General features: G+C 43.7%; 2 protein-coding genes and 1 pseudogene across 4 annotated transcripts; 1 reads left to right on the forward strand and 2 right to left on the reverse strand.

Moving 5' to 3' along the window:
* Positions 1-1,903: 1,903 nt before the first annotated feature.
* LOC129839004 (zinc finger protein OZF-like) lies at positions 1,904-98,305 on the forward strand. 3 transcript variants are annotated; one of them, XM_055906273.1, is made up of 2 exons: positions 1,904-2,485; positions 97,537-98,305. In XM_055906273.1, the coding sequence occupies exons 1-2, from the start codon at positions 2,143-2,145 to the stop codon at positions 97,548-97,550; spliced, it is 357 nt and encodes a 118-aa protein (XP_055762248.1). In that variant the 5' UTR covers positions 1,904-2,142; the 3' UTR covers positions 97,551-98,305. The 3 variants fall into 3 exon arrangements, with proteins under 3 accessions (XP_055762248.1, XP_055762246.1, XP_055762247.1); XM_055906271.1 differs by lacking the exon at positions 97,537-98,305 and adding an exon at positions 7,983-10,808; XM_055906272.1 differs by lacking the exon at positions 97,537-98,305 and adding an exon at positions 4,860-6,533.
* Positions 29,197-87,736, reverse strand: LOC129838997 (zinc finger protein 180-like). Its single transcript, XM_055906263.1, has 2 exons — positions 87,136-87,736; positions 29,197-33,407 (listed from the first exon to the last, which is right to left on the reverse strand). The coding sequence occupies exons 1-2, from the start codon at positions 87,494-87,496 to the stop codon at positions 32,362-32,364; spliced, it is 1,407 nt and encodes a 468-aa protein (XP_055762238.1). The 5' UTR covers positions 87,497-87,736; the 3' UTR covers positions 29,197-32,361.
* A 39,275-nt stretch (positions 98,306-137,580) lies between the features above and the next one.
* Positions 137,581-144,179, reverse strand: part of LOC129838998 (zinc finger protein 501-like) — a 9,951-nt pseudogene continuing 3,352 nt past the window's right edge.

Raw genomic sequence — 144,179 nt, forward strand, 5'->3', positions numbered from 1 at the left:
CCACAACTTTTTAACATCATAACATTCCCAGAAGGATTATTGAGTCATTGTTAGTTTTACACTTGACTCTGCCGTTGTGCTGTAGAATTTGTGAACACATGACTCTGCCGTTGTGCTGTAGAATTTGTGAATTTTGTCTCTTGTATAATAAGGGACTATCATTTGTCCCAACATCACAGGCCACAGGCTTTGATGCAGTTAAAGATTTCCAAAAGTTTTTCTGCAGTTTAAGATAAACAGAGTTTTTTTTATGGGGTTTCTCCCTGTGCACCTGCCAATGTTAATCTATTGAACGAGACAAGTTACAAGACAGGACATATTGCTAATGTTCTTCCCATTGATAACCTGAAAGACAATTAACTTGTGGGCGGTGGTGGTGATGACGGCCTATTGGATGACATCGTCCATCGCGATTCCCCAAAAATGAAGACGCTCTGGAGTCAGATGTGGAGGAGGAGGTTGATTATCAGGAGTCAGATGTGAAGGAGGAGGTTGATCATCAGGAGTCAGATGTGAAGGAGGAGGTTGATCATCAGGAGTCAGATGTGAAGGAGGAGGTTGATCATCAGGAGTCAGATGTGAAGGAGGAGGTTGATCATCAGGAGTCAGATGTGAAGGAGGTTGTTGATCATCAGGAGCCAGATGTGAAGGATGAGGTTGATCATCAGGAGTCAGATGTGAAGGAGGAGGTTGATCATCAGGAGTCAGATGTGAAGGAGGAGGTTGATCATCAGGAGTCAGATGTGAAGGAGGAGGTTGATCATCAGGAGTCAGATGTGAAGGAGGAGGTTGATCATCAGGAGTCAGATGTGAAGGAGGTTGTTGATCATCAGGAGCCAGATGTGAAGGATGAGGTTGATCATCAGGAGTCAGATGTGAAGGAGGAGGTTGATCATCAGGAGTCAGATGTGAAGGAGGAAGTTGATCATCAGGAGTCAGATGTGAAGGAGGAGGTTGATCATCAGGAGTCAGATGTGAAGGAGGAGGTTGATCATCAGGAGTCAGATGTGAAGGAGGAGGTTGATCATCAGTGAACCTCTAAGATTGTGGCTGGGCTGGCGTTTACACTTCCAGTTTGGTCATATATTTTGATGCATTGAATGTTGATATTGTGTTATATGTTATATATTTGTACCTCCTGTTTCATGAAGTGATGTCACAAAGTACTGCCCCTATATACACAGTGCATTTGGAAGTTTTCAGACTCCTTCACTTTTTCTACATTTTGTTACGTTACAGCCTTATTCTAAAATGGATTAAATATTTTTTTCCCCCTCATCAATCTACACACATTATCCAATAATGACATGAAAATACCCCATAATGACATCACAATACCCCATAATGACAAAGCAAAAACAGGTTTTTATAAATGATAAATTAAAAAAATGGATTTTCTTTAAAAAACAAGGACATTTCTAAGTGACCCCAAACTTTGGAACGGTAGTGTACATCTACATTATGTATTGTTACACCATGTAGGAGCAGTACAGACCTAGTCTGTTCATTATATACATCTACATGATGTATTGTTACACCATGTAGGAGCAGTATAGACCTAGTCTGTTCATTATATACATCTACATGATGTATTGTTACACCATGTAGGAGCAGTATAGACCTACAGTAGCTAGCTACTTATTTAGATTTAGCTTGACTTAATGAAACTGCCTTAAATGTGCTGTAGTAAACATTTTTTATTCGCACTAATCGATCAACACATTCCTGTCTTTGTATGTCTCAATATAATAGTATTATTTAATTAAATCCATTTAAAATAATCTTTGTCTGAAAATAAATTGTGATCCTCAACTGCGTTTCCCACTCCAGTCTTTAGACGGCGATGTGCGTCTTTCAGGCAATGCTGCCAGCGTGACGTATAATCTAGTGGACGGGTCTTCATAAACAGCTCGTCAACCACCCCGGTAGCTTGCTAGCCAACATAGCCGAAAGATTCAAGCTATTTATACGCTTTCGATGTATATTAGCTACTGTGTATTAGACACACTTCTGTCGTATCTACTTGTTAACCTATTTAATTTAATATTACGTTATTTTGTATTAGTCAGCTATAGTAGCTGGCTGGTTAAATTAGCACTAGCCTAGTCGCTAACGATAGCTAGCTAGCTAACATCCCCGAACATGAGTTCCCTAAACTACTCCCCTCCTGTTAAAGAAGAGGACGTCTGCTGGACGGAGAACGAGGGTCTCTGGCAGAACATTGTTGTGAAAGAGGAGAAGGAAGAGGAGGATGTCACAGTAAAACAAGAAGTAGAGGGTGAGCCTGTTACAGTGAAAGAAGAAGAGAAAGACGTTCCAGTGAAAGAAGAGGAAGACGCGTTCAGAGTGAAAGAGGAGGCGGGTGTTACAGTAAAAGAAGAGGAAGAGAAAGAGGAGGATGCAGTTTTTGGAGTGAAGGAGGAAGGGGAGATTACTGTCACATTGAAAGATGAAGAGGAGGAGATAGGAGATCTGATTAACACCAGTAAGTTCCGCCTTAAATGTGTTTTTAACTTTGGATATTCGGAGTTGGCTCATCAATACCTCTTCAACGAAGGGCCCAGGATGATGACTAGTATGTCTAGAATCAGACGACGTAGAGAACAAGCTACCCTTTGTTTTCTCCGTTCCCAAAAAGTGACTTAACATATATATTTGAGAAGGGTCTATCTGCTGACCGCAGACTGGGGGGCACTGCATGTACATGCACTCCGTGCCCCCAAATAGTGCCATGTGAGAGTTCGGTTGGCTACACCAAAGAATATGGATATACTGACAAGATGTCTCTCTGCCCTAACAAAGGGAGGTCGTTGTCCACAAAGCTTCACTGCGGGTTGTCTAGCTCCCGCCTATCCTTTCTTTGGATTGTTGGATTCATCTTTTTATTGTAATATATTGTTTATATTCTATGAGGATTGTTCTCGTCAAACGCCTGTATTCAATGGAGAGAGATGCTAAGCTACTAGTATGAATATGCATAGCGATCTGGAGACAACTCCTATAGTGTTTTAATTAAAGTTGTCGGTATGTCACGTGTCCACATAACAACTTAAGCATTACGAAACTTCTGTTGGTTCAAGTAAACCTCACATAGCAAATAAGCCTTTCATGTTGTTGTCCAAATTCGACACTTTCCACATTGGGTTGATAATTGTTTCCACTTGGATACAACCTACTGTAACCTACTGGCATGTCCTAGAGAGATAAAACCACTTGGATACAACCTATTGTAGCCTACTGGCATGACCTAGAGAGATACAACCTGCTGTAACCTACTGGCATGACCTAGAGAGATACAACCTACTGTAACCTACTTGCATGACCTAGAGAGATAAAACCTACTGTAACCTACTGGCGTGACCTAGAGAGATACAACCTACTGTAGGCTACTGGCATGACCTAGAGCAATACAACCACTTGGATACAACCTACTGTAACCTACTGGCATGACCTAGAGAGTTACAACCTACTGTAACCTACTGGCATGACCTAGAGAGATACAACCTACTGTAGCCTACTGGCATGACCTAGATCAATGCAACCACTTGGATACAACGTACTGTAACCTACTGGCATGACCTAGAGAGATATAACCTACTGTGGTCTACTGGCATGACCTAGAGTTACAACCTACTGTAGCCTACTGGCATGACCTAGAGAGATATAATCTACTGTAACCTACTGGCATGACCTAGAGAGATACAACCTACTGTAACCTACTGGCATGACCTAGAGAGTTACAACCTACTGTAGCCTACTGGCATGCCCTAGAGAGTTTCAACCTACTGTAACCTACTGGCATGACCTAGAGCAATACAACCACTTGGATACAACCTACTGTAACCTACTGGCAGGACCTAGAGAGATATAATCTACTGTAACCCACTGGCATGACCTAGAGAGATATAATCTACTGTAACCTACTGGCATGACCTAGAGAGATATAATCTACTGTAACCTACTGGCATGACCTAGAGAGATACAACCTACTGTAACCTACTGGCATGACCTAGAGAGTTACAACCTACTGTAGTCTACTGGCATGCCCTAGAGAGTTTCAACCTACTGTAACCTACTGGCATGACCTAGAGAGATATAACCTACTGTAGCCTACTGGCATGACCTAGAGCGATATAACCACCTGGATACAACCTACTGTAACCTACTGGCATGACCTAGAGAGATAAAACCACTTGGATACAACCTACTGTAGCCTACTGGCATGACCTAGAGAGATACAACCTACTGTAGCCTACTGGCATGACCTAGAGAGATATAACCTACTGTAGCCTACAAGCATGACCTAGAGCGATATAACCTACTGCAACCTACTGGCATGACCTAGAGAGATATAACCTACTATAGCCTACTGGCATGACCTAGAGAGATACAACCTACTGTAGCCTACTGGCATGACCTAGAGAGTTACAACCTACTGTAACCTACTGGCATGACCTAGAGAGTTACAACCTACTGTAGCCTACTGGCATGACCTAGAGAGTTACAACCTACTGTAGCCTACTGGCATGACCTAGAGAGATATAACCTACTGTAGCCTACTGGCATGACCTAGAGAGATACAACCTATTGTAACCTACTGGCATGACCTAGAGAGATACATCCTACTGTAACCTACTGGCATGACCTAGAGAGATGCAACCTACTGTAGCCTACTGGCTTGATCTAGAGAGATAAAACCACTTGGAAACAACCTACTGTAGCCTACTGGCTTGACCTAGAGAGCTAAAGTTAAAATTCCTGGATTTTAAATGAATATTTTCTTGTAATAATGATAATTTGTATCTTCCTATCCACATGTGGGTCCCTCTCCTTTGTCTTCCTCTCTACACCAATAACAGACAACTACTGTGGGATCCCTCTCCTTTGTCTTCCCCTCTACACCAATAACAGACAACTACTGTGGGACTCCCAATCACGGCCGGATGTGATACGGCCTGGATTGGAACCAGGGACTGTAGTGACGCCTCTTGCACTGAGATGCAGTGACTTAGACCGCTGCGTCCGTGTGTGTGTGTTTAACTTTTTAACTGTACTAGAATGCTTAAAAGGCCGCTAAAATTTTAAATATCAGTTATCGGTGTTGTTTTTTGGGACAAGGAAAATATTGGCCAAAAATGTAATATCGGTGCATCCCTTTATTCTAAAATGTATTATTTTTTTAATCCTCATCAATCTACACACAATACCCCATAATGCCATCACAATACCCCATAATGCCAAAGCAAAAACAGGTTTAGATTTTTTTTGCTGTATTAAGACTATTCCCCAGGATAACTAGTTTGAGTAATGTAAGATCCCAGGATAACTAGTCTCAGAGTAATGTAAGATTCCAGGATAACTAGTCTCAGAGTAATGTAAGATCCCAGGATAACTAGTCTCAGAGTAATGTAAGATCCCAGGATAACTAGTCTCAGAGTAATGTAAGTTTCAGATAGTTTAACCCATTATAGTCTAAGCCTTGTCTGAGGGGGAGGTCCTTCTAAGCTATATGGAATTGTTTTAATAAGGTTTAAATAACATGAAGGGCTTCCCCAGTATAGTACAGTAGAAACACCCTCCAACATGAAGGGCTTCCCCAGTATAGTACTGTAGAAACACCCTCCAACATGAAGGGCTTCCCCAGTATAGTACTGTAGAAACACCCTCCAACATGAAGGGCTTCCCCAGTATAGTACTGTAGAAACACCCTCCAACATGAAGGGCTTCCCCAGTATAGTACTGTAGAAACACCCTCCAACATGAAGGGCTTCCCCAGTATAGTACTGTAGAAACACCCTCCAACATGAAGGGCTTCCCCAGTATAGTACTGTAGAAACACCCTCCAACATGAAGAACTTCCCAGTGTAGTACTGTAGAAACACCCTCCAACATGAAGGGCTTCCCCAGTATAGTACTGTAGAAACACCCTCCAACATGAAGGGCTTCCCCAGTATAGTACTGTTTTAAGGTTATACCAAGGATCATTAGTCTTTCTGATTTTGAATTGTAAGACCCCTTGAAGTATCAACCAAAAAATATTCATAAGTTAATTTATGTCAAATTATTAGGCCATACTGCTATAACCCGTAGTAACACATTGGATAACATTCACAACATAGAACAACAGTAACCACAGTAACATTGTTTCCCTCAAAACATTTAAAGGAAGTTTGTTCTGATGTGTCTGGTTTCCTAATTAGCAGGGAGGAGTTTCTACAACCAGATATACCACACCCATAACTAGTGGTTTCCTCAATACCAGATATACCACATCCATAACTAGTGGTTTCCTCATTACAATATATACTACATCCATAACTAGTGGTTTCCTCATGACCAGATATACTACATCCATAACTAGTGGTTTCCTAATTAGCAGATATACTACATCCATAACTAGTGGTTTCCTCATTAGCAGATACACTACATCCATAACTAGTGGTTTCCTCATTAGCAGATATACTACATCCATAACTAGTGGTTTCCTCATTAGCAGATATACTACATCCATAACTAGTGGTTTCCTCATTACCAGATATACTACATCCATAACTAGTGGTTTCCTCATTAGCAGATATACTATATCCATAACTAGTGGTTTCCTCATTACCAGATATACTACATCCATAACTAGTGGTTTTCTTATTACCAGATATACTACATCCATAACTAGTGGTTTCCTCATTACCAGATATACTACATCCATAACTAGTGGTTTCCTCATTACCAGATATACTACATCCATAACTAGTGGTTTCCTCATTACCAGATATACTACATCCATAACTAGTGGTTTCCTCATTACCAGATATACTACATCCATAACTAGTGGTTTCCTCATTACCAGATATACTACATCCATAACTAGTGGTTTCCTTATTACCAGATATACTACATCCATAACTAGTGGTTTCCTCATTACCAGATATACTACATCCATAACTAGCGCTATCCTCATTAGCAGATATACTACATCCATAACTAGTGGTTTCCTCATTACCAGATATACTACATCCATAACTAGTGGTTTCCTCATTACCAGATACACTACATCCATAACTAGTGGTTTCCTCATTAGCAGATATACTACATCCATAACTAGTGGTTTCCTCATTACCAGATATACTACATCCATAACTAGTGGTTTCCTCATTAGCGGATATACTACATCCATAACTAGTGGTTTCCTCATTACCAGATATACCACACCCATAACTAGTGGTTTCCTCAATACCAGATATACTACATCCATAACTAGTGGTTTTCTCATTAGCGGATATACTACATCCATAACTAGTGGTTTCCTCATTAGCAGATATACTACATCCATAACTAGTGGTTTCCTCATTAGCAGATATACTACATCCATAACTAGTGGTTTCCTCATTACCAGATATACTACATCCATAACTAGCGCTATCCTCATTAGCAGATATACTACATCCATAACTAGTGGTTTCCTCAATACCAGATATACTACATCCATAACTAGTGGTTTCCTCAATACCAGATATACTACACCCATAACTAGTGGTTTCCTCATTAGCGGATATACTACATCCATAACTAGTGGTTTCCTCAATACCAGATATACTACATCCATAACTAGTGGTTTCCTCATTACCAGATATACTACATCCATAACTAGTGGTTTCCTCATTAGCAGGGAGGAGTTTCTACAACCAAATTGCATTTGCATCGCCCTCGTGCCGTAATTTTATTAAACACCGAAAGGGGCCTATATTGGAGACCAAAAGTTGTCTGGCACACCGCTTACAAGCTTAGATGTTACTACTAATGTGAAAACAAGACAAAATATGACTGTTCTTGCTCATTTTAAGACAAATGTCAAATAATCATTACATTCATTACAGACGTCAATTGTTGTACAACATCGAGGCTACGCTGTTGGCATCACTTTTTACAGTGGATTTCCACTGTTGTGGGCCTTAAACCATCTGTCTCACTTATTGTTCACACAGGAGAGAGACGGGACTACGGTGGGTCCTCTGGGGAGCCTCAACAACATGATGCTGACGAGGCAGAGAAGAGTCTCTCCACATTAGAACACCTCAAGAAACATCCGCAGAGATCCACAGGGAAGAGAATTCACTGCTGCTCTGACTCTGGGAAGAGATTCACCTCCTCATCAGGCATTAAAATTCATCAGAGAATCCACACAGGAGAGAAACCTTACGGCTGTGATCACTGTGGGAAGAGTTTTGTTCAATATAGCCATCTGAAGATACACCAGAGAACACACACAGGAGAAAAACCTTTTAGCTGTACTCAATGTGGTAAGAGTTTTAGTCATTCAACCAGCCTGATATCACACCAGAGAACACACACAGGAGAGAAACCGTATAGCTGTGATCAATGTGGGAAGAGTTTTACTCAGCTAAGCATCCTGATATCACACCAGAGAACACACACAGGTGAGAAACCTTATAGCTGTACTCAATGTGGGAAGAGTTTTACTCAGCTAAGCAACCTGATATCACACCAGAAAACACACACAGGAGAGAAACCGTATAGCTGTGATGAATGTGGGAAGATTTTTACTACTTCTAGAAATCTGACTCGACACCAGAGAATTCACACAGGAGAGAAACCTTTTAGCTGTACTCAATGTGGGAAGAGTTTTACTCAGCTAAGCAACCTAATATCACACCAGAGAACACACACAGGAGAGAAACCATATAGCTGTGATGAATGTGGGAAGAGTTTTACTCAGCTAAGCAACCTGATATCACACCAGAAAACACACACAGGAGAGAAACCTTATAGCTGTAATCAATGTGGGAAGAGTTTTACTCAGTCAAACAGCCTGGTACAACACCAGAGAATACACACACATCACACATGATGTCACAATGTAGAATGTTTTAACATTGTACTAGGAGAATTTCAATAATGTCACAATGTAGAACCCTAAACGTTTGCCCCTTGTTCTATTGATTTCAACATGATATGGATATTAGCCTTAGGGGAAAAAATCCAGGCTCTGAATTGAACATTGTGTTGAGTTGTGTTACACTTTAACACGTTGGTGACCCACTGGAATCAAAATGCAACACTTCAAAATGTAGTGATCTGTTTTCTACAAGTTGTCCTCTAACCAGTGATGTACACATTACTCCCAGATTCCGTGTGGTTTTTGAGCTGTTCGTTTTAACAGGACGTGCAACCTCATACCCCTCCTCTCGCACAATTGATTTCAACGTGATATCGATGAGTGATTGCGTTCCTTTATTTAGCGACCCCTAAATTTAAATGCATCACTCCAAAATGTAGCTGACTGTCTTCTGCAGGTTGACCTCTAACCAGTGAGTTAAAAGATATCAGCCATTTCCATGTGTTTTTTTTAGTTGTGTTAGATTCAACATCACGTACAACCTCATTTCCACCCTAATCGATATCAGTGATTTATTGCTACTTGTCAAAACAACAGCGTTTCTGGTGCTTGTGCAGTTTATAAGGAGCTTGTTTAAATAAATACGATTATTGTGGCAGATGTTTGTGTATATAACACATTTTATGTTTTGTTTTTCAATATATCAAACTGTTTCTGCATATTTGTTATTGATTTGGACATGTTAAAACAGTGTTTTGACATTGGGGCTATCCCACCTAGCAAAATGTCTTTGAAAAGAAGTTTATGCCCGATGTCCAATATTCGTTTTAGTTGTAGTTAAATTACTTGAAAACAACTTATTTTCAACGTACTTTCGGGTAGCCTGGTGGTTAGAGCGTTGGGCCAGTAACCGAAAGGTTGCTGGATTGAATCCCCGAGCGGACAAGGTAAAAATATGTTGTTCTGACCCTTAACAAGGCAGTTAACCCACTGTTCCTAGGTCATCATTGAAAATAAGAATTTGTTGGTAACTGACTTGCTTAGTTAATAAAGGTTAAATAAAAAGTAGACTAGAGTTCTTGAAGCTAGTGAGCTTTTGGATTCTATAAAGAAACATTTGAAGAAAATAATACTATTGTATATTATTATTTAGAAATATTGTTTTTAATTGTTGACAGCCAGTTGTTGACAACCATGTTTATATTGGTGAAGCATTGTAGTTGATTGTAATGTGAAATGGACGTTTTCTGTTGGTGGTGAGCAAACTTGTCCATCAAAAATATAGGATATATTTGTTGTCTTAAGGGGGAAGGTGTTACAGGCTTTGGTTTTTCCATTTATGTTTTGAGGTTGGACTTTAGCACGTATAGCTCGTTAGCACGTAAGCCAGTCTAGCTCGTTAGCACGTAGGGTGAACTGATTGGTGTCACCTCGTTAGTCAGTATGTGTTACACCTGTGCTGGCTTGTCCATCTCGTTAGTGGGAAGGTGTTTCACCTGAGCTGGTCCAGGTTCTATTTAAGAGTGTCTGGCCCAGTGCCACAATTGTCTTGATAGATGTGGAGAGTCAACACCTTTAGTTGCTCCACCTTTTTGGTTTGCTTCCTGTCTGTAAGTTTGTTGTGAGTTTTTCTTTTGTTTGCCTCTTCTTGGGCAGATTTAGTGGGTGTCTTTTAGGTCCCAGTTGATGTTACTAGTCAACTTTCAGTGGACACCCCCCATAGTGTCTTTCAGAACCACTCCTAAAAAACAGCTTATATTTTGGGTTGGATATAGCATCATATGGTTAATATTTTAATCAATGGCATTTCTTTACAATTAGTCTTTCAGTTGTTTTTTTCTCAAGTTTGTACTAAATATTTCTCTTTATTTTCATAGTTTTTTCCTGTGAAGCCATTGTGTTGCATCCAAGTCTGAAATGTGCTGTATAAATAAAGCTTGATTTGATTTGAAAATATTGCAAAACAAATTAACCCAGTGACTGACCAATCAACAGACTCTTGGTCCCTCTTAGTATGAAAAACAGCATCAATCCCACTTTTCCAGCCTGCTGAAGGCGTGGTGGAGTGGTAAACACCACCCCCGGCTCTACCAGGGGCTTGAGGTGGTCTCCCACAGCTCTGCTTATGTCATGTTCTGTGGTCTCCATTTCTTGACTGCCCCTGTAACACAGAAAGAAACACATTTAGTCATATATAACACTCAAAGTAATGGATATGGAGCATCTATGGCCTCAGTTACACCTGGCACCTAAATGTGACTTCTGTAATCTGATCACTCCAAGCTGCATTAGGTTCAGATCTACCAGGATGGGCTTTTGACATAGTCGGGCCACTGAATATGCATAAGCAATGTCAAAAGATGAGTGGGGAAAAGTACATTTTACACAAGTGACCTTCATAATAATTTAAACGTTATTTGTCACATACGTATGTTATTGTGGGTGTAGCTAAATGCTTGTGTTTCTAGCTCTAACAGTGCAGTAATACCTAACTAAATGCTTGTGTTTCTAGCTCCAACAGCGCAGTAATACCTAACTAAATGCTTGTGTTTCTTGCTCCAACAGTGCAGTAATATCTAACAATTTCACAACAAATACCTAATACACACAAATCTAAGTAATGGAATAAGAATATATCAAATGTATTTATATAGCCCTTCTTACATCAGCTGATATCTCAAAGTCCTGTACAGAAACCCAGACTAAAACCCCAAACAGCAAGCAATGCAGGTGTAGAAGCACGGTGGTTAGGAAAAACTCCTTAGAAAGTCCAAAACCTAGGAAGAAACCAGGCTATGAGGGGTGGGCCAGTCCTCTTCTGGCTGTGCCAGGTGGATATTATAACAGAACATGACCAAGATATACATAAATGACCAGCATGGTCAAATAATAATAATCACAGTAGTTGTCAAGGGTGCAACAGGTCAGCACCTCAGGAGTAAATGTCAGTTGGTTTTCATAGCCGATCATTGAGAGTATCTCTACCGCTCCTGCTGTATCTAGAGAGTTGAAAACAGCAGGTCTGGGACAGGTTGCACGTCCGGTGAACAGGTCAGGTTTCCATAGCCGCAGGCAGAACAGTTGAAACTGGAGCAGCAGCACGGCCAGGTGGACTGGGGACAGCAAGGAGTCATCATGCCAGGTCGTCCTGAGGCATGGTCCTAGGGCTCAGGTCCTCCGAGAGAAAGAGAATTAGAGAGAGCATACTTAAATTCACACAGGACACCGGATAAAACAGGAGAAATAGTCCAGATATAACAGACTGACCCTAGCCCCCCGACACAAACTACTGCAGCATAAATACTAGAGGCTGAGACAAGAGGGTTCAGGAGACACTGTGGCCCCATCCGATGATACCCCCAGAGAGGCCCAAACAGGCAGGATATAACCCCACCCACTTTGCCAAAGCACAGTCCCCACACCACTAGAGGGATATCTTCAACCACCAACTTACCATCCTGAGACAAGGTGCCAAGCCAGGTTGGAAGACCACGTCAGTGACTCAACCCACTCAAGTGACGCACCCCTCCAAAGGACGGCATGGAAGAGCACCAGTAAGCCAGTGACTCATATATATAAATATATGGACAAGCAATGTCAGAGGGGCATAGACAGATACAGTAGAATAGGATAGAATACAGTATATACATATGAGATGAGTAATGCATAGACTAAGATACAGTAGAATAGGATAGAATACAGTATATACATATGAGATGAGTAATGCCAGATATGTAAACATGCAGGAGATCCACCAAGGAAAGATAGTGATGGTGCTCAGTGACGTTGTTGCAAATGGTGGGTAAAATGGTAAAACGTTTGAGTTCATTTTGTCCTGACATCGTCACTTTGCCTACTGTTTATTGCCACTTTGGGATGCAACCTTTGTTTGTTGTCATTTTTTAATACATTTTTTATAATTTTCCCCCCGTTTTTTCTCCCCAATTTCGATCTTGTCTCATCGCTGTAACTTTCCAACGGGCTCGGGAGGCGAAGGTCGAGTGATGCGTCCTCTGAAACATGACCCGTCAAACCGCGCTTCTTAACACCCGCCCGCTTAACCCGGAAGCCAGCTGCACCAATGTGTAGGAGGAAACACCGGGCGACACTTGGCCAATTGTGTGCCGCCCTATGGAACTCCTGATCACGGCAGGTTGTGGTACAGCCCGGGATCGAACCCGGGTGACGCCTCTAGCACTGTGATCTAGTACCTTAGACCGCTGCGCCACTCGGGCATAACTTTTTTTTTAACCAATTCTGATGGTTGTTAAAAGTGGAATTTTTACATTATTACCGTTATATCAACACACTCGACACTCCCAACACTCCCAACTATAAATCTCTTTGCCACCGTAGACATCAAGTCAGTTGACAATAATGTTGCGTACAGCATTCCATGTTTAAAAGGTCTATAATTTTCATTGAAGACAATCAAAGTTAACATTCCATAAAATTTCAATTAAAGGCTGAGTCTCAAATAGTCGCCTGTCCCTTTTAATAGCCGGGCAATGGCACACATTATAGCAAAGACATTTTGGGTCAAAATTAAAGGAGCTACAATTATAATTTAATTAAATTTTTTTAAATAAAATATCTATAATATCTATATCTAATATCTGCATTAATAGTGGAATGATAGTCTGCATTAATAGTGGAATGGATTAATAGTGCATTAATAGTGGAATTAATCTGCATTAATGATAGTGTTTCACAGTATTCCCTCACATTTTTATTTGATTTTGTGTCGAAATCTCTTTCTGTTGTCAAGATGGGAAAACTGCACCCTCCCTCTGCAATCGGTGTCACTAAATGCCGTGGTCAATCTCCTTCTCAACCAATAATGGCCGACTGGGGCAAGCAGCCAATGTACAAATCTACACCCTTCAATCAATTTCAGTTTTTGTGAGAAAACAAGTACTGAATAGTGCAGGGAATCATTGTACCATCTACATCGCTGTGAAATATATTTTCAATAAAAAAAGTTGTTTTTACAGCTGTTTGAAGTTTGTGGATGAAACAAAGTAAAATAGTCTCCACCATGGTCTGTGCTATCCGGGATCCTTCAGACTTCCCTACCCCACTGACCTCTCCACCATGTTACAGGGAAGTGTGATGGGGGGAGATTGGAATGCAGACTAGTTGATGCAGTTCACCGTGTTACAGGGAAGTGTGATGGGGGAGTTTGGATTGGAGACTAGTTGTTGCAGTTCACCTAACTTCCACATGGGGGAGACATTCTACATGTAGCACCTTTAGTGCTGAATGAAATAGACTTTCCATGTACATTTACCACATATGAAACATATACTAGTTGGCTGCTGCTACAGGCCTCCTTGTGCTGATGGGAAACATCTTGACGGAATCTGTCAAATGTTGGATAAAGTATCTGATGAAAACAGGGACATTTATTTTTGGGGTGATTTGAATATTGACTGGTTTACCACCAACTGTCCACTGAGGGAAAAGCTTCTTTCTGTGGCCAATAGTTGTAACAAAACCCAAGGTGACACTACCAACCAGAATGTTCACTAAGTCTGATACCACATCATCAACCTGTATTGATCATATTTTTACCAACATGGCTGAACATTATTCTAAAGCTGTAGCAGTGGTGATCATAACTTGGTGACACTCAAGAGAAAAACACAAATACCAAAGATCCTAAAGTAACTGACCCAAGGCACTACAAGAGGTTCAGTCATTTGTGGATGAGGTTCAGAATGTTCGATGGCTGGAAGTGTGTAGTGAGGATGATCCTGAAAGGGCATTGAGTGGGTTTATGAAATTATTTATGAGTATTGTTGATAAACAAGGCCCTATTAAGAAAACAGACTGAGGTCAAAAGATGCACCAGGGATTGATGAGCTGAGAAATGTAACGGTTCCACGTAATGATACCAAAAAATGTAGGCGACAGATCTGTCTGATGAGCAAAGTTATTGTAAATGAATACATCTAGTGACCAAGCTAGACCAGTTATTGTAGATGAATACATCTAGTGACCAAGCTAGACCAGTTATTGTAGATGAATACATCTAGTGACCAAGCTAGACCAGTTATTGTAGATGAATACATCTAGTGACCAAGCTAGACCAGTTATTGTAGATGAATACATCTAGTGACCAAGCTAGACCAGTTATTGTAGATGAATACATCTAGAGACCAAGCTAGACCAGTTATTGTAGATGAATACATCTAGTGACCAAGCTAGACCAGTTATTGTAGATGAATACATCTAGTGACCAAGCTAGACCAGTTATTGTAGATGAATACATCTAGTGACCAAGCTAGACCAGTTATTGTAGATGAATACATCTAGTGACCAAGCTAGACCAGTTATTGTAAATGAATACATCTAGTGACCAAGCTAGACCAGTTATTGTAGATGAATACATCTAGTGACCAAGCTAGACCAGTTATTGTAGATGAATACATCTAGTGACCAAGCTAGACCAGTTATTGTAGATGAATACATCTAGTGACCAAGCTAGACCAGTTATTGTAAATGAATACATCTAGTGACCAAGCTAGACCAGTTATTGTAGATGAATACATCTAGTGACCAAGCTAGACCAGTTATTGTAAATGAATACATCTAGTGACCAAGCTAGACCAGTTATTGTAGATGAATACATCTAGTGACCAAGCTAGACCAGTTATTGTAGATGAAAACATCTAATGACCAAGCTAGACCAGTTATTATAGATGAATACATCTAGTGACCAAGCTAGACCAGTTATTGTAGATGAAAACATCTAGTGACCAAGGTCAAAAAAAAGGATATTATCATCACTAAATCAAGGCTGATGGAAAACATCTTTGGACAACTTTGATTCAACACAAGTGGCAGACATGTTTGAATTCCTACCCATTGTAACATTCATTTCCAAAACCACCTGCCATTGCGAACGACTTGAATGACTATTTGACGGGTCAGGTGGACACATTGTGAAATGAGTCCAACTGACGGCTCCCGGAATCCGACCGCAGAGTGAAGGAAAAGCAGCCAACAAGTCCTCAGCATATGTGGGAACCATCAAGGCTGTTGGAAAAGAATTCCAGGTGAAGCTGGTTAAGAGAATGCCAAGAGTGTGCAAAGCTATCAATACTTCAAAGCGTGGCTATTTGAAGAATCTCAAATATAAATTAGATTTTGATTTGTTTAACACTTTTTTGGTTACTACATGATTCCATATGTGTTATTTCATAGTTTTGATGTCTTCACTATTATTCTACAATGTAGAAAATAGTAAAAAATAAAGAAAAACCCTTGAATGAGTAGGTGTTCTAAAACTTTTGACCAGTAGGGTATATTATATAATAAATATGTAATAACATTAAAACATAACTGTATGTCCTTATAGGGAACCAGATCGTGACTACAATTCAGTTACCAAGTCTTTAACCACACTGTGTTGTCACACTGCTGAGTAAAAACTCATACTTCCTACTCAATAACTTTTTGTCTGAAAATGTAAATATACATTTTATTCAACTGCGTTACCCACTCCAGTCAGCAGATGAATGCTGCTAGTGTGACGTAAAATCTAGTGGACGGAACGCTTCTTTCAACAGCAGCAAGTTAGTCAGCCACCTCGGTAGCTTGCTAGACAAAATAGCTGAACCAATAAAGCTCTTTAGACGCTTTCGTGTATATTAGCCACTTTTAAATCCTTTTCTGTCGTCTAGTTAGTTATCCGATTTCATTTCATATTTACGGTGTTGTTGTTATTATTCATCTAGCGGGCTGGTTAAGTTAGCATTAGCCTAGCTAGCTAACATCTCCGACCATGAGTTCACTAAGCTACTCACCTCCTGCTAAAGAAGAGGTCTGCTGGACGGAGAAAGAAGCTCTCGTCAAAGAGGAGGAGGAAGAGGAGAATGTTGCAATACAAAAACAAGTAGAGGGTGAGGCTGTTACCGTGAAAGAAGAAGAGAAAGATGTTTCAGGGAAAGAAGAGGAAGACGCGTTCAGAGTGAAAGAGGAGGAGGGTGTTACAGTAAAAGAAGAGGAGGATGCAGTTTTTGGAGTGAAAGAGGAGGAGGAGATGACTGTTACATCGAAAAAGGAGGAGGAAGAAGAGGAGGAAACTGGATATCTGGGCCCGGTTTTCCAAACGCATGTTAAGGCATCCAATGGTTCTAATGATGAATTTAGCCATAAGATGGTTTTGAGAAACCGTTCCCTGATTAACACTAGTAAGTACTGTCTTATAAACAGAGGCACAACTCTGCAGTTGTTGATCTGATGTGTGGTGTTAAAGGGGAAATATTCAATTGCTACATCCATATTTGGACTTTTAAATTATTTATTTATTTCTAGCCATTGATTCTTGAAGAATATAACACATGCCTCATGAGCTCAGTTAAACTGTTGTACCCCATCAGAACCCCAAATAAGCTTTTTTTACTCCAATGTTTAGAAACAATGTAAATCAACACTGTATAGCCTCAACATGGTTCAAACTATAATGTTGATATCATGGATGGTCAGTCCTTGTCTATGAATTTGAGACTAGTTACATTTCTCCAGCCCCATCATCATCTTATTACCAAAACAGTGGTGGAATTACAGCGTTGTTATTGGTTGATTGATTGTTGTGTGGCTTTTTTAAAGGGACAACCTAGGATTTAAACAGCAACAAAATGGCTGCCCAGAGACTTGGTTTGGTAAAAAGCTGAGGGATGGGGGCTGGAGAAATGTAACCACTCTCAAATTCATAGGGAACTCGTCAAGAAGTTGAGACATCTTGGCGTAACAGTTATAAGGTGTTGGCTTGACAGTCGCTGGACCCAGGTTTGAGTTCAGCTCAAGGCTACCCCCTGAATTCACTACACTATGAATACAAGGACTGGCCATGCATGATGTCATAATGATAGTTTAACCAGGTTTCAATGCTATATAGTATATTCTAGAATTCCTCCATGATGTCATATTGATAGTTTAACCAGGTTTCTAGGCTATATAGTATATTCTATAATGGCCAGTGAAGATTTCCTGTGGGGATCAAATTATTAGAGCTGTTGATAAGTCATTGTATAATATTCAGCCAATTTATTATCAAGCCATTACGTTAAAGGCTAAACATACCTAGATTCAATTACATTCATGAATTGGTTTGAAACCTTTGTTTTAAACCCTTCTCAAAGTTGGTGCCTTGACGGATTTGTAAAAAATGGTTTGTCATGAAACATTTATTTATTTAAATGTAAGCTTTATTTAACTAGGCAAGTCAGTTAAGAACAAATTCTTATTTACAATGACTGCCTACCCCGGAAGACGCTGGGCCAATTGTGCGACGCCCTATGGGACTCCCAATCACGGCCGGTTGTGATACAGCCTGGATTTGAACCAGGGTGTCTGTAGTGACGCCTCAAGCACTGAGATGCAGTGTCTGCTGTGCCACTCGGGAGCCCCAAAATCATGTTCTAGTGCTGTCCCCAACTAAAATACATCTTTGTCAACCAAGAGTCGTCTGTTCTGTCTACCAATCGCCCAATGTGTTTTAATAAAATCAACTATATGTACTTAACTTGTCTGATGCTTTAAGCACGCTGTTTTTTAAAAAGAATTACAGATGCACAAATGACTAGAGGGAGCCAGTCATCAATATAACCCGAAGAAGAAAAACTCTTCCCGACTGCTGTTATGCTCCTGAAGTTTTCAGTAATTGACTACTTCAGCGGTTTTCCATTTAGAGTGCCAATTTACCTTACAATTTCTACTGATCTGCGTGCCAGTTATGATTTTCATATCCACATTTTTGTGGAACAGTTTCATTGAATTTATAATAGTATCTCAAAATCATTGTTTGTGATTAATCTACATACTATTATTGCCATTGTCAACTATGTAAAAATAGCCCACATAAAGCCAGCAAATAAAAACATTGCAAATAAATAGCCTATAAATCACATAGCCTAGTAACAAACGTGGTAATCAGGTGTTTTGACATTTCCACTGGATCAGCGCATTTAATTTTTCCCTTTCGTGCCGAGTGGTTATAGAAAGGGCGAGAGCTGGAAATATTTTTCAAATACTTTAAGGAACTATTGTCATTCGCAATTGATTTTAATAAAACTTTTGTTTACTTGCTGTTTGAGGTGAAGAGAAATTTGCTTTGAGAAGCTCCATAACTCATTAGGGTGGTGCTTTAAGACAATCAGAAATACAATCAGACATCCCCAAATGGGCACATTTATAGGCCTACATTTGCGCTCAGGCCAGGTAGACTAGTCCTACCTCTTCTATATGCGTAATTAGGTGTGTGTCCTTACTCAACATTGACAGGAGTTTTTCAAACAAAAGACTATGAATAAATTCACAAAACTGACGCATCTTGCGGGGTCAGGTCTGGGTGATCTGCCAGGGGCCGTTTCATTTAGTATCCGTCTGGGTCGGCATGGAGAATGATTGTATTTTCCCATAGTACGTTGTACCGAAGTTGACCGACTGAAAGGGAGTGTAACTTTATGACTGTTGGATTCGGGCTAAACTTTGAACATTGAGGTATTAAAGACATGATAGATCAGACGCAGGGTATATAAAGGAGTGAGATCTGTAGAAAAACAGAGTGGCTGTGGAATGTGCTGGGTGGACGGGAGGAGATCACAGGATTGCTATAGGGGAAGCGATGGACATATGTGGATTAGGCGAAGGACATTTCTACCGAAGTACAACACCTGTTTGGCCCCGCCCCTTCCTGGGTCGGTGAAGAGCGGTATTAAATTGAAGGTGTAAATCCGAGCCTCGCGCTCATCACCTGTGGAAGGCGGGGCTTCTAGCGAGGCATGGATTTAATAGTATGTTGTACCTAGTTTCCCTCCTTCAGGGAACAGTAGTTATAGTCATAATGTGTGGATTTAATAGTTTGTTGTACCTCGTTTCCCTCCTTCAGGGAAAAGTAGTTATATTCATAACGTTATGCTTGTCATATGATGAACTTCAACTTAAATACTGGATCTTGCTGTCGGACAGTTTTTTGTATTCTGAAATGCACTCTAACTACGTAACATTTAGTGTCTCCTTATGTTATGCTGGGAAAACAGTTTTCATGGGCACAGAAATCCTAAATAATTTCAGAGTTTGCTAAATCCAATGGTTTTTAACTGAGAGTCATCTGAAGTTTATTGACACCCAAATGGATACGGTCATTAACGTGGTTCTTCAATAATTAGACATAATAATAATAATTACACATAATTCTTAATACTGTAGCTGTTCAGTTACAGTCACATGTTCAACTATCATCAGCTGATCCAGGAAATCATTTTCTGAATGCCAGTCAAATGACAAACATCACGACATGCAACAAACATCGTGACTTGGGTATATTTGATGTTAGGTGAAGTTATGGGTCCTGTTCCATGATTGTACAACACACAGAGATACTTAGCTCATGATGTGTAGAGAACTGTTCCTTGATGGATAGGCTATTGTACAACACACAGAGCTATTTTCCTTTATTCAGGACATTTACAATGACAACACATTACAGAGTAGCCTAGTGGGATTATTCACAAAATTATCTGGTGAACAGGTTATGAAATGTCATGAAAAAGACATTTTTAGTTTTCATGTTTCACCTGAAATATTAAATGATTTATAGTCCTAGGTCTATGTTGTTGTTAGGTGAAGTTATGGGTCCTACAGTAGGTCTATGTTGTTGTCAGGTGAAGTTATGGGTCCTACAGTAGGTCTATGTTGTTGTTACACCCACCCGTAGCACGCGCTCCAGCAGGTGTATCTCACTGATCATCCTTAAAGCCAAAACCTAATTTGGACGCCTTTCCTTCCAGTTCTCTGCTGCCTGCGACTGGAACGAATTGCAAAAATCTCTGAAGTTGGAGACTTTTATCTCCCTCAACAACTTTAAAAATCTGCTATCCGAGCAGCTAACCGATCGCTGCAGCTGTACATAGTCCATCTGTAAACTACCCACCCAATTTACCTACCTCACCCCCATACTGCTTTTATTTATTTACTTTTCTGCTCTTTTGCACACCAGTATCTCTTCTTGCACATGATCATCTGATGATTTATCACTCCAGTGTTAATCTGCTAAATTGTAATTATTCGATTTATTGCCTACCTCATGCCTTTTGCACACATTGTATATAGATTCTCTTTTTTCTACCATGTTATTGACTTGTTTATTGTTTACTCCATGTGTAACTCTGTGTTGTTGTCTGTTCACACTGCTATGCTTTATCTTGGCCAGGTCGCAGTTGCAAATGAGAACTTGTTCTCAACTAGCCTACCTGGTTAAATAAAGGTGAAATAAAAAATAAAATAAAAAAGGTGAAGTTATGGGTCCTACAGTAGGTCTATGTTGTTGTTAGGTGAAGTTCTGGGTCCTACAGTAGGTCTGTGTTGTTGTTTGGTGAAGTTATGGGTCCTACAGTAGGTCTATGTTGTTGTTAGGTGAAGTTATGGGTCCTACAGTAGGTCTATGGTATAACTAGGGATTTCCGCACTAGCATGGAGGAGTTTCTGAAACCAAATTGCGTTTTAGCAAACAGAGGGCAGAGAGCGATGCAGAGAGCGATGCACATATTTGGGGATGTCGGATAGTATTTACGCACCACCACTAATGATTTGTGGAGCTTCTCAAAGTAATTTTTTCTTCACCTCAAACAGCTAGTAAACAAAGTCTTACTAAAATCAATTGGCAAATTACAATAGTTCCTCAAAGTATTTGTAAAATATTTCTAGCTCTCACTCTTTATAACCACTCAACATGAAAGGGAAAAATGTAATGCTCTGATCCAGTGGAAATGTCATAAAATACCTGATTACTTCTTATCCCTTACACAAATAGCCTACAGCCGTGTCTGTCCCAAACTCACTGGCGCGGGAAACTCTGAGGGCCCAGAATATTTTATATCAAGTTTTGGACCGACCTAGGTGATAGAACTTGAAACACCATAGTCCCTGTGCCCAAGAACACTAAGGTAACCTGCCTAAATGACTACCGACCCGTAGCACTCACATCTGTAGCCATGAAGTGCTTTGAAAGGCTGGTCGTGGCTCACATCAACACCATTATCCCAGAAACCCTAGACCCCCTCCAATTTGCATACCGCCCCAACAGATCCACAGATGATGCAATCTCTATTGCACTCCACACTGCACTTTCCCACCTGGACAAGTGGAACACCTATGTGAGAATGCTATTCATCGACTACAGCTCAGCGTTCAACACCATAGTGCCCTCAAAGCTCATCACTAAGCTAAGGACCCTGGGACTAAACACTGAGCACGCCCCCATTCTCATCGAAGGGGTTGTAGTGGAGCAGTTGAAAGCTTCAAGTTCCTTGGTATCCACATCCTTGGTGTCCACATTATAGGCTTAGTTAACTGGTGAACTGTTGAAATCATGGAAACATAATGACGATTCTAATTCTAGATTTGGAATAGAATGTGTAGCACCTTGAATATATTGTTGTTTGACTACCAATTAATAAACCAGGGAGGAATTACTGACAGAGTAGGAGCGTGGTGGAGACATCCAAGAGGGAAATCAGGAAGGGAAATGACAGCAAGTAGTGTAGACAAAAGGGATAACAAGTTAGTGAAGCAACAGATGTGCTGGAATGAGAACAATATAGATGGAATGAGAACAATATAGATGCTACTTTGAGAACACAAACTCTCACATCTTTCACAGCACAGAGCGAGGGAGTCCAGGGGATGACTGGATGAGCAATGGAGGAAGCATTGTGGGATTCTCTTGGCGTGAGTACAGTTGGTGAGACAGAGTGGACGATGCTGAAGAACAGTGGAGTGAAAAGGGCTAAAGTTGGTAATGAACAGCAGTTTAGGGTCGGAGTGGGAATCATCAGCAAGGATGTTTTTGTGGGTGACCTGTTAACGGTCTCAAAGATGGTGAAGGATGAATTGGGTAAAGTGGAATCGGTTCGAGTGACCAGGAGCGGTAGGATACTGATTGTGTGTCAACAGCGCAAAAGGAGAAAGCTTTGTGTGGTTTAGGTTAAACATTTCAGGTAGACGCACGTTGATTAAAATGAATGACAGACGGAAGGTTTTACTGTGGTTTGGTGAAGTGATTCTCCCATCTTATGTAAAACCTGGGTAAGTGAAAGTTGCAGTGTTACAATTGTAAAAAAGTTTGGACATGTGGCAAGTGTTTGTCAAAGGAATAAATATCTCGTAGTCAGGTGAAGCATGTTGTAATTGTGATGGTTCCCGAGTTCCCGGAGTGCCCTGTACAGATGAAGGATGTCACAGTAGCTAGGATGATCAGGCCCATCCAGCGGGTGTCCTATGTGGAGGCAGTGAAAATAGCTGAAGGAGTAGAGAGGAGAAGGTAGTTCACATCCCACAGTGAAGTCATGCAGGAGAAGGATCCCAACACACTAATAGTGAGCAAGGTGGACTTTGTTGTGTTTATAGAGCAAGTGATAAATTGCATTAATAAATTATTAGTTACCTCCGTCCAAAACTAGCAGTTTCCGCATTAGCTTGGAGGAGTTTCTACAACAAAATTGCGTTTGCATTGCCCTCACTGTCGCAGTGATAAATTGCATTAAAAATAAAGTAATAATACATCTAAGAAGCTAGACATCATTGTGAGGCGGCAAATAGATGTCTGGATCTCCAGGACTTCACAGACAAAATGTTACAGGGAGAACTGAATGAAGACGTTCCACCCCTCCCAGGTTCCTGAACCTGTGTAGGGATCTGAATAGTACCATTTTTGTTAGAAATTCATGGTAGTGGAGTGAATTTGGTTTGTGTTTATTTTACGTAATAAGTATGATATGTTAATCCCAATTTTTTTTGCGTTTTGGTTATTTTTTACAACCCCTTACAGTAGGTGGCAGCAATACACCTGATGAGTGTAGTCTGACAATAAACCTCAGCGAAGAAGACATGGTAGGAACCAAAGTGTTGTTCAGTGTTTCCAGTGGACCCTAATTAGGTGTTACATTACATGTTGTTTTCTTACTTCACGTAGCCGGCTAGCTAGCCAACATATTCATACTTCGCTTACTCCTCTCTGATAAGATACCGCTGCACAAACATGCTTATCTAGGCCTACACCAGCACTGGTACCAGGCAGTATTAGCTAGCTACGTTTGCTCTGACTCTTAATACATTTAGCAAGCTAGCTAGCCTGCTAACTAGCGATTAGCAGCTAACATTATTTGAGCAACACCTTGCTAAGAAAAGACAATATTTCGCCTTAATGTAATGGCTTGAAAATAATTGGCAGAATATTATACAATGACTTCTGAACAGCTCTAACAATTTGACCCCCACAGGAAATCTACACTGGCAGTTATAGAAAGACTTATTTACTATATAACCATTGATTCTTGAAGAATATAACTTATAAATGCCTCAAATGTTTTAACCGTACTACCCCACCAGAAACCAAACATAAGCTCGTATAACGCCACTGTTTGTAAACAAATACTATATGGCTGAGGAGTAGGGTCGATCCAAGCGTTCTAACCTCACAATGACAGTAAAGCACCCAAGCTAACTGGCTAACGTTGGATAGCTTGCTAGACACAAATCAGAGAAAACCTCACTCTTACCATTTTACTTGCCCTAGTAGAGCTGGTTAGGCTGTTTTCATGTTATCCAGAGCATTGGTGACTAACTGTGCTGCTGGCAACAATTTAATTTGAGCTTTTTTGCAGATGTTTACTGACACCAGGCATATTCAAAAGGTGTTGAGTGTTATTAAATTCATCAGTTATTCTGCTCTCTAATCAAGTCAATAAACATTGGGTAGTTAGTTAGAATATAGTTACTATACTGGCAAGTTTGATGTAGAAGTATGTGAGGATTGAAAATATGCTTTGCCTATCATGGGGGGTCTGTGTGTGTGCTGGAAGTAACATTTTGCAACATATGGTGTGACTAGCGGGAAGGCTGTGGGTAACCTTGGGTGTAGGCAGTTATCATGAGTTGTGGGGGACACATACAGAGCATAGTGTTGCGAGAACACACTGTCTTTTGTTAGACAATAACAGGAGGCGCAGTGGTCTAGGGCACTGCATCGCAGTGCTAACTGCGCCACCAGAGTCTCTGGGTTCGCGCCCAGGCTCTGTCGCAGCCGGCCGCGACCGGGAGGTCCGTGGGGCGACGCACAATTGGCATAGCGTCGTCCGGGGTAGGGAGGGTTTGGCCGGTAGGGATATCCTTGTCTCATCGCGCTCCAGCGACTCCTGTGGCGGGCCGGGCGCAGTGCGCGCCAACCAAGGGGGCCAGGTACACAGTGTTTCCTCCGACACATTGGTGCGGCTGGCTTCCGGGTTGGAGGCGCGCTGTGTTAAGAAGCAGTACGGCTGGTTGGGTTGTGCTTCGGAGGACGCATGGCTTTCGACCTTCGTCTCTCCCGAGCCCGTACGGGAGTTGTAGCGATGAGACAAGGTAGTAATTACTAGCGATTGGATACCACGAAAATTGGGGAGAAAATGGGATAAAAAAATATATATAATAATAATAATCAGCTACTAATATACACCAAAACAGTGTAAAGAGCGTGAATGTTGTGGCTATGTTTGCTAGAAAGCGGCGGAGGTGTCTGACTAACTGTTGTTGTTGAAGGAGCGTCCCGTCCATTAGATTATACGTCACACTGGCAGCATCGCCTGAACCTAAAAGACGCACATCAAACAGTATTGCATCTTTTTTGGCATTGTATACATGTAAGAAAAATGTGGCAAGACATCAGTAGATTTATAATTGAACACATTTATGAAGATTTTACACTATTGTGGAGAGATGTACTGCTTGGATTCTTTACATACGATCAAAATAATCTGAAACATTATTATGTAATTAATTTCATTATTCTTTTGGACAAATTTCATATACACAAATGTAAATTTACTAACAAAAAATCTAATTTTCTTACCCTACAAAAAGAAATTGAACTGTATTTTAAGACTGTTAAATACTCTACTAACAAAAAAGCTGCTAGAATTGTAAGTGTATGTATGTCCCTTAAGGTCCTTGTGTAATTGTAATGTGATATTGTACCCCCTAGCTCGATTGTCCATTATATATAATCTATATATACTTGTGTACATGTACTTTCTGTATTGATTTGTTGTTAATTTAAAAAAAAAAAAAAAAAAAATATTTTTTTTTTATAAAGACGCACATCTGCTGCCTGGAGTGGGCAACGCAGTTGACGAACCAAAAGTTTATTTTTAATTTATTTCATAAAAATGTTATATTATATTAAGTCGTTCAAAGAGAAGCATGTGTTGATTGATTCGTGTTTAATAAGTTAGAATTTAAAACAAATTTTACACCCACTACACATTTTGCATTGAACCATACCTCTGACATGGATCATTTTGACCCCAGAGGCATATCTTTTATAATAGCCAAAATGTGGTTTATTCAATTCTTCAAATGTTTAATGACTGTCAATCAACTGGTTCTTAATACATCTAAATCATGGTTTAGTGTTTCTGTATCAAAATGGACTTTTAACAAATTCAAATCCTTTGGAGTCATTTTGACCCCAGGCAAAAGCACCTTTGATTAATAGGACGTTTATTTTAAATCAAAATCAAATCACATTTTATTGGTCACATGCACAAGTTTAGCAGATGTTTTTGCGGGTGTAGCGAAATGCTTGTGGTTCTAGCTCCGACAGTGCAGCAGTATCTAACAAGTAATATCTAACAATTTCTTAACATGCACCCAGTACACACAAATCTAAGTATTTGAATCTAGGTTTCTCTGTAGACATCCCACCAGAGGGTGGAGGGGCACCTGTATCAGTGGTTTTGACCAGATAGATACCTGCAGACACACAGTATAGTGCCTCCCATGTACTCTCCTAAGATTGGATTCTTCTACACCACGAATCATGTGTACAAAACTGCCAGCGGTAGAATACTCTGCCAGCGGTATACAGTGTATTCATAAAGTATTCAGACCCCTTCACCTTTTCTTAGTTTGGTTACGTTACAGCCTTATTCTAAAATTGAATAATTGTTTCCCCTCATCAATCTACACACAATACCCCATAATGACTAACCAAAAATAGTTTTTTAGAAATTTTTGCAAATATATTTACTTAACAAGTATTCAGACCCTTTGCTTTGAAACTCGAAATTGAGCTCAGATGCATCCTGATTCCATTGATCATCCTTGAGCTGTTTCTATAACTTGATTGGAGTCCACCTGTGGTAAATTCAATTGATTAGACATTATTTGGAAAGACACACACCTGTCTATATAAGGTCCCACAGTTCACAGTGTATGTCAGAGCAAAAACCAAGCCATGAGGTCAAAGGAATTGTCTGTAGAGCTCTGAGACAGGATTGTGTCAAGGCACAGATCTGGGGAATGGTACCAAAAAATGTCTTCAGCATTGAAGGTCCCCAAGAACACAGTTGCCTCCATCATTCTTAAAAGGAATAAGTTTGGAACCACCAAGACTCTTCCTAGAGCTGGCCGCCCGGCCAAACTGAGAAATCGGGGGAAATGGGCCTTGGTCAGGGAGGTGAGCAAGAACCCGATGTTCACTCTGACAGAGCTCCAGATTTCCTCTGTGAAGATGGGAGAACCTTCCAGAAGGACAACTATCTCTGCAGCACTCCACCAATCAGGCCTTAATGTAGCAATGATTAAATTGTCAAAATTGATTTCAATGGACAATTCAGTCAACTGTTCTGTGAAAAGTGTCGGCTAGAGATGACATGCAGGAGCTTGCAGGGATTTGTAGTCTTGCATGTCGTCAACTTTGATGTTAATTAGCATTTTATAATCCGAGAGTAAAGAGACACAAATATATTGATAAAGTATTTGTATTTATTATGGATCCCCATTAGTTCCTGTCAAGGCAGCAGCTACTTTTCCCGGGGTTTATTATGGATCCCCATTAGTTCCTGTCAAGGCAGCAGCTACTCTTCCTGTGGTTTATTATGGATTCCCATTAGTTCCTGCCAAGGCAGCAGCTACTCTTCCTGGGGTTTATTATGGATCTCCATTAGTTCCTGCCAAGTAAGGTCAGGGAGTGTGCCAGCCTGCCTGAACCACCCCTGAATTAACAGGTATAAATGATGGGTTATGAACTAACAGGTATAAATGATGGGTTATGAACTAACAGGTATAAATGATGGGTTATGAACTAACAGGTATAAATGATGGGTTATTAATTAACAGGTATAAATGATGGGTTATGAACTAACAGGTATAAATGATGGGTTATTAATTAACAGGTATAAATGATGGGTTATGAACTAACAGGTATAAATGATGGGTTATTAATTAACAGGTATAAAGGATGGGTTATGAACTAACAGGTATAAATGATGGGTTATGAACTAACACATCCCCTCCAGGCATTTCAATACATTCAGGATTTCTTATAGTGAGCATAACATTACAATACATGACATCTAAGTATCTGAATATTTTTTTGGAATAACAGTCTAACAGTTCTGAAGGACACAACTCATGTTATTCTGCTTAAACAGTGAGAGACTAGTTTATTAAGGAGTGGAGATTTTTTGACAATTAGGAATTCATATTTCATGTTTTACTCGTACCTCAGCCAGCATTGTGAATGGTGTCTGAGGTGGTGACAGACCAGGGCAGTAAATCTAATACTTAGGTGCTTTTAGTCATTCATGAAAGGTCTGTGTTGGTTCTGTGGTTATAAGTTACATCTCTGGCCATGCTGGCAGGGTCTGAATCAAACCCAATGTCCAGTGGGATTGATCTGTTTGATCCAATTGTTTGTTTCAGTAGGTGAATCCTTTGACATATTGTTGATTTCAACATTTTTAATTTTCAACAAATGAACTGGGTAGGTATGATACTTAACGTACATACCATGCACTATTTTGACATAGTGGAAGATATACTGAATTTATACTGTTTTCATATTAAGATGGACTAAAATATGTGTTGCTTTTGCACATATTTGTTCATTGGTTTAGCAAGAGTCTGTTGATTGGTCAGTCATTTGGGTTAATTTCTTTTGCAATATGTTCAAATCAAATCAAGCTTTATGTACACAGCACATTTCAGACATGGATGCAACACAATGGCTTCACAGGAAAAAAAATTATAAAAAAACAATGAAACTAAACAGAAATATTTACTACACAACAAACATAAGAGGATGAAAAACAGAAGAATAACAACTGAAAGACTAATGAATATTCTAAGGAAATGTCATTGACTAAAATATGAATTGGATGCAACATCCAACCCTAACAAGATGGACAAGCCAGCACAGGTGTAACACATTCTGACTAACGAGGTGATACCAATCGGTTCGCCCTACGTGCTGTGGTGGAAATTCTACCCATAATCAATAATGAGGAGAGGCAAAATGAATAATCAATCAAGGTTTTACTTTTATTAAAAGACTTGTTTTAACAAGGAGGCTTGCTTCTGGGTTATATACTATCTCAGGATAGGTGCAACCTCAGAGACGACATACAATGGTTGCAAACACCAACCCCACACATCCTGTGCCAGACCTTGGGCCCCAAATACAAATCTCCCTCTAGGAGGAGGTGACTGACGCACAGACACTGTGGAGACAAGTGATTGGTTCCCCAATACTCACGCCATCCCTTCACATGGTTTGCAATAAACACACGGTTCACATATGGAAACAATGTTTCCTTCTGATCTCCTTTGCCTTACTCCCTGCTGATATTCTGCCTAGCAACAGGGACACGTGATCGATGCCGATATTCTGCCTAGCAACAGGGACACGTGATCGATGCCGATATTCTGCCTGGCAACAGGGACGTGTGATCGATGCCGATATTCTGCCTGGCAACAGGGACGTGTGATCGATGCTGATATTCTGCCTGGCAACAGGGACGTGTGGTCGATGCTGATATTCTGCCTGGCAACAGGGACGTGTGGTCGATGCTGATATTCTGCCTGGCAACAGGGACGTGTGGTCGATGCTGATATTCTGCCTGGCAACAGGGACGTGTGGTCGATGCTGACATTCTGCCTGGCAACAGGGACGTGTGGTCGATGCTGATATTCTGCCTGGCAACAGGGACGTGTGGTCGATGCTGATATTCCGCCTGGCAACAGGGACGTGTGGTCGATGCTGATATTCCGCCTGGCAACAGGGACGTGTGGTCGATGCTGATATTCCGCCTGGCAACAGGGACGTGTGGTCGATGCTGATATTCCGCCTGGCAACAGGGACGTGTGGTCGATGCTGATATTCCGCCTGGCAACAGGGACGTGTGATCGATGCTGATATTCCGCCTGGCAACAGGGACGTGTGATCGATGCTGATATTCCGCCTGGCAACAGGGACGTGTGATCGATGCTGATATTCCGCCTGGCAACAGGGACGTGTGATCGATGCTGATATTCCGCCTGGCAACAGGGACGTGTGATCGATGCTGATATTCCGCCTGGCAACAGGGACGTGTGATCGATGCTGATATTCCGCCTGGCAACAGGGACGTGCGATCGATGCTGATATTCCGCCTGGCAACAGGGACGTGCGATCGATGCTGATATTCCGCCTGGCAACAGGGACGTGCGATCGATGCTGATATTCCGCCTGGCAACAGGGACGTGCGATCGATGCTGATATTCCGCCTGGCAACAGGGACGTGTGATCGATGCTGATATTCTGCCTGGCAACAGGGACGTGTGGTATATGCTGATATTCTGCCTAGCAACAGGGACATGTGATCGATGCTGATATTCTGCCTAGCAACAGGGACATGTGATCGATAAGCCTGACTTCTCCCCTCTCTGGACCCAAGGTGACTGAAGCCCATTTGAGGGAGGAAGTGCAGCTGCCCACACCAGTCAGAAAGGAGACATTCTAATAGCAAGAGGTCAATAGTTCATATCAGCATATTCTGCAGATAAGACATCTTAATCTATGTTACTTAGCTAATTCTGATTTCTCCACCACAATATTTCCCCAGAAACAGGTCCAAAACAACAGCTCTGTTACTGGTGTGCAGGATATAACCTTTACTCTGTCGAGGATCAAGAGGAACCAGTCAGTTTCTATCATATTCTTGGCTGAGTGTCTGAACATCATGGGTTCATTCTACACACCCAGAACAGATAGAAAAGTGTGTTGATAGAGGCTTGTTCTATGTTATAGGAGTTTGGTTCTTTATCAATCTCAAGCCCAATGCCTCGGCTTAAAGAATTATATTTTACTACACAAGCATTAGTAAGGTTTAACAGAAAGCACTGTGAGGGAATTAACGAGCTATACATGCTAAAGTCCAACCTCAAAACATAAATGGAAAAACCAAAGCCTGTAACACCTTCCCTCTTAAGACAACAAATATATCCTATATTTTTGTTGGACAAATTTGCTCGCCACCAACAGAAAACAACTTCCATTTCATACTAAAATCAACTAAAATGCTTCACCTCCTGTCAACAATTAAAAACAAGAAAAAACACATTTCTAAATAATAATATACAATCTTATTAGTTCTCTCTCCTTTTTCTTTCTAGAATCGTAAAACAAATGTTGAAATTATAATCAACTACAATGCTTCACCTTCTACAATATGAACATGGTGTCTACTGGCTGTTATCAATTAAAAACAAATAAATGTTTTCCCCCACTAACTTCTAGAACTCTCATCTTCATAAAACTCACTAGCTTCTAGAACTCTCGTCCCCTTGGAACGAGCCCAAACAAAACTCATCTCCAATACGGAAAAATGTGCAGTCAAAATAAATTGTGATCCAAGGCAACGCACTGACTAAACGCACAACACAAAACTTTTTAACTACCGACCCTTGAGACAATCAGAAACCAAGTTGTCCTTACCACACACGTCTGATTTCAAGAGGAAACTCCTGCAATATCCGTAGTAACTTCCCACCTCACTGCGGAGCTTCTCTCTCTTTTCAGGGTTCACTCCATAGGCATGTTGTTGGATCGGGGCCCAGTCCCCAATATCATGCTCTAGTACATTTGGGTTGGCACATCTGAGAATGAACCCTGATATTCTAAAAGCAGGGCAACAATGTCAATATAATTGTATCCGAAAAAGGTCAGATGGTTGCTACATTTTGGAGTGATGCCTTTCAATTTAGGGGTCGCTAAACAAAGGAACACAACACTTATTTTTCATCACTCATTGATATCATGTAGAAATCAATTGCGTGAGAGTGGGGAGATGAGGTTGCACGTCCTGTTAAAACTAACAGCTCAAAAACCACACAGAATATGGGAATAATGTGTACATCCCTGGATCGAGGACAACTTGTAGAAAAGAGCTAGCTACATTTTGATTAAAGTGGGTCACCAACGTGGTAAGTGTAAGACAGCTCGTCACTTTTTGTTAAATCACATAAGTAGTAACTCTTTCAAATCAGAGCCTGGATTTTCCCCGAGACTAATATCCATATCATGTTGAAATCAATAGAACAGGGGGCAAATGTTTAGGGTTCTACATTGTGACATCAATAAAATACTCCTACAATGTTAAAACATTATGACATTATTTTATTGATGTCGTGAAACAACTCCTTCATGTATGTATTTTCTGATGTTTGATCAGAGATCTTTTATCAGAGTATCTCTTGTCACACTGATCACAGCTATGAGGCTTCTCTCCTGTGTGTGTTCTCTGGTGTACAATAAGACGGCTAGATGTAACAAAACTCTTCTCACATTGATCACAGCTATAAGGTTTCTCTCCTGTGTGTGTTCTCTGGTGTACAATAAGACTGGTAGATGAAGTAAAACTCTTCCCACATCGATCACAGCTATAAGATTTCTCTCCTGTGTGTGTTCTCTGGTGTACAATCCGATGGCTAGATGTAGTAAAACTCTTCCCACATTGATCACAACTATAAGGTTTATCACCTGTGTGTTTTCTCTGGTGTGATACCAGGTTGCTTGACTGAGTAAAACTCTTCCCACATTGAGTACAGCTATAAGGTTTCTCTCCTGTGTGTGTTCTCTGGTGTACAATCCTATGGCTAGATGTAGTAAAACTCTTCCCACATTGATCACAGCTATAAGGTTTATCTCCTGTGTGTGTTCTCTGGTGTGATAACAGAGTGCTTGACTGAGTAAAACTCATCCCACATTGATCACAGCTATAAGATTTCTCTCCTGTGTGTTTTTTCTGGTGTGATACCAGGTTGCTTGACTGAGTAAAACTCTTCCCACATTGAGTACAGCTGTACGGTTTCTCTCCTGTATGTGTTCTCTGGTGTATAATCAGAGAGCTAGATATAGTAAAACTTTTCCCACATTGATCACAGCTGTAAGGTTTCTCTCCAGTGTGAATTCTCATGTGTACCTCTAGTGATTTTAATCTTGAGAAACTTTTCCCGCAGTCAGAGCAGCAGTATGATTTCTCTCCTGTGTGTACTCGCTGGTGTATTTTAAGATCTGATGAAGATTTGCAATGTTTCCCACAGTCAGAGCAGCAATGAGATTTCTTCCCTGTAGGTCTCTGCTGGTGTTTCTTGAGGTGTTCTGATCTGGAGAGACTCTTCTCTGCCTTGTCAGCATCATGAGGTTGTTGAGGCTCCCCAGAGGATCCATGATAGTCCCGTCTCTCTCCTGTGTGAACAACAAGTCAGACAGATGGTTAACTTCCTATGGATAGGAGGCAGCATTTTCACGTTTGGATGTAAAGCGTGCCCAGAGTAAACGGCCTGCTACTCAGTCCCAGATGCTAATATTTGCATATTATTATTAGTATTGGATAGAAAACACGCTGAAGTTTCTAAAAGTGTTTGAATGATGTCTGTGAGTATAACAGAACTCATATGGCAGGCAAAAACCTGAGAAAAAATCCAACCAGGAAGTGGGAAATCTGAGGTTTGTAGTTTTTCCAACTCAGCCCCTATTTAAGATACAGTGGGATATTGGTCATCTTGCACTTCCTAAGGCTTCCACTAGATGTCAACAGTCTTTAGAGCGTTGTTTCAGGCTTCTACTGTGAAGGAGGGGGGAAAGAGAGGGGAATGAGTCAGGAGGTTTGCCAGCAGCCACGGGCTGGTCACGCGCAGTCATGAGAAAGTTACCTCTCGTTCCAATGAATTCTCCGGTTGGGACATTATTGAACATTTATGATAAAAACATCTTAAAGATTGATTCTATACATTGTTTGATATGTTTCTACGACCAGTAATATCACTTTTTGGAATTTTCGTCCGACATTTCCGCTGGACTTGCCCGCGCCTTGTAAGTTTCGATTTGTTTACTAAACGCCCTAGGAGGTGTTTGGACATAAATTATGAACTTTATCGAACAAATCAAACATTTATTGTGGAACTGGGATTCCTTGGTGTGCATTCTGATGAAGATCAAAGGTAAGTGAATATTTATAATGCTATTTCTGACTAATGTTGACTTCACAACATGGCGGATATTTCTTTGGCTGGTTTGGGCTCTGAGCGGCAGATTATTGCATGGTGTGCTTTTTCCTTAAAGCTTTTTTGAAATCTGACACAGCGGTTGCATTAAGGAGAAGTTTATCTAAAGTTCCATGTGTAATAGTTGTATCTATTATCAATGTTTATTATGAGTATTTCTGTAAATTGTTGTGGCTCTCTGCATAATCACTGCATGTTTTGGAACTACTGAACATAACACGCCAATGTAAAATTAGATTTTTGGATATAGATATTCACTTTATCGAACAAAACATACATGTATTGTGTAACATGAAGTCCTATGAGTGTCATCTGATGAAGATCATCAAAGGTTAGTGATTAATTTTTTCTATATTTCTGCTTTTTGTGACTCCTCTCTTTGGCTGAAAAAATTGCTGTGTTTTTCTATGACTTGGTGGTGACCTAACATAATCGTTTGTGGAGCTTTCGCTGTTAAGCCTTTTTGAAATCAGACACTGTGGCTGGATTAACGAGAATTGTATCTTTAAAATTGTGCCTAATACTTGTATGTTTGAGAAATTTGATTTATGAGATTTCTGTTGATTGAATTTGGCACCCTGCAATTTCATTGGCTGTTGGCGAGGGGTTCCTTCCCAGACAGGTTAAAGGCCAACAGAGGAAATCCACTGTAAAAGGTGATGCCAACATCGTAGCCACAAAAAATTGACGTCTAATGAATGTTAAAATTATTTGACTTTGAATTGTCTTAAGACAGTCAAGTCAGAAACTTTAGTAATATTTTGTCTTGTTTTCACATTAGTAGAAACATCGATGATTGCAGGCTAGAAATAAGTTATTACAGTTGTTGAAATCCTAAGCAGTGTGCCAGACAACTTTTGGTCTCCAATATAGGCCCCTTTCTGTGTTTGCTAAAATTGGCGCACGAGGGCGATGCACATGCAATTTGGTTGCAGAAACTCCTCCATGCTAATGAGTAAACCAGTAGTTATACCAACACCATAGACCTACTGTAGGACCCATAACTTCACCTAACAATAACATAGACCTAGGACTATAAATCATTTAACATTTCAGGTGAAACATGGAAACTAAGATGTCTTTGTCATAACATTTCATAACCTGATCACCAGAAAATGTTGTGAATAATCCCACTAGGCTACTCTGTAATGTGTTGTCATTCTAAATGTCCTGAATAAAGGAAAATAGCTCTGTGTGTTGTACAGTTCAACACACAGAGCTACAAGACCAGTGTGAAAACCTTGTGAAGACTTGCAGAAAACGTTTGACCACTGTCATTGCCAACAAAGGGTATATAACAAAGTATTGAGATAAACTTATGTTATTGACCAAATACTTATTTTCCACCATCATTTGCAAATAAATCCATGAAAAATCCTACAATGTGATTTTCTGGATTTTTTTTTCTCATTTTGTCTGTCATAGTTGAAGTGTACCTATGATGAAAATTACAGGCCTCTCTCATCTTTTTAAGTGGGAGAACTTGCACAATTGGTGGCTGACTAAATACTTTTTTGCCCCACTGTATGAATGAGTGATGGTACAGAACGGCATAGGCAAGATGCAGTAGATGGTATAGAGTACAGTATATACATATGAGATGAGTAATGTAGGGTATGTAAACATAAAGTGGCATAGTTTAAAGTGGCTAGTGATATATGTATTACATAAAGATGGCAAGATGCAGTAGATGATAGAGTATAGTATATACACTGCTCAAAAAAATAAAGGGAACAATAAAATAACACATCCTAGATCTGAATGAATGAAATATTCTTATTAAATACTTTTTTCTTTACATAGTTGAATGTGCTGACAACAAAATCACATAAAAATTATCAATGGAAATCAAATTTATCAACCCATGGAGGTCTGGATTTGGAGTCACACTCAAAATTAAAGTGGAAAACACTACAGGCTGATCCAACTTTGATGGAATGTCCTTAAAACAAGTCAAAATGAGGCTCAGTAGTGTGTGTGGCCTCCACGTGCCTGTATGACCTCCCTACAACGCCTGGGCATGCTCCTGATGAGGTGGCTGATGGTCTCCTGAGGGATCTCCTCCCAGACCTGGACTAAAGCATCCGCCAACTCCTGGACAGTCTGTGGTGCAACGTGGCGTTGGTGGATGGAGCGAGACATGATGTCCCAGATGTGCTCAATTGGATTCAGGTCTGGGGAACAGGTGGGCGAGTCCATAGCATCAATGCCTTCCTCTTGCAGGAACTGCTGACACACTCCAGCCACATGAGGTCTAGCATTGTCTTGCATTAGGAGGAACCCAGGGCCAACCGCACCAGCATATGGTCTCACAAAGGGTCTGAGGATCTCATCTCGGTACCTAATGGCAGTCAGGCTACCTCTGGCGAGCACATGGAGGGCTGTGCGGCCCCCAAAGAAATGCCACCCCACACCATGACTGACCCACCGCCAAACCGGTCATGCTGGAGGATGTTGCAGGCAGCAGAACGTTCTCCACGGCATCTCCAGACTGCCACATGTGCTCAGTGTGAACCTGCTTTCATCTGAAGAGCACAGGGCGCCAGTGGCGAATTTACCAATCTTGGTGTTCTCTGGGAAATGCCAAACATCCTGCACGGTGTTGGGCTGTAAGCACAACTCCCACATGTGGACGTCGGGCCCTCATGGAGTCTGTTTCTGACCGTTTGAGCAGACACATGCACATTTGTGGCCTGCTGGAGGTCATTTTGCCGGGCTCTGGCAGTGCTCCTCCTTGCACAAAGGCGGAGGTAGCGGTCCTGCTGCTGGGTTGTTGCCCTTCTACGGCCTCCTCCACGTCTCCTGATGTACTGGCCTGTCTCCTGGTAGCGCCTCCATGCTCTTTACAATACGCTGACAGACACAGCAAACCTTCTTGCCACAGCTCGCATTGATGTGCTATCCTGGATGAGCTGCACTACCTGAGCCACTTGTGTGGGTTGTAGACTCCGTCTCATGCTACCACTAGAGTGAAAGCACCGCCAGCATTCAAAAGTGACCAAAACATCAGCCAGGAAGCATAGGAACTGAGAAGTGGGCTGTGGTCACCACCTGCAGAACCACTCCTTTATTGGGGGTGTCTTGCTAATTGCCTATAATTTCCACCTGTTGTCTATTCCATTTGCACAACAGCATGTGAAATGTATTGTCAATCAGTGTTGCTTCCTAAGTGGACAGTTTGATTTCATAGAAGTGTGATTGACTTGGAGTTACATTGTGTTGTTTAAGTGTTCCCTTTATTTTTTGAGCAGTGTACATATATATATGAGATGAGTAATGTAGGGCATGTAAACATTATATTAAGTGGCATTGTTTAAAGTGGCTAGTGATATTTTTTACATACATTTCCATCAATTCCCATTATTAAAGTGGCTGGAGTTGAGTCAGTATGTTGGCAGCAGCCACTAAATGTTAGTGATGGCTGTTTAACAGTCTGATGGCCTTGAGATAGAAGCTGTTTTTCAGTCTCTCGGTCCCTGCTTTGATGCACCTGTACTGACCTCGCCTTCTGGATGATAGCGGGGTGAACAGGCAGTGGCTCGGGTGGTTGTTGTCCTTGATGATCTTTATGGCCTTCCTGTGACATCGGGTGGTGTAGGTGTCCTGGAGGGCAGGTAGTTTGCCCCCGGTGATGCGTTGTGCAGACCTCACTACCCTCTGGAGAGCCTTACGGTTTTGGGGGCGGAGCAGTTGCCGTACCAGGTGGTGATACAACCCGACAGGATGCTCTCGATTGTGCATCTGTAGAAGTTTGTGAGTGCTTTTGGTGACAAGCCAAATTTCTTCAGTCTCCTGAGGTTCACAACACTGTATGTGTGGGTGGACCAATTCAGTTTGTCCGTGATGTGTACACCGAGGAACTTAAAACTTACTACCCTCTCCACTACTGTCCCGTCGATGTGGATAGGGGGGAGCTCCCTCTGCTGTTTCCTGAAGTCCACAATCATCTCCTTTGTTTTGTTGACGTTGAGTGTGAGGTTATTTTCCTGACACCACCCTCAGAGGGCCCTCACCTCCTCCCCGTAGGCCGTCTCGTCGTTGTTGGTAATCAAGCCTACCACTGTAGTGCCGTCCGCAAACTTGATGATTGAGTTGGAGGCGTGCATGGCCACGCAGTCGTGGGTGAACAGGGAGTACAGGAGAAAGCTCAGAACGCACCCTTGTGGGGCCCCAGTGTTGAGAATCAGCGGGGTGGATATGTTGTTACCTACCCTCACCACCTGGGGGTGGCCCGTCAGGAAGTCCAGTACCCAGTTGCACAGGGCAGGGTCTCGAGCTTGATGACGAGTTTGGAGGGTACTATGGTTTTAAATGCTGAGCTGTAGTCGATGAACAGCATTCTCACATAGGTATTCCTCTTGTCCAGATGGGTTAGGGCAGTGTGCAGTGTGGTTGTGATTGCGTCATCTGTGGACCTATTGGGTCGGTAAGCAAATTGGAGTGGGTCTAGGGTGTCAGGTAGGGTGGAGGTGATGTGGTCCTTGACTAGTCTCTCAAAGCACTTCATGATGACGGAAGTGAGTGCTACGGGGCGGTAGTCGTTTAGCTCAGTTACCTTAGCTTTCTTGGGAACAGGAACAATGGTGGCCCTCTTGAAGCATGTGGGAACAGCAGACTGGGATAAGGATTGATTGAATATGTCCGTAAACACACCCGCCAGCTGGTCTGCGCATGCTCTGAGGACGCGGCTGGGAATGCCGTCTGGGACTGCAGCCTTGTGAGGGTTAACACGTTTAAATGTTTTACTCACCTCGGCTGCAGTGAAGGAGAGCTCGCAGGTTTTGGTAGCGGGCCATGTCAGTGGCACTGTATTGTCCTCAAAGCGAGCAAAAAAGTAATTTATTCTGTCTGGGAGCAAGACATCCTGGTCCGCGATGGGCTGGTTTTCTTTTTGTAATCCGTGATTGACTGTTGACCCTGCCACATACCTCTTGTGTCTGAGCTGTTGAATTGCGACTCTACTTTGTGTCCATACTGGCACTTAGCTAGTTTGATTGCCTTGGAGGGAATAGCTACACTGTTTGTATTCGGTCATGTTTCCGGCCACCTTGCCCTGGTTAAAAGCAGTGGTTCGCGCTTTCAGTTTCGCGCGAATGCTGCCATCAATCCACGGTTTCTGGTTTGGGAATGTTTTAAACGTTGCTGTGGGTATTATGTCGCTGATGCACTTTCTAATGAACTCGCTCACCGAATCAGCGTTTTCGTCAATGCTGTTGTTGGACGCAATGCGTAACATATCCCAATCCACGTGATCGAAGCAGTCTTGAAGCGTGGAATCAGATTGTTCAACGCTGGTCCGACCAGACCTGAGCGCTGGAGCTTCTTGTTTTAGTTTCTGTTTGTAGGATGGCAGCAACAAAATGGAGTCGTGGTCAGCTTTTCCGAAAGGAGGGCGGGTGAGGGCCTTATATGCGTCGCGGAAGTTAGAATAACAATGATCCAGGGTTTTACCAGCCCTGGTAGCACAATCGATATGCTGATAGAATTTAGGGAGTTTTGTTTTCAGATTAGCCTTGTTAAAATCCCCAGTTACGATGAATGCAGCCTCAGGGTGTGTGGTTTCCAGTTTACATAGAGTCAGATTAAAGTTTGTTCAGGGCCATCGATGTGTCTGCTTGGGGGGGAATATATACGGCTGTGATTATAATCGAAGAGAATTCCCTTGGTAGGTAATGCGGTCGACATTTGATTGTGAGGAATTCTAAGTCAGGTGAACAGAATGACTTGAGTTCCTGTATGTTGTTATGATCACACCACGTCTCGTTAATCATAAGGCATACCCCCCCGCCCCTCTTCTTACCAGAAAGATGTTTGTTTTTGTCGGCGCGATGCGTGAAGAAACCAGCTGGCTGCACCGACTCCGTTAGCGTCTCTCAAGTGAGCCATGTTTCCGTGAAGCAAAGAACGTTACAGTCTCTGATGTCTCTCTGGAATGCTACCCTTGCTCGGATTTCATCAACCTTGTTGTCAAGAGACTGGACATTGGCGAGTAGTATGCTAGGGAGTGGAGCGCGGTGTGCCCTTCTCCGGAGCCTGACCAGAAGACCGCTTCGTTTGCCCCTTTTTACGGCGTCGTTGTTTAGGTTCGCCGGCTGGGATCAGATCCATTGTAATGGGTGGAAGGCAAAACACAGGATCCGCTTCGGGAGAGTCATATTCCTGGTCGTAATGAGAGTGAGTTGACGTTGCTCTTATATTCAGTAGTTCCTCCCGACTGTATGTAATGAAACCTAAGATTACCTGGGGTACCAATGTAAGAAATAACACGTAAAAAAACTAAATACCGCAGTTTCCTAGGAACGCGAAGCGGCCATCTCTGTCTCTGTCTTCAATATTCCCAGGTAAGAAGTTTTAGGTAGTAGTTATTATAGGACTATTTTTCTCTATTCCATTTGTATTTCATATACCTTTGACTATTGGATGTTCTAATAGGTACTTTAGTATTGCCAGCCTAATCTTGGGAGTTGATAGGCTTGAAGTCATGAACAGAGCTGTGCTTCAAGTATTGCGAAGAGCTGCTGGCAAAATGCACAAAAGTGCTGTATGAATGAATGCTTACGAGCCTGCTGCTGCCTACCACCGCTCAGTCAGACTGCTCTATCAAATCATAGACTTAATTATAATAGCACACAGAAATACAAGCCTTAGGTCATTAATATGGTCAAATACGGAAACTGTCATTCGAAAACAAAACCTTTATTCTTTCAGTGATATACGTAACCATTACGGATTTTATCTAATGGGTGGCATCCATAAGTCTAAATATTGCTGTTACATTGCACAACCTTCAATGTTATGTCATAATTACGTAAAATTCTGGCAAATTAGTTCGCAACGAGCCAGGCGGCCCAAACTGTTGCATATACCCTGACTCTGCGTGCAAGAGAAGTGACAGAATTTCCCTAATTTAATATTGCCTGCTAACATGAATTTCTTTTAACTAAATATGCAGGTTTAAAAAAATATACTTCTGTGTATTGATTTTAAGGAAGGCATTGATGTTTATGGTTAGGTACATTCGTGCAACGATTGTGCTTTTTTCAAAAATGCGCTTTTGTTAAATCATCCTCCGTTTGGCGAAGTTGGCTGTCTTTTTTAGGAAGAAATGGTCTTCACACAGTTCACAATGAGCCAGGCGGCCTAAACTGCTGCATATACCCTGACTCTGTTGCACAGAACGCAAGAGAAGTGAAAATATATACTTATGTATTGATTTTAAGAAAAGCATTGATGTTTATGGTTAGGTACACATTAGGTTAGGTAGGTTAGGTCAAGCCAGTAGGCTACAGTAGGTTGTAACTCTCTAGGTCATGCCAGTAGGCTACAGTAGGGTGTATCTCTCTAGGTCATGCCAGTAGGCTACAGTAGGTTGTATCCAAGTGTAACCATTGTGAAATGGCTAGCTAGTCCGCGGTGGTGCGCGCTAATAACGTTTCAATCGGTAACGTCACTCACTCTGAGACTTGAAGTAGTTGTTCCACTTGCTCTGCAAGGGCCGCGGCTTCTGTGGCGCGATGGGTAACGATGCTTCGTGGGTGTCAGTTGTTGATGTGCGCAGAGGGTCCCTGGTTGGAGCCCAGGTAGGGGCGAGCGGAAGCTATACTGTTACAGAAGTGGTTTTATCTCTCTAGGTCATGCCAGTATGATAAGGTAGGTTGTATCTCTCTAGGTCATGACAGTAGGTAACAGTAGGTTTTATCTCTCTAGGTCACGACAGCAGGATACAGTAACTCTCTAGGTCATGCCAGTAGGCTACAGTAGGTTGTAATTTTAGGTCATGACAGTAGGTTACAGTAGGTTTTATCTCTCTAGGTCATGCCAGTAGACTACAGTAGGTTGTAATTCTCTAGGTCAAGCCAGTAGGTTACAGTAGGCTGTATCTCTCTAGGTCATGCCAGTAAGTTACAGTAGGTAGTAACTCTCTAGGTCAAGCCAGTAGGTTACAGTAGGTTACAGTAGTTTGTAACGCTCTAGGTCATGAAAGTAGGCTACAGTAGGTTGTAACTCTCTAGGTCATGCCAGTAGGATACAGTAGGTTGTATCTCTGTAGGTCATGCTAGTAGGCTACAGTAGGTTGTAACTCTCTAGGTCAAGCCAGTAGGTTACAGTAGGTTGTATCTCTCTCGGTCAAGCTAGTAGGCTACAGTAGGTTGTATCTCTCTCATTGAAGCTAGTAGGGTATAGTAGGCTGTATCTCTCTAGGTCATGTTAGTAGAATACAGTAGGTTGTATCTCTCTCGGTCATGCCAGTAGGATACAGTAGGTTGTATCCAAGTGGTTGTATCTCTCTAGGTCATGCCAGTAGGTTACAGTAAGTTGTATCTCTCTAGGTCATGCCAGTAGGCTACAGTAGGTTGTAACTCTCTAGGTCATGTCAGTAGGTTACAGTAGGTAGTATCTCTCTCGGTCAAGCTAGTAGTTTACAGTAGGCTGTATCTCTCTAGGTCATGCCAGTAGGTTACAGTAGGTTATAACTCTCTAGGTCATGCCCGTAGGATACAGTAGCGTGTACCTCTCTAGGTCATGCCAGTAGGATACAGTAGGTTGCATCTCTCTAGGTCATGCCAGTAGGCTACAGTAGGTTGTATCTCTCTAGGTCAAGCTAGTAGTTTACAGTAGGCTGTATCTCTCTAGGTCATGCCAGTAGGTTACAGTAGGTTGTATCTCTCTAGGTCACGCCAGTAGGCTACAGTAGGTTGCAACTCTCTAGGTCATGCCAGTAGGTTACAGTAGGTTGTATCTCTCTCGGTCATGACAGTAGGATACAGTAGGTTGTATCCAAGTGGTTGTATCTCTCTGGGTCATGCCAGTAGGCTACAGTAGGTTGTATCTCTCTAGGTCATGCCAGTAGACTACAGTAGGTTGTAACTCTCTAGGTCATGCCAGTAGGTTACAGTAGGTTGTATCTCTCTCCGTCAAGCTAGTAGGTTATAGTAGGCTGTATCTCTCTAGGTCATGCTAGTAGGATACAGTAGGTTGTATCTCTCTCGGTCATGACAGTAAGTTCCAGTAGGTTGTATCTCTCTAGGTCATGCCAGTAGGCTACAGTAGGTTGTAACTCTCTAGGTCATTCCAGTAGGCTACAGTAGGTTGTATCCAAGTGGTTGAATCTCTCTAGGTCATGCCAATAGGTTCCAGTAGGTTGTATCTCTTGGTCATGCCACTAGGCTACAGTAGGCTGTATCTCTCTAGGTCATGCCAGTAGTCTACAGTAGGTTGTAACTCTCTAGGTCAAGCCAGTAGGTTACAGGAGGTTGTATCTGTCTAGGTCATGCCAGTAGGATACAGTAGGTTGTATCTCTCTAGGTCATGCTAGTAGGCTGTATCTCTCTAGGTCATGCCAGTAGAATACAGTAGATTGTAACTCTCTAGGTCATGCCAGTAGGTTACAGTAGGTTGTATCTCTCTAGGTCATGCCAGCAGGCTACAGTAGGTTGTAACTCTCTAGGTCAAGCCAGTAGGTTACAGTAGGTTGTATCTCTCTCGGTCAAGCTAGTAGTTTACAGTAGACTGTATCTCTCTAGGTCATGCCAGTAGGTTATAACTCTCTAGGTCATGCCCGTAGGATACAGTAGGTTGTACCTCTCTAGGTTATGCCAGTAGGTTACAGTAGGTTGTATCTCTCTAGGTCATGCCAGTAGGCTACAGTAGGTTGTAACTCTCTAGGTCATGTTCATTGAATACAGTAGGTTGTATCGAAGTGGTTGTATCTCTCTAGGTCAAGCTAGTAGGTTACAGGAGGTTGTATCCCTCTAGGTCATGCCAGTAGGTTACAGTAGGTTGTATCTCTCTATGTCATACCAGTAGGATACAGTAGGTTGTATCTCTCTAGGTCATGCTAGTAGGCTGTATCTCTCTAGGTCATGCCAGTAGAATACAGTAGATTGTAACTCTCTAGGTCATGCCAGTAGGTTACAGTAGGCTGTATCTCTCTAGGTCATGCTAGTAGGATACAGTAGGTTGTATCTCTCTCGGTCATGACAGTAAGTTCCAGTAGGTTGTATCTCTCTAGGTCATGCCAGTAGGCTACAGTAGGTTGTAACTCTCTAGGTCATTCCAGTAGGCTACAGTAGGTTGTATCCAAGTGGTTGAATCTCTCTAGGTCATGCCAATAGGTTCCAGTAGGTTGTATCTCTTGGTCATGTCACTAGGCTACAGTAGGCTGTATCTCTCTAGGTCATGCCAGTAGTCTACAGTAGGTTGTAACTCTCTAGGTCAAGCCAGTAGGTTACAGGAGGTTGTATCTGTCTAGGTCATGCCAGTAGGATACAGTAGGTTGTATCTCTCTAGGTCATGCTAGTAGGCTGTATCTCTCTAGGTCATGCCAGTAGAATACAGTAGATTGTAACTCTCTAGGTCATGCCAGTAGGTTACAGTAGGTTGTATCTCTCTAGGTCATGCCAGCAGGCTACAGTAGGTTGTAACTCTCTAGGTCAAGCCAGTAGGTTACAGTAGGTTGTATCTCTCTCGGTCAAGCTAGTAGTTTACAGTAGACTGTATCTCTCTAGGTCATGCCAGTAGGTTATAACTCTCTAGGTCATGCCCGTAGGATACAGTAGGTTGTACCTCTCTAGGTTATGCCAGTAGGTTACAGTAGGTTGTATCTCTCTAGGTCATGCCAGTAGGCTACAGTAGGTTGTAACTCTCTAGGTCATGTTCATTGAATACAGTAGGTTGTATCGAAGTGGTTGTATCTCTCTAGGTCAAGCTAGTAGGTTACAGGAGGTTGTATCCCTCTAGGTCATGCCAGTAGGTTACAGTAGGTTGTATCTCTCTATGTCATACCAGTAGGATACAGTAGGTTGTATCTCTCTAGGTCATGCTAGTAGGCTGTATCTCTCTAGGTCATGCCAGTAGAATACAGTAGATTGTAACTCTCTAGGTCATGCCAGTAGGTTACAGTAGGTTGTATCTCTCTAGGTCATGCCAGCAGGCTACAGTAGGTTGTAACTCTCTAGGTCAAGCCAGTAGGTTACAGTAGGTTGTATCTCTCTCGGTCAAGCTAGTAGTTTACAGTAGACTGTATCTCTCTAGGTCATGCCAGTAGGTTATAACTCTCTAGGTCATGCCCGTAGGATACAGTAGGTTGTACCTCTCTAGGTTATGCCAGTAGGTTACAGTAGGTTGTATCTCTCTCGGTGAAGCTAGTAGGGTATAGTAGGCTGTATCTCTCTAGGTCATGTTCATTGAATACAGTAGGTTGTATCGAAGTGGTTGTATCTCTCTAGGTCAAGCTAGTAGGTTACAGGAGGTTGTATCCCTCTAGGTCATGCCAGTAGGTTACAGTAGGTTGTATCTCTCTATGTCATACCAGTAGGCTACAGTAGGTTGTATCTCTCTAGGTCATACCAGTAGCCTGTATCTCTCTAGGTCAGGCCAGTAGGTAACAGTAGGTTGTATCTCTCTCGGTCAAGCTAGTAGTTTACAGTAGGCTGTATCTCTCTTGGTCATGCCAGTAGGTTACAACTCTCTAGGTCATGCCCGTAGGATACAGTAGCTTGTACCTCTCTAGGTCATGCCAGTAGGTTACAGTAGGTTGTATCTCTCTAGGTCATGCCAGTAGGCTACAGTAGGTTGTCTCTCTAGGTCATGCCAGTAGGTTACAGTAGGTTGCATCTCTCTAGGTCATGCCAGTAGGCTACAGTAGGTTGTATCTCTCTAGGTCAAGCCAGTAGGTTACAGGAGGTTGTATCTCTCTAGGTCATGCCAGTAGGTTACAGTAGGTTGTATCTCTCTAGGTCATGCCAAGTAGGCTACAGTAGGTTGTATCTCTCTAGGTCATGCTAGTAGGCTGTATCTCTCTAGGTCATGACAGTAGGGTACAGTAGGTTGTAACTCTCTAGGTCATGCCAGTAGGATACAGTAGGTTGTATCTCTGTAGGTCATGCCAGTAGGTTACAGTAGGTTGTATCTCTCTAGGTCATGCCAGTAGGCTACAGTAGATTGTAACTCTCTAGGTCAAGCCAGTAGGTAACAGTAGGTTGTATCTCTCTCGGTCAAGCTAGTAGTTTACAGTAGGCTGTATCTCTCTTGGTCATGCCAGTAGGTTACAGTAGGTTATAACTCTCTAGGTCATGCCCGTAGGATACAGTAGCTTGTACCTTTCTAGGTCAAGCTAGTAGGTTACAGGAGGTTGTATCTCTCTAGGTCATGCCAGTAGGCTACAGTAGGTTGTATCTCTCTAGGTCATGCCAGTAGGCTCAAGTAGGTTGTATCTCTCTTGGTCATGCCAGTAGGTTACAACTCTCTAGGTCATGCCCGTAGGATACAGTAGCTTGTACCTCTCTCGGTCACGCCAGTAGGTTACAGTAGGTTGTATTTCTCTAGGTCATGCCAGTAGGCTACAGTAGGTTGTAACTCTAGGTCATGCCAGTAGGTTACAGTAGGTTGCATCTCTCTAGGTCATGCCAGTAGGCTACAGTAGGTTGTATCTCTCTAGGTCAAGCAAGAAAGGCTCAAGTAGGTTGTATCTCTCTAGGTCAAGCCAGTAGGTTACAGGAGGTTGTATCTCTCTAGGTCATGCCAGTAGGTTACAGTAGGTTGTATCTCTCTCGGTCATGCCAGTAGGATACAGTAGGTTGTATCCAAGTGGTTGTATCTCTCTAGCTCATGCCAGTAGGTTCCAGTAGATTGTATCTCTCTAGGTCATGCTAGTAGGCTGTATCTCTCTAGGTCATGCTAGTAGGCTGTATCTCTATAGGTCATGCTAGTAGGCTGTATCTCTCTAGGTCATGACAGTAGGCTACAGTAGGTTGTAACTCTCTAGGTCATGCCAGTAGGATACAGTAGTATGTATCTCTGTAGGTCATGTCAGTAGGTTACAGTAGGTTGTAACTCTCTAGGTCAAGCCAGTAGGTAAAAGTAGGTTGTATCTCTCTCGGTCAAGCTAGTAGTTTACAGTAGGCTGTATCTCTCTAGGTCATGCCAGTAGGTTCCAGTAGGTTATAACTCTCTAGGTCAAGCTAGTAGGTTAAAGGAGGTTGTATCTCTCTAGGTCACGCCAGTAGGCTACAGTAGGTTGTAACTCTCTAGGTCATGCCAGTAGGTTACAGTAGGTTGTATCTCTCTCGGTCATACCAGTAGGATACAGTAGGTTGTATCCAAGTGGTTGTATCTCTCTAGGTCATGCCAGTAGGTTCCAGTAGATTGTATCTCTCTTGGTCATGCCCGTAGGATACAGTAGGTTGTACCTCTCTAGGTTATGCCAGTAGGTTACAGTAGGTTGTATCTCTCTAGGTCATGCCAGTAGGCTACAGTAGGTTGTAACTCTCTAGGTCATGTAAGTAGGTTACAGTAGGTTGCATCTCTCTCGGTGAAGCTAGTAGGGTATAGTAGGCTGTATCTCTCTAGGTCATGTTAGTAGAATACAGTAGGTTGTATCCAAGTGGTTGTATCTCTCTAGGTCATACCAGTAGGCTACAGTAGGTTGTATCTCTCTAGGTCATGCTAGTAGCCTGTATCTCTCTAGGTCAGGCCAGTAGGTAACAGTAGGTTGTATCTCTCTCGGTCAAGCTAGTAGTTTACAGTAGGCTGTATCTCTCTTGGTCATGCCAGTAGGTTACAACTCTCTAGGTCATGCCCGTAGGATACAGTAGGTTGTACCTCTCTAGGTCATGCCAGTAGGTTACAGTAGGTTGTATCTCTCTAGGTCATGCCAGTATGCTACAGTAGGTTGCATCTCTCTAGGTCATGCCAGTAGGCTACAGTAGGTTGCATCTCTCTAGGTCATGCCAGTAGGCTACAGTAGGTTGTATCTCTCTAGGTCAAGCTAGTAGGTTACAGGAGGTTGTATCTCTCTAGGTCATGCCAGTATGCAACAGTTGGTTGTATCTCTCTAGGTCAAGCCAGTAGGTTACAGTAGGTTGTATCTCTCTAGGTCAAGCTAGTCGGTTAATGGAGGTTGTATCCTTCTAGGTCATGCCAGTAGGTTACAGTAGGTTGTATCTCTCTAGGTCATGCCAAGTAGGCTACAGTAGGTTGTATCTCTCTAGGTCATGCTAGTAGGCTGTATCTCTCTAGGTCATGACAGTAGGGTACAGTAGGTTGTAACTCTAGGTCATGCCAGTAGGATACAGTAGGTTGTATCTCTGTAGGTCATGCCAGTAGGTTACAGTAGGTTGTATCTCTCTAGGTCATGCCAGTAGGTAACAGTAGGTTGTATCTCTCTCGGTCAAGCTAGTAGTTTACAGTAGGCTGTATCTCTCTAGGTCATGCCAGTAGGTTACAGTAGGTTATAACTCTCTAGGTCATGCCCGTAGGATACAGTAGCTTGTACCTCTCTAGGTCATGCCAGTAGGTTACAGTAGGTTGTATCTCTCTAGGTCAAGCTAGTAGGTTACAGGAGGTTGCATCTCTCTAGGTCATGCCAGTAGGCTACAGTAGGTTGTATCTCTCTAGGTCATGCCAGTAGGCTCAAGTAGGTTGTATCTCTCTCGGTCATGCCAGTAGGATACAGTAGGTTGTATCCAAGTGGTTGTATCTCTCTAGGTCATGCCAGTAGGTTCCAGTAGATTGTATCTCTCTTGGTCATGCCCGTAGGATACAGTAGGTTGTACCTCTCTAGGTTATGCCAGTAGGTTACAGTAGGTTGTATCTCTCTAGGTCATGCCAGTAGGCTACAGTAGGTTGTAACTCTCTAGGTCATGTAAGTAGGTTACAGTAGGTTGCATCTCTCTCGGTGAAGCTAGTAGGGTATAGTAGGCTGTATCTCTCTAGGTCATGTTAGTAGAATACAGTAGGTTGTATCCAAGTGGTTGTATCTCTCTAGGTCATACCAGTAGGCTACAGTAGGTTGTATCTCTCTAGGTCATGCTAGTAGCCTGTATCTCTCTAGGTCATGACAGTAGGCTACAGTAGGTTGTAACTCTCTAGGTCAAGCTAGTAGGTTAAAGGAGGTTGTATCTCTCTAGGTCACGCCAGTAGGCTACAGTAGGTTGTAACTCTCTAGGTCATGCCAGTAGGTTACAGTAGGTTGTATCTCTCTCGGTCATACCAGTAGGATACAGTAGGTTGTATCCAAGTGGTTGTATCTCTCTAGGTCATGCCAGTAGGTTCCAGTAGATTGTATCTCTCTTGGTCATGCCCGTAGGATACAGTAGGTTGTACCTCTCTAGGTTATGCCAGTAGGTTACAGTAGGTTGTATCTCTCTAGGTCATGCCAGTAGGCTACAGTAGGTTGTAACTCTCTAGGTCATGTAAGTAGGTTACAGTAGGTTGCATCTCTCTCGGTGAAGCTAGTAGGGTATAGTAGGCTGTATCTCTCTAGGTCATGTTAGTAGAATACAGTAGGTTGTATCCAAGTGGTTGTATCTCTCTAGGTCATACCAGTAGGCTACAGTAGGTTGTATCTCTCTAGGTCATGCTAGTAGCCTGTATCTCTCTAGGTCAGGCCAGTAGGTAACAGTAGGTTGTATCTCTCTCGGTCAAGCTAGTAGTTTACAGTAGGCTGTATCTCTCTTGGTCATGCCAGTAGGTTACAACTCTCTAGGTCATGCCCGTAGGATACAGTAGGTTGTACCTCTCTAGGTCATGCCAGTAGGTTACAGTAGGTTGTATCTCTCTAGGTCATGCCAGTATGCTACAGTAGGTTGCATCTCTCTAGGTCATGCCAGTAGGCTACAGTAGGTTGCATCTCTCTAGGTCATGCCAGTAGGCTACAGTAGGTTGTATCTCTCTAGGTCAAGCTAGTAGGTTACAGGAGGTTGTATCTCTCTAGGTCATGCCAGTATGCAACAGTTGGTTGTATCTCTCTAGGTCAAGCCAGTAGGTTACAGTAGGTTGTATCTCTCTAGGTCAAGCTAGTCGGTTAATGGAGGTTGTATCCTTCTAGGTCATGCCAGTAGGTTACAGTAGGTTGTATCTCTCTAGGTCATGCCAAGTAGGCTACAGTAGGTTGTATCTCTCTAGGTCATGCTAGTAGGCTGTATCTCTCTAGGTCATGACAGTAGGGTACAGTAGGTTGTAACTCTAGGTCATGCCAGTAGGATACAGTAGGTTGTATCTCTGTAGGTCATGCCAGTAGGTTACAGTAGGTTGTATCTCTCTAGGTCATGCCAGTAGGTAACAGTAGGTTGTATCTCTCTCGGTCAAGCGAGTAGTTTACAGTAGGCTGTATCTCTCTAGGTCATGCCAGTAGGTTACAGTAGGTTATAACTCTCTAGGTCATGCCCGTAGGATACAGTAGCTTGTACCTCTCTAGGTCATGCCAGTAGGTTACAGTAGGTTGTATCTCTCTAGGTCAAGCTAGTAGGTTACAGGAGGTTGCATCTCTCTAGGTCATGCCAGTAGGCTACAGTAGGTTGTATCTCTCTAGGTCATGCCAGTAGGCTCAAGTAGGTTGTATCTCTCTCGGTCATGCCAGTAGGATACAGTAGGTTGTATCCAAGTGGTTGTATCTCTCTAGGTCATGCCAGTAGGTTCCAGTAGATTGTATCTCTCTTGGTCATGCCCGTAGGATACAGTAGGTTGTACCTCTCTAGGTTATGCCAGTAGGTTACAGTAGGTTGTATCTCTCTAGGTCATGCCAGTAGGCTACAGTAGGTTGTAACTCTCTAGGTCATGTAAGTAGGTTACAGTAGGTTGCATCTCTCTCGGTGAAGCTAGTAGGGTATAGTAGGCTGTATCTCTCTAGGTCATGTTAGTAGAATACAGTAGGTTGTATCCAAGTGGTTGTATCTCTCTAGGTCATACCAGTAGGCTACAGTAGGTTGTATCTCTCTAGGTCATGCTAGTAGCCTGTATCTCTCTAGGTCATGACAGTAGGCTACAGTAGGTTGTAACTCTCTAGGTCAAGCTAGTAGGTTAAAGGAGGTTGTATCTCTCTAGGTCACGCCAGTAGGCTACAGTAGGTTGTAACTCTCTAGGTCATGCCAGTAGGTTACAGTAGGTTGTATCTCTCTCGGTCATACCAGTAGGATACAGTAGGTTGTATCCAAGTGGTTGTATCTCTCTAGGTCATGCCAGTAGGTTCCAGTAGATTGTATCTCTCTTGGTCATGCCCGTAGGATACAGTAGGTTGTACCTCTCTAGGTTATGCCAGTAGGTTACAGTAGGTTGTATCTCTCTAGGTCATGCCAGTAGGCTACAGTAGGTTGTAACTCTCTAGGTCATGTAAGTAGGTTACAGTAGGTTGCATCTCTCTCGGTGAAGCTAGTAGGGTATAGTAGGCTGTATCTCTCTAGGTCATGTTAGTAGAATACAGTAGGTTGTATCCAAGTGGTTGTATCTCTCTAGGTCATACCAGTAGGCTACAGTAGGTTGTATCTCTCTAGGTCATGCTAGTAGCCTGTATCTCTCTAGGTCAGGCCAGTAGGTAACAGTAGGTTGTATCTCTCTCGGTCAAGCTAGTAGTTTACAGTAGGCTGTATCTCTCTTGGTCATGCCAGTAGGTTACAACTCTCTAGGTCATGCCCGTAGGATACAGTAGGTTGTACCTCTCTAGGTCATGCCAGTAGGTTACAGTAGGTTGTATCTCTCTAGGTCATGCCAGTATGCTACAGTAGGTTGCATCTCTCTAGGTCATGCCAGTAGGCTACAGTAGGTTGCATCTCTCTAGGTCATGCCAGTAGGCTACAGTAGGTTGTATCTCTCTAGGTCAAGCTAGTAGGTTACAGGAGGTTGTATCTCTCTAGGTCATGCCAGTATGCAACAGTTGGTTGTATCTCTCTAGGTCAAGCCAGTAGGTTACAGTAGGTTGTATCTCTCTAGGTCAAGCTAGTCGGTTAATGGAGGTTGTATCCTTCTAGGTCATGCCAGTAGGTTACAGTAGGTTGTATCTCTCTAGGTCATGCCAAGTAGGCTACAGTAGGTTGTATCTCTCTAGGTCATGCTAGTAGGCTGTATCTCTCTAGGTCATGACAGTAGGGTACAGTAGGTTGTAACTCTAGGTCATGCCAGTAGGATACAGTAGGTTGTATCTCTGTAGGTCATGCCAGTAGGTTACAGTAGGTTGTATCTCTCTAGGTCATGCCAGTAGGTAACAGTAGGTTGTATCTCTCTCGGTCAAGCTAGTAGTTTACAGTAGGCTGTATCTCTCTAGGTCATGCCAGTAGGTTACAGTAGGTTATAACTCTCTAGGTCATGCCCGTAGGATACAGTAGCTTGTACCTCTCTAGGTCATGCCAGTAGGTTACAGTAGGTTGTATCTCTCTAGGTCAAGCTAGTAGGTTACAGGAGGTTGCATCTCTCTAGGTCATGCCAGTAGGCTACAGTAGGTTGTATCTCTCTAGGTCATGCCAGTAGGCTCAAGTAGGTTGTATCTCTCTCGGTCATGCCAGTAGGATACAGTAGGTTGTATCCAAGTGGTTGTATCTCTCTAGGTCATGCCAGTAGGTTCCAGTAGATTGTATCTCTCTTGGTCATGCCCGTAGGATACAGTAGGTTGTACCTCTCTAGGTTATGCCAGTAGGTTACAGTAGGTTGTATCTCTCTAGGTCATGTCAGTAGGCTACAGTAGGTTGTAACTCTCTAGGTCATGTAAGTAGGTTACAGTAGGTTGCATCTCTCTCGGTGAAGCTAGTAGGGTATAGTAGGCTGTATCTCTCTAGGTCATGTTAGTAGAATACAGTAGGTTGTATCCAAGTGGTTGTATCTCTCTAGGTCATACCAGTAGGCTACAGTAGGTTGTATCTCTCTAGGTCATGCTAGTAGCCTGTATCTCTCTAGGTCATGACAGTAGGCTACAGTAGGTTGTAACTCTCTAGGTCATGCCAGTAGGATACAGTAGGTTGTATCTCTCTAGGTCATGCCAAGTAGGCTACAGTAGGTTGTATCTCTCTAGGTCATGCTAGTAGGCTGTATCTCTCTAGGTCATGACAGTAGGCTACAGTAGGTTGTAACTCTCTAGGTCATGCCAGTAGGATACAGTAGTATGTATCTCTGTAGGTTATGTCAGTAGGTTACAGTAGGTTGTAACTCTCTTGGTCATGCCACAAGGCAAAAGTAGGCTGTATCTCTCTAGGTCAAGCCAGTAGGTAACAGTAGGTTGTATCTCTCTCGGTCAAGCTAGTAGTTTACAGTAGGCTGTATCTCTCTAGGTCATGCCAGTAGGTTCCAGTAGGTTATAACTCTCTAGGTCATGCCCGTAGGATACAGTAGCTTGTACCTCTCTAGGTCATGCCAGTAGGATAGAGTAGGTTGTATCTCTCTAGGTCAAGCTAGTAGGTTACAGGAGGTTGTATCTCTCTAGGTCATGCCAGTAGGTTACAGTAGGTTGTATCTCTCTAGGTCATACCAGTAGGATACAGTAGGTTGTATCCAAGTGGTTGTATCTCTCTAGGTCATGCCAGTAGGTTCCAGTAGGTTGTATCTCTCTAGGTCATGCCAGTAGGCTGCAGTAGGTTGTAACTCTCTAGGTCATGCCAGTAGGTTACCGTAGGTTGTATCTCTCTCCGTCAAGCTAGTAGGTTATAGTAGGCTGTATCTCTCTAGGTCATGCTAGTAGGATACAGTAGGTTGTATCTCTCTCGGTCATGACAGTAGGTTCCAGTAGGTTGTATCTCTGTAGGTCATGCCAGTAGGTTACAGTAGGTTGTATCTCTCTAGGTCATGCCAGTAGACTACAGTAGGTTGTATCTCTCTAGGTCATGCCAGTAGAATACAGTAGGTTGTAACTCTCTCGGTCAAGCTAGTAGTTTACAGTAGGCTGTATCTCTCTCGGTCATGCCAGTAGGCTACAGTAGGTTGTATCCAAGTGGTTGTATCTCTCTAGGTCATGCCAGTAGGTTCCAGTAGGTTGTATCTCTTGGTCATGCCACTAGGCTACAGTAGGTTGTAACTCTCTAGGTCAAGCCAGAAGATTACAGGAGGTTGTATCTCTCTAGGTCATGCCAGTAGGTTACAGTAGGTTGTAACTCTCTAGGTCAAGCTAGTAGGCTACAGTAGGTTGTAACTCTCTAGGTCAAGCTAGTAGGTTACAAGAGGTTGTACCTCTCTAGGTCATGCCAGTAGGTTACAGTAGGTTGTATCTCTCTAGGTCATGCCAGTAGGCTACAGTAGGTTGTAACTCTCTTGGTCATGCACATAGGATACAGTAGGTTGTACCGCTCTAGGTCATGACAGTAGTTTACAGTAGGTTGTATCTCTCTAGGTCATGCTAGTAGGCTGTATCCCTCTAGGTCATGCCAGTAGGTTACAGTAGGTTGTATCTCTCTAGGTCATGCCAGTAGGCTACAGTAGGTTGTATCTCTCTAGGTCATGCTAGTAGGCTGTATCTCTCTAGGTCATGACAGTAGGCTACAGTAGGTTGCAACTCTAGGTCATGCCAGTAGGATACAGTAGGTTGTATCTCTGTAGGTCATGCCAGTAGGTTACAGTAGGTTAATTCTCTCTAGGTCATGCCAGTAGGCTACAGTAGGTTGTAACTCTCTAGGTCATGCCCGTAGGATACAGTAGCTTATACCTCTCTAGGTCATGCAAGTAGGATACAGTAGGTTGTATCCAAGTGGTTGTATCTCTCTAGGTCATGCCAGTAGGTTACAGTAGGTTGTATCTCTCTAAGTCATGCCAGTAGGCTACAGTAGGTTGTAACTCTCTAGGTCAAGCTAGTAGTTTACAGTAGTCTGTATCTCTCTAGGTCATGCCAGTAGGCTACAGTAGGTTGTAACTCTTGGTCATGCACATAGGATACAGTAGGTTGTACCTCTCTAGGTCATGACAGTAGTTTACAGTAGGTTGTATCCCTCTAGGTCATGCCAGTAGGTTACAGTAGGTTGTATCTCTCTAAGTCATGCCAGTAGGCTACAGTAGGTTGTATCTCTCTAGGTCATGCTAGTAGGCTGTATCTCTCTAGGTCATGACAGTAGGGTACAGTAGGTTGCAACTCTAGGTCATGCCAGTAGGATACAGTAGGTTGTATCTCTGTAGGTCATGCCAGTAGGTTACAGTAGGTTAATTCTCTCTAGGTCATGCCTGTAGGCTACAGTAGGTTGTAACTCTCTAGGTCATGCCCGTAGGATACAGTAGCTTATACCTCTCTAGGTCATGCAAGTAGGTTACAGTAGGTTGTATCTCTGTAGGTCATGCCAGTAGGTTACAGTAGGTTAATTCTCTCTAGGTCATGCCAGTAGGCTACAGTAGGTTGTAACTCTCTAGGTCATGCCCGTAGGATACAGTAGCTTATACCTCTCTAGGTCATGCCAGTAGGATACAGTAGATTGTATCCAAGTGATTGTATCTCTCTAGGTCATGCCAGTAGGTTCCAGTAGATTGTATCTCTCTTGGTCATGCCACAAGGCAAAAGTAGGCTGTATCTCTCTCCGTCAAGCTAGTAGGTTACAGTAGGCTGTATCTCTCTAGGTCATGCCACTAGGCTACAGTAGGTTGTATCTCTCTAGGTCATGCCAGTAGGCTACAGTAGGTTGTAACTCTCTAGGTCATGCCAGTAGACTACAGTAGGTTGTATCCAAGTGGTTGTATCTCTCTAGGTCATGCCAGTAGGTTCCAGTAGGTTGTATCTCTTGGTCATGCCACTAGGCTACAGTAGGCTGTATCTCTCTAGGTCATGCCAGTAGGCTACAGTAGGTTGTATCTCTCTAGGTCATGCCAGTAGGCTGCAGTAGGTTGTAACTCTCTAGGTCATGCCAGTAGGTTACCGTAGGTTGTATCTCTCTCCGTCAAGCTAGTAGGTTATAGTAGGCTGTATCTCTCTAGGTCATGCTAGTAGGATACAGTAGGTTGTATCTCTCTCGGTCATGACAGTAGGTTCCAGTAGGTTGTATCTCTGTAGGTCATGCCAGTAGGTTACAGTAGGTTGTATCTCTCTAGGTCATGCCAGTAGGCTACAGTAGATTGTAACTCTCTAGGTCAAGCCAGTAGGTAACAGTAGGTTGTATCTCTCTCGGTCAAGCTAGTAGTTTACAGTAGGCTGTATCTCTCTTGGTCATGCCAGTAGGTTACAGTAGGTTATAACTCTCTAGGTCATGCCCGTAGGATACAGTAGCTTGTACCTTTCTAGGTCAAGCTAGTAGGTTACAGGAGGTTGTATCTCTCTAGGTCATGCCAGTAGGCTACAGTAGGTTGTATCTCTCTAGGTCATGCCAGTAGGCTCAAGTAGGTTGTATCTCTCTAGGTCATGCCAGTAGGTTACAGTAGGTTGTATCTCTCTCAGTCATGCCATTAGGATACAGTAGGTTGTATCCAAGTGGTTGTATCTCTCTAGGTCATGCCAGTAGGTTCCAGTAGGTTGTATCTCTTGGTCATGCCACTAGGCTACAGTAGGTTGTATCTCTCTAGGTCATGCTAGTAGCCTGTATCTCTCTAGGTCATGACAGTAGGCTACAGTAGGTTGTAACTCTCTAGGTCATGCCAGTAGGATACAGTAGGTTGTATCTCTCTAGGTCATGCCAAGTAGGCTACAGTAGGTTGTATCTCTCTAGGTCATGCTAGTAGGCTGTATCTCTCTAGGTCATGACAGTAGGCTACAGTAGGTTGTAACTCTCTAGGTCATGCCAGTAGGATACAGTAGTATGTATCTCTGTAGGTTATGTCAGTAGGTTACAGTAGGTTGTAACTCTCTTGGTCATGCCACAAGGCAAAAGTAGGCTGTATCTCTCTAGGTCAAGCCAGTAGGTAACAGTAGGTTGTATCTCTCTCGGTCAAGCTAGTAGTTTACAGTAGGCTGTATCTCTCTAGGTCATGCCAGTAGGTTCCAGTAGGTTATAACTCTCTAGGTCATGCCCGTAGGATACAGTAGCTTGTACCTCTCTAGGTCATGCCAGTAGGATAGAGTAGGTTGTATCTCTCTAGGTCAAGCTAGTAGGTTACAGGAGGTTGTATCTCTCTAGGTCATGCCAGTAGGTTACAGTAGGTTGTATCTCTCTAGGTCATACCAGTAGGATACAGTAGGTTGTATCCAAGTGGTTGTATCTCTCTAGGTCATGCCAGTAGGTTCCAGTAGGTTGTATCTCTCTAGGTCATGCCAGTAGGCTGCAGTAGGTTGTAACTCTCTAGGTCATGCCAGTAGGTTACCGTAGGTTGTATCTCTCTCCGTCAAGCTAGTAGGTTATAGTAGGCTGTATCTCTCTAGGTCATGCTAGTAGGATACAGTAGGTTGTATCTCTCTCGGTCATGACAGTAGGTTCCAGTAGGTTGTATCTCTGTAGGTCATGCCAGTAGGTTACAGTAGGTTGTATCTCTCTAGGTCATGCCAGTAGACTACAGTAGGTTGTATCTCTCTAGGTCATGCCAGTAGAATACAGTAGGTTGTAACTCTCTCGGTCAAGCTAGTAGTTTACAGTAGGCTGTATCTCTCTCGGTCATGCCAGTAGGCTACAGTAGGTTGTATCCAAGTGGTTGTATCTCTCTAGGTCATGCCAGTAGGTTCCAGTAGGTTGTATCTCTTGGTCATGCCACTAGGCTACAGTAGGTTGTAACTCTCTAGGTCAAGCCAGAAGATTACAGGAGGTTGTATCTCTCTAGGTCATGCCAGTAGGTTACAGTAGGTTGTAACTCTCTAGGTCAAGCTAGTAGGCTACAGTAGGTTGTAACTCTCTAGGTCAAGCTAGTAGGTTACAAGAGGTTGTACCTCTCTAGGTCATGCCAGTAGGTTACAGTAGGTTGTATCTCTCTAGGTCATGCCAGTAGGCTACAGTAGGTTGTAACTCTCTTGGTCATGCACATAGGATACAGTAGGTTGTACCGCTCTAGGTCATGACAGTAGTTTACAGTAGGTTGTATCTCTCTAGGTCATGCTAGTAGGCTGTATCCCTCTAGGTCATGCCAGTAGGTTACAGTAGGTTGTATCTCTCTAGGTCATGCCAGTAGGCTACAGTAGGTTGTATCTCTCTAGGTCATGCTAGTAGGCTGTATCTCTCTAGGTCATGACAGTAGGCTACAGTAGGTTGCAACTCTAGGTCATGCCAGTAGGATACAGTAGGTTGTATCTCTGTAGGTCATGCCAGTAGGTTACAGTAGGTTAATTCTCTCTAGGTCATGCCAGTAGGCTACAGTAGGTTGTAACTCTCTAGGTCATGCCCGTAGGATACAGTAGCTTATACCTCTCTAGGTCATGCAAGTAGGATACAGTAGGTTGTATCCAAGTGGTTGTATCTCTCTAGGTCATGCCAGTAGGTTACAGTAGGTTGTATCTCTCTAAGTCATGCCAGTAGGCTACAGTAGGTTGTAACTCTCTAGGTCAAGCTAGTAGTTTACAGTAGTCTGTATCTCTCTAGGTCATGCCAGTAGGCTACAGTAGGTTGTAACTCTTGGTCATGCACATAGGATACAGTAGGTTGTACCTCTCTAGGTCATGACAGTAGTTTACAGTAGGTTGTATCCCTCTAGGTCATGCCAGTAGGTTACAGTAGGTTGTATCTCTCTAAGTCATGCCAGTAGGCTACAGTAGGTTGTATCTCTCTAGGTCATGCTAGTAGGCTGTATCTCTCTAGGTCATGACAGTAGGGTACAGTAGGTTGCAACTCTAGGTCATGCCAGTAGGATACAGTAGGTTGTATCTCTGTAGGTCATGCCAGTAGGTTACAGTAGGTTAATTCTCTCTAGGTCATGCCTGTAGGCTACAGTAGGTTGTAACTCTCTAGGTCATGCCCGTAGGATACAGTAGCTTATACCTCTCTAGGTCATGCAAGTAGGTTACAGTAGGTTGTATCTCTGTAGGTCATGCCAGTAGGTTACAGTAGGTTAATTCTCTCTAGGTCATGCCAGTAGGCTACAGTAGGTTGTAACTCTCTAGGTCATGCCCGTAGGATACAGTAGCTTATACCTCTCTAGGTCATGCCAGTAGGATACAGTAGATTGTATCCAAGTGATTGTATCTCTCTAGGTCATGCCAGTAGGTTCCAGTAGATTGTATCTCTCTTGGTCATGCCACAAGGCAAAAGTAGGCTGTATCTCTCTCCGTCAAGCTAGTAGGTTACAGTAGGCTGTATCTCTCTAGGTCATGCCACTAGGCTACAGTAGGTTGTATCTCTCTAGGTCATGCCAGTAGGCTACAGTAGGTTGTAACTCTCTAGGTCATGCCAGTAGACTACAGTAGGTTGTATCCAAGTGGTTGTATCTCTCTAGGTCATGCCAGTAGGTTCCAGTAGGTTGTATCTCTTGGTCATGCCACTAGGCTACAGTAGGCTGTATCTCTCTAGGTCATGCCAGTAGGCTACAGTAGGTTGTATCTCTCTAGGTCATGCCAGTAGGCTGCAGTAGGTTGTAACTCTCTAGGTCATGCCAGTAGGTTACCGTAGGTTGTATCTCTCTCCGTCAAGCTAGTAGGTTATAGTAGGCTGTATCTCTCTAGGTCATGCTAGTAGGATACAGTAGGTTGTATCTCTCTCGGTCATGACAGTAGGTTCCAGTAGGTTGTATCTCTGTAGGTCATGCCAGTAGGTTACAGTAGGTTGTATCTCTCTAGGTCATGCCAGTAGGCTACAGTAGATTGTAACTCTCTAGGTCAAGCCAGTAGGTAACAGTAGGTTGTATCTCTCTCGGTCAAGCTAGTAGTTTACAGTAGGCTGTATCTCTCTTGGTCATGCCAGTAGGTTACAGTAGGTTATAACTCTCTAGGTCATGCCCGTAGGATACAGTAGCTTGTACCTTTCTAGGTCAAGCTAGTAGGTTACAGGAGGTTGTATCTCTCTAGGTCATGCCAGTAGGCTACAGTAGGTTGTATCTCTCTAGGTCATGCCAGTAGGCTCAAGTAGGTTGTATCTCTCTAGGTCATGCCAGTAGGTTACAGTAGGTTGTATCTCTCTCAGTCATGCCATTAGGATACAGTAGGTTGTATCCAAGTGGTTGTATCTCTCTAGGTCATGCCAGTAGGTTCCAGTAGGTTGTATCTCTTGGTCATGCCACTAGGCTACAGTAGGTTGTAACTCTCTAGGTCAAGCCAGAAGATTACAGGAGGTTGTATCTCTCTAGGTCATGCCAGTAGGTTACAGTAGGTTGTAACTCTCTAGGTCAAGCTAGTAGGCTACAGTAGGTTGTAACTCTCTAGGTCATGCCAGTAGGCTACAGTAGGTTGTAACTCTCTAGGTCATGCCCGTAGGATACAGTAGGTTGTACCTCTCTAGGTCATGCCAGTAGGTTACAGTAGGTTGTATCTCTCTAGGTCATGCCAGTAGGCTACAGTAGGTTGTAACTCTCTTGGTCATGCACATAGGATACAGTAGGTTGTACCGCTCTAGGTCATGACAGTAGTTTACAGTAGGTTGTATCTCTCTAGGTCATACCAGTAGGTTACAGTAGTTTGTATCTCTCTAGGTCAAGCTAGTAGGTTACAGGAGGTTGTATCCCTCTAGGTCATGCCAGTAGGTTACAGTAGGTTGTATCTCTCTAGGTCATGCCAGTAGGCTACAGTAGGTTGTATCTCTCTAGGTCATGCTAGTAGGCTGTATCTCTCTAGGTCATGACAGTAGGGTACAGTAGGTTGCAACTCTAGGTCAATTTCAGTAGGATACAGTAGGTTGTATCTCTGTAGGTCATGCCAGTAGGTTACAGTAGGTTAATTCTCTCTAGGTCATGCCAGTAGGCTACAGTAGGTTGTAACTCTCTAGGTCATGCCCGTAGGATACAGTAGCTTATACCTCTCTAGGTCATGCAAGTAGGTTACAGTAGGTTGTATCTCTGTAGGTCATGCCAGTAGGTTACAGTAGGTTAATTCTCTCTAGGTCATGCCAGTAGGCTACAGTAGGTTGTAACTCTCTAGGTCATGCCCGTAGGATACAGTAGATTGTATCCAAGTGATTGTATCTCTCTAGGTCATGCCAGTAGGTTCCAGTAGGTTGTATCTCTTGGTCATGCCACTAGGCTACAGTAGGCTGTATCTCTCTAGGTCATGCCAGTAGGTTCCAGTAGGTTGTATCTCTTGGTCATGCCACTAGGCTACAGTAGGCTGTATCTCTCTAGCTCATGCCAGTAGGTTCCAGTAGATTGTATCTCTCTTGGTCATGCCAGTAGGTTACAATTCTCTAGGTCATGCCCGTAGGATACAGTAGCTTGTACCTCTCTAGGTCATGCCAGTAGGTTACAGTAGGTTGTATTTCTCTAGGTCATGCCAGTAGGCTACAGTAGGTTGTAACTCTAGGTCATGCCAGTAGGTTACAGTAGGTTGCATCTCTCTAGGTCATGCCAGTAGGCTACAGTAGGTTGTATCTCTCTAGGTCAAGCAAGAAAGGCTCAAGTAGGTTGTATCTCTCTAGGTCAAGCCAGTAGGTTACAGGAGGTTGTATCTCTCTAGGTCATGCCAGTAGGTTACAGTAGGTTGTATCTCTCTCGGTCATGCCAGTAGGATACAGTAGGTTGTATCCAAGTGGTTGTATCTCTCTAGGTTATGCCAGTAGGTTACAGTAGGTTGTATCTCTCTAGGTCATGCCAGTAGGCTACAGTAGGTTGTAACTCTCTAGGTCATGTAAGTAGGTTACAGTAGGTTGTATCTCTCTCGGTGAAGCTAGTAGGGTATAGTAGGCTGTATCTCTCTAGGTCATACCAGTAGGCTACAGTAGGTTGTATCTCTCTAGGTCATGCTAGTAGCCTGTATCTCTCTAGGTCAGGCCAGTAGGTAACAGTAGGTTGTATCTCTCTCGGTCAAGCTAGTAGTTTACAGTAGGCTGTATCTCTCTTGGTCATGCCAGTAGGTTACAACTCTCTAGGTCATGCCCGTAGGATACAGTAGGTTGTACCTCTCTAGGTCATGCCAGTTGGTTACAGTAGGTTGTATCTCTCTAGGTCATGCCAGTATGCTACAGTAGGTTGCATCTCTCTAGGTCATGCCAGTAGGCTACAGTAGGTTGCATCTCTCTAGGTCATGCCAGTAGGCTACAGTAGGTTGTATCTCTCTAGGTCAAGCTAGTAGGTTACAGGAGGTTGTATCTCTCTAGGTCATGCCAGTATGCAACAGTTGGTTGTATCTCTCTAGGTCAAGCCAGTAGGTTACAGCAGGTTGTATCTCTCTAGGTCAAGCTAGTCGGTTAATGGAGGTTGTATCCTTCTAGGTCATGCCAGTAGGTTACAGTAGGATGTATCTCTCTAGGTCATGCCAAGTAGGCTACAGTAGGTTGTATCTCTCTAGGTCATGCTAGTAGGCTGTATCTCTCTAGGTCATGACAGTAGGGTACAGTAGGTTGTAACTCTCTAGGTCATGCCAGTAGGATACAGTAGGTTGTATCTCTGTAGGTCATGCCAGTAGGTTACAGTAGGTTGTATCTCTCTAGGTCATGCCAGTAGGCTACAGTAGATTGTAACTCTCTAGGTCAAGCCAGTAGGTAACAGTAGGTTGTATCTCTGTCGGTCAAGCTAGTAGTTTACAGTAGGCTGTATCTCTCTAGGTCATGCCAGTAGGTTACAGTAGGTTATAACTCTCTAGGTCATGCCCGTAGGATACAGTAGCTTGTACCTCTCTAGGTCATGCCAGTAGGTTACAGTAGGTTGTATCTCTCAAGGTCATGCCAGTAGGCTACAGTAGGTTGTATCTCTCTAGGTCAAGCTAGTAGGTTACAGGAGGTTGCATCTCTCTAGGTCATGCCAGTAGGCTACAGTAGGTTGCATCTCTCTAGGTCATGCCAGTAGGCTCAAGTAGGTTGTATCTCTCTAGGTCAAGCCAGTAGGTTACAGGAGGTTGTATCTCTCTAGGTCATGCCAGTAGGTTACAGTAGGTTGTATCTCTCTCGGTCATGCCAGTAGGATACAGTAGGTTGTATCCAAGTGGTTGTATCTCTTTAGGTCATGCCACAAGGCAAAAGTAGGCTGTATCTCTCTAGGTCATGCCAGTAGGATACAGTAGATTGTATCTCTCTAGGTCATGCTAGTAGGCTGTATCTCTCTAGGTCATGACAGTAGGCTACAGTAGGTTGTAACTCTCTAGGTCATGCCAGTAGGATACAGTAGTATGTATCTCTGTAGGTCATGTCAGTAGGTTACAGTAGGTTGTAACTCTCTTGGTCATGCCACAAGGCAAAAGTAGGCTGTATCTCTCTAGGTCAAGCCAGTAGGTAACAGTAGGTTGTATCTCTCTCGGTCAAGCTAGTAGTTTACAGTAGGCTGTATCTCTCTAGGTCATGCCAGTAGGTTCCAGTAGGTTATAACTCTCTAGGTCATGCCCGTAGGATACAGTAGCTTGTACCTCTCTAGGTCATGCCAGTAGGATAGAGTAGGTTGCATCTCTCTAGGTCAAGCTAGTAGGTTACAGGAGGTTGTATCTCTCTAGGTCATGCCAGTAGGTTACAGTAGGTTGTATCTCTCTAGGTCATACCAGTAGGATACAGTAGGTTGTATCCAAGTGGTTGTATCTCTCTAGGTCATGCCAGTAGGTTCCAGTAGATTGTATCTCTCTTGGTCATGCCACAAGGCAAAAGTAGGCTGTATCTCTCTAGGTCATGCCAGTAGGATACAGTAGGTTGTATCTCTCTAGGTCATGCCAGTAGGCTGCAGTAGGTTGTAACTCTCTAGGTCATGCCAGTAGGTTACCGTAGGTTGTATCTCTCTCCGTCAAGCTAGTAGGTTATAGTAGGCTGTATCTCTCTAGGTCATGCTAGTAGGATACAGTAGGTTGTATCTCTCTCGGTCATGACAGTAGGTTCCAGTAGGTTGTATCTCTGTAGGTCATGCCAGTAGGTTAGAGTAGGTTGTATCTCTGTAGGTCATGCCAGTAGACTACAGTAGGTTGTATCTCTCTAGGTCATGCCAGTAGACTACAGTAGGTTGTAACTCTCTCGGTCAAGCTAGTAGTTTACAGTAGTCTATCTCTCTCGGTCATGCCAGTAGGCTACAGTAGGTTGTATCCAAGTGGTTGTATCTCTCTAGGTCATGCCAGTAGGTTCCAGTAGGTTGTATCTCTTGGTCATGCCACTAGGCTACAGTTGGTTGTAACTCTCTAGGTCAAGCCAGAAGATTACAGGAGGTTGTATCTCTCTAGGTCATGCCAGTAGGTTACAGTAGGTTGTATCTCTCTAGGTCATGCTAGTAGGCTGTATCTCTCTAGGTCATGCCAGTAGGATACAGTAGGTTGTACCTCTAGGTGATGCCAGTAGGCTCCAGTAGGTTGTATCTCTCTAGGTCAAGTTAGTAGGTTAAAGGAGGTTGTATCTCTCTAGGTCAAGCCAGTAGGTTACAGTAGGTTGTATCTCCCTAGGTCATGCTAGTAGGCTGTATCTCTCTAGGTCATGACAGTAGGCTACAGTAGGTTGTAACTCTCTAGGTCAAGCTAGTAGGCTACAGTAGGTTGTAACTCTCTAGGTCAAGCTAGTAGGTTACAAGAGGTTGTATCTCTGTAGGTCATGACAGTAGTTTACAGTAGGTTGTATCTCTCTAGGTCATACCAGTAGGTTACAGTAGGTTGTATCTCTCTAGGTCAAGCTAGTAGGTTACAGGAGGTTGTATCCCTCTAGGTCATGCCAGTAGGTTACAGTAGGTTGTATTTCTCTAGGTCATGCCAGTAGGCTACAGTAGGTTGTATCTCTCTAGGTCATGCTAGTAGGCTGTATCTCTCTAGGTCATGACAGTAGGGTACAGTAGGTTGCAACTCTAGGTCATGCCAGTAGGATACAGTAGGTTGTATCTCTGTAGGTCATGCCAGTAGGTTACAGTAGGTTAATTCTCTCTCGGTCATGCCAGTAGGCTACAGTAGGTTGTAACTCTCTAGGTCATGCCCGTAGGATACAGTAGCTTATACCTCTCTAGGTCATGCAAGTAGGATACAGTAGGTTGTATCCAAGTGGTTGTATCTCTCTAGGTCATGCCAGTAGGTTACAGTAGGTTGTATCTCTCTAGGTCATGCCAGTAGGCTACAGTAGGTTGTAACTCTCTAGGTCAAGCTAGTAGTTTACAGTAGTCTGTATCTCTCTAGGTCATGCCAGTAGGCTACAGTAGGTTGTAACTCTCTTGGTCAAACTAGTAGGTTACAGGAGGTTGTATCCCTCTAGGTCATGCCAGTAGGTTACAGTAGGTTGTATCTCTCTAGGTCATGCCAGTAGGCTACAGTAGGTTGTATCTCTCTAGGTCATGCTAGTAGGCTGTATCTCTCTAGGTCAAGCCAGTAGGTAACAGTAGGTTGTATCTCTCTCGGTCAAGCTAGTAGTTTACAGTAGGCTGTATCTCTCTAGGTCATGCCAGTAGGTTCCAGTAGGTTATAACTCTCTAGGTCATGCCCGTAGGATACAGTAGCTTGTACCTCTCTAGGTCATGCCAGTAGGATAGAGTAGGTTGCATCTCTCTAGGTCATGCCAGTAGGTTACAGTAGGTTGTATCTCTCTAGGTCATACCAGTAGGATACAGTAGGTTGTATCCAAGTGGTTGTATCTCTCTAGGTCATGCCAGTAGGTTCCAGTAGATTGTATCTCTCTTGGTCATGCCACAAGGCAAAAGTAGGCTGTATCTCTCTAGGTCATGCCAGTAGGATACAGTAGGTTGTATCTCTCTAGGTCATGCCAGTAGGCTGCAGTAGGTTGTAACTCTCTAGGTCATGCCAGTAGGTTACCGTAGGTTGTATCTCTCTCCGTCAAGCTAGTAGGTTATAGTATGCTGTATCTCTCTAGGTCATGCTAGTAGGATACAGTAGGTTGTATCTCTCTCGGTCATGACAGTAGGTTCCAGTAGGTTGTATCTCTGTAGGTCATGCCAGTAGGTTACAGTAGGTTGTATCTCTGTAGGTCATGCCAGTAGACTACAGTAGGTTGTATCTCTCTAGGTCATGCCAGTAGACTACAGTAGGTTGTAACTCTCTCGGTCAAGCTAGTAGTTTACAGTAGTCTATCTCTCTCGGTCATGCCAGTAGGCTACAGTAGGTTGTATCCAAGTGGTTGTATCTCTCTAGGTCATGCCAGTAGGTTCCAGTAGGTTGTATCTCTTGGTCATGCCACTAGGCTACAGTTGGTTGTAACTCTCTAGGTCAAGCCAGAAGATTACAGGAGGTTGTATCTCTCTAGGTCATGCCAGTAGGTTACAGTAGGTTGTATCTCTCTAGGTCATGCTAGTAGGCTGTATCTCTCTAGGTCATGCCAGTAGGATACAGTAGGTTGTACCTCTAGGTGATGCCAGTAGGCTCCAGTAGGTTGTATCTCTCTAGGTCAAGTTAGTAGGTTACAGTAGTCTATCTCTCTCGGTCATGCCAGTAGGCTACAGTAGGTTGTATCCAAGTGGTTGTATCTCTCTAGGTCATGCCAGTAGGTTCCAGTAGGTTGTATCTCTTGGTCATGCCACTAGGCTACAGTTGGTTGTAACTCTCTAGGTCAAGCCAGAAGATTACAGGAGGTTGTATCTCTCTAGGTCATGCCAGTAGGTTACAGTAGGTTGTATCTCTCTAGGTCATGCTAGTAGGCTGTATCTCTCTAGGTCATGCCAGTAGGATACAGTAGGTTGTACCTCTAGGTGATGCCAGTAGGCTCCAGTAGGTTGTATCTCTCTAGGTCAAGTTAGTAGGTTAAAGGAGGTTGTATCTCTCTAGGTCAAGCCAGTAGGTTACAGTAGGTTGTATCTCCCTAGGTCATGCTAGTAGGCTGTATCTCTCTAGGTCATGACAGTAGGCTACAGTAGGTTGTAACTCTCTAGGTCAAGCTAGTAGGCTACAGTAGGTTGTAACTCTCTAGGTCAAGCTAGTAGGTTACAAGAGGTTGTATCTCTGTAGGTCATGACAGTAGTTTACAGTAGGTTGTATCTCTCTAGGTCATACCAGTAGGTTACAGTAGGTTGTATCTCTCTAGGTCAAGCTAGTAGGTTACAGGAGGTTGTATCCCTCTAGGTCATGCCAGTAGGTTACAGTAGGTTGTATTTCTCTAGGTCATGCCAGTAGGCTACAGTAGGTTGAATCTCTCTAGGTCATGCTAGTAGGCTGTATCTCTCTAGGTCATGACAGTAGGGTACAGTAGGTTGCAACTCTAGGTCATGCCAGTAGGATACAGTAGGTTGTATCTCTGTAGGTCATGCCAGTAGGTTACAGTAGGTTAATTCTCTCTCGGTCATGCCAGTAGGCTACAGTAGGTTGTAACTCTCTAGGTCATGCCCGTAGGATACAGTAGCTTATACCTCTCTAGGTCATGCAAGTAGGATACAGTAGGTTGTATCCAAGTGGTTGTATCTCTCTAGGTCATGCCAGTAGGTTACAGTAGGTTGTATCTCTCTAGGTCATGCCAGTAGGCTACAGTAGGTTGTAACTCTCTAGGTCAAGCTAGTAGTTTACAGTAGTCTGTATCTCTCTAGGTCATGCCAGTAGGCTACAGTAGGTTGTAACTCTCTTGGTCATGCACATAGGATACAGTAGGTTGTACCTCTCTAGGTCATGACAGTAGTTTACAGTAGGTTGTATCTCTCTAGGTCATGACAGTAGTTTACAGTAGGTTGTATCTCTCTAGGTCAAGCTAGTAGGTTACAGGAGGTTGTATCCCTCTAGGTCATGCCAGTAGGTTACAGTAGGTTGTATCTCTCTAGGTCATGCCAGTAGGCTACAGTAGGTTGTATCTCTCTAGGTCATGCTAGTAGGCTGTATCTCTCTAGGTCATGACAGTAGGGTAAAGTAGGTTGCAACTCTAGGTCATGCCAGTAGGATACAGTAGGTTGTATCTCTGTAGGTCATGCCAGTAGGTTACAGTAGGTTAATTCTCTCTAGGTCATGCCAGTAGGCTACAGTAGGTTGTAACTCTCTAGGTCATGCCCGTAGGATACAGTAGCTTATACCTCTCTAGGTCATGCAAGTAGGTTACAGTAGGTTGTATCTCTGTAGGTCATGCCAGTAGGTTACAGTAGGTTAATTCTCTCTAGGTCATGCCAGTAGGCTACAGTAGGTTGTAACTCTCTAGGTCATGCCCGTAGGATACAGTAGCTTATACCTCTCTAGGTCATGCAAGTAGGTTACAGTAGGTTGTATCTCTGTAGGTCATGCCAGTAGGTTACAGTAGGTTAATTCTCTCTAGGTCATGCCAGTAGGCTACAGTAGGTTGTAACTCTCTAGGTCATGCCCGTAGGATACAGTAGCTTATACCTCTCTAGGTCATGCCAGTAGGATACAGTAGATTGTATCCAAGTGATTGTATCTCTCTAGGTCACGCCAGTAGGTTCCAGTAGGTTGTATCTCTTGGTCATGCCACTAGGCTACAGTAGGCTGTATCTCTCTAGGTCATGCCAGTAGGCTACAGTAGGTTGTATCTCTCTAGGTCATGCCAGTAGGCTGCAGTAGGTTGTAACTCTCTAGGTCATGCCAGTAGGTTACCGTAGGTTGTATCTCTCTCCGTCAAGCTAGTAGGTTATAGTAGGCTGTATCTCTCTAGGTCATGCTAGTAGGATACAGTAGGTTGTATCTCTCTCGGTCATGACAGTAGGTTCCAGTAGGTTGTATCTCTGTAGGTCATGCCAGTAGGTTACAGTAGGTTGTATCTCTCTAGGTCATGCCAGTAGGCTACAGTAGATTGTAACTCTCTAGGTCAAGCCAGTAGGTAACAGTAGGTTGTATCTCTCTCGGTCAAGCTAGTAGTTTACAGTAGGCTGTATCTCTCTTGGTCATGCCAGTAGGTTACAGTAGGTTATAACTCTCTAGGTCATGCCCGTAGGATACAGTAGCTTGTACCTTTCTAGGTCAAGCTAGTAGGTTACAGGAGGTTGTATCTCTCTAGGTCATGCCAGTAGGCTCAAGTAGGTTGTATCTCTCTAGGTCATGCCAGTAGGTTACAGTAGGTTGTATCTCTCTCAGTCATGCAAGTAGGATACAGTAGGTTGTATCCAAGTGGTTGTATCTCTCTAGGTCATGCCAGTAGGTTACAGTAGGTTGTATCTCTCTAGGTCATGCCAGTAGGCTACAGTAGGTTGTAACTCTCTAGGTCAAGCTAGTAGTTTACAGTAGTCTGTATCTCTCTAGGTCATGCCAGTAGGCTACAGTAGGTTGTAACTCTCTTGGTCAAACTAGTAGGTTACAGGAGGTTGTATCCCTCTAGGTCATGCCAGTAGGTTACAGTAGGTTGTATCTCTCTAGGTCATGCCAGTAGGCTACAGTAGGTTGTATCTCTCTAGGTCATGCTAGTAGGCTGTATCTCTCTAGGTCAAGCCAGTAGGTAACAGTAGGTTGTATCTCTCTCGGTCAAGCTAGTAGTTTACAGTAGGCTGTATCTCTCTAGGTCATGCCAGTAGGTTCCAGTAGGTTATAACTCTCTAGGTCATGCCCGTAGGATACAGTAGCTTGTACCTCTCTAGGTCATGCCAGTAGGATAGAGTAGGTTGCATCTCTCTAGGTCATGCCAGTAGGTTACAGTAGGTTGTATCTCTCTAGGTCATACCAGTAGGATACAGTAGGTTGTATCCAAGTGGTTGTATCTCTCTAGGTCATGCCAGTAGGTTCCAGTAGATTGTATCTCTCTTGGTCATGCCACAAGGCAAAAGTAGGCTGTATCTCTCTAGGTCATGCCAGTAGGATACAGTAGGTTGTATCTCTCTAGGTCATGCCAGTAGGCTGCAGTAGGTTGTAACTCTCTAGGTCATGCCAGTAGGTTACCGTAGGTTGTATCTCTCTCCGTCAAGCTAGTAGGTTATAGTATGCTGTATCTCTCTAGGTCATGCTAGTAGGATACAGTAGGTTGTATCTCTCTCGGTCATGACAGTAGGTTCCAGTAGGTTGTATCTCTGTAGGTCATGCCAGTAGGTTACAGTAGGTTGTATCTCTGTAGGTCATGCCAGTAGACTACAGTAGGTTGTATCTCTCTAGGTCATGCCAGTAGACTACAGTAGGTTGTAACTCTCTCGGTCAAGCTAGTAGTTTACAGTAGTCTATCTCTCTCGGTCATGCCAGTAGGCTACAGTAGGTTGTATCCAAGTGGTTGTATCTCTCTAGGTCATGCCAGTAGGTTCCAGTAGGTTGTATCTCTTGGTCATGCCACTAGGCTACAGTTGGTTGTAACTCTCTAGGTCAAGCCAGAAGATTACAGGAGGTTGTATCTCTCTAGGTCATGCCAGTAGGTTACAGTAGGTTGTATCTCTCTAGGTCATGCTAGTAGGCTGTATCTCTCTAGGTCATGCCAGTAGGATACAGTAGGTTGTACCTCTAGGTGATGCCAGTAGGCTCCAGTAGGTTGTATCTCTCTAGGTCAAGTTAGTAGGTTACAGTAGTCTATCTCTCTCGGTCATGCCAGTAGGCTACAGTAGGTTGTATCCAAGTGGTTGTATCTCTCTAGGTCATGCCAGTAGGTTCCAGTAGGTTGTATCTCTTGGTCATGCCACTAGGCTACAGTTGGTTGTAACTCTCTAGGTCAAGCCAGAAGATTACAGGAGGTTGTATCTCTCTAGGTCATGCCAGTAGGTTACAGTAGGTTGTATCTCTCTAGGTCATGCTAGTAGGCTGTATCTCTCTAGGTCATGCCAGTAGGATACAGTAGGTTGTACCTCTAGGTGATGCCAGTAGGCTCCAGTAGGTTGTATCTCTCTAGGTCAAGTTAGTAGGTTAAAGGAGGTTGTATCTCTCTAGGTCAAGCCAGTAGGTTACAGTAGGTTGTATCTCCCTAGGTCATGCTAGTAGGCTGTATCTCTCTAGGTCATGACAGTAGGCTACAGTAGGTTGTAACTCTCTAGGTCAAGCTAGTAGGCTACAGTAGGTTGTAACTCTCTAGGTCAAGCTAGTAGGTTACAAGAGGTTGTATCTCTGTAGGTCATGACAGTAGTTTACAGTAGGTTGTATCTCTCTAGGTCATACCAGTAGGTTACAGTAGGTTGTATCTCTCTAGGTCAAGCTAGTAGGTTACAGGAGGTTGTATCCCTCTAGGTCATGCCAGTAGGTTACAGTAGGTTGTATTTCTCTAGGTCATGCCAGTAGGCTACAGTAGGTTGAATCTCTCTAGGTCATGCTAGTAGGCTGTATCTCTCTAGGTCATGACAGTAGGGTACAGTAGGTTGCAACTCTAGGTCATGCCAGTAGGATACAGTAGGTTGTATCTCTGTAGGTCATGCCAGTAGGTTACAGTAGGTTAATTCTCTCTCGGTCATGCCAGTAGGCTACAGTAGGTTGTAACTCTCTAGGTCATGCCCGTAGGATACAGTAGCTTATACCTCTCTAGGTCATGCAAGTAGGATACAGTAGGTTGTATCCAAGTGGTTGTATCTCTCTAGGTCATGCCAGTAGGTTACAGTAGGTTGTATCTCTCTAGGTCATGCCAGTAGGCTACAGTAGGTTGTAACTCTCTAGGTCAAGCTAGTAGTTTACAGTAGTCTGTATCTCTCTAGGTCATGCCAGTAGGCTACAGTAGGTTGTAACTCTCTTGGTCATGCACATAGGATACAGTAGGTTGTACCTCTCTAGGTCATGACAGTAGTTTACAGTAGGTTGTATCTCTCTAGGTCATGACAGTAGTTTACAGTAGGTTGTATCTCTCTAGGTCAAGCTAGTAGGTTACAGGAGGTTGTATCCCTCTAGGTCATGCCAGTAGGTTACAGTAGGTTGTATCTCTCTAGGTCATGCCAGTAGGCTACAGTAGGTTGTATCTCTCTAGGTCATGCTAGTAGGCTGTATCTCTCTAGGTCATGACAGTAGGGTAAAGTAGGTTGCAACTCTAGGTCATGCCAGTAGGATACAGTAGGTTGTATCTCTGTAGGTCATGCCAGTAGGTTACAGTAGGTTAATTCTCTCTAGGTCATGCCAGTAGGCTACAGTAGGTTGTAACTCTCTAGGTCATGCCCGTAGGATACAGTAGCTTATACCTCTCTAGGTCATGCAAGTAGGTTACAGTAGGTTGTATCTCTGTAGGTCATGCCAGTAGGTTACAGTAGGTTAATTCTCTCTAGGTCATGCCAGTAGGCTACAGTAGGTTGTAACTCTCTAGGTCATGCCCGTAGGATACAGTAGCTTATACCTCTCTAGGTCATGCAAGTAGGTTACAGTAGGTTGTATCTCTGTAGGTCATGCCAGTAGGTTACAGTAGGTTAATTCTCTCTAGGTCATGCCAGTAGGCTACAGTAGGTTGTAACTCTCTAGGTCATGCCCGTAGGATACAGTAGCTTATACCTCTCTAGGTCATGCCAGTAGGATACAGTAGATTGTATCCAAGTGATTGTATCTCTCTAGGTCACGCCAGTAGGTTCCAGTAGGTTGTATCTCTTGGTCATGCCACTAGGCTACAGTAGGCTGTATCTCTCTAGGTCATGCCAGTAGGCTACAGTAGGTTGTATCTCTCTAGGTCATGCCAGTAGGCTGCAGTAGGTTGTAACTCTCTAGGTCATGCCAGTAGGTTACCGTAGGTTGTATCTCTCTCCGTCAAGCTAGTAGGTTATAGTAGGCTGTATCTCTCTAGGTCATGCTAGTAGGATACAGTAGGTTGTATCTCTCTCGGTCATGACAGTAGGTTCCAGTAGGTTGTATCTCTGTAGGTCATGCCAGTAGGTTACAGTAGGTTGTATCTCTCTAGGTCATGCCAGTAGGCTACAGTAGATTGTAACTCTCTAGGTCAAGCCAGTAGGTAACAGTAGGTTGTATCTCTCTCGGTCAAGCTAGTAGTTTACAGTAGGCTGTATCTCTCTTGGTCATGCCAGTAGGTTACAGTAGGTTATAACTCTCTAGGTCATGCCCGTAGGATACAGTAGCTTGTACCTTTCTAGGTCAAGCTAGTAGGTTACAGGAGGTTGTATCTCTCTAGGTCATGCCAGTAGGCTCAAGTAGGTTGTATCTCTCTAGGTCATGCCAGTAGGTTACAGTAGGTTGTATCTCTCTCAGTCATGCCAGTAGGATACAGTAGGTTGTATCCAAGTGGTTGTATCTCTCTAGCTCATGCCAGTAGGTTCCAGTAGATTGTATCTCTCTTGGTCATGCCAGTAGGTTACAACTCTCTAGGTCATGCCCGTAGGATACAGTAGCTTGTACCTCTCTAGGTCATGCCAGTAGGTTACAGTAGGTTGTATTTCTCTAGGTCATGCCAGTAGGCTACAGTAGGTTGTAACTCTAGGTCATGCCAGTAGGTTACAGTAGGTTGCATCTCTCTAGGTCAAGCCAGTAGGTTACAGGAGGTTGTATCTCTCTAGGTCATGCCAGTAGGTTACAGTAGGTTGTATCTCTCTAGGTCATGCCAGTAGGATACAGTAGGTTGTATCCAAGTGGTTGTATCTCTCTAGCTCATGCCAGTAGGTTCCAGTAGATTGTATCTCTCTTTGTCATGCCACAAGGCAAAAGTAGGCTGTATCTCTCTAGGTCATGCCAGTAGGATACAGTAGATTGTATCTCTCTAGGTCATGCTAGTAGGCTGTATCTCTCTAGGTCATGCTAGTAGGCTGTATCTCTCTAGGTCATGCTAGTAGGCTGTATCTCTCTAGGTCATGACAGTAGGCTACAGTAGGTTGTAACTCTCTAGGTCATGCCAGTAGGATACAGTAGTATGTATCTCTGTAGGTCATGTCAGTAGGTTACAGTAGGTTGTAACTCTCTCGGTCAAGCTAGTAGTTTACAGTAGGCTGTATCTCTCTAGGTCATGCCAGTAGGTTCCAGTAGGTTATAACTCTCTAGGTCATGCCCGTAGGATACAGTAGCTTGTACCTCTCTAGGTCATGCCATTAGGATAGAGTAGGTTGTATCTCTCTAGGTCAAGCTAGTAGGTTAAAGGAGGTTGTATCTCTCTAGGTCACGCCAGTAGGCTACAGTAGGTTATAACTCTCTAGGTCATGCCAGTAGGTTACAGTAGGTTGTATCCAAGTGGTTGTATCTCTCTAGGTCATGCCAGTAGGTTCCAGTAGATTGTATCTCTCTTGGTCATGCCCGTAGGATACAGTAGGTTGTACCTCTCTAGGTTATGCCAGTAGGTTACAGTAGGTTGTATCTCTTTAGGTCATGCCAGTAGGCTACAGTAGGTTGTAACTCTCTAGGTCATGTAAGTAGATTACAGTAGGTTGTATCTCTCTCGGTGAAGCTAGTAGGGTATAGTAGGCTGTATCTCTCTAGGTCATGTTAGTAGAATACAGTAGGTTGTATCCAAGTGGTTGTATCTCTCTAGGTCATGCCAGTAGGTTACAGTAGGTGTTATCTCTCCAGGTCATGCCAGTAGGTTACAGTAGGTTGTATCCAAGTGGTTGTATCTCTCTAGGTCATACCAGTAGGCTACAGTAGGTTGTATCTCTCTAGGTCATGCTAGTAGCCTGTATCTCTCTAGGTCAGGCCAGTAGGTAACAGTAGGTTGTATCTCTCTCGGTCAAGCTAGTAGTTTACAGTAGACTGTATCTCTCTAGGTCATGCCAGTAGGTTACAGTAGGTTATAACTCTCTAGGTCATGCCCGTAGGATACAGTAGATTGTATCTCTCTCGGTGAAGCTAGTAGGGTATAGTAGACTGTATCTCACTAGGTCATGTTAGTAGAATACAGTAGGTTGTATCCAAGTGGTTGTATCTCTCTAGGTCATGCCAGTAGGTTACAGTAGGTGTTATCTCTCCAGGTCATGCCAGTAGGCTACAGTAGGTTGTAACTCTCTAGGTCATGTCAGTAGGTTACAGTAGATTGTATCTCTCTCGGTGAAGCTAGTAGGGTATAGTAGGCTGTATCTCTCTAGGTCATGTTAGTAGAATACAGTAGGTTGTATCCAAGTGGTTGTATCTCTCTAGGTCATGCCAGTAGGCTACAGTAGGTTGTAACTCTCTAGGTCAAGCCAGTAGGTTACAGGAGGTTGTATCTCTCTCGGTCAAGCTAGTAGTTTACAGTAGCCTGTATCTCTCTAGGTCATGCCAGTAGGCTACAGTAGGTTGTAACTCTTGGTCATGCACATAGGATACAGAAGGTTGTACCTCTCTAGGTCATGACAGTAGGTTACAGTAGGTTGTATCGCTCTAGGTCATACCAGTAGGTTACAGTAGGTTGTATCTCTCTAGGTCAAGCTAGTAGGTTACAGGAGGTTGTATCCCTCTAGGTCATGCCAGTAGGTTACAGTAGGTTGTATCTCTCTAGGTCATGCCAGTAGGCTACAGTAGGTTGTATCTCTCTCGGTCAAGCTAGTAGTTTACAGTAGACTGTATCTCTCTAGGTCATGCCAGTAGGTTACAGTAGGTTATAACTCTCTAGGTCATGCCCGTAGGATACAGTAGATTGTATCTCTCTCGGTGAAGCAAGTAGGGTATAGTAGACTGTATCTCACTAGGTCATGCCAGTAGGTTACAGTAGGTTGTATCTCTCTAGGTCATGCCAGTAGGCTACAGTAGGTTGTAACTCTCTTGGTCAAGCCAGTAGGTTACAGTAGGTTGTATCTCTCTCGGTCAAGCTAGTAGTTTACAGTAGGCTGTATCTCTCTAGGTCATGCCAGTAGGCTACAGTAGGTTGTAACTCTCTTGGTCATGCACATAGGATACAGAAGGTTGTACCTCTCTAGGTCATGACAGTAGGTTACAGTAGGTTGTATCGCTCTAGGTCATACCAGTAGGTTACAGTAGGTTGTATCTCTCTAGGTCAAGCTAGTAGGTTACAGGAGGTTGTATCCCTCTAGGTCATGCCAGTAGGTTACAGTAGGTTGTATCTCTCTAGGTCATGACAGTAGGCTACAGTAGGTTGTGTCTCTCTAGGTCATGCTAGTAGGCTGTATCTCTCTAGGTCATGACAGTAGGGTACAGTAGGTTGTAACTCTAGGTCATGCCAGTAGGATACAGTAGGTTGTATCTCTCTCGGTCAAGCTAGTAGTTTTGCAGTAGGCTGTATCTCTCTAGGTCATGCCAGTAGGCTACAGTAGGTTATAACTCTCTAGGTCATGCCCGTAGGATACAGTAGCTTGCAACTCTCTAGGTCATGCCAGTAGGATACAGTAGAATGCATCTCTCTAGGTCATGCCAGTACGCTACAGTAGGTTGTATCTCTCTCGGTCATGCCAGTAGGATACAGTAGGTTGTATCCAAGTGGTTGTATCTCTCTAGGTCATGCCAGTAGGTTCCAGTAGATTGTATTTCTCTTGGTCATGCCACAAGGCAAAAGTAGGCTGTATCTCTCTAGGTCATGTCAGTAGGCTACAGTAGGTTGTATCTCTCTAGGTCATGCCAGTAGGCTACAGTAGGTTGTATCTCTCTAGGTCATGCCAGTAGGTTACAGTAGGTTGTATCTCTCTAGGTCATGCCAGTAGGCTACAGTAGGTTGTAACTCTCTAGGTCAAGCCAGTAGGTTACAGTAGGTTGTATCTCTCTCGGTCAAGCTAGTAGTTTACAGTAGGCTGTATCTCTCTCGATCATGCCAGTAGGCTACAGTAGGTTGTAACTCTCTTGGTCATGCACATAGAATACAGTAGGTTGTACCTCTCTAGGTCATGACAGTAGGTTACAGTAGGTTGTATCTCTCTAGGTCATACCAGTAGGTTACAGTAGGTTGTATCTCTCTAGGTCAAGCTAGTAGGTTACAGGAGGTTGTATCCCTCTAGGTCATGCCAGTAGGTTACAGTAGGTTGTATCTCTCTAGGTCATGCCAGTAGGCTACAGTAGGTTGTATCTCTCTAGGTCATGCTAGTAGGCTGTATCTCTCTAGGTCATTCCAGTAGGCTACAGTAGGTTTTAACTCTAGGTCATGCCAGTAGGATACAGTAGGTTGCATCTCCCTAGGTCATGCCAGTAGGCTACAGTAGGTTGTATCTCTCTAGGTCACGCCAGTAGGCAACAGTAGGTTGTAACTCTCTAGGTCATGCCAGTAGGTAACAGTAGGTTGTATCTCTCTCGGTCATGCCAGTAGGATACAGTAGGTTGTATCCAAGTGGTTGTATCTCTCTAGGTCATGCCAGTAGGTAACAGTAGGTTGTAACTCTCTAGGTCAAGCCAGTAGGTAACAGTATGTTGTATCTCTTTCGGTCAAGCTAGTAGTTTACAGTAGGTTATAACTCTCTAGGTCATGCCCGTAGGATACAGTAGCTTGTACCTTTCTAGGTCATGCCAGTAGGTTACAGTAGGTTGTATCCAAGTGGTTGTATCTCTCTAGGTCATGCCAGTAGGTTCCAGTAGATTGTATCTCTCTTGGTCATGCCACAAGGCAAAAGTAGGCTGTATCTCTCTAGGTCATGCCAGTAGGCTACAGTAGGTTGTATCTCTCTAGGTCATGCCAGTAGGCTACAGTAGGTTGTAAATCTCTAGGTCATGCCAGTAGGTTCCAGTAGGTTGTATCTCTTGGTCATGCCACAAGGCAAAAGTAGGCTGTATCTCTCTAGGTCATGCCAGTAGGCTACAGTAGGTTGTAACTCTCTAGGTCAAGCCAGTAGGTTACAGGAGGTTGTATCTCTCTAGGTCATGCCAGTAGGATACAGTAGGTTGTATCTCTCTAGGTCATGCCAGTAGGCTACAGTAGGTTGTATCTCTCTAGGTCATGCCAGTAGACTACAGTAGGTTGTATCTCTCTAGGTCATGCCAGTAGGCTACAGTAGGTTGTATCTCTGTAGGTCATGCCAGTAGGTTACAGTAGGTTGTATCTCTCTAGGTCATGTCAGTAGGCTACAGTAGGTTGTAACTGTTTAGGTCAAGCTAGTAGTTTACAGTAGGCTGTATCTCTCTAGGTAATGCCAGTAGGTTACAGTAGGTTATGACTCTCTAGGTCATGCCCGTAGGATACAGTAGCTTGTACCTCTCTAGGTCATGCCAGTAGGTTCCAGTAGGTTGTATTCTATTGGTTGTATCTCTCTAGGTCATGCCAGTAGGTTCCAGTAGGTTGTATCTCTCTCGGTCATGCCAGTAGGATACAGTAGGTTGTATCCAAGTGGTTGTATCTTTCTAGGTCATGCCAGTAGGTTACAGTAGGTTGTATCTCTCTAGGTCATGCCAGTAGGCTACAGTAGGTTGTTTCTCTCTAGGTCATGCCAGTAGGTTCCAGTAGGTTGTATCTCTCTAGGCCATGCCAGTAGGTTCCAGTAGGTTGTATCTCTTGGTCATGCCACTAGGCTACAGTAGGTTGTAACTCTCTAGGTCAAGCAAGTAGGTTACAGGAGGTTGTATCTCTCTAGGTCATGCCAGTAGGATACAGTAGGTTGTATCTCTCTAGGTCATGCCAGTAGGTTCCAGTAGGTTGTATCTCTCTCGGTCATGCCAGTAGGATACAGTAGGTTGTATCCAAGTGGTTGTATCTTTCTAGGTCATGCCAGTAGGTTACAGTAGGTTGTATCTCTCTAGGTCATGCCAGTAGGCTACAGTAGGTTGTATCTCTCTAGGTCATGCCAGTAGGTTCCAGTAGGTTGTATCTCTCTAGGCCATGCCAGTAGGTTCCAGTAGGTTGTATCTCTTGGTCATGCCACTAGGCTACAGTAGGTTGTAACTCTCTAGGTCAAGCAAGTAGGTTACAGGAGGTTGTATCTCTCTAGGTCATGCCAGTAGGATACAGTAGGTTGTATCTCTCTAGGTCATGCCAGTAGGTTACAGTAGGTTGTATCTCTCTAGGTCATGCTAGTAGGCTGTATCTCTCTAGGTCATGCCAGTAGGATACAGTAGGTTGTAACTCTCTAGGTAATGCCAGTAGGCTCCAGTAGGTTGTATCTCTCTAGGTCAAGTTAGTAGGTTACAGGAGGTTGTATCTCTCTAGGTCAAGCCAGTAGGTTACAGTAGGTTGTATCTCTCTAGGTCATGCTAGTAGGCTGTATCTCTCTAGGTCATGACAGTAGGCTACAGTAGGTTGTAACTCTCTAGGTCAAGCTAGTAGGTTACAAGAGGTTGTATCTCTGTAGGTCATGCCAGTAGGATACAGTAGGTTGTATCTCTCTAGGTCATGCCAGTAGGATACAGTAGGTTGTATCTCTGTAGGTCATGCCAGTAGGTTACAGTAGGTTGTATCTCTCTAGGTCATGCCAGTAGGCTACAGTAGGTTGTATCTCTCTCGGTCAAGCTAGTAGTTTACAGTAGGCTGTATCTCTCTAGGTAATGTTAGTAGAATACAGTAGGTTGTATCCAAGTGGTTGTATCTCTCTAGGTCATGCCAGAAGGTTACAGTAGGTTGTATCTCTCTAGGTCATGCCAGTAGGCTACAGTAGGTTGTAACTCTCTAGGTCAAGCCAGTAGGTTACAGTAGGTTGTATCTCTCTCGGTCAAGCTAGTAGTTTACAGTAGGCTGTATCTCTCTAGGTCATGCCAGTAGGCTACAGTAGGTTGTAACTCTCTTGGTCATGCACATAGGATACAGTAGGCTGTACCTCTAGGTCATGACAGTAGGTTACAGTAGGTTGTATCTCTGTAGGTCATGCCAGTAGGTTACAGTAGGTTAATTCTCTCTAGGTCATGCCAGTAGGCTACAGTAGGTTGTAACTCTCTAGGTCATGCCCGTAGGATACAGTAGCTTATACCTCTCTAGGTCATGTAAGTAGGTTACAGTAGGTTGTATCTCTCTAGGTCATGCCAGTAGGCTACAGTAGGTTGTAACTCTAGGTCATGCCAGTAGTATACAGTAGATTGTATCCAAGTGATTGTATCTCTCTAGGTCATGCCACAAGGCAAAAGTAGGCTGTATCTCTCTAGGTCATGCCAGTAGGATACAGTAGGTTGTATCTCTCTAGGTCATGCCAGTAGGCTACAGTAGGTTGTAACTCTCTAGGTCATGCCAGTAGGCTACAGTAGGTTGTATCCAAGTGGTTGTATCTCTCTAGGTCATGCCAGTAGGTTCCAGTAGGTTGTATCTCTTGGTCATGCCACTAGGCTACAGTAGGCTGTTTCTCTCTAGGTCATGCCAGTAGGCTACAGTAGGTTGTATCCAAGTGGTTGTATCTCTCTAGGTCATGCCAGTAGGTTCCAGTAGGTTGTATCTCTTGGTCATGCCACTAGGCTACAGTAGGTTGTAACTCTCTAGGTCAAGCAAGTAGGTTACAGGAGGTTGTATCTCTAGGTCATGCCAGTAGGATACAGTAGGTTGTATCTCTCTAGGTCATGCCAGCAGGCTACAGTAGGTTGTATCTCTCCAAGTCATACCAGTAGGTTACAGTAGGTTGTATCTCTCTAGGTCATGCTAGTAGGCTGTATCTCTCTAGGTCATGACAGCAGGCTACAGTAGGTTGTAACTCTCTAGGTCAAGCTAGTAGGTTACAAGAGGTTGTATCTCTCTAGGTCATGCCAGTAGGATACAGTAGGTTGTATCTCTGTAGGTCATGCCAGTAGGATACAGTAGGTTGTATCTCTGTAGGTCATGCCAGTAGGTTACAGTAGGTTGTATCTCTCTAGGTCATGCCAGTAGGCTACAGTAGGTTGTAACTCTCTCGGTCAAGCTAGTAGTTTACAGTAGGCTGTATCGCTCTAGGTCATGCCAGTAGGCTACAGTAGGTTGTAACTCTCTAGGTCATGCCCGTAGGATACAGTAGGTTGTACCTCTCTAGGTCATGCCAGTAGGTTACAGTAGGTTGTATCTCTCTAGGTAATGCCAGTAGGCTACAGTAGGTTGTAACTCTCTAGGTCATGTCAGTAGGTTACAGTAGATTGTATCTCTCTCGGTGAAGCTAGTAGGGTATAGTAGGCTGTATCTCTCTAGGTCATGTTAGTAGAATACAGTAGGTTGTATCCAAGTGGTTGTATCTCTCTAGGTCATGACAGTAGGTTACAGTAGGTTGTATCTCTCTAGGTCATGCCAGTAGGCTACAGTAGGTTGTAACTCTCTAGGTCAAGCCAGTAGGTTACAGTAGGTTGTATCTCTCTCGGTCAAGCTAGTAGTTTACAGTAGGCTGTATCTCTCTAGGTCATGCCAGTAGGCTACAGTAGGTTGTAACTCTCTTGGTCATGCACATAGGATACAGTAGGTTGTACCTCTCTAGGTCATGACAGTAGGTTACAGTAGGTTGTATCTCTCTAGGTCATGCCAGTAGGCTACAGTAGGTTGTAACTCTAGGTCATGCCAGTAGGATACAGTAGATTGTATCCAAGTGATTGTATCTCTCTAGGTCATGCCAGTAGGTTCCAGTAGATTGTATCTCTCTTGGTCGTGCAACGTGGCAAAAGTAGGCTGTATCTCTCTAGGTCATGCCAGTAGGATACAGTAGGTTGTATCTCTCTAGGTCATGCCAGTAGGCTACAGTAGGTTGTAACTCTCTAGGTCATGTCAGTAGGTTACAGTAGGTTGTATCTCTCTCCGTCAAGCTAGTAGGTTACAGTAGGCTGTATCTCTCTAGGTCATGCTAGTAGGATACAGTAGGTTGTATCTCTCTCGGTCATGACAGTAGGTTCCAGTAGGTTGTATCTCTCTAGGTCATGCCACTAGGCTACAGTAGGTTGTATCTCTCTAGGTCATGCCAGTAGACTACAGTAGGTTGTATCCAAGTGGTTGTATCTCTCTAGGTCATGCCAGTAGGTTGTATCTCTTGGTCATGCCACTAGGCTACAGTAGGCTGTATCTCTCTAGGTCATGCCAGTAGGCTACAGTAGGTTGTATCCAAGTGGTTGTATCTCTCTAGGTCATGCCAGTAGGTTCCAGTAGGTTGTATCTCTTGGTCATGCCACTAGGCTACAGTAGGTTATAACTCTCTAGGTCAAGCAAGTAGGTTGCAGGAGGTTGTATCTCTCTGGGTCATGCCAGTAGGATACAGTAGGTTGTATCTCTAGGTCATGCCAGCAGGCTATAGTAGGTTGTATCTCTCCAAGTCATACCAGTAGGTTACAGTAGGTTGTATCTCTCTAGGTCATGCTAGTAGGCTGTATCTCTCTAGGTCATGCCAGTAGGATACAGTAGGTTGTAACTCTCTAGGTAATGCCAGTAGGCTGTATCTCTCTAGGTCATGACAGTAGGGTACAGTAGGTTGTAACTCTCTAGGTCAAGCTAGTAGGTTACAAGAGGTTGTATCTCTCTAGGTCATGCCAGTAGAATACAGTAGGTTGTATCTCTGTAGGTCATGCTAGTAGGCTGTATCTCTCTAGGTCAAGTTAATAGGTTACAGGAGGTTGTATCTCTCTAGGTCAAGCCAGTAGGTTACAGTAGGTTGTATCTCTCTAGGTCATGCTAGTAGGCTGTATCTCTCTAGGTCATGACAGTAGGGTACAGTAGGTTGTAACTCTCTAGGTCAAGCTAGTAGGTTACAAGAGGTTGTATCTCTCTAGGTCATGCCAGTAGGATACAGTAGGTTGTATCTCTGTAGGTCATGCTAGTAGGCTGTATCTCTCTAGGTCATTACAGTAGGTTACAGTAGGTTGTATCGCTCTAGGTCATACCAGTAGGTTACAGTAGGTTGTATCTCTCTAGGTCATGCTAGTAGGCTGTATCTCTCTAGGTCATTACAGTAGGTTACAGTAGGTTGTATCGCTCTAGGTCATACCAGTAGGTTACAGTAGGTTGTATCTCTCTAGGTCATGCTAGTAGGCTGTATCTCTCTAGGTCATTACAGTAGGTTACAGTAGGTTGTATCGCTCTAGGTCATACCAGTAGGTTACAGTAGGTTGTATCTCTCTAGGTCATGCTAGTAGGCTGTATCTCTCTAGGTCATTACAGTAGGTTACAGTAGGTTGTATCTCTCTAGGTCATGCCAGTAGGTTACAGTAGGTTATAACTCTCTAGGTCATGCCCGTAGGATACAGTAGATTGTATCTCTCTCGGTGAAGCTAGTAGGGTATAGTAGACTGTATCTCTCTAGGTCATGTTAGTAGAATACAGTAGGTTGTATCTCTCTAGGTCATGCCAGTAGGTTACAGTAGGTTGTATCTCTCTAGGTCATGCCAGTAGGCTACAGTAGGTTGTAACTCTCTAGGTCAAGCCAGTAGGTTACAGTAGGTTGTATCTCTCACGGTCAAGCTAGTAGTTTACAGTAGGCTGTATCTCTCTAGGTCATGCCAGTAGAATACAGTAGGTTGTAACTCTTGGTCATGCACATAGGATACAGAAGGTTGTACCTCTCTAGGTCATGACAGTAGGTTACAGTAGGTTGTATCGCTCTAGGTCATACCAGTAGGTTACAGTAGGTTGTATCTCTCTCGGTCAAGCTAGTAGTTTACAGTAGGCTGTATCTCTCTCGGTCATGCCAGTAGGCTACAGTAGGTTGTAACTCTCTTGGTCATGCACATAGAATACAGTAGGTTGTACCTCTCTAGGTCATGACAGTAGGTTACAGTAGGTTGTATCTCTCTAGGTCATACCAGTAGGTTACAGTAGGTTGTATCTCTCTAGGTCAAGCTAGTAGGTTACAGGAGGTTGTATCCCTCTAGGTCATGCCAGTAGGTTACAGTAGGTTGTATCTCTCTAGGTCATGCCAGTAGGCTACAGTAGGTTGTATCTCTCTAGGTCATGCTAGTAGGCTGTATCTCTCTAGGTCATGACAGTAGGCTACAGTAGGTTGTAACTCTCTAGGTCATGCCAGTAGGATACAGTAGCTTGTACCTCTCTAGGTCATGCAAGTAGGTTACAGTTGATTGTATCTCTCTAGGTCATGCCAGTAGGCTACAGTAGGTTGTAACTCTAGGTCATGCCAGTAGGATACAGTAGGTTGCATCTCCCTAGGTCATGCCAGTAGGCTACAGTAGGTTGTATCTCTCTAGGTCACGCCAGTAGGCTACAGTAGGTTGTAACTCTCTAGGTCATGCCAGTAGGTAACAGTAGGTTGTATCTCTCTCGGTCATGCCAGTAGGATACAGTAGGTTGTATCCAAGTGGTTGTATCTCTCTAGGTCATGCCAGTAGGTTCCAGTAGATTTTATCTCTCTTGGACATGCCAAAGAACAAAAGTAGGCTGTATCTCTCTAGGTCATGCCAGTAGGTTACAGTAGGTTGTATCTCTCTAGGTCATGCCAGTAGGCTACAGTAGGTTGTAACTCTCTAGGTCAAGCCAGTAGGTTACAGTAGGTTGTATCTCTCTCGGTCAAGCTAGTAGTTTACATTAGGCTGTATCTCTCTAGGTCATGCCAGTAGACTACAGTAGGTTGTAACTCTCTTGGCCATGCACATAGGATACAGTAGGTTGTACCTCTCTAGGTCATGCCAGTAGGTTACAGTAGATGGTATCTCTCTAGGTCATGCCAGTAGGCTACAGTAGGTTGTATCTCTCTAGGTCATGCTAGTAGGCTGTATCTCTCTAGGTCATGACAGTAGGGTACAGTAGGTTGTAACTCTAGGTCATGCCAGTAGGATACAGTAGGTTGTATCTCTCTCGGTCAAGCTAGTAGTTTACAGTAGGTTGTATCTCTCTAGGTCATGCCAGTAGGTTACAGTAGGTTATAACTCTCTAGGTTATGCCCGTAGGATACAGTAGCTTGTACCTCTCTAGGTCATGCCAGTAGGTTACAGTAGGTTGTATCTCTCTAGGTCATTCCAGTAGGTTACAGTAGGTTGTATCTCTCTAGGTCATGCCAGTAGGCTACAGTAGGTTGTAACTCTCTAGGTCATGTCAGTAGGTTACAGTAGGTTGTATCTCTCTCGGTGAAGCTAGTAGGGTATAGTAGGCTGTATCTCTCTAGGTCATGTTAGTAGAATACAGTAGGTTGTATCTCTCTCGGTCATGTTAGTAGAATACAGTAGGTTGTATCTCTCTCGGTGAAGCTAGTAGGGTATAGTAGGCTGTATCTCTCTAGGTCATGTTAGTAGAATACAGTAGGCTGTATCTCTCTAGGTCATGTTAGTAGAATACAGTAGGTTGTATCTCTCTCGGTCATGTTAGTAGAATACAGTAGGCTGTATCTCTCTAGGTCAAGCCAGTAGGTAACAGTAGGTTGTAACTCTCTAGGTCATGCCCGTAGGATACAGTAGCTTGTACCTCTCTAGGTCATGCCAGTAGGTTACAGTAGGTTATAACTCTCTAGGTCATGCCAGTAGGCTACAGTAGGTTGTAACTCTAGGTCATGCCAGTAGAATAGAGTAGGTTGCATCTCTCTAGGTCATGCCAGTAGGTTGTATCTCTCTAGGTCACGCCAGTAGGCTACAGTAGGTTGTAACTCTCTAGGTCATGCCAGTAGGTTACAATAGGTTGTATCTCTCTCGGTCATGCCAGTAGGTTCCAGTAGATTGTATCTCTCTTGGTCATGCCACAAGGCAAAAGTAGGCTGTATCTCTCTAGGTCATGCCAGTAGGCTACAGTAGGTTGTATCTCTCTAGGTCATGCCAGTAGGCTACAGTAGGTTGTATCTCTCTAGGTCATGCCAGTAGGTTCCAGTAGGTTGTATCTCTTGGTCATGCCACAAGGCAAAAGTAGGCTGTATCTCTCTAGGTCATGCCAGTAGGCTACAGTAGGTTGTAACTCTCTAGGTCATGCCAGTAGGTTACAGTAGGTTGTATCTCTCTAGGTCATGCCAGTAGACTACAGTCGGTTGTATCTCTCTAGGTCATGCTAGTAGGCTACAGTAGGTTGTATCTCTGTAGGTCATGCCAGTAGGTTACAGTAGGTTGTATCTCTCTAGGTCATGTCAGTAGGCTACAGTAGGTTGTAACTCTCTAGGTCAAGCTAGTAGTTTACAGTAGGCTGTATCTCTCTAGGTAATGCCAGTAGGTTACAGTAGGTTATGACTCTCTAGGTCATGCCCGTAGGATACAGTAGCTTGTACCTCTCTAGGTCATGCCAGTAGGTTACAGTAGGTTGTATCTCTCTAGGTCATGCCAGTAGGTTCCAGTAGGTTGTATTCTATTGGTTGTATCTCTCTAGGTCATGCCAGTAGGTTCCAGTAGGTTGTATCTCTCTCGGTCATGCCAGTAGGATACAGTAGGTTGTATCCAAGTGGTTGTATCTTTCTAGGTCATGCCAGTAGGTTCCAGTAGGTTGTATCTCTATTGGTCATGCCACTAGGCTACAGTAGGTTGTATCTCTCTAGGTCAAGCCAGTAGGTTACAGGAGGTTGTATCTCTCTAGGTCATGCCAGTAGGATACAGTAGGTTGTATCTCTCTAGGTCACGCCGGTAGACTACAGTAGGTTGTAACTCTCTAGGTCTTGCCAGTAGGTTACAGTAGGTTGTATCTCTCTCGGTCATGCCAGTAGGATACAGTAGGTTGTATCCAAGTGGTTGTAGCTCTCTCGGTCATGCCAGTAGGTTCCAGTAGTATCTCAGGCTACAGTAGGTTGTAACTCTCTAGGTCATGCCCGTAGGATACAGTATGTTGTACCTCTCTAGGTCATACCAGTAGGTTACAGTCGGTTGTATCTCTAGGTCATACCAGTAGGCTACAGTAGGCTGTATCTCTCTAGGTCATGCCAGTTGGCTAAAGTAGGTTGTAACTCTCTAGGTCATGCCACTAGGCTACAGTAGGTTGTATCTCTCTAGGTCAAGCCAGTAGGTTACAGGAGGTTGTATCTCTCTAGGTCATGCCAGTAGGATACAGTAGGTTGTATCTCTCTAGGTCACGCCGGTAGACTACAGTAGGTTGTAATTCTCTAGGTCTTGCCAGTAGGTTACAGTAGGTTGTATCTCTCTCGGTCATGCCAGTAGGATACAGTAGGTTTTATCCAAGTGGAAACAATTATCAACCCAATGCGGAAAGTGTCGAATTTGGTCAACAACAAAATTAATGGCTTATTTGCTACGTGAGGTTTCCTTGATCTAAATGAACTTTCGTAAAGCTTAAGTCATGTGGACACGTGGACATGCCGACAACTGATTAAAACACTATAGGAGTTGTCTCCAGATCGCTATGCATATTCATGCTAGTAGCTTAGCATTTCTCTCCATTGAATACAGGCGGTTGACGACAACAACCCTCATAGAATATAAACAATAGATTACAATAATAAGATGTATCCACCAATCCAAAAACAGGATAGGCAAGAGAAAGACAACCCGCAGTGCCGCTTTTGGACAAATGCTCCCCTTTTTAGGGCAGAGAGACATCTTGTCAGTATATCCATAATCTTTGGTGTAGCCAACCCAACTCTCACATGGCACTATTGGGGGGCCCGGTGTGTAGTAAAACATCACTACATGAAAATCACTACATGCCGTGCCCGTGCCCCCCAGTCTGCGTTCAGCAGATAGACCCTTCTCAAATATATATGTTAAGTCACTTTTTGGAAACGGAATGTAGAAAACAAGGGGTAGCTTGTTCTCTACATCGTCTGATTCTACACATATCAGTCATCATCCCAGGGCCCTCCGTTGAAGAGGTATTGAGGAGCAAACTGCGAATATCCAAAGTTAAAAACAAATTTAAGGCGGAACTTACTGGTGTTAATCAGATCTCCTATCTCCATCTCTTCATCTTCCAATGTGACAGTAATCTCCCCTTCTTTCTTCACTCCAAAAACGACATCCTCTTTCTCCTCTTCTTTTACTGTAACAACCTCCTCTTTCACTCTTAACGCTTCTTCCTCTTCTTTCACTGAAACGTCTTTCTCTTCTTCTTTCACTGAAACGTCTTTCTCTTCTTCTTTCACGGTAACAGCCTCACCCTCTTCTTCTTGTTTTACTGTAACGTCCTCCTCTTCCTTCTCCTCTTTCACGACAACGTTCAGCCCCAGAGGTTCTTTCTCCGTCCAGCAGACCACCTCTTCTTCAGCAGGAGGAGAGTAGTTTAGGGAGCTCATGTTCGGGGATGTTAGCTAGCTATCATTAGCGACAAGGCTAGTGCTAACTTAACCAGCCAGCTACAATAGCTGACTAATAAAAAGTAACGTAATATTCAATTAAATAGGTTAACAAGTAGATACGACAGACGTGTGTCTAAAACACAGTAGCTAATATACGCCGAAAGCGTATAAATAGCTTGAATCTTTCGGCTATGTTGGCTAACAAGCTACGGAGGTGGATGACGAGCTGTTTATGAAGAACCGTCCACTAGATTATACGTCACGCTAGCAGCATATTCTGAAAGACGCACATCGCCGTCTGCTGACTGGAGTGGAAAACGCAGTTGAGGATCATATTATATATATTATTTCAGACAAATATTATTTTAAATGGTTTTAATTAAATAATACTATTATATTGAGACATACAAAGACCTGAATGTGTTGATTGATTAGTGCGAATAAAAAATGTTTACTACAGCACATGTAAGGCAGTTTCATTAAGTCAAACAACATCTAAGTAGCTAGCTACTGTAGGTCTATACTGTTCCTACAAGGTGTAACAATACATCATGTAGATGTATATAATGAACAGACTAGGTCTATACTGCTCCTACATGGTGTAACAATACATCATGTAGATGTATACTACCGTTCAACAGTTTGGGGTCACTTAGAAATGTCCTTGTTTTTGAAAGAAAAGCACATTTTTTGTAAACAGTGTGCAGGCCTTCTTGTTCTTTAACAAAGCTTTTGTAAACAGTGTTTTTGCATGCAGCAATTCAACCATGAAGGCCTGATTCACGTAGTCTATGAACAGTTGATGTGTAGATGTGTCTGTTACTTGAACTATGTGAAGCATTTATTTGGGCTGCATTCTGAGTTGCAGTTAACTCTAATAAACGTATCTTCTGCAGCAGAGGTAACTCTGGGTCTTCCTTTCCTGTGGCAATCCTCATGAGTCACCCATACCTTGTCACAACACACCTGATTGGCTCAAACACATTAAGGAAAGAAATTCCACAAATTAACATTTCACTAGGCACACCTGTTAATTAAAAATAATTCCAGGTGACTACCTCATGAAGCCGGTTGAGAAAATGTCAAGTGTGCAAAGCTGTCATCAAGGCAAAGGGTGACTGCTTTGAAATCTCAAAGTTACTACATGATTCCATGTGTTATTTCATAGTTTTGATGTCTTCACTTGTCACACTATTCTAAAGTTGAACCCAGAAGCAGACCAGGAGAGTAAGACGAAGGTGAGTATTTATTTACAAGTTTGAATGTAGTGATAGAAAAATCCAAGTGACGGAGCGGGCAGCGGAGGTGAGTTAATGGGATTGAATAGGCAGATCCAATGAAGTAACTGAAGTCACCGACGACCAGGCAGGGATGAGATGAGTGTTCCAGGTGAATGACTGTAGACAGAAAAAACAGAGGCGAGTTCAAGGCAAGCAAAACGTACAAAACAACAAACCAAACTCTATCAAACTGGAGGCTGATACACTGGCACAACATACTGTTCATGGCTAACGATCCTGCAGGGAATGGATGTCAGGTCAGAGCTTATGAAGTGGAGGGATGATGATCAGGACCAGGTGTGCAGATAGCTGATGGGATACAGGTGCAGGTACTCAGAGATACAGGGTGCGTTCCAGGACACCGGAAAAAACACTCCAGGACAGAACACAGGCAAAAACAAACTCAGGAAGCGGGATTCGTGACATCACTATTATTTTACAATGAAGAAAATAGTCAAAATAAAACCCTTGAATGAGTAAGAGTGTCCAAATTTTGACTGATACTGTATGTAAATGTGATGTTTCAGTTGTTGTTTTTGTTACATTTGCAAACATTTCTAAAAACCTGTTTTTTCTTTGTCATTATTGGGTATTGTGTGTAGATTGATGAGGGAAAAAATCTATTTAATCCATTTTAGAACAACGTAACAAAATGTGTAAAAAGTGAAGGGGTCTGAATACTTTCCAAATGCACTGTATATATTGGGGCAGTACTTAGTGACATCACTTCCTGAAACAGGAGGTACAAATATATTACATAGGTTCACAATATCAACATTCAATGTATCAAAATATATGACCAAGCTGGAAGTGGAAACGCCAGCCCAGCCACAATCCTAGAGGTTCACTGATGATCAACCTCCTCCTTCACATCTGACTCCTGATGATAAACCTCCTCCTTCACATCTGACTCCTGATGATCAACCTCCTCCTTCACATCTGACTCCAGTGATCAGTCCAGAGCATCTTCTTTTTTGGGGGATCCCGATGGACGACGTCATCCAATAGGCCGTCATCACCACCACCACCCACAAGTTAATTGTCATTCAGGTTATTAATGGGAAGAGCATTAGCAATATGTCTTGTCTGGTAATTTGTCTCGTTCAATGGATTTACATTGACAGGTGCACAGGGAGAAACCCCATTAATTAAAACTCAGTTGATCTTAAACTGTGAAACACTTTTGGAAGTCGTTATCAAAGTCCGTTGCCTGTGATGTTGGGACAAATTATAGTCCCTTATTATACAAGAGACAAAATCCACAAATTCTACAGCACAACGGCAGAGTCATGTCTTAAGGGTAAAACTAACAATGACTCAATAATCATTCTGGGAATGTTATGACATCATAAAGTATGGGTGGAGTTAGAAAGTTGGCTGTCAGAAGTACAGTTATACAATGTAAAATTACTTTTAATCTGTCTGTCTGTATATTTCAAGGCATGGCATATGAGGATGCAATAAGATACCCGATGGTTGGACGATACTTTTCTCATCAATCGTCTTCAATACTATTCTTAAAACCTGGAAATCAACCAATCCTCCGCTGTTAACTCAATGGAAAGGTCAAATTCTTTATTATCTAAAAATGTAAAGTCCTTGGGCGACGGAGAGAAATAACATGGCGGAGATTGATGCTGGGGATGGGGGTGTGTCAGTGGCGACCCGTCATTCAGGGCAGAGCCCCAGAATTTGTGCATGTTATTTTGGTATTAATAAGTGTCGCAAATCAGTTTACAAACAATGTAAAAAATAATATATATCATTGAGTTAATAAATTTGCATACACACGTGGTAACTTTCTTGTTTTCTTGAGTATTGCAGCTCCAAATTGCAGGTGTTTCAGCCTAGCTCAGTGCTTTCTCTGGTGGTGGGGCGAGCCTGCAAAAAAATAGGAGTATTGCGCTGTAATTGGCTCAGTGTTCTGTCACTCATGGGGACAATACGTTGTGGTGAAGTTCATGTCCTTAGTAAAGGTAGATATCCAAAATGTCAGCCCTTTGGGTCCTGCCATAGAGTTATATTACAAGTGGCCTTCCAAGAAGGCTCAAGGTCATTGGCCACAGAAAAAAGGATGTCAAATCACATTATATGTACAGTAGTTTTGATTGGATTGATCATGTTAACATCTTACTGCAAGTGTTGTGTGCGTAGTGTCTTGCTGGCATGCATCTAAAAAATGTTGAGGAGGCCCCACCAAGATTTACATGCTAAAATCGCCACTGGGGTGTGTTCTAGTGGGTCTGGGCAGGTGTGATGTAGTTAATGGAGATGGAGGTGTGTTCTAGTGGGTCTGGGCAGGTGTGATGTAGTTAATGGAGATGGAGGTGTGTTCTAGTCAGACTGGGCAGGTGTGATGTAGTCAATGGAGATGGAGGTGTGTTCTAGTGGGTCTGGGCAGGTGTGATGTAGTTAATGGAGATGGGGGTGTGTTCTAGTGGGTCTGGGCAGGTGTGATGTAGTCAATGGAGATGGAGGTGTGTTCTAGTGGGTCTGGGCAGGTGTGATGTAGTTAACTACCTACATCACACCTGCCCAGACCCACTAGAACACACCCCCATCTCCATTAACTACATCACACCTGCCCAGACCCACTAGAACACACCATCTCCATTAATGTTTGTATGGGGTTGTAATTTGTATGTGTATGTTTATAAAATATCAAATTAAATTTATGTTTTAAGTCCCAATGCAAAGTTACACCTTAATACATAAAACCAATCAGAATGCCAAAGAATGCCAAAGTCAGGTGTGAAGTAATATGGAGGACCAGCCTATTACTTATGATGTAAACTACAACAGAAATAACTTCAAAAGTAGAACTTCAAATTAAACTAATCGTTTGCACTCGTGACTTGAGTGATTGAAGTAAACCAACGTTTTGGAAATACATAACGCCATCTAACATAATACCAAAGAATGTTAGCTATATGCAGTTATCTTAGCAAGCCAGCTAACATTAGCTATTTAGTCAACTAGCTATGGTCAGCGAGCTGGAGCCCAACTACCGGAGACCAGTTAGAACCCAACTAACAAAACCCAACTAAAACATAACTGCAGATCAAAAGAGACATACAGAATGATGTCAGGGAAAATCCCCAAAATCCAAAATATAAAGATTACAGGTGTCAGTCAGCTAGCGCGCTAGCAGTAAGCTAAGGTTGTAAAAGTTACAAAACTCCCATAGTCTACTTCACAGAGAACATGCTGAAAAGTAGTGATGGGGAAACAAAGCTTCCTGATGCATTGAAACTTTCCAGCCAATTGTGTCAAAAATAGGTTCATTACTCAAGGCTTTGAGCGAAACAGAATTTAGAACAGCCAAATTATTATAGATGACGTCCCACATCGTAGCAGCGTAGCTTTCATGTCTTCTACTAAACCACTGGCCTTGATCGAGAGCATCAAATCCATGTTGTACTGTGGGTAAATTGACTGGCTAACTGATTTATAAATAATAATGAGTAGTTATTTATGATGTATAGTGATTTGTAAATCAGTCAGTTTGCAGTCGCCTGCAGTGTCGAACAAGCCCAATACCAAACCAATCAAACCAATCAAGCCAAATTCCCAATCTGGCCCTCAAACCATCACGGTCACCTAATAATCCCCAGTTTACAATTGGCTCATTCATCTTTCTGTAACAATTCCCCAGGTCGTTTCTGTAAATGAGAACGTGTTCTCAGTCAACTTACCTGGTAAAATAACGGATAAATATATATATTTTTTAAACATATTAACAATTGACCATTTCCAATGAACCAAACTAATTTGACTTCACCTACCTCTTTCTCTATGGCAATAGTTAGTCAGATAGGGTGTAAATGAGACCCTGTGGTCTCATCAAACACAAACATCACCTGCAAGTCAACATCACCTGCAAGTCAACCTTTGAATCTGCAGACGTTGAATCTGCAGACGTGTTGCTGTGCGTTTTGTTGCTGTGCGTTTTGCTGCCAACTTTACTTTACTTTGCAAGCTGACAACTTTACGTTTTTTGTTTTGTTTCTGTTTTTAATTACCGTTTATATTTTTAGTTTTTCCATCGCAACTTTTTTCCCTCATTCAACTTTTTCACTCCGGACGCTTTATCTGGACATGGTTCGTCAACACCTTCAACAGCCGAAGCTAAGTAGTAACATTAACATGATGTCTTCTAATTGCAGTCGCTGTACTCATAATATACAGGAGAACGATCGCCTTACGGCGAAAATAGCTGTGCTGCAAGCCCAGCTTCAGACGCAATCGTTAGGCAAGGGTAATTTCAGTGTAGGAAAGGAAGAAACAGCGTCTGTGCCACCAGTAAGTACAGATAGTAACGTTAGTATAAATCCCCCCGCACAGTCCCCGCAGCCGGACAACTTTCTCATGGCTTCTGGAGGGAAATGCTGTTGGAATGCTCAACCAGTGTCGCTCATTCAGCCGACAGAAACTTTCAACCGGTTTTCCCCATTATGTAGCGAGTCGGAGTCTGAGTCTGAGTCTTCTCTTGTCTCTACTCCTCCCGTTACGGGGTCTGAGACGCCGAAGGCTCCCACCATTAGCTCTGACAAATTGAAAACCCTAGTCATTGGCGACTCCATTACCCGCAGTATTAGACTTAAAACGAATCACCCAGCGATCATACACTGTTTACCAGGGGGCAGGGCTACCGACGTTAAGGCTAATCTTAAGATGGTGCTGGCTAAAGCTAAATCTGGCGAGTGTAGAGAGTATAGAGATATTGTTATCCACGTCGGCACCAACGATGTTAGGATGAAACAGTCAGAGGTCACCAAGTGCAACATAGCTTCAGCGTGTAAATCAGCTAGAAAGATGTGTCGGCATCGAGTAATTGTCTCTGGCCCCCTCCCAGTTAGGGGGAGTGACGAGCTCTACAGCAGAGTCTCAGCACTCAATCGCTGGTTGAAAACTGTTTTCTGCCCCTCCCAAAAGATAGAATTTGTAGATAATTGGCCCTCTTTCTGGAACTCACCCACAAACAGGACCAAGCCTGACCTGCTGAGGAGTGACGGACTCCATCCTACCTGGAGGGGTGCTCTCATCTTATCTACCAACATAGATAGGGCTCTAACTCCTTTAGCCCCACAATGAAATAGGGTGCAGGCCAGGCAGCAGGCTGTTAGCCAACCTGCCAGCTTAGTGGAGTCTGCCAATAGCACAGTCAGTGTAGTCAGCTCAGCCATACCCATTGAGACTGTGTCTGTGCCTCGACCTAGGTTGGGCAAAACTAAACATGGCGGTGTTCGCCTTAGCAATCTTATTAGGATAAAGACCTCCTCCATTCCTGCCATTATTGAAAGAGATTGTGATACCTCACATCTCAAAATAGGGTTACTTAATGTTAGATCCCTCACTTCAAAGGCGGTCATAGTCAATGAACTAATCACTGATCATAATCTTGATGTGATTGGCCTGACTGAAACATGGCTTAAGCCTGATGAATTTACTGTGTTAAATGAGGCCTCACCTCCTGGTTACACTAGTGACCATATCCCCCGTGCATCCCGCAAAGGTGGAGGTGTTGCTAACATTTACGATAGCAAATTTCAATTTACAAAAAAAAAAATGGTGTTTTCGTCTTTTGAGCTTCTAGTCATGAAATCTATGCAGCCTACTCAATCACTTTTTATAGCTACTGTTTACAGGCCTCCTGGGCCATATACAGCGTTCCACTCTGAGTTTCCTGAATTCCTATCAGACCTTGTAGTCATAGCAGATCATATTCTAATTTTTGGTGATTTTAATATTCACATGAAGAAGTCCACAGACCCACTCCAAAAGTCTTTCGGAGCCATCATCGACTCAGTGGGTTTTGTCCAACATGTCTCTGGACCTACTCACTGCCACAGTCATACTCTGGACCTAGTTTTGTCCCATGGAATAAATGTTGTAGATCTTAATGTTTTTCCACATAATCCTGGACTATCGGACCACCATTTTATTACGTTTGCAATCGCAACAAATAATCTGCTCAGACCCCAACCAAGGAGCATCAAAAGTCGTGCTATAAATTCTCAGACAACACAAAAATTCCTTGATGCCCTTCCAGACTCCTTCTGCCTACCCAAGGACGTCAGAGGACAAAAATCAGTTAACCACTTAACTGAGGAACTCAATTTAACCTTGCGCAATACCCTAGATGCAGTTGCACCCCTAAAAACGAAAAACATTTGTCATAAGAAACTAGCTCCCTGGTATACAGAAAATACCCGAGCTTTGAAGCAAGCTTCCAGGAAATTGGAACGGAAATGGCGCCACACCAAACTGTAAGTCTTCCGACTAGCTTGGAAAGACAGTACCGTGCAGTACCGAAGAGCCCTCACTGCTGCTCGATCATCCTACTTTTCCAACTTAATCGAGGAAAATAAGAACAATCCAAAATTTCTTTTTGATACTGTTGCAAAGCTAACTAAAAAGCAGCATTCCCCAAGAGAGGATGGCTTTCACTTCAGCAGTAATAAATTCATGAACTTTGAGGAAAAGATCATGACCATTAGAAAGCAAATTACGGACTCCTCTTTGAATCTGCGTATTCCTCCAGGGCTTAGCTGTCCTGGATCTGCACAGCTCTGCCAGGGCCTGGGATCGGGAGAGACACTTAAGTGTTTTAGTACTATATCTCTTGACACAATGATGAAAATAATCATGGCCTCTAAAACTTCAAGCTGCATACTGGATCCTATTCCTACTAAACTGCTGAAGGAGCTGCTTCCTGTGCTTGGCCCTCCTATGTTGAACATAATAAACAGCTCTCTATCCACCGGATGTGTACCAAACTCACTAAAAGTGGCAGTGATAAAGCCTCTCTTGAAAAAGCCAAACCTTGACCCGGAAAATATAAAAAACTATCGGCCTATATCGAATCTTCCATTCCTCTCAAAAATTTTAGAAAAAGCTGTTGCGCAGCAACTCACTGCATTTCTGAAGACAAACAATGTATACGAAATGCTTCAGTCTGGTTTTAGACCCCATCATAGCACTGAGACTGCACTTGTGAAGGTGGTAAATGACCTTTTAATGGCGTCAGACCGAGGCTCTGCATCTGTCCTCGTGCTACTAGACCTTAGTGCTGCCTTTGACACCATCGATCACCACATTCTTTTGGAGAGACTGGAAACCCAAATTGGTCTACACGGACAAGTTCTGGCCTGGTTTAGATCTTACCTGTCGGAAAGATATCAGTTTGTCTCTGTGAATGGTCTGTCCTCTGACAAATCAACTGTACATTTCGGTGTTCCTCAAGGTTCCGTTTTAGGACCACTATTTTCACTATATATTTTACCTCTTGGGGATGTTATTCGAAAACATAATGTTAACTTTCACTGCTATGCGGATGACACACAGCTGTACATTTCAATGAAACATGGTGAAGCCCCAAAATTGCCCTCGCTAGAAGCCTGTGTTTCAGACATAAGGAAGTGGATGGCTGAAAACTTTCTACTTTTAAACTCGGACAAAACAGAGATGCTTGTTCTAGGTCCCAAGAAACAAAGAGATCTTCTGTTAAATCTGACAATTCATCTTGATGGTTGTAAAGTCGTCTCAAATAAAACTGTGAAGGACCTCGGCGTTACTCTTAACCCTGATCTCTCTTTTGACGAACATATCAAGACTGTTTCAAGGACAGCTTTTTTCCATCTACGTAACATTGCAAAAATCAGAAATCTTCTGTCCAAAAATGATGCAGAAAAATTAATCCATGCATTTGTTACTTCTAGGTTAGACTACTGCAATGCTCTACTTTCCGGCTACCCGGATAAAGCACTAAATAAACTTCAGTTAGTGCTAAATACGGCTGCTAGAATCCTGACTAGAACCAAGAAATTTGATCATATTACTCCAGTGCTAGCTTCCCTACACTGGCTTCCTGTTAAGGCAAGGGCTGATTTCAAGGTTTTACTGTTAACCTATAAAGCGTTACATGGGCTTGCTCCTACCTATCTTTCCGAGTTGGTCCTGCCGTACATACCAATACGTACGCTACGGTCACAAGACGCAGGCCTCCTAATTGTCCCTAAAATTTCTAAGCAAACAGCGGGAGGCAGGGCTTTCTCCTATAGATCTCCATTTTTAAGGAACAGTCTGCCTACCCATGTGAGAGACGCAGACTCGGTCTCAACCTTTAAGTCTTTACTGAAGACTTATCTCTTCAGTAGGTCATATGATTGAGTGTAGTCTGGCCCAGGAGTGTGAAGGTGAACGGAAAGGCTCTGGAGCAACGAACCGCCCTTGCTGTCTCTGCCGGGCCGGTTCCCCTCTCTCCACTGGGATTCTCTGCCTCTAACCCTGTTACTGGGGCTGAGTCACTGGCTTGCTGGTGCTCTTTCATGCCGTCCCTAGGAGGGGTGCGTCACTTGAGTGGGTTGAGTTACTGACGTGAACTTCCTGTCTGGGTTGGCGCCCCCCCTTGGTTGTGCTGTGGTGGAGACCTTTGTGGGCTATACTCGGCCTTGTCTCAGGATTGTAAGTTGGTGGTTGAGGATATCCCTCTAGTGGTGTGGGGGCTGTGCTTTGGCAGAGTGGGTGGGGTTATATCCTTCCTGTTTGGCCCTGTCCGGGGGTTTCTTCGGATGGGGCCACAGTGTCTCCTGACCGCTCCTGTCTCAGCCTCCAGTATTTATGCTGCAGTAGTTTATGTGTCGGGGGGCTAGGGTCAGTTGGTTATACCTGGAGTACTTCTCCTGTCTTATCCAGTGTCCTGTGTGAATTCAAGTATGCTCTCTCTAATTCTCTCGTTCTCTCTTTCTCTTTGAGAACCTGAGCCCTAGGACCATACGTCAGGACTACCGGGCATGCTGACACCTTGCTGTCCCCAGTCCGCCCGGCCTTGCTGCTATTCCAGTTTCAACTGTTCTGCCTGCGGTTACGAAACCCCTACCTGTCCCAGACCTGCTGTTTTCAACTCTTAATGATCGGCTATGAAAAGCCAACTGAGATTTATTCCTGATTATTATTTGACCATGCTTGTCATTTATGAACACTTTGAAAATCTTGGCTCTCTCTAATTTTCTCCTTCTCTCTTTCTTTCTCTCGGAGGACCTGGGCCCTAGGACCATGCGTCGGGACTGCCGCCCGTGGTGACTCCTTGCTGTCCCCAGTCCGCCTGGCCTTGCTGCTATTCCAGTTTCAGCTGTTCTGCCTGCGGTTATGGAACCGCCACCTGTCCCAGACCTGTTGTTTTTCAACTCTTAATGATCAGCTATGAAAAGCCAACTGAAAATTATTCATGATTATTATTTGACCATGCTTGTCACTTATGAACATTTTTGAACATCTTGGCATAGTTCTGTTATAATCTCCACCCGGCACAGCCAGAAGAGGACTGGCCACCCCTCATAGCCTGGTTCCTCTCTAGGTTTCTTCCTAGGTTTTGGCCTTTCTAGGGAGTTTTTTCCTAGCCACCGTGCTTCTTCACCTGCATTACTAGCTGTTTGGGGTTTTAGGCTGGGTTTCTGTACAGCACTTCGAGATATCAGCTGATGTACGAAGGGCTATATAAAATAAAATTGATTGATTGATTGAATCAGGTGGTTGTTTGACGAAATTAAGCTTCAGATGTCATTGATGACGTGCTGCTGTTAAAGTGATACAGGCATCAGCACACTGCTCTGAATGATTGGTTAGTGATTTGGACGCATGGCTCATAGCTCCGGTATCAAACGTAACATATCGACAAGTTGACAAAATATCAAATTAACCTGGAAAATTACTCAATGTCCCCCTCTTGTGGCGAAGAAGTATAATACACCTAAACTAACAAAACCGGGCAAATAAACTGGCTGGTGTTCATGAGTTTATAAAACATATACTTTATACATTTGTCATAAATTACCTGCATTGATGGGACACACAGTGTGGATGAATGATCAGTAGTCGACAGGGTAAAAATAGCACTCCTAAAGAACATGCATTTTCCAGTTAGATACCAACTTGAAAGAGGGAACTTTAGCATAAAACCCACATGGAAAACTGAGATTCGGCAAATAACATATAAAGAGGCTTATTTGACGCCAAACCAACAACAGTAGTTACTAAAACATAAATTGCTAATGTACGATGTAAAAGTATACTATTATAGTAGACTATTCAATTTTCAACACACCCACAGCAATTCTCCTTAAATCTGCTGTGGATTACCCAGAATCCCGAAATAAATTAATACATATGTGATAATTCAAAAACATAATTGGTTGTGCTTATAGGAAACCAGATCGTGACTACAACTAAGTTACTATTAAGCATTTAACCACACTGTGTTGTTACACTGGTGAGTAAAAACTCATGCTTCCTACACTAACTTTTTGTCTGAACATTATAATATATATTTTACGTCACACTAGTGTCATTGTCTTAAAGTCTCACATCTCCATCGCAGTCAGAGGTTCAGACAACTGCGTTACCCACTCCAGTCAGCAGATGGCGATGTGCGATTTTAAGGCAATGCTGTTAGTGTGACGTATAATCTAGTGGACGGAACGCTTCTTCAACAGCAACAACAGTTAGTCAGCCACCTCGGTAGCTTGCTAGCCAAAATAGTCGAACCAATAAACCTCTTTAGACGCTTTCGTGTATATTAGCCACTGTGTTTTAAACCCACTTCTGTCGTCTAGTTAGTTATCCGATTTAATTTCAGATTTACGGTGTTATTAGTCAGCTAGTGGTCTGGTTACGTTAGCATTAGCCTAGCTAACATCCCGACCATGCGGTCACTAAGCCACTCTCCTCCTGCTACAGAAGAGGAGGATATCACAGTAAAACAAGAAGTAGAGGGTGAGGGCGTTACTGTGAAAGAAGAGGAAGACGCGTTCAGAGTGAAAGAGGAAGTGGATGTTACAGTAAAAGGAGAGGAGGATGCAGTTTATGGAGTGAAAGAGGAGGAGGGAGAGATGACTGTTACATCAAAAAAGGAGGAAGAAGAGGAGGAAACTGGATATCTGGTCCCGGTTTCCCAAACGCATCTTAAGGCATCCAATGGTTCTAACGGTGAACTTACCAATAAGATGGCTTTGAGAAACCGTTCCCTGATTAAAACTTCTTTGGGATAGGGGGGCGCTATTTTCACTTTGGGATAAAATTGTTCCCAATTTAAACGGCCTCGTACTCTATTCTAGATCGTACAATATGCATATTATTATTACTATTGGATAGAAAACACTCTCAAGTTTCTAAAACCGTTTGAATTATATCTGTGAGTAAAACAGAACTCATTTTGCAGCAAACTTCCTGTAAGGAAGTGAAAAATCTGAAATCGAGGCTCTGTTCCAGGGCCTTCCTTTTCATTTGCTTGAAATCTATGGATATATATGCACTTCATACGCCTTCCACTAGATGTCAACAGGCAGTGAGAGGTGAAATGGGGTGTCTAGCTAGATCTGAGGTTGAATAAGAGCTCTTGGAATGACGTGACCCCAACTTTCCTTTGTTCAGCAAGGCGCAGGAAGGAACCCTGGATTGCCTTCTGAAAAGCTTTCGTTATAGACGGCTAATATCTCCGGCTTTGATTTTATTTGATACATGTGATAATATCATCGTAAAGTATGTTTTTTCAATATAGTTTTATCAGATTATTGAAAGTTTATCGACAGGAGAAAAGGACATTCTAAAACCAAACAACGATTGTTCTGGACAAAGGACCCCTTGTACAAGATTCTGATGGAAGCTCAGCAAAAGTAGGAACCATTTATGATCTTATTTCGTATTTCTGTGGAAAATGTTTAGTACTATTTTCCACCCTCATTGCAGGCGCTGTCTCGCTATAACGTAAGCTGTATGTCGTACTAAAGTTATTTTTAGAATTCTAACACGGCGATTGCATTAAGAACTAGTGTATCTTTCATTTGCTGTACAACATGTATTTTTTAGTAAAGTTTATGATGAGTTATTTGGTCAGATTATGTGAGTGTCAGAAATATATCCGGAGATTCTGGGAAAAAGTTGCTACGTTTGCACAATGTATAACCACGGATTTCAGCTCAAAATATGCACATTTTCGAACAAAACATAAGTGTATTGTATAACCTGATGTTATAGGACTGTCATCTGATGAAGTTTGTCAAGGTCAGTGAAAAATTATATATCTTCTGCTGTTTTTTTGCGATCGCTAACTTTTGCTGCTGATAAATGGGTTGTGTTTTTGGCTGTTGTGGTAAGCTAATATAATGCTAATATTGTGTTTTCGTTGTAAAACACTTAAACAATCTGAAATGTTGGCTGGATTCACAAGATGTTTGTCTTTCATTTGCTGTACACCATGTATTTTTCATAAATGTTTTATGATGAGTATTTAGGTATTTCACGTTGCTCTCTGTAGTTATTCTAGCTGCTTTGGTGATATTTGTGATTGTGATTGTAGCTGCAATGTAAAACTATGATTTATACCTGAAATATGCACATTTTTCGAACAAAACATAGATGTATTGTATAACATGTTATAAGACTGTCATCTGATGAAGTTGTTTCTTGGTTAGTGACTAATTCTATCTCTATTTGGGGGTTTTGTGCAAGCTACCTGTGCTGTGAAAGAAATGTCTGTGCTTTTTTGTATTTGGTGGTGAGCTAACATAAATATATGTGGTGTTTTCGCTGTAAAACATTTAAAAAATCGGACATGTTGGCTGGATTCACACGATGTTTATCTTTCATTTGCTGTATTGGACTTGTTAATGTGTGAAAGTTAAATATTTCTAAAAAATATTTTTTAATTTCGCGCGCTGCCTTTTCAGTGGAATGTGGGGGGGGGTTCCGCTAGACAGGTTAACACTAGTAAGTACTGTCTTAAAAACAGAGCCACACACTCTGCAGTTGTTGAACTGATGTTTGGTGTTAAAGGGGAAATCTGCAATTACTACATCCATATTGTGACTTTTAAATTATTTATTTATAGCCATTGATTCTTGAAGAATATAACACATGCTTCATGAGCTTAGTTCAACTGTTGTACCCCACCAGATCCCCAAATAAGCTTTTTTTACTCCAATGTTTAGAAACAATGTAAATCAACACTGTATAGCCTCAACATGGTTAAAACATGGTTAAAACTATAATGTTGATATCATGGATGGTCAGTCCTTGCATCCATATGTCTGTCTGTAGTTACATTTCTCCAACCCAATAATCATCTTATTACCAAAACAGTGGTGGAATGACAGATTTGTTATTGATTGAACTGCAGATTGCTGGGTTGTGTGGGTTTTTTAAACCGCAACAAAATGGCTGTCCAGAGACCTGGTTTGGTAAACAGCTGAGGGATGGGGGAAGGAGAAGTGCAACCACTCTCAAATCATAGAAAACGATATTGTAGAAACTGTAACCCAACACCTAGCGACCTCGTCAAGAAGTTGAGACATCTTGGCGTAACAGTTATAAAGTGTTAACTTGACAGTCACTGGACCCAGGTTTGAGTTCAGCTCAGGGCTGCCCCCTGAATTCACTACACTATGAATACAAGGACTGGCCATCCATGATGTCATAATGATAGTTTAACCAGGTTTCTAGGCTATATAGTATATTCTAGAATTCATCCTTGATGTCATAATGATAGTTTAACTTCTTTGATATAGGGGGCAGCATTTTCACTTTTGGATGAATTGCGTGCCCATAGTGAACTGCCTCCTACTCTGTCCCAGAAGCTAATATATGCATATTATTATTACTATTGGATAGAAAACACACTGATGTTTCTAAAACTGTTTGAATGATGTCTGTGAGTATAACAGAACTCATATGGCAGGCAAAAACCTGAGAAAAAATCCAAACAGGAAGTGAGAATTCTGAGAGTGGTCGATGTTAAAGTCATCGCCTATTCAATTCCCTGTACTATATGGATCTGTTTGCACTTCCTACGCCTTCCACTAGATGTCAACAGTCAGTAGAACGTGGAATGAAGCTTATGCTGTGTTGTGGGTCCGGATGGGAGGTGTTTGAGTCAGTGGTCTGGCAGAGTGGCAGTTCTTGGTCACGCACTTTCCTCATGATATCGTCATGCGTTCCATTACTTACAGAGACTGAAAAGAATGCTCCGGTAGGAACGTTATTGGATATATATGATAACAACATCCTGAAGATTGATTCTCTACTAAGTTTGACCAGTTTATTCGACTTGTAATATAACTTTTTGAAGTTTTCGTCCAACGTTTGCCTGCATCTGCGCGAGCGTTTGGACACGTGTACTACACATGCTAGCAAAATTAGCTAATTGGACATAAGTAATGGACATTATTGAACAAAACAACGATTTATTGTGGAACTAGAATTCCTGGCACTGCATTCTGATGAAGATAATCAAAGGTAATGGAATATTTATGATGTAATTTCATATATCTGTTGACTCCAACGTGGAGGAGAAATGTTGTTAAATCTGAGCGCCGTCTCAGATTATTGCATGGTGTGCTTTTTACGTACATTTAAAAAAAAATCTGACACAGCGGTTGCATTAACCAGGTTAATTTATAGTATATTCTAGAATTCATCCATGATGTCATAATGATAGTTTAACCAGGATTCTAGGATATATAGTATATTCTAGAATTCTTCCATGATGTCATGATGATAGTTTAACCAGGTTTCTAGGATACATATTCTACAATAGCCAGTGTAGATTTCCTGTGGGGGTCAAATTATTAGAGCTGTTGATAAGTCATTGTATAATATTCAGCCAATTTTGTTTCATGCCCTTACATTAAATGCAAGACATACCTAGATTCAATTACATTCATGAATTGGTTTGAAACCTTTGTTTTAAACCCTTCTCAAAGTTGGTGCCTTGACGGATTTGTAAAAAATGGTTTGTCATGAAACAATATTTTTTAGTTATTTAAATGTAACCTTTATTTAACTAGGCAAGTCAGTTAACTTCTCTAGGGTATGTGGGACGCTAGCGTCAACAGCCAGTGAAACTGCAGGGCGCCAAATTCAAAACAACAGAAATCCCATAATTTAAATTCCTCAAACATACAAGTATTTTACACCATTTTAAAGATACACTTGTTGTAAATCCAACCACAGTGTCCGATTTCAAAAAGGTCTTACGACGAAAGCACACCAAACGATTGTTAGGTCAGAGCCAAGTCACAGAAAAAGACAGCCATTTTTCCAGCCAAAGAGAGGAGTAACAAAAAGCAGAAATAGAGATAAAATGAATCACTAACCTTTGATGATCTTCATCAGATGACACTCGTAGGACTTCATGTTACACAATACATGTATGTTTTGTTCTGTAAGTTCATATTTATATCCAAAAATCGGAGTTTAGGCGGGACGCTACTGTCTCACTTGGCCAAAAGCCAGAGAAAATGCAGAGCGTCAAATTCAAACGCTGCTTCGATGGTGGCTGTTGTCGTTGTGTTGCTGGTTCGAGCCCAGGGAGAAGCAAAGAGAGGGACGGAAGCTATACTGTTATACTTGCAATACTAAAGTGCCTATAAGAAAATCAAATAGTCAAAGGTTAATGAAATACAAATGGTATAGAGGGAAATAGTCCTATAATTCCTATAATAACTACAACCTGAAACTTCTTACCTGGGAATATTGAAGACTCATGTTAAAAGGAACCACCAGCTTTCATATGTTCTCATGCTCTGAGCAAGGAACTGAAACGTTTGCTTTCTTACACAGCACATATTGCACTTTTACTTTCTTCTCCAACACTTTGTTTTTGCATTATTTAAACCAAATTGAACATGTTTCATTATTTACTTGAGGCTAAATTGATTTTATTGATGTATTATATATTAAGTTAAAACAAGTGTTCATTCAGTATTGTTGTAATTGTCATTATTACAAATATATAAATAAAAATCGGCTGATTAATCGGTATCGGATTTTTTGGTCCTCCAACAATCGGTATCAGTATCGGTGTTGAAAAATCATAATCGGTCGACCTCTAGCCTGGATACTACCTGCCAGTCTGCACAACGCGATATCAAACCTGAGCATTTCGGACTGTTTTTCTCCACTACACCACCGTATTCCTGCCGTAAGCTCTGGACCATTACACCGGATAATCGCAGCTAGCTAGCTGCCACCGAGTGGCCCAGCATCGAAGCTAGCCTTGAGCATCTCCCGGCCTGCTCAGTGGACCCTATGATCACTCGGTAACACAGATGATGCCTCCCAGATTCTTCACTAAGACGACTAGAAGCCACTACATCACCGGATTCCTGCCGTAAGCTCTGGACCTTTGCAACGGATTGGCTAGAGTGGCTAACGCCCTTGTCCCGAAGCTAGCACCAGTTAGCCTCGAGCCAGGCGCATCTCCCTGCCAGCGTAGTAACGACTACCATATCGGCTTCCCTGTTTCATAAATTGCTGTTCACTGGACCCTATGATCACTTGGCTACATAGCTGATGCCTGCTGGACTGTTCATTAATCACGGTACTCCATTTTGTTTGTTTTGTTTATCTGTCGGCCCCAGCCTCGAACTCAGGCCCTGTGTGTAGTTAACTGACCCTCTCTGCCCATTCATCGCCATTTTACCAGTTGTTGTTGTCTTAGCTGATTAACTGTTGTTGTCTTACCCGTTGTTGTCTTAGCTAGCTCTCCCAATCAACACCTGTGATTGCGTTATGCCTCACTTTATGTCTCCCTCTAATGTAAATATGCCTTGTATACTGTTGTTTAGGGTAGTTATCATTGTTTTATTTTACTGCAGAGCCCCTAGTCCCACTCAACATGACCTCACCTATCATAACTAGTGCCTCCAGAGATGCAACCTCTCTTATTGTCACTCAATGCCTAGGTTTACATACACTGTACCCACACCCTACTATACCCCTGTCTGTACATTATGCCTTGAATCTATCCTACCACGCCCAGAAATCTGCTCCTTTTATTCTCCGTTCACAACGCACTAGACGACCAGTTCTGATAGCCGCACCCTCATCCTACTCCTCTGTTCCTCTGGCGATGTAGAGGTTAACCCAGGCCCTGTGTGTCCCCAGGCGCTCTCATTTGTTGACTTCTGTAACCATAAAATCCTTGGTTTCATGCATGTTAACATCAGAAGCCTCCTCCCTAAATTTGTTTTACTCACTGCTTTAGCAACCTTGATGTCCTTGCCGTGTCTGAATCCTGGATTTGGAAGGCCACCAAAAATTCTGCCATTTCCATCCCCAACTACAACATTTTCCGTCAAGATAGAACTGCCAAAGGGGGAGGAGTTGCAATCTACTGCAGAGATGGCCTGCATAGTTCTGTCATACTTTCCAGGTCTATGCCCAAACAGTTCGAGCTTCTCATTTTTTTAATTCATCTCTCCAGAAATAAGTCTCTCACTGTTGCCACCTGTTACAGACCCCCCTCAGCTCCCAGCTGTGCCCTGGACACCATATGTGAATCGATTGCCCCCCATCTATCTTCAGAGTTCGTTCTGTTAGGTGACCTAAACTGGGATATGCTTAACACCCCGGCCATCCTACAATCCAAGCTAGATGCCATCAATCTTACACAAATTATCAAGGAACCCACCAGGTACAACCCTAAATCTGTAAACATGGGCACCCTCATAGATATTATCCTGACCAACTTGCCCTCCAAATACACCTCTGCTGTTTTCAATCAGGATCTCAGCGATCACTGCCTCATTGTCTGCATCCGTTATGGGTCCGCGGTCAAACGACCACCCCTCATCACTGTCAAACGCTCCCTAAAACACTTCTGCCAGCAGGCCTTTCTAATCGACCTGGCCCTGGTATCCTGGAAGGATTTTGACCTCATCCCATCAGTAGAGGATGCCTGGTTGTTCTTTAAAAGTAATTTCCTCACCACTTTAAATAAGCATGCCCATTTAAAAAAATGTAGAACTAAGAACAGATATAGCCCTTGGTTCACTCCAGACCTGACTGCTCTCGACCAGCACAAATACATCCTGTGGCGTACTGCACTAGCGTCGAATAGTCTCCGCGATATGCAACTTTTCAGAGAAGTCAGGAACCATTACACACAGTCAGTTAGGAAAGCAAAGGCTAGCTTTTTCAAACAGAAATTTGAATCCTGTAGCTCTAACTCCAAAGAGTTTTGGGACACTGTAAAGTCAATGGAGAATAAGAGCACCTTCTCCCAGCTGCCCACTGCACTGAGGCTAAGAAACACTGTCACCACCGATAAATCCACGATAATCGAGAATTTCAATAAGCATTTATCTAAGGCTGGCCATGCTTTCCTCCTGGCTACCCCAACCCCGGCCAACAGTACCACACCCCCCGCAGCTACTTGCCCAAGCCTCCCCAGCTTCTCCTTCACCCAAATCCAGATAGCTGATGTTCTGAAAGAGCTGCAAAACCTGGACCCATACAAATCAGCTGGGCTAGACAATCTGGACCCTCTCTTTCTAAAATTATCCACCGCCATTGTTGCAACCCCTATTACTAGTCTGTTCAACCTCTCTTTCGAATCGTCCGAGATTCCTAAAGATTGGAAAGCTTCCACAGGCATCCCCCTCTTCAAAGGGGGTGATACTCTAGACCCAAACTGTTACAGACCTATATCCATCCTGTCCTGCCTTTCTAAAGTCTTCTAAAGCCAAGTTAACAAACAGATCACTGTCCATTTCGAATCCCACCATACCTTCTCCGCTGTGCAATCCGGTTTCCGAGCTGGTCACGGGTGCACCTCATCCACGCTCAAGGTACTAAACGATATCATAACCGCCATCGATAAAAGACAGTACTGGGCAGCCGTCTTCATCAACCTGGCCTGTTGTCCGGACCTCTGGCAGTCTCTATGGGGTTACCACAGGGTTCAATTCTCAGGCCGACTTTTTTCTCTGTATATATCAACTTTGTTGCTCTTGCTGCGGTTGATTCCTTGATCCACCTCTACGCAGATGACACCATTCTGTATACATCTGGCCCTTCTTTGAACACTGTGTTAACAAACCTCCAAACGAGCTTTGATGCCATACAACACTCCTTCTGTGGCCTCCAACTGCTCTTAAATGCTAGTAAAACTAAATGCATGCTCTTCAACCGATCGCTGCCCGCCCGACTAGCATCACTACTCTGGACGGTTCTGACTTAGAATATGTGGACAACTACAAATACCTAGGTGTCTGGTTAGACTGTTAATTCTCTTTCCAGACTCATATTAAGCATCTCCAATCCAAAATTAAATCTAGAATTGGCTTCCTATTGTAACGTTCGTCTTGTGGTGCATGAACGGACCAAGGCGCAGCGGGTGATGAATACATACTGAATTTATTTACAACAAGACGAAAACACTAACGAACACTAGAACAAACTACAAAACAATAAACGAAGTCAACAGACTTGAAACAAATGAACTTACATATAGACGAAGAACGCACGAACAGGAACAGACTACCTAAAACGAACGAACAAACGAAACAGTCCCATGTGGTATACACTGACACAGGAACAATCACCCACAAACAAACAGTGAGAACAACCTACCTTAATATGGCTCTCAATCAGAGGAAACGTAAAACACCTGACCTCTAATTGAGAACCATACCAGGCAAACCATTAACCCAACATAGAAAACACATAACATAGACTACCCACCCCAACTCACGCCCTGACCAACTAAACACATACCAAACAACAGAAAACAGGTCAGGAACGTGACAGAACCCCCCCCTCAAGGTGCGAACTCCGGGCGCACCCCTAAAACTCAAGGGGAGGGTCTGGGTGGGCATCTGTCCGCGGTGGCGGCTCCGGCGGCGGACGAGGACACCACTCCACCACTGTCTTTGTCCACCTCCTTAGCGTCCTTTGAGTGGCGACCCTCGCCCCCGACCATGGTCCAGGAACCTTCACCAACGCCCCTCCTAAATAGAGGAGACAACTCAGGACAGAGAGGTAGCTCAGGACAAAGAGGTAGCTCAGGACAAAGAGGTAGCTCAGGACAAAGAGGTAGCTCAGGACAGAGGGACAACTCTGGACTAGTGGCAGTTCCGGACTGAGTGGCAGCTCCGGACTGTAGGGCAGCTCCGGACTGTTGGGCAGCTCATGACTGGAAGGCAGCTTATGACTGGAAGGCAGCTCATGACTGGAAGGCAGCTCATGACTGGAAGGCAGCTCATGACTGGAGGGCAGCTCATGACTGGAGGGCAGCTCATGACTGGAGGGCAGCTCATGACTGGAGGGCAGCTCTGGCAGCTCCTGACTGGCTGGCGGCTCTGGCAGCTCCTGACTGGCTGGCGGCTCTGGCAGCTCCTGACTGGCTGGCGGCTCTGGCAGCTCCTGACTGGCTGGCGGCTCTGGCGGCTCCTGACTGGCTGGCGGCTCTGGCGGCTCCTGACTGGCTGGCGGCTCTGGCGGCTCCTGACTGGCTGGCGGCTCTGGCGGCTCCTGACTGACGGACGGCTCTAGCGGCTCCTGACTGACGGACGGCTCTAATGGCTCGGGACAGAGGGGCGGCTCTAATGGCTCGTGGCAGACGGATGGCTCAGATGGCGCTGGGCAGACGGATGGCTCAGACGGCGCTGGGCAGACGGATGGCTCAGACGGCGCTGGGCAGACGGATGGCTCAGACGGCGCAGGGCAGACGAGCAGTACAGGCGGCGTTGGACAGACGGCCGACTCTGACCTGCTGAGGCGCACAGTAGGCCTGGTGCGTGGTGCCGGAACTGGTGGTACCGGACTGGAGACACGCACTTCAAGGCTAGTACAGGGAGCAGGAACAGGGCACACTGGACTCTCGATGAGCACTATAGGCCTGGTGCGTGGTACCGGAACTGGAGGTACCGGGCTGAGGGCACGCACCTCAGGGCGAGTGCGGGGAGCAGGAACAGGGCACACTGGACTCTCGAGGCGCACTATAGGCCTGGTGCGTGGTACCGGAACTGGAGGTACCGGGCTGAGGGCACGCACCTCAGGGCGAGTGCGGGGAGAAGGAACAGTGCGTACAGGGCTCTGGAGACGCACAGGAGGCTTGGTGCGTGGTGCCGGAACTGGTGGTACCGGGCTGGAGACACGCACCATAGGGCTAATGCGTGGAGGAGGAACAGGGCTCTGGAGACGCACAGGAAGCTTGGTGCGTTGTGCCGGAACTGGAGGTACTGGGCTGGGGCGGGAAGGTGGCGCCGGATATACCGGACCGTGCAGGCGTACTGGCTCCCTTGAGCACTGAGCCTGCCCAACCTTACCTGGTTGAATGCTCCCCGTAGCCCGTCCAGTGCGGGGAGGTGGAATAACACATTGGGCTGTGTTGGCGAACCGGGGACACCATGCGTAAGGCTGGTGCCATGTACACCGGCCCGAGGAGACGTACTGGAGGCCAGATATGTAGAGCCGGCTTCATGGCACTTGGCTCAATGCTCACTCTAGCCCGCCCAGTGCGGGGAGGTGGAATAACCCGCACCGGGCTATGCACCCGTACAGGAGACACCGTGCTCTCTTCCGCATAACATGGTGTCTGCCCGTACTCCCGCTCTCCACGGTAAGCATGGGAAGTGGGCAAAGGTTTCCTACCTGCCCTTGCCACACTACCCTTTACCCCCCCCCCCCCCCAAGAAATTCTTGGGTGAGCCTCTCAGGCTTCCGTGCTAGACGCGTCCCCTCATAACGCCGGTTCCTCTCTCCGGTTTCCTCCGCTCTCCGAGCTGCCTCCAGCTGTTCCCATGGGAGGCGATCCTTTCCAGCCAGGATCTCCTCCCATGTGTAGCAACCCTTGTCGTCCAAAACATCCTCCCATGTCCATTCCTCCTTCGTGCGCTGTCTCTCTCTCCCGTTACACCGCTGCTTGATCCGGGTTTGGTGGGTGATTCTGTCCGTTAGTCTTGTGGTGCATGAACGGACCAAGGCGCAGCGGGTGATGAATACATACTGAATTTATTTACAACAAGACGAAAACACTAACGAACACTAGAACAAACTACAAAACAATAAACGAAGTCCACAGACTTGAAACAAATGAACTTACATATAGACGAAGAACGCACGAACAGGAACAGACTACCTAAAACGAACGAACAAACGAAACAGTCCCATGTGGTATACACTGACACAGGAACAATCACCCACAAACAAACAGTGAGAACAACCTACCTTAATATGGCTCTCAATCAGAGGAAACGTAAAACACCTGACCTCTAATTGAGAATCATACCAGGCAAACCATTAACCCAAAATAGAAAACACATAACATAGACTACCCACCCCAACTCACGCCCTGACCAACTAAACACATACCAAACAACAGAAAACAGGTCAGGAACGTGACACCTATTTCACAACAAAGCTTCCTTCACTCACGCTGCCAAACATACCCTCGTAAAACTGACTATCCTACCGATCCTTGACTTCGGCGATATCATTTACAAAATAGCCTCCAACTCTCTACTCAGCAAACTGGATGCAGTCTATCACAGTGCCATCCGTTTTGTCACCAAAGCCTCATATACCACCCACCACTGCGACCTGTATGCTCTCGTTGGCTGGCCCTCGCTACATATTCGTCGCCAAACTCACTGGCTCCAGATCATCTATAAGTCTTTGCTATGTAAAGCTCCGCCTTAACTCAGCTCACTGGTCACCATAGCAACACCCACCCATAGCACGCGCTCCAGCAGGTATATCTCACTGGTCATCCCCAAAGCCAACACCTCTTTGGCCGCCTTTCCTTCCAGTTCTCTGCTGCCAATGACTGGAACGAATTGCAAAAATCACTGAAGTTGGAGACTTATATCTCCCTCACTAACTTTAAGCATCAGCTATCTGAGCAGCTTAGCCCATCCAACTACCTACCTCATCTCCATATTGTTTTATGAATATTTTGTTTTGCTCTTTTGCACACCAGTATTTCTACTTGCACATCATCATCTGCACATCTATCACTCCAGTGTTAATTTGCTAAATTGTAATTATTTTGCCACTAAGGCCTATTTATTGCCTTACCTCTGTCACGCCCTGGCCTTAGTATTCTTTGTTTTCTTTATTATTTTAGTTAGGTCAGGGTGTGACATGGGGAATGTTTGTGTTTTGTTTGTTTTGGGTGATTCTATGGTAAAGGGGTTGTTGGGTGTAGTATATGGGTTTGTGTTGAGTACATGTGTCTAGCGTTGTCTATGTGATACGTTTGTAGCCAGTGTGTGCACATCGTTGTTTAGCTTCACGATCGTTTTCTTGTTTTGTTTAGTGTTTAAGTGTTTTTGTTTCGTTTGCCTTCTTCATAAATAAAAAGGAGATGGCTTATTTTCCTAAAGCTGCGTTTTGGTCCATCAATCCTCCACACGATCGTGACAGAACTACTCACCATTACAGGACCAAGCGGCATGGAAAGCGGCAACAGGACCTACCTACACAGGATTCGTGGACATGGGAGGAGATACTGGATGGTAAGGGGCCGTGGGCACAACCTGGAGAATATCGCCTTCCTCGTGAAGAGCTGGAGGCAGCTAAAGCCGAGAGGAGGCGATATGAGGAGGCAGCACGGAGACAAGGCTGGAAGCCCGTGAGTACAACCCAAAAATTTCTTGGGGGGGGCCTTAAAGGGAGTGTGGCGAAGTCAGGTAGGAAACCTGCGCCTACTCCCTGTACTTACCGTGGAGAGCGAGAGTACGGGCAGACACCGTGTTACGCAGTAGAGCGCACGGTGTCTCCTGTACGCGTGCATAGCCCGGTTCGGTACATTTCAGCTCCACGTATCGGCCGGGCTAGACTGAGCGTTGAGCCGTATGTCATGAAGCCGGCCCAACGCATCTGGTCACCAGTGCGTCTCCTCGGGCCGGCGTACATGGCACCAGCCTTACGCATGGTGTCCCCGGTTCGCCTACATAGGCCGGTGCGGGTTATTCCACCTCCCCGCACTGGTCAGGCGACGGGGAGCATACAACCAGGTAAGGTTGGGCAGGCTCGGCGCTCAAGGGAGCCAGTACGCCTGCACGGTCCGGTATTTCCGGCGCCACCTCCCCGCCCCAACCCAGTACCACCAGTGCCTCCTCCACGCACTAGCTATATGGTGCGTGTCTCCAGCCCTTTACCACCAGTGCCTAAACCACGCACCAAGCCTCCTGTGTGTCCCCAGAGTCCTGTGCGTCCTGTTGCTGCTCCCCGCACTAGCTCTGAGATGCGTGTCCCCAGCCCGGTACCACCAGTCCCGGCACCACGCACCAGGTCTACAGTGCGCCTCAGCCGGCAGGAGTCTGCCGTCTGCACAGCGATGCCTGAACTGCTCGTCTGCCAAGCGCCATCTGAGCCATCCGTCTCCCCAGCGCCATCTGAGCCATCCGTCTCCCCAGCGCCATCTGAGCCATCCGTCTCCCCAGCGCCATCTGAGCCATCCGTCTGCAATGAGCCTGCAAAGCCGCCCGTCTGCCATGAGCCTGCAAAGCCGCCCGTCTGCCATGAGCCTACTGAGCCGTCCGCCAGACAGGAGCCGCTAGAGCCGCCAGCCAGACAGGAGCCGCTAGAGCCGTCCGTCAGACAGGATCTGCCAGAGCCGCCAACCAGACAGGATCTGCCAGAGCCGCCAACCAGACAGGATCTGCCAGAGCCGCCAACCAGACAGGATCTGCCAGAGCCGCCAATCAGACAGGATCTGCCAGGTCAGTCAGCCAGCCATGAGCAGCCAGATCCGTCAGCTAGCCATGAGCAGCCAGATCCGTCAGCTAGCCATGAGCAGCCAGATCCGTCAGCTAGCCTTGAGCAGCCAGATCCGTCAGCTAGCCATGAGCAGCCAGATCCGTCAGCTAGCCATGAGCAGCCAGATCCGTCAGCCAGCCATGAGCAGCCAGATCCGTCAGTTAGCCATGAGCAGCCAGATCCGTCAGCTAGCCATGAGCAGCCAGATCCGTCAGCTAGCCATGAGCAGCCAGATCCGTCAGCTAGCCATGAGCAGCCAGATCCGTCAGCCAGCCATGAGCAGCCAGATCCGTCAGCCAGCCATGAGCAGCCAGATCTGTCAGCCAGCCATGAGCAGCCAGATCCGTCAGCCAGCCATGAGCAGCCAGATCCGTCAGCCAGCCATGAGCAGCCAGATCCGTCAGCCAGCCATGAGCAGCCAGATCTGTCAGCCAGCCATGGGCCGTCCCTCAGTCCGGAGCTGCAGTCCCTCAGTCCGGAGCTGCCATTCCTCAGTCCGGAGCTGCCATTCCTCAGTCCGGAGCTGCCCCTTATCCTGGTGCTGCCCCTTATCCTGGTGCTGTCCCTTACCCTGGTACTGCCCCTTAGTTCGGAGCTGCCCCTGACCCTGGTACTGCCCCTTACCCTGGTACTGCCCCTTAGTCCGGAGCTGCCCCTTAGTCCGGAACTGCCCCTTAATGCAGTGGGGTTAATGTGGAGGGGGGTCATTTGGAGGAAGCTAAGGAGGCGGTTAGGGACTGTGGTGACGTGGGGACCACGACTAGAGCCGGAGCCGCCACCGTGGATGGAAGCCCACCCAGACCCTCCCCTAGACTGTGTAATGGTGCGCCCGGAGTTCGCACCTTAAGGGGGGGGTTATGTCACGCCCTGGCCTTAGTATTCTTTGTTTTCTTTATTATTTTAGTTAGGTCAGGGTGTGACATGGGGAATGTTTGTGTTTTGTTTGTTTTGGGTGATTCTATGGTAAAGGGGTTGTTGGGTGTAGTATATGGGTTTGTGTTGAGTACATGTGTCTAGCGTTGTCTATGTGATACGTTTGTAGCCAGTGTGTGCACATCGTTGTTTAGCTTCACGATCGTTTTCTTGTTTTGTTTAGTGTTTAAGTGTTTTTGTTTCGTTTGCCTTCTTCATAAATAAAAAGGAGATGGCTTATTTTCCTAAAGCTGCGTTTTGGTCCGTCAATCCTCCACACGATCGTGACAACCTCCTTACTCCATCACACTGTATATGGATTTTTCTATTGTGTTATTGACTGTACGTTTGTTTATACCACGTGTAACTCTGTTGTTTTTTTGTCTCACTGCTTTGCTTTATCTTGGCCAGGTCGTAGTTGTAAATGAGAACTTGTTCTCGACTGGCCGACCTGGTTAAATAAAGGTGAAATAAAAAATTAAATCGTAACTTTCTTGACAACACCCAAATGGATACTGTCATTAATGTGGTTTTTCAACAATTACACATAATTCTTAACCTATTTAATCCCATCAAAAACGTTCAGTTATAAGGCTCTAAAAATGTTACTGAATGATCTATCAATGTATTTCCAGCAAATATTGAAATAATAAAGGGTCTCAATGAAAGATGTGCAGTGTCACATGTTTAGTGTGAATTGTCACATGACCAGAGCTGTTTACTTCCTGGTTGCACCATGAGAAGAGGATGACTGCATCAAAGCTCCCAATCAAAAGGTTAGTAAAGTATGTTAACATAAAGTTAGGACAACATTTTTTGGTACACATCCTCTTTAAGGTGTCTAGTATTGATACATTAATTTGCAATTACTCAACTTTGTTCAGTGTGGTCATAGAATGTGTAAACATGTTGAAGGCAACAATAGTGACCGGCGGGATAACACAGTGCATCTAGGTATACACATAGTTATACACATACATGCTCTTGTTTTACGTAACTTTCTCCTCTGTTCTTTCTTTTAGTTTCACTTTGAGTCAAGTTCTGGATATGTTGGATCTAGGTGACTGCCCAGACAAGGCATGCAACATTGCAGTTATCCCTCAAAATGAGAAAGATGCTGTCCTGAGTGATTGTGATAGCGATGGGTCAGATATGGACTATGGACAGGCCATTTGCCAGTCAGGCTGTTGAATGAATATCCTGAACATATGCAAACAGATCATGACAGGAACAACGTTATCAGAGATGATGACCTACCCCTCATCCCCCCCATCCACAACCTCCCCCACCCCCCTCCATTGTTGATAATGAAGAGCCAAGGGCCTCTACCCGCCAGACGGTCCTGTCAGAAGAGCCAAGGGCCTCTACAAGCCATAGTGGTCAAAAATAAAGATTGAGTGTTCAAACGATCGAAGAGGCCTGCCACTGATGTGATTCCAAAACACATAGTATACAGCCCAAATATGCAAAAGTTTGTCACGAAACCACTGAGCCACGGAAGGAGTTCTTTACTGGCTGCTACTGTTGAAGACCAGGCAAGATATGATAAAGCTTCTCACTGGCCAATCAACACAATGCACCGGTTCCAGAGAAGTCGTCATTGTGACAAACGCACTACCTATGCATGTGAGAAATGCAAAGCGCCACTGCACATTGAGTGCTTCAAGATATACCATGGACAGTAGAAAATGAGATAAGATCGAATGAAAAAGGGCTGAAAAAGACAATAAAAGACAAAATAGAAAAGTCGATAAAGGGTGAGGAGAAGCAATTACAACGGACTCTAGGAAGAAAAGAAAAGTCGACGAAAAAAACAATCAAAATGACTGAAATGTTTTCGGAAAAGAAGAAGGTCAATTGATTCAAGACATACTGTATGACAGTAGGACTGACTGATCACAGTTCAAAATAGTGATGCACAAACTCATTTTGCACTTGGTTCTGAAGCCTACCTCTATGATATACTGTATATATATATAAGCACTCATGGTGCAGTGGTGCTTTTTAAATATATATATATATATATATATATATATATATATATATATAATTGTATTTTGTTCAGAGTAGGCCTCTACTTGAATGCATATTCTACAGGCTACCTCAATCCTAAATGTTACCTTTATGTTCAGTGGGAATTAATCACACGACTGCTATACAGTTGTTAGTGAATGTTGCACTAAAATGTCACAATGACAATGTTACAATGAATATTGCACTAAAGTACAAGTTCAAATGTTACAATAAAGTTACAATATTAATGTTTCAATACATGTTGCACTAAAGTAACAATGTTACAATAAAGTAACAATGTTGAAATACGTTGATGGTTGTTTTTTTGTCTTTGCTCTCAGTGTTCATATCGTGTTGTATAAGGGTTTTTGATGTGTAAAATAGTCACACTAGAACGTGACGGGGCATTCTAGAGGCAAGTCTGGGGACAGCCAGTGACAGAGTTTTAAATGTGTTAATAACTGGGTTGGGATTTATAAGAACTTTGATAACTGCATAGGAGAAATATGTTAATTTAGTATACGTAACATTATCCCACCGGTCACAATTGTGACCGACCATAAAACACACTTTTTCACCTACTTTTCCATTAAAATTTCAAAAAAGAATGATTGATTACTTCAAAGGGTTACTAATGACACTTGATTTGGATATTTTCATGTCTGGGAAAAATTCGGGATTAAATGGGTTAATACTGTAGCTGTTTAGTGTGGAAAAACCACCAGAGGGCAGGCTGAGCTCACGGATGGTAGCCCAACAAGGCATGGGAGACAGGTGAACCAGAGGCAATTAAGCACAGCTGACACTACTAATGAGATATTCTCCTTCCCCTATAAGAGAGAGTATGGAACCAGCAAGAGAAAAAACTATCTCTGGAAGATGGCCACCGAGACAGAGGAGCTATCTAGGAAGAACCATTAAGACGGTGACAATGTCATGACTTTTTGTTGTAATTTAAAGACAATCGTATTGTGTTCCTGTTTTGCTCTGGAGAAGAAGATATATGTTTTATTCCTTTGGAGAGTCTCGTTGATTCTGTTGGAGTGTTTGTGTTGTCCAAATGCCCTCAATATAGAACTTTGTTCAATCAAGAAAACCTACTCCTGACTCGTTTGTTCCACCTTCCCGCTTTAGAGTGGCGCCCAATTACTTGGTCCGCTCACATTGGTGGAGAATGTGGGCATTAGGTGGACGAGTGACACAAGGATAAGTGAGTAAATCAAGATTCTTCCAGTAGACCAGGAGGAACCTTTCAAGAACGATGGATAACGCCCTACTACAACAATGGATCGCGGCACAGCATACAACCATAGAACTCCTGCAACAACAGCTGAGCCGGCGAGAAGAACCTAGAGTTAAGCCAAGAGCGGCTGCTCATGCCATCTTACCTCGTCTCTCCAAGGAGGATGATATTGAGGCCTTCCTCATGACCTTCGAAAGGACGGCCACCTTGGAAGAGTGGCCGCCCACAGAATGGGCAAGCGCATTAGCTCCTCTTTTGACCGGGGTGGCTCAGGAAGCCTATTTTGACCTGGATGCCCGCGAAGCTGCAGACTATGGGCGACTAAAAACCGAGATCCTATCCCGGTACCAGCTGACTGCCAGAGATAGGGCCGTAAAGTTCCATCAATGGACCTACACAGCTGACAAACCCGTCCGTTCCCAGATTTTTGCATTAATACGACTGACGAAACAGTGGCTAGAACCTGAAAAGGGAGTAGGACAGGTGATAGAGACTCTTGTAGTGGACAAGATATTGAGGGAATTACCCAGTGACTTAAAAAGGGTTGTGGGGCAAGCCAACCCGTTGTCAGCCGACGACATAGCACAGGCGGTGGAAACATATCGGTCTACAGGGGAGTTGTTAAAAAGTGACAAAGAGGAACGGAAGAATTCTTCCGATCCCGTACCCCGACTCACGCCGGCGCATCCGCCACCGAAACGTCCAAACCCTCTCCGGAGGTGGGAGAAATCATCCCCCACACAGCAGGGTCGGTGTTATAAATGTCAGTCTCCCAACCATTATGCCCCACAATGTCCTAGCAAGGACGAGCCCATGGTCACAGAGTCATCACTGCCCACCCCCACACCTCTCGGTTTGAGGGGGCAGGATCAACACTGTTGGTTAGCAGAAATAGCTCCAGCCCCAGAGATTCCAGTTCAAGTCGAAGGACAAGATGTGGTAGCCATCCTCGACTCGGGAAGTATGGTTACGTTAGTAGAGGAGCGGCTGGTGACCTCCGCAACACTGCTACCAGACAAAGTAGCCGTATCCTGTATCCATGGAGACACCCACTATTACCCCACTGTGAATCTGACGATTCTCACTCCAAAAGGAAGGTGTACAGTCAGGGCAGGGAAAGTGCCCCAGCTGAAGGTACCATTATTGATCGGGAGAGACTGTCCCTTATATAAGGAGCTTCGGCAGATGACGTTATGCGTGGAAAGAAGGGGGACAGGAAAGAAGAGAAAATCCAAGCCCGAGGTAGTAGTCCTACAAGGAGACGTAGCTACGTCCTCGTCCTCTGCAGCAGAGGAAGAAATAGCAACCCAACGTTTACGACAGATATTCCAGGAAACCACCGATGAAGACACTTGTGAAGGGTTATACACTACACAGGAAGGAAGGAGCAACCAGACGCTAAGGGATATATTTGAAGCTCCATCCGAGGAGGGAACCTGGAAGGGGTTCTCATCGGTCACCCCCGAGGGGGATGGGGAACATCCTCCACATCCCTCTACCGAGGTTGATCTGCCCCAGGAATTAAAGGGACAGTTCGGCACCTCGCAGCATAGAGACCCAGACCTAAGGGAGGCCATGAGGAAGGTGAAGGTGATCGACGGGAGGAACGTCGACGGATCAGGTGAGCCCCCTCTTCCTTACTATGCAATCAGGCGGGGTCTCTTATACTGGGTCGTACGACGAAGGGGGGAAAACCTGGAATTACTAATGGTGCCTAGACCATACAGTTCTACAGTTAGCCCATTCCCACGTCCTAGGAGGACACCTGGCACGAGACAAGACTATTGACAGAATCATGCAGAGATTCTATTGGCCCCGGGTCACCCGGGATGTGGCCAGGTATTGTAGGACGTGTGATCAATGTCAACGTACAGCTCCACGGCCACACCTGCGTAACCCTTTGATTCCTCTCCCCATTATAGAGACTCCCTTTGAACGCATAGCTATGGACCTCGTAGGACCCCTCCCAAAATCCGCCAGAGGACACGAGTACATCCTAGTGGTCATAGATTACGCTACCAAGTTCCCGGAGGCCATACCCCTGCGTAATATGTCGTCAAAGGGAATTGCCAAGGAATTATTCATGATGTTCTCTCGGGTGGGCCTCCCCAAGACGATCTTAACTGATCAGGGAACCCCATTCATGTCGCGGTTGATGAAGGACCTGTGTCGGTTGTATCAGGTTCAACAAATACGTACAAGCATATTCCACCCTCAAACAGACGGGTTGTGTGAACGCTTGAACAAAACGATTAAAAGCATGTTGAGAAGAGTGGTGTCCCGAGACGGGAAAAACTGGGACATGCTTCTCCCACACTTAATGTTTGCCCTGCGAGAAGTACCCCAAGCATCCACTGGATTCTCTCCGTTTGAATTGCTCTATGGCAGACCCTGTCGAGGGATCCTCGACTTAGCCAAGGAGACCTGGGAGACCCAACCATGCCCCTTTCGATCCACAATAGAACATATTACCCTGATGAGAGACCGCCTGTCAGCAGTGTGGCCCATAGTCAAGGAACATATGGAGAAGGCACAAAGGACCCAAGGCCGGGCCTATGATAAGTCCGCGACCCCCCGTGAGTTCACCGTGGGAGAGAAAGTGATGGTGCTCGTGCCCACGGCCGAACATCGCTTGCTGGCACAGTGGAGGGGACCCTACGAGGTAATGAAAAGGGTCTCACCGGTCAATTACCTCATCAAGCAACCTGATAGAAGGAAGAAGGTCCAACTCTATCACATAAACCTGTTAAAGCCGTACCATGGAAGAGAGGAGGAGGTGGCTTTGATGGCCCTGGAGGGAAAAGGAAAAGAGGAGGCTCTACCACCGGTGCGCCGTGGTCAAACTCTCCTGCCGGAGCAGTCAAGACAGCTAGACAAGCTGATTATGAACTTTGGTCGAATATTCTCTCCATTCCCAGGACAAACAGATGTCCTGTTCCACCATATCCACACTGAACCCGGCCAGAAGGTGCATATCCGCCCTTACAGGATTCCTGAGGCTCGCCGAGTCATCGCTAAGAACGAGGTAAGGGAGATGTTGAGGATGGGTGTGATCGAGCCATCGACGAGTGAGTGGTCCAGTCCCATAGTCCTGGTCCCCAAATCCGATGGTAGTATGAGGCTCTGCAACGATTTTAGGGCCGTGAATGCCATCTCTACATTCGATGCGTATCCCATGCCCCGTGTGGATGAACTCTTGGAGCGCTTAGGAAAGGCCAAGTTCATCACCACCCTGGATTTGACGAAGGGATATTGGCAAGTGCCGGTGGCTCCGGAGGATCGCCCAAAGACTGCCTTTGCCACACCAGAGGGGCTTTTCCAGTATGTGAGGATGCCCTTCGGACTGCATGGTGCCGCTGCAACTTTCCAACGCCTCATGGATGCCATTCTACGGCCCCATCAAGAGTATGCAGCGGCGTACATAGACGATGTGGTTATCCACAGCGAGGACTGGGATAGTCACCTCCTGCGATTACGGGCGGTGCTCGTGAGTTTGGAAGCCACAGGGTTGACGGCCAATCCAAATAAATGCTGCCTGGGTCTGTCCGAAGCGGAATACCTGGGGTACACCGTGGGGAATGGGAAAATACGCCCACAGGCAGAGAAGACCAGGGCAATTCGAGACTGGCCGCGACCCCGGACCAAGCGGGACGTTCGGGCCTTCTTAGGGATAACGGGATATTATCGCCGTTTTATCCCGGGATATGCAACCATTGCCAATCCCCTCACAAACCTCATCAAGAAAAACTTGCCAAACCAGGTAGAGTGGAACGACGAGACGGAAGAGGCCTTTCAATCGCTAAAAGATGGCCTGTGTTCTGATCCCGTCCTACAGGCTCCGGACTTCTCACAAGAGTTCATTGTGCAGGTCGACGCCTCGGATACAGGGCTCGGGGCCGTACTAGCTCAGGGTAAAGGCGAAGCAGAGAAGCCGATTCTCTTCATAAGTAGGAAGCTCAGCGATCGGGAACAGAGGTATGCTACCGTAGAGAAAGAGGCCTTAGCCATTAAGTGGGCTCTCGATTATCTCCGGTACTACCTACTGGGTCGGAGGTTTGCTTTAGTTACGGACCATGCGCCCCTCACGTGGATGGCTGGTAAGAGGAACAATAACAACAGAATAGCCAGATGGTTTTTGTCTTTACAACCATTCTCTTTCCACAGGGCCGGATCGAGGAACGGGAATGCAGACGCGCTGTCCCGACGCGACCAAGACGGTGCGTCTGGCGCCCGACCCTCCGGTTCGGTCCTGAGGGGGAAGGTATGTGGAAGGACCACCAGAGGGCAGGCTGAGCTCACGGATGGTAGCCCAACAAGGCATGGGAGACAGGTGAACCAGAGGCAATTAAGCACAGCTGACACTACTAATGAGATATTCTCCTTCCCCTATAAGAGAGAGTATGGAACCAGCAAGAGAAAAAACTATCTCTGGAAGATGGCCACCGAGACAGAGGAGCTATCTAGGAAGAACCATTAAGACGGTGACAATGTCATGACTTTATGTTGTAATTTAAAGACAATCGTATTGTGTTCCTGTTTTGCTCTGGAGAAGAAGATATATGTTTTATTCCTTTGGAGAGTTTCGTTGATTCTGTTGGAGTGTTTGTGTTGTCCAAATGCCCTCAATATAGAACTTTGTTCAATCAAGAAAACCTACTCCTGACTCGTTTGTTCCACCTTCCCGCTTTAGAGTGGCGCCCAATTACTTGGTCCGCTCACATTAGTTACAGTCACATGTTCAACTATCATCAGCTGATCCAGGAAATAATTTTCTGAATGCCAGTCAAATGACAATCATCACGACATGCAACAACAACCAAAGTGCTTCTTCATTCATTACTCTGGTAAAGACAGTTATGCCGTGCTCCACTTTGGATCCAACATCCCTACTTTGGTCATAATGTGTAGAGAACTGTTCCTTGATGGATAGGCTATTGTAAACATACAGAGCTATTTTCCTATATTGTTAGGTGAAGTTATGAGTCCTACAGTAGGTCTATGTTATTATTAGGTGATGTAATGGGCCAATTTGGCAAACCGTGTACAACCCTCATTGTCAGGCTGATGGAAAAGCTAGCCAAAGAGCATTTTACTGGTTGGTGTTTTTTAAGTACAAAGCGGTTGATTTGCAATGATGACACAAACATTATATTAAGCAGGACATTCAAACGAGCCTTTACAATTATAATCCAAAGTAGTGTGAAATGTACTCATAAACAACCTGTAAATAGAGGGTTTCCCCCATTTACATTCAGAATAGATAGTGAGCTGTAATATTCAGAATACATTGTGAAAAACTAAAATCTTTGCTCACCATTTTTGCTCCAGTCAGATATACTACATCCATAACTAGTGGTTTCCTCATTACCAGATATACTACATCCATAACTAGTGGTTTCCTCATTACCAGATATACTACATCCATAACTAGTGGTTTCCTCATTACCAGATACACTACATCCATAACTAGTGGTTTCCTCATTACCAGATACACTACATCCATAACTAGTGGTTTCCTCATTACCAGATATACTACATCCATAACTAGTGGTTTCCTCATTACCAGATATACTACATCCGTATCTATCTGTTTCCTCATTAGTGGGGAGGAGTTTCTACAACTAAATTGCATGTGCATCGCCCTCATGCAGCAATTTTATTAAACACAGAAAGGGGCCTATATTGGAGACCAAAAGTCATCTGGCACACTGCTTAGAGTTTCAACAACATGAATAACTTATTTCTAGTCTACAATCATCGAGTTCACTACTAATGTGAAAACATGACAAAATATGACTATTCTTGCTCATTTTAAGACAATTGTCAAATAATTTTAACATTCATTACAGACGTCAATTGTTGTATAACATCATGGGTATGTTGGCATCACCTTTTACAGTGGATTTCCGCTGTTGTGTGCCTTTAATCATCTGTCTGACTTTGTTGTTCACACAGGAGAGAGACGTGACTATCGTGGATCCTCTGGGGAGCCTCAACAACCTCATGATGCTGACAAGGCAGAGAAGAGTCTCCACATTAGAACACCTCAAGAAACACCCGCAGAGATCCACAGGGAAGAGAACTCACTGCTGCTCTGACTGTGGGAAGAGATTCACCTCATCATCAGGCATTAAAATACATCAGAGAATCCACACAGGAGAGAAACCTTATAGCTGTGGTCAATGTGGGAAGAGTTTTGTTCAATCTGGCCAGCTGACTCAACAACAGAGAACACACACAGGAGAGAAATCTTATAGCTGTGATCAATGTGGGAATAGTTTTACTACATCTTGCAATCTTACTCTACACCAGAGAACACACACAGGAGAGAACCCGTATAGCTGTGGTCAATGTGGGAAGAGTTTTGCTGCATCTAGCAATCTGACTCTACACCAGAGAACACACACAGGAGAGAACCCTTATAGCTGTGGTCAATGTGGGAAGAGTTTTACTACATCTAGCTCTCTGACTCTACATCAGCGAACACACACAGGAGAGAAACCTTATAGCTGTCGTCAATGTGGGAAGAGTTTTGTTTAATCAGGCCAGCTGACTCAACACCAGAGAACACACACAGGAGAGAAATGTTATAGCTGTGGTCAATGTGGGAAGAGTTTTGCTGCATCTAGCAATCTGACTCTACACCAGAGAACACACACAGGAGAGAAATCTTATATCTGTGGTCAATGTGGGAAACGTTTTGGTCAATCTGGCCATCTGACAGTACACCAGAGAACGCACACAGGAGAGAAATCTCATAGCTGTGACCAGAGATAATCTGATAAAAGATCTCTGATCAAATATTAGAAAATACTTACATGAAGGAGTTGTTTCATGATTTCAAGGAATTAATGTCACAAGGTGGAATGTTTTAACATTGTATTAGGAGTATTTTAATAGTCACAATGTAGAAGCCTAAACGTTTGCCCCCTTATGAATTGATTTCAACATGATATGGATATTAGCCTCAGGGGAAAAATCCAGGCTCTGAAATGGAAGAGTACTATTTATGAGATTTAACAAAAAAAGAGTTGTGTTACGCTGTTTACCACGTTGGCAGCCCACTTGAATCAAAATGTAGCTAGCTGTTTTCGACAAATTGTCCTCTAACCAGTGACGTACCCATTACTCCCAGATTCCGTGTGGTTTTTGAGCTGTTAGTTTAAACAGGACGTGCAACCTCATCTCCCTCTTCTCCGCACAATTGATTTCAACAAATTCTTTTAGCATGATATCGATTAATTATGACATAAGTGTTGCGTTCCTTTGCTTAGTGACCCCTAAATTTAAATCCATCACTCCCAAATGTAGCTGACTGTCTTCTGCAGGTTGTCCTCTAACCACTGAGGTAAAATATATCTCCCATTTCCGTGTGTTTATTTTAGTTGTGTTAGTTTCAACAGCACGTACAACCTGATTTCCCCCCTAATTGATATCAATGATTTATTGCTACTTGTCAAAACAACAGCGTTTTTGGTGCTTGTGCAGTTTATAAGCAGCTTGTTAAAAAATACAAGTAATATGATTATTGCAGATGTTTGTGTAAATACATGTTTTATTGTTCCATGCCTCACCATTAAGTGAATTATTGCCAATACATATTAACAAAGGGGTGTACATTTGGTTTTGATATTTCATGTTTACAATTCATGTAGGATTTAGTAATCATAATTATTTATGCAACCAACTGACAATTTTCAGGTACAATTATATTGACGTTGTTGCCCTGCTTTTAGAATATCAGGGTTCATTCTCAGATGTGCCAACCCAAATGTACCAGAGCATGACATTGGGGCCTGTGTCCCGATCCAACAACATGCCTATCGAGTGAACCCTAAAAAGAGAGAGAAGCTCCGCAGTGAGGTGGAAAGTTACTACGGATATTGCAGGAGTTTCCTCTTGAAATCAGACATGTCCGTTTTAAGGAAAACTTGCTGATTGTCTCAAGGGTGGGCAGTCAAAAAGTTTTGTGTTTTGCGTTTAGCCAGTGCGTTTTTCTGTATTGGAGATGAGTTTTGTTTGGGCTCGTTCCAAGGGGACGAGAGTTCTAGAAGCTAGTGAGTTTTAAGATTCTATAGAAAGAAAAAGGAGTAAAAAAAATAATATGATTGTATATTATTATTTAGAAATGTGTTTTCTCTTGTTGACAGCAAGTTGGCACCATGTTTATATTGGTGAAGGTGAAGCATTGTAGTAGATTATAATGTGAAATGGAAGTTTATTTTTGTTGGTGGTGAGCAAACTTGTCCAACAACAATATAGGATATATTTGTTGTCTTAAGGGGGAAGGTGTTACAGGCTTTGGTTTTTCCATTTATGTTTTGTGGTTGGACTTTAGCTCGTCAGCACGTAGGTCGCACCGATCGATGTCACCTCTTTAGTCAGTATGTGTTACACCTGTGCTGGCTTGTCCATCTCGTTAGTGGGAAGGTGTTTCACCTGAGCTGGTCCAGGTTCTATTTAAGAGTGTCTGGCCCAGTGCTCCAGTTGTCTTGCTAGATGTGGAGAGTCAACAACTTTAGTTGCTCTATCTTTTTGGTTGTTGTTACTAGTCAACTTTCAGTGGACACTGAGAGCAAAACTGCAAGATTATGTTATAATTCTTTTATTACATCAAATGGTTGTTTTATGCAACAGAATAGAGGGTTCTTAGAACTATTGTGTCTGTGTGTTCTACTGAGGATGGGCCACTGGGAGAAAACAATGACAAGAGATTTACAATGTCTTTTGGGTGATATAACCTAAAGAGACCGCATTCCAGAGCATGAGTTAAGGTTTCTGTTCTATATGGTACCAGGGAGAGATGACCCCAGGGCCAGACCTTGGTCTCTACAGAGCCCCTCCTAAAACAAAAATAGCTTGAATTTTGGGATGGATATTGCATCCAATAAATATTTTAATCAATGATATTTCCTTAGGGTGCTCATTAGTCTTTCAGTTGTTAGTCTTCAGTTTGTTGTGTACTAAATAATTAATTTGTTTATTCCTGTGAAGCCATTGTGTTGCATCCATGTCTGAAATGTGCTGTATAAATAAAGCTTGATTTGATTTCAACAAATGAACCCAATGACTGACCAATCAACAGACTCTTGGTCCCTTTTAGTATTTGTTAATGAAGAGAAAACCGTATATACATATGAGATGAGTAATACATAGACTAAAATACAGTAGAATAGGATACAGTATATACATATGAGATGAGTAATACATAGACTAGGATAGAATACAGTATATACATGAGATGAGTAATATGTAGAATAGGATAGAATAGAGTATATACATAGACTAAGATACAGTAGGATAGAATACAGTATATACATAGACTAAGATAAAGTAGATGTAAAGGCAGTCATTGTTGTTCTCCTCCTCAAACGAGGAGGAGCATGGATAGGACCAAGATGCGGATTGAGGGAAATAAGCCATCTTTTAATGAACACAGCAAAACAAGACACTACAAAAACTACAAAACAACAAACGTGACTAACCTTCAACTGTCCTGTGTGGACACAGGAACAAACACCCACAAAAGCCTACTGCCTATGGCTACCTTAAATCTGGCTCCCAATCAGAGACAAATGAATGACAGCTGTCTCTGATTGAGACCCAATCTAGGCAGCCATAGACATAACTAGACAACCTAACAAACACTATCCCATACACATACAACACCCATGGACTAACCAAACACACACAACATACAATGCCCACCCCAACTCACGCCCTGACCAACTAAACATAATCAAAATAACATAAAAATAGGTCAGGAACGTTACAGAACCCCCCCCCTCAAGGTGCGAACGCCGGGCGCACCAGCACAAAGTCCAGGGGAGGGTCTGGGTGGGCAGTTGACCACGGTGGTGGCTCAGGCTGAGGGCGAGGTCCCCACCCCACCATAATCAATCCCCGCTTCTTTATCCCCCTCCCAATGACCACCCTCCCACTAACACCACCTAAATGAGCGACCAGCACCGGGAGAAGGGGCAGCACCGGGACAAGGGGCAGCACCGGGACAAGGGGCAGCACCGGGACAAGGGGCAGCACCGGGACAAGGGGCAGCACCGGGACAAGGGGCAGCACCGGGACAAGGGGCAGCACCGGGACAAGGGGCAGCACCGGGACAAGGGGCAGCACCGGGATAAGGGGCAGCACCGGGATAAGGGGCGGCAGGTCCTGGCTGAGGGACTCCGGCAGGTCCGGGCTGAGTGGCAGCTCCGGACTGTAGGGCAGCTCCGGACTGTAGGGCAGCTCCGGACTGTAGGGCAGCTCCGGACTGTAGGGCAGCTCCGGACTGTCGGACGTCTCTGGCGGCTCCTGACTGGCGGGCGTCTCTGGCGGCTCCTGACTGGCGGGCGTCTCTGGCGGCTCCTGACTGGCGGGCGTCTCTGGCGGCTCCTGACTGGCGGGCGTCTCTGGCGGCTCCTGACTGGCGGGAGTCTCTGGCGGCTCCTGACTGGCGGGCGTCTCTGGCGGCTCCTGACTGGCGGGCGTCTCTGGCGGCTCCTGACTGGCGGGCGTCTCTGGCGGCTCCTGACTGGCGGGCGTCTCTGGCGGCTCCTGACTGGCGGGCGTCTCTGGCGGCTCCTGACTGGCGGGCGTCTCTGGCGGCTCCTGACTTGCGGGCGTCTCTGGCGGCTCCTGACTGGCGGGCGTCTCTGGCGGCTCCTGACTGGCGGGCGTCTCTGGCGGCTCCTGACTGGCGGGCGTCTCTGGCGGCTCCTGACTGGCGGACGGCTCTGGCGGCTCCTGACTGACGGACGGCTCTACTGGCTCGGGACAGACGGGCGGCTCTAATGGCTCGTGGCAGACGGGCGGCTCTAATGGCTCGTGGCAGACGGATGACTCAGACGGCGCTGGGCAGACGGATGACTCAGACGGCGCTGGGCAGACGGATGACTCAGACGGCGCTGGGCAGACGGATGGCTCAGACGGCGCTGGGCAGACGGATGACTCAGACGGCGCTGGGCAGACGGATGACTCAGACGGCGCTGGGCAGACGGATGACTCAGACGGCGCTGGGCAGACGGATGACTCAGACGGCGCTGGGCAGACGGATGACTCAGACGGCGCTGGGCAGACGGATGACTCAGACGGCGCTGGGCAGACGGATGACTCAGACGGCGCTGGGCAGACGGATGACTCAGACGGCGCTGGGCAGACGGATGACTCAGACGGCGCTGGGCAGACGGATGACTCAGACGGCGCTGGGCAGACGGATGGCTCAGACGGCGCTGGGCAGACAGATGGCTCAGACGGCGCTGGGCAGACAGATGGCTCAGACGGCGCTGGGCAGACAGATGGCTCAGACGGCGCTGGGCAGACGGGCCGTTCAGGCACCGCTGGGCAGACGGCAGACTCTGGCCGGCTGAGACGCACTATAGGCCTGGTGCGTGGTACCGGAACTGGAGGTACCGGGCTGAGGGCACGCACCTCAGGGCGAGTGCGGGGAAGAGGAACAGGGCTCTGGAGATGCACTGGAAGCCTGGTGCGTGGTGTAGGCACTGGTGGTACTGAGCTGGGGTGGGAAGGTGGCGCCGGATATACCGGACCGTGAAGGAGGACACGTGCTCTTGAGCACCGAGCCTCCCCAACCTTACCAGGTTGAATGGACCCCGTAGCCCTGCCAGTGCGGCGAGGTGGAATAGCCCGCACTGGGCTATGCAGGCGAACCGGGGACACCACCTGTAAGGCTGGTGCCATGTACGCCGGCCCGAGGAGACGTACTGGAGACCAGATACGTTGGGCCGGCTTCATGGCACTCGGCTCGATGCACAACCTAGCCCTCCCAGTGCGGCAAGGTGGAATAGCCCGCACTGGGCTAAGCACGCGTACTGGGGACACCGTGCGCTTTACCGCATAACACGGTGTCTGACCAGTACGACGCCCTCTTACTCCACGGCAAGCCCGGGGAGTTGGCTCAGGTATCCAACCCGGCTTCGCCACACTCCCCTTTAGCCCCCCCCCCAAGAAATTCTTGGGTGAGCCTCTCGGGCTTCCGGCCTCTCCTATGTGCTGCCTCCTCATACCAGCGCTCCTGGGCTGTGGCTGCCTTCTTCACCTCCCGAGAGCGGCGATTCTCTCCAACCCTTCCCCAGGGTCCCTTTCCGTCCATGATCTCCCAAGACCATTCCTCCTGTGTCCAGTGCCTTAGTTCCCTTTCTCTCTCCTCAATCCGCTTGGTCCTGTTGTGGTGGGTGTTTCTGTAAAGGCAGTCATTGTTGTTCTCCTCCTCAAACGAGGAGGAGCATGGATAGGACCAAGATGCGGATTGAGGGAAATAAGCCATCTTTTGATGAACACAGCAAAACAAGACACTACAAAAACTACAAAACAACAAACGTGACTAACCTTCAACTGTCCTGTGTGGACACAGGAACAAACACCCACAAAAGCCTACTGCCTATGGCTACCTTAAATCTGGCTCCCAATCAGAGACAAATGAATGACAGCTGTCTCTGATTGAGACCCAATCTAGGCAGCCATAGACATAACTAGACAACCTAACAAACACTATCCCATACACATACAACACCCATGGACTAACCAAACACACACAACATACAATGCCCACCCCAACTCACGCCCTGACCAACTAAACATAATCAAAATAACATAAAAATAGGTCAGGAACGTTACAGTAGAATAGGATAGAATACAGTATAAAGATATGAGATGAGTAATGCCAGATGTCTAAACATTATTCAAGTGACTAGTGTTCCATTCCTTAAAGTGGCCAATGATTTCAAGTCTGTGTATGTAGGCAGCAGCCTCCCTGTGTTAGTGATGGCTATTTAACAGTCTGGTGGCCTTGAGATTGAAAAACAGCTTCTGTCTCTCGGTCCCAGCTTTGATGTACCTGTACTGACCTCGCCTTCTGGATGATAGCGGGCTGAACAGGCAGTGGCTCGGGTAATAACAAAGAACAAATGTGTGTGCCTGAGGGGAAATTCACTTTCATACGGCCAGAAGGGGTGAGAAATTACACCAATATCAGTTGACAATGTGCACTAATGTAAATTAACATAGATGGAACATATTCCATTTTGCTTAAGTGGTGAACCGCTAAGGGGACTCTCACCTCTCTGTAGAAGTGTTCTTCCTAACCAGTCCCTCAACAGCTCTCTGACTGAGCTCCACCCTCACTGGGTCTTCAGAGGAGAGGAAGGCTGAGGAGGGATGGAAGGATGAATGGATCAGTCAGTCAATAAAGGGTAGAGCTGCTGTCTGACAAAATCACTATTTTAGTAGTTCATTAAAGTAAATTAGGCTTTATGACTGCTGAATACCAACTATCAATCACTTAGATCATGTATTTTCAGGTAGAGATACATCCTTGGGACGTCCCTAGCCCATTAAAGTTGACATTTAAAATGCTTAAGGTTAGGGTTTAGGGTAGGGATGTCCCAAGGATCCCAGATAGCATTGACCATTGTGCATTCTTCTGTCTATTTTACATAGCAGGTGATGGGTTCTGACTTCTGAACTTGAAAATATGAAATATCCTTATTATGTGAAATTGAATGAAACAATAATGTATGTTGATGCTAATATGATGTAAAATATTCCATGACGTTTCTATATGATAACAATATAGTAATATATTTAATATGCCATATAGTATTTTTTAACAGTTTCACTAATTCATTTTAATTAACTTAATCATTATGATTCAACATCAGTTTATCGTCTCACCTCATACTGTATTGGAACCAGCAGCTGACTGCCCAGTTCAACGTCAGTTCACCGTCTCACCTCATACTGTATTGGAGCAGCGGCAGCTGACTGCCCGGTTCAACGTCAGTTCACCGTCTCACCTCATACTGTATTGGAGCAGCGGCAGCTGACTGCCAGGTTCAACGTCAGTTCACCGTCTCACCTCATACTGTATTGGAGCAGCAGCAGACTGCCCGTTTCAACGTCAGTTCACCGTCCCACCTCATACTGTATTGGAGCAGCAGCAGACTGCCCGTTTCAACGTCAGTTCACCGTCTCACCTCATACTGTATTGGAGCAGCAGCAGATGACTGCCCAGTTCAACATCAGTTCACCGTCTCACCTCATACTGTATTGGAGCAGCAGCAGATGACTGCCCGGTTCAACATCAGTTCACCGTCTCACCTCAAACTGTATTGGAGCAGCAGCAGCTGACTGCCATACTGTATTGGAGCAGCAGCAACTGACTGCCCGGTTCAACGTCAGTTCACGTCTCACCTCATATTGTATTGGAGCAGCAGCAGCTGACTTGATCGTTGATGCTAATCATCATGTTTTGAATCTGAGAGTAAATAGAGCCGACTACACTCTAAAAATGAAGGGTTCAACTGGAATTGTTCTCAGATCCCCTAAGAACCGTAGAGTTCTTGGTCAATGAAAAACAGCCCCAAAAGGTTCTTCAAATAACTTGTTAGAAGGTGGGTTCATCGAGGAACCTCCGTTGTTGCTGGACTTCTTCCGGGAACTTCGCAATTATAACTGAAAACGATGGTGACATGTTTTGATGCGACAACAGTTAAAAAGGTTAAGTTGGATTGATGTTTAGCTCTGAATGTCTTGAAATAATTTATTATAATAATATAAAATACTAATAATGAATAACGAAGACAATGATGGTTTTCTGTGAATAGTTTCCATAACGTTACTATAGTTAATTACCGTAAATATTAGAAAGCCGGGTTTGACCGTCGGCGTTGTATGAGCTACAGTACAGTACCGTTATCTAGCTAGATAACGTTATGTCCTAACTAGGCACAACTAGGTTTGGATTATTTCCTCAACTATAATCTTTCCAATATATTGTATATCGTTTCCATGAAGCCAACATGGCTTTACACTCATTAACGTAAGTTTACAATATAGAGCTTTTCTCACTTTTGTGAGAATGAACTAGCTAACTTTAGTTTCGTTAACTAACTAACTAAGGACGGTGACCTGTCCAGACGAGATATTACAACGAACTGAATCGTCAATGGAGGGCTTCCTCTTTATATAGCCTGCTACAGCATGCAATACTATTAACTCGCAAGGGGGCATAGCGTTACATGGACAATACTATCCCATTTTGGAAACGTTACATGGACAATACTATCCCATTTTGGAGAAGTTACATGTACAATACTATCCCATTTTGGAAACGTTACATGGACAATACTATCGCATTTTGGAAGCGTTACATGGACAATACTATCCCATTTAGGAAACATTACATGGACAATACTATCCCATTTTGGAAACGTTACATGTACAATACTATCCCATTTTGGAAACGTTACATGTACAATACTATCCCATTTTGGAAACGTTACATGTACAATACTATCCCATTTTGGAAACGTTACATGTCCGCCCCCTTGTGGAGGAAAATTAATATCTTAGATGGTAGCTGTAGATGGGATTCAAATGCATAATGGTATTAATACAGTGTCTAGACTACCTCTATTGTATAAATGCACTTCAGAATTCAAACATAGTATTGTCACACAGCAAAATGTTGCGTATAATCTTTCAAGACAGTCTGATGAAATATTGAACAATTTGTGTACAACGATATCTTGAAATGTGATATTAGGCCTGTATGGCAGTACTGTTATTGTATGGCAGTACTGTATTGGCTAGTGCTTTCTCCAATACGTTCTTCTATTTTCCATTACATTGTATGTCGATGCCATTTATCTTTCAATATTTATTTAATATATATATATGTTTTAATGCTTGTAAGACTATTCTTTGACACATTTTCTCTTCCTTTGAAATTCTTATAGGACAGAACATGGACACAATGCAATTGGGATCAAGAAGAAGGTACAGATCTGTTGTAGGACAGCTGCATTTGAAGTGTACATTTAACCTACATAGCAGTCAATACAAACTGAAATCTATTAGCATACAAATGTGTACAAATGATCTTTTCTGATCTTGTCAGAAATGAATCAAGTCCATGGAATGGATATAGACAAAAAGATAATTCAAGGACTATCAGAGGTAGAGAGGCGAGGCAGGGGTGAGGACATCATCCTGCTATGTTGACAGTCCCTGAAGGACAATACAGAAGAGGGATTTGCTCTTATTCCTTCCCTTTCTCTAATGTATTTTGTAATGAAATGATCAAGTGTAGTAAGATCATTGCTTTACTTTACTGGGACTGGAGACCACAGCAGCGATTCTGCTCTTGCCCAACCTCTTCAATGAGAACCCGAGTTGCCTTTATGTCCGTGACAAGGTATGCTTATGCACCAATCATCTGTTTCTTCATAAACATAGGTGTGCATGCTTATATAAAACTACAGCTGAACATTTGTTATGTTCTTTGTTAATTGTATGTGTAATAATCTTTTCTTACTTTTGTTGACACAGATTTCACCGCTGTTCACTCCTTTACTGCACATCAGCGGAAATCCATTTCACCATGAGAGTGAAATCCCGCTGGCCTTTGATGGGGAGAACATCCACGCCCTCGAGGACGTCCCCATGGGACTTGGGGCTCTGCTAGGGCTGTATTTTTTATTTTCCCTTCAATTTCCCCAAAATGTCAGAAAAACACTTATGTTGTTAAGTTACTGTGTTCTGGGGATAAGAGAAGTTGGGGTGAAGTTACCAGGGCCGGTCATAAAGATGGCAAACTTCTTAACTTAACTAAGTGGATACGATATACACACTAAAGCTGAAAAATCTGTATTTAGCATCATGTCTACAATATTGTTATTTTACCAATGATTCATTTTTAATGTATGTTGTTTTTATTGTACATCATTATTTGTATATATTTTTTTAAATGTCATGAAAAGCACTATACAAAGTAAATGTATTATTTATTATGGTCTGACATGTCTGCAGAAATGTTGCAATTTTGTAATGTGTTTTGTTTGGTAAATTGTTTTGTAAATATGAATTCACATTTGTGGTGCCACTAAATAAACAATGAATTATTTAAATCAATATTGTCAATATTATTATTTAAATATGTTTTTATAATGCAGGGAGGGTGGACAGAGTTCAAAAAATGAACCCCAAAAGGTTTTTTGAGGAACCATGATAAAGGGTTCTTCAAACAACTTTTAGGGGTTCCCACAAAACGTTATTCAAATAACTTTTAGGGGTTCCCCACAGTTTCAATTTGAAGAACCCCTAAAGGATAATCCAGGAACCTCTACTTTTTAGAGTGTATATGGATAAAGGTTACCTTGTCCGAGAGACATTTACATAGTTATACACAGCCCAATTTGGGGTGACTATTTGGGGGAGAAATAGCGGCCACAACAGACAGACCTGATATCGCCCGTAATTCAACGTCCTTGGACGTCACGGGCTGAGTGGGTATGACTAAAGTTATTGTATTTAGCTACACTTTGTAGTACATTTTTACACTATAATAAATGTTTGATGCCACATCGCCAGTTTTCAAAGGGAGTCTTTGGTTTTTAGAGGCAGTCGCTTTTGAGTGTTTTCTCAACTGCGATGCCAACTCCAGTCAGCACATGGCGATGTGCGTCTTTCAGGTGATTCTGCCACTGTGACCTTTAATCTAGTGGACGGGACGATTCTTCAACATCAACAGCTAGTCAGCCACCTTGGTTCTCTCTAACTTTATGGAAAATGGTTTATTCAATAAATCTAGCAACTCCTCTCATACTGGGAAACCCCCCCCCCCCCCCTGCTTTCTAAAATATCATCTCGTTTATTATCCAAATTTCAATCTGATTAAGCATATTTCTATATGTTACTATCCAAACGTCAGATTGAGACTCATTTCCATATTCACACAACTCTCATATCACAGTCACACAATGCTGTTCTCAAACATACCTAATCAATTAGTTGTTTTCAACAATATTTTAATCTGCAGGAATATTTTCACATTTCTATCTCATGGTTAGTTCCTAGGATAATGCAACTCATACATTTACATCTTTCAATACTTCTAAAATTGGGTCCAGGTTTAAAACAATTACAGGTTTAAAATAATTACAGGTGCACCTTAGTATCTTATACTATATCATAAATGGTCTTAACTAGTAAACACAGACTCTAGTTTTCATCCAGTTCACATAGATAGCCGACTCAGCCTCAGAGCCTCCTGACTGGGCCCTGTTTACACCTCCACACAGGAATACACACTCAGAGCCTCCTGACTGGGCCCTGTTTACACCTCCACACAGGAATACACACGCAGAGCCTACGAGGCTTAACTCCACTTTGCGGGTTTCCTCTTAATTAAAAAAATATATACTTTTGAGATGTGATATCCACTCGGCTCGCTGCCTCTCAGATCAATGGTGGGTCCATCTGCTCCGTTCCCAAAGTGTGGTCTTCCTGAGATCCCAAGTTTGAGCGATCCCTTGTGCACCATTTACCCAGGTCGTCAGGAGCCAGGTCATTTACCCAGGTCGTCAGGAGCGGTCACCAAGTGAAGATTCACATCGCCAAATGTGGTGGTTAACTTCTTTAATATCAAATGAGAGAAACTAACCACACAAGTCAGAGTTATTCTTAAACTAAATCTTTATTCACTTATTAATAAGGGAGCAGATCAATACAACGTACACATAAAGTGAATCAATTGAGTGTTCTACGATAATGATGGCTGGTCGACCCACAGGACAACAGTACAAAGGTCTTTTATAGCCAAGATACTCTCCTTTCAACCTACATGACGAACAATAGATGTATAGAACGGGTCACAAGGTTAAGATTTGTATGAAAGATACTTAAAATTCTCAGCGGACAGTATCTGCTGTAAAAACAGTAGTCTTTGTGTAGAGACCAGGGTCTGGTCCTGGGGTCATCTCTCCCTGGTACAATATATAACAGAAACATTAACTCATGCTCTGGAATGCGGTCTCTTTAGGTTATATCACCCAAAAGACATTGTAAATCTCCTGTCAGTGTTTTCTCCCAGAGGCCCATCCTCAGTAGAACACACAGACACAATAGTTCTAAGAACCCTATATTTTGTTGCATTAAACAACCATTTGATGCAATACACGTATTATAACATAATCTTGCAGTTTTGCTCTGTGTCGACTGAAAGTTGACAAGTAACAACAACTGGGACATAAAAGTCACCTACCATAAGCACCCACTAAATCTGCCCAAGAAGAGGCAAACAAAAGAAAAACCCACAACAAACTTAAAGACAGGAAGCAAACCAAAACCGTAGCGCAACTAAAGGTGTTGACTCTCCACATCTATCAAGACAACTGGAGCACTGGACCAGACACTCTTAAATAGAACCTGGACCAGCTCAGGTGAAACACCTTCCCACTAACGAGATGGACAAGCCAGCACAGGTGGAACACTAACGAGGTGACACCAATCAGTGCGTCCTATGTGCTAACGAGCTATACGAGCTAAATGTAAGATGCTATACGTGCTAAATGTAAGACGTAAGATTGTTAATACAATTGATTATAGACCAATTTATTATACTGCGTCCATGTGTTTAGGCTGCAAGTATGTTGAAATGAAGTCATTGAAAAAACAACCCGAAAACTACAACTACAACCGAACATATATTGGACGTCGGGGATAGTCTTATTTTCAACGTCTTTTCAATGACATTTTGCTAAATTGGAATAGCGCAATGTCAAAACACGGTTTTAACGTGTCCAAATCAATAACCAATATGCAGAAACAGTTTGGGATATATTGAAAACCTAAACATGTTGAAGTGTTGCGTTTTGATTCAAGTGGGTCACCAACGTGGTAAGTGTAACACAATTTTTTTTGTCACTTTTTGTTAAATAGTACTCTTTCAATTCAGGGCCTGGATTTTTCCGCTGAGGCTAATATCAACTGAACAGGGGACAAACGTTTAGGGTTCTACATTCTGACATTCATTCAAATACTGCTACAACAATGTTAAAACATTCTACATTGTGACATTATTTCATTGATATCATGAAACAACTCCTTCATTTATGTAATTTCTGATGTTTAATCAGAGATCTTTTATCAGAGTATCTCTTCCCACATTGATCACAGCTATACGGTTTCTCTCCTGTGTGTGTTCTCTGGTGAATAGTTAGATAGCAAGATGTAGAAAAACTCTTCCTACACTGATCACAGCTATAAGGTTTCTCTCCTGTGTGTGTCCGCTGGTGTACTATCAGTCTGCTTGGGTGAGAAAAACGCTTCCCACATTGATCACAGCCAAAAGATTTCTCTCCCGTGTGTGTTCTCTGGTGTTTAGTTAGACAGCTAGACGTAGTAAAACTCTTCCCACATTGATTACAGCTATAAGATTTCTCTCCCGTGTGTATTCTCTGGTGTGATTTCAGGGATTGTAGCCCAATAAAACTCTTCCCACAGTGATCACAGCCATAAGGTTTCTCTCCTGTGTGTATTCTCTGGTGTATAGTTAGACAGCTAGATGTAGTAAAACTCTTCCCACATTGATCACAGCTATAAGGTTTCTCTCCTGTGTGTGATCTCTTGTGTACTACCAGGTTGCTTAGCTGAGTAAAACTCTTCCCACATTGATCACAGCCATAAGGTTTCTCTCCAGTGTGTGTTCTCTGGTGTATAGTTAGACAGCTAGATGTAGTAAAACCCTTCCCACATTGATCACAGCTAAAAGGTTTCTCTCCTGTGTGTCCGCGCTGGTGTACTATCAGGATGCTTAGCTGAGAAAAACTCGTCCCACATTGATAACAGCCAAAAGGTTTCTCTCCAGAGTGTATTCTCTGGTGTGATTTCAGGGTTTGTAGCAGAATAAATCTCTTCCCACATTGATCACAGCCGTAAGGTTTCTCTCCTGTGTGTGTTCTCTGGTGTATAGTTAGATAGCTAGATGTATTAAAACTCTTCCCACATTGATCACAGCTATATGGTTTCTCTCCTGTGTGTGTTCTCTGGTGTATAGTGAGATTACTAGATGTAGTAAAACTCTTCCCACATTGATCACAGCTATAAGGTTTCTCTCCTGTGTGTGTTCGCTGGTGTGATTTCAGGGTTTGTAGCAGAGTAAAACTCTTCCCACATTGATCACAGCCATAAGTTTTCTCTCCTGTGTGAATTCTTTGATGTGTTTTAAGTTTTACTGAAGAGTTGAATCTTTTCCCACAGTTAGAGCAGCAGTGAGAATTCTTCCCTGTGGGTCTCTGCTGGTGTTTCTTGAGGTGTTCTGATCTGGAGAGACTTTTCTCTGCCTCATCAGCATCATGAGTTTGTTGAGGCTCCCCAGAGGATCCACGATAGTCCCGTCTCTCTCCTGTGTGAACAACAAAGTCAGACAGATGGTTAAAGGCCCACTACAGCAGAAATCCACTGTATATTTGAGGTAAAGGGTGATTCCCAGAGCGTACCCATGAAGGTGTACAACAATTGACGTCTGTTGTATTTAACAATTAAGACAGTCAAGATAGCAAGAATAGCCAGATTTAGTCTTGTTTTCACATTAGTAGTAACATCAATGATTGTAGGCTAGAAATAAGTTATTCAAGTTGTTGGAATCCTAAGCACTGTGCCAGATTACATTTGGTCTCCAATATGGGCCCCTTTCTGTGTTTGCTCAAATTGCGGCACGAGGGCATAGCACACACAATTTGCCTGCAGAAACTCCTCCCTGCTAATGAGGAAACCGCTAGTTATGGATGTAGTATATCTGCCTGGAGCAAAAATAGTGAGCGAAGATTTTAGATTTTCACAATGTATTCTGAACATTACAGTGCAAGATCAGGAGTGCTACTCAAGGAAACTCACATTAAGCTCTGTGTCTATTCACTGATTCACCACCGTGGGAGAAAACTCAGGGGAGTTCTCATAGGCTGACAGCAATAATATCCACCATTTCCAGGTTGCTTATAAGTGCATTTCACATTAAATATGGATTATAATTGTAGGGCTTGAATCACCTGCTTCAATTGATTTATACTTAAACACTTCAACAGGTAAAATGCTCTCTGGCTAGCTTTGCCATCAGCCTGACAATGAGGGTTTGTACCCTAAGTGTTCAACAAATTGGCACATAACTTCACCAAACAACAACATAGACCTACTGTAGGACCCATAACTTCGCTTTAGCAATCTCACTAGGATAAAGACCTCCTCCATTCCTACCATTATTGAAAGAGATCGTGATACCTCACATCTCAAAATAGGGCTACTTAATGTTAGATCCCTCAATTCAAAGGCAGTTATAGTTAATGAACTAATCACTGATCATAATCTTGATGCGATTGGCCTGACTGAAACATGGCTTAAGCCTGATGAATTTACTGTGTTAAATGAGGCCTCACCTCCTGGTTACACTAGTGACTATATCCCCCGTGCATCCCGCAAAGGCGGAGGTGTTGCTAACATTTACTATAGCAAATTTCAATTTACCCCTTTTGAGCTTCTAGTCATGAAATCTATGCAGCCTACTCAATCACTTTTTATAGCTACTGTTTACAGGCCTCCTGGGCCATATACCGCATTCCTCACTGAGTTCCCTGAATTCCTATCGGACCTTGTAGTCATAGTAGATAATATTCTAATTTTTGGTGATTTTAATATTCACATGGAACAGTCCACAGACCCACTCCAAAAGGCTTTCGGAGCCATCATCGACTCAGTGGGTTTTGTCCAACATGTCTCTGGACCTACTCACTGCCACAGTCATACTCTGGACCTAGTTTTGTCCCATGGAATAAATGTTGTAGATCTTAAAGTTTTTCCTCATAATCCTGGACTATCAGACCACCATTTTATTACGTTTGCAATCGCAACAAATAATCTGCTCAGACCCCAACCAAGGAGCATCAAAAGTCGTACTATAAATTCTCAGACAACACAAAGATTCCTTGATGCCCTTCCAGACTCCTTCTGCCTACCCAAGGACGTCAGAGGACAAAAATCAGTTAACCACCTAACTGAGGAACTCAATTTAACCTTGCGCAATACCCTATATGCAGTTGCACTCCTAAAACGAAAAACATTTGTCATAAGAAACTAGCTCCCTGGTATACAGAAAATACCCGAGCTCTGAAGCAAGCTTCCAGAAAATTGGAAAGGAAATGGCGCCACACCAAACTGGAAGTCTTCCGACTAGCTTGGAAAGACAGTACCGTGCAGTATCGAAGAGCCCTCACTGCTGCTCGATCATCCTATTTTTCCAACTTAATTGAGGAAAATAAGAACAATCCAAAATGTCTTTTTGATACTGCCGCAAAGCTAACTAAAAAGCAGCATTCCCCATGTGAGGATGGCTTTCACTTCAGCAGTAATAAATTCATGAACTTCTTTGAGGAAAAGATCATGATCATTAGAAAGCAAATTACGGACTCCTCTTTGAATCTGCGTATTCCTCCAAAGCTCAGCTGTCCTGAGTCTGCACAACTCTGCCAGGACCTAGGATCAAGAGAGACACTTAAGTGTTTTAGTACTATGTCTCTTGACACAATGATGAAACTAATCATGGCCTCTAAACCTTCAAGCTGCATACTGGACCTTATTCCAACTAAACTACTTAAAGAGCTGCTTCATGTGCTTGGCCCTCCTATGTTGAACATAATAAACAGCTCTCTATCCACCAGATGTGTACCAAACTCACTAAAAGTGGCAGTAATAAAGCCTCTCTTGAAAAAGCCAAACCTTGACCCAGAAAATATAAAAAAACTAATTGGCCTATATCGAATCTTCCATTCCTCTCAAAATGTTTAGAAAAAGCTGTTGCGCAGCAACTCACTGCCTTCCTGAAGACAAACAATGTATACGAACTGCTTCAGTCTGGTTTTAGACCCCATCATAACACTGAGACTGCACTTGTGAAGGTGGTAAATTACCTTTTAACTTCTTCTGGCTGCAAGCCCGACGTCGGTACACTTATGACAACAGCCAGCTCAAGTGCAGGGCTCGAAATTCAAAATATATATTTTTTAAATATTTAACTTTCACACATTAACAAGTCCAATACAGCAAATGAAAGGTACACATCTTGTGAATCCAGCCAACATGTCCGATTTTTTAAATGTTTTACAGCGAAAACAGCACGTATATTCATGTTAGCTCACCACCAAATACAAAAAAAGGACAGACATTTTTCACAGAACAGGTAGCATGCACAAAGCCAACCTAACTAACCAAGAACCAACCAAACTAACCAAGAAACAACTTCATCAGATGACAGTCTTATAACATGTTATACAATAAATCTATGTTTTGTTCGAAAAATGTGCATATTTCAGGTATAAATCATAGTTTACATTGCAGCTACAATCAGAAATTGCACCGAAAGCAGCCATAATAATTACAGACACCAACGTCAAATACCTAATTACTCATCATAAAACATTTCTGAAAAATACATAGTGTACAGCAAATGAAAGACAGGCATCTTGTGATTCCAGCCACTATTTCCGATTTATTAAGTGTTTTACAGCGAAAACACAATATAGCGTTATATTAGCTTACCACAATAGCCAGAAAGACAAGCCATTTCCCAGTAGCAAAAGTTAGCGATCGTAACAAACCAGTAAAAGATATATATTTTTTGACTAACCTTGATATTCTTCATCAGATGACAGTCCTATAACATCAGGTTATACATACACTTATGTTTCGTTCGAAAATGTGCATATTTAGAGCTGAAATCAGTGGTTACACATTGTGCTAACTTAGCTACTTTTTCCACAACGTCTAAACAGCAACGATATTTTTCTGACACTTTTTCTGACACACATATTCTAACCAAATAGCTATTTATAAACATAACTAAAAAATACATGTTGTATAGGAAATGATAGATCCATTAGTTCTTAATGAAATCGCAGTGTTAGAATTAAAAAAAATAACTTCATTACGACATCCAGCTTCAGTATAGCTAGAGTACCCCAAAGTTGGGCGACTAGTTCACATGCACGACAGATACATGAAATAGCATCATAAAATGTTTCTTACTTTTGTTGATCTTCCATCAGAATGTTGGACAAGGGGTCCTTTGTCAAGAACAATCGTTGTTTGGATTTAGAACGTCCATTTTCCCTCTTGAATTAGCAAGCACACTAGCCAAGTGGCACGACGCTCTCCATGTCAACAAACGGAAGAGAACGGAACACGGCAAAACTCCCGAAAAAATCTCAATAATCTGATGAAACTATATTGAAAAAACATACTTTACGATGATATGGTCACATGTATCAAATAAAATCAAAGCCGGAGATATTAGTCGCCTATAACGGCAGCTAAACAGAAGGCAAATCCAAGTCCCTCTTCGCGCTCTCCAGAAAACAAGAAATGGGGGACACGTCATACAAAGAGCTTGTATTCCACTTCAGACCAAGATAAACATTAAATTTCTTCTCTCACCGCCTCTTGACATCCAGGGGAAGGTCTACGAAGTGCACGTATACTAATACGTATCATGACCATTTATAGGCAGGAAGTAGAACAGAGCCTCGATTTCAGACTTTCCACTTCCTGATCAGGAAGTTTGTGCCAAATGAGTTCTGTTTGACTCACAGATATAATTCAAACGGTTTTAGAAACTAGAAAGTGTTTTCTATCCAATAGTAATAATAATATGCATATTGTACGAGCAAGATTTGAGTACGAGGCCGTTTGAAATGGGCACCTTTTATCAGAGCTACTCAATACTGTCCCTGCAGCGCAAACAGGTTAATGGCGTCAGACCGAGGCTCTGCATCTGTCCTCGTGCTACTAGACCTTAGTGCTGCCTTTGACACCATCGATCACCACATTCTTTTGGAGAGATTGGAAACCCAAATTGGTCTACACGGACAAGTTCTGGCCTGGTTTAGATCTTATCTGTCGGAAAGATATCAGTTTGTCTCTGTGAATGGTTTGTCCTCTGACAAATCAACTGTACATTTCTGTGTTCCTCAAGGTTCCGTTTTAGGACCACTATTGTTTTCACTATATATTTTACCTCTTGGGGATGTCATTCGAAAACATAATGTTAACTTTCACTGTTATGCGGATGACACACAGCTGTACATTTCAATGAAACATGGTGAAGCCCCAAAATTGCCCTCGCTAGAAGCCTGTGTTTCAGACATAAGGAAGTGGTTGGCTGAAAACGTTCTACTTTTAAACTCAGACAAAACAGAGATGCTTGTTCTAGGTCCCAAGAAACAAAGAGATCTTCTGTTAAATCTGACAATTAATCTTGATGGTTGTAACGTCGTCTCAAATAAAACTGTGAAGGACCTCGGCGTTACTCTGGACCCTGATCTCTCTTTTGACGAACATATCAAGACTGTTTCAAGGACAGCTTTTTTCCATCTACGTAACATTGCAAAAATCAGACATTTTCTGTCCAAAAATGATGCAGAAAAATTATTCCATGCTTTTGTTACTTCTAGGTTAGACAACTGCAATGCTTTACTTTCTGGATACCCGGATAAAGCACTAAATAAACTTCAGTTAGTGCTAAACACGGCTGTTAGAATCCTGACTAGAACCCAAAAATTTGATCATATTAATCCAGTGCTAGCCTCCCTACACTGGCTTCCTGTTAAGGCAAGGGCTGATTTCAAGGTTTTACTGTTAACCTACAAAGCGTTACATGGGCTTGCTCCTACCTATCTTTCCGAGTTGGTCCTGCCGTACATACCTACACGTACGCTACGGTCACAAGACGCAAGCCTCCTAATTGTCCCTAGAATTTCTAAGCAAACAGCTGGAGGCAGGGCTTTCTCCTATAGATCTCCATTTTTATGGAATGGTCTGCCTACCCATGTGAGACGCAGACTCGGTC

Source organism: Salvelinus fontinalis, chromosome 40, assembly GCF_029448725.1.
Source record: "Salvelinus fontinalis isolate EN_2023a chromosome 40, ASM2944872v1, whole genome shotgun sequence".
Taxonomy (NCBI): domain Eukaryota; kingdom Metazoa; phylum Chordata; class Actinopteri; order Salmoniformes; family Salmonidae; genus Salvelinus; species Salvelinus fontinalis.

What these genes read in the sequence shown, in the direction of transcription:
- LOC129839004 (XM_055906271.1), top strand. Translation starts at nt 2,143, where the DNA reads ATGAGTTCCCTAAACTACTCCCCTCCTGTTAAAGAAGAGGACGTCTGC. An exon ending in AGGAGATCTGATTAACACCA is followed by an intron (nt 2,486 to 7,982) that starts GTAAGTTCCGCC and finishes TTGTTCACACAG; the next exon opens with GAGAGAGACGGGACTACGGT.
- LOC129838997 (XM_055906263.1), bottom strand. Translation starts at nt 87,496, where the DNA reads ATGAGCTCCCTAAACTACTCTCCTCCTGCTGAAGAAGAGGTGGTCTGC. An exon ending in AGGAGATCTGATTAACACCA is followed by an intron (nt 33,408 to 87,135) that starts GTAAGTTCCGCC and finishes TTGTTCACACAG; the next exon opens with GAGAGAGACGGGACTATCAT.